The sequence below is a fragment of the Bos mutus genome, chromosome 15, assembly GCF_027580195.1.
Source record: "Bos mutus isolate GX-2022 chromosome 15, NWIPB_WYAK_1.1, whole genome shotgun sequence".
Lineage (NCBI taxonomy): Eukaryota > Metazoa > Chordata > Mammalia > Artiodactyla > Bovidae > Bos > Bos mutus.
Genome location: NC_091631.1, coordinates 27,111,176 through 27,239,038, shown reverse-complemented (window position 1 = coordinate 27,239,038; position 127,863 = coordinate 27,111,176). Strand labels below are relative to the sequence as shown.

General features: G+C 45.7%; 4 protein-coding genes and 2 pseudogenes across 4 annotated transcripts in view; 4 read left to right on the top strand and 2 right to left on the bottom strand.

Annotated features, from left to right (window-relative positions):
• LOC102283176 (2-acylglycerol O-acyltransferase 2) overlaps positions 1-5,650 on the top strand; it is a 22,642-nt gene extending 16,992 nt beyond the window's left edge. Inside the window, 1 exon segment of the mRNA XM_070383085.1 lies at positions 5,340-5,650. Within this exon segment, the coding sequence (XP_070239186.1) occupies positions 5,340-5,650 (311 nt within the window).
• Positions 3,857-4,855, bottom strand: LOC102279126 (lysosomal enzyme trafficking factor). Its single transcript, XM_005907625.3, has one exon. It carries the CDS (start codon positions 4,702-4,704, stop codon positions 4,213-4,215), a length of 492 nt encoding a protein of 163 aa, XP_005907687.2. The 5' UTR covers positions 4,705-4,855; the 3' UTR covers positions 3,857-4,212.
• An 11,256-nt stretch (positions 5,651-16,906) lies between the features above and the next one.
• Positions 16,907-35,419, top strand: LOC102287067 (2-acylglycerol O-acyltransferase 2-like). The gene is made up of 6 exons (XM_070383160.1): positions 16,907-16,997; positions 21,991-22,169; positions 32,414-32,615; positions 32,935-33,109; positions 34,411-34,610; positions 35,265-35,419. The coding sequence occupies exons 1-6, from the start codon at positions 16,907-16,909 to the stop codon at positions 35,417-35,419; spliced, it is 1,002 nt and encodes a 333-aa protein (XP_070239261.1).
• Positions 35,420-57,162: 21,743 nt separating this feature from the next.
• Positions 57,163-59,772, bottom strand: LOC102286785 (serine/threonine-protein kinase MARK1 pseudogene; annotated as a pseudogene).
• Positions 59,773-68,123: 8,351 nt separating this feature from the next.
• On the top strand, positions 68,124-79,928 carry LOC102286501 (2-acylglycerol O-acyltransferase 2-like; annotated as a pseudogene).
• Positions 79,929-99,521: 19,593 nt separating this feature from the next.
• LOC102286214 (2-acylglycerol O-acyltransferase 2) lies at positions 99,522-110,564 on the top strand. Its single transcript, XM_005902499.2, has 6 exons — positions 99,522-99,612; positions 101,962-102,140; positions 104,567-104,771; positions 105,092-105,266; positions 105,887-106,080; positions 110,410-110,564. The coding sequence occupies exons 1-6, from the start codon at positions 99,522-99,524 to the stop codon at positions 110,562-110,564; spliced, it is 999 nt and encodes a 332-aa protein (XP_005902561.1).
• Positions 110,565-127,863: the final 17,299 nt, after the last annotated feature.

Genomic DNA, 127,863 nt, shown 5'->3' with positions numbered 1-127,863 from the left:
CATTGTAACCTTCTTGAGTTCAAGGCCCATTGTCAGCAGCAGCTACAGTGGCTGCTGGCTTGAAGGCAGGCAAACAACATTCCTTTTCCTAACAACTCTGCTGGGTTTACTCCACATTAAAAGCATTTGCACTGTGACTCTATGAGCCACTGCCTAGTGGTAGAGTTTCTAGCAAAAGTAGGAGACTTACTTCTGAGCACTGGAGTTTTCCAAATGCACCCTATGGGCTTCCTAAGAGCTAATGGTGGAAAATCAGGATATCCCCAAGTACAACTGCTTCCCCCTCATGCTGAAGATCAGTCCAGGAGCTGGGTTTCTGTGTAAGATATCATTATCCCGGAGCAGCAGTGTCTCCACAGACCAAGGCCTGAGCAGGTGTGAAGTGCTGTGGGCAGGCTGTGACCTGGTATCAGGAAGTCCTACAGACTTGGCATGACAGCTCCCTGGCCCTTCTCCACCCACACCTGTGGGCACCACTAGAGACTTCATGCCCCTCCTCCCAGCCCTACCTTCAGCACCCTGGGGTCTCTTACACTGAGTCATAGTGACTCAAGGGTCCAGCCCTCCACCCAGGACAGAACTCCAGCTGTCACAGTCCTTGGAGAGATGCTCACTCCCTCCTGAAGTGGCTCCTTCATTCTGGATGGGCTCTGCCTGGGACAGGGTTTCATGTAGGACAGGGGCTTGGGTCCCTGTCACCCTCCCAGGAGTCTCACCTCTGCCTTGGGCAGGGGGCCTTCCTTCCCTGGTGGGCTGTATCAGCTTCATCCATTCATGGGTCTGTTCTCTCCCTCTGTTCTACGGTCTCCCAGAGCATCTCCTTTGCTCCCGGCCTGCAATGGGGACTAGGCTCCCCAGATAGGCTGTATCTAATCTCAGGACACTCACATGGGGGTTTATAGCACTTGGGCTCAGGGGACACAGAAGAGGTCCGTACAGAAAATCAGCAGGTGGACCAGCAGTGGAACAAGGTGCGGCCCTGATTCACCAGGTTGCTGTTCTTCAGCTGGTCTAGACCGCCAACCTGGATCCCTCCTGGAACTACCTTGCTGGCTTCCACTCTCATGGGGTCCTTGCCACTGGAACTTTTACCAACCTGTGCACGGAGGGCACGGGCTTCTGCTCGCATCTGATGCTGCTGCACTGGGGTTTCTGGGCCCCTGTCTACAGGGATTACAGCATGTCAGGGGGTGACATGCCCCTGCCACTCTTTCTATCCTAGGATGATGAGGGCTGAAGGCATGAGGATGGGTTTTTTTTTTTTGTTTTTGTTTTTTTTTTTTGGCGTGAGCCTACCATGAAATGTTTATTAACGCTGTTCCAGAGAGAGCTCTCAGTGACTAACAGTTGAGGCTTCATGGTGCATAAAAACCCCTGGCCCAAAAGAAAGAAAAAAATAACAACACTCCAGCCCAGTGACTCTCAACCCTAACAGACTTGCTTGAAGAGCTCTCAAAACATGATTGCCTTGGCCCCTCTCCCAGGGATTGATAGCTGGGAAGGGACCCTGGCATTGTTTATATGAGTTTTGCAGTTTTTTTATTTCCTTGAGTGATTATAATATTCAGACAGAGTTCAAGACCCACTCACTGCCTTAGATCAAAACAAAAATATCAATGCATGATGATTCCCCACCATGGTCTAGAATTATGTAGAACATTATAAACATATTGGAGAACTTATAAAGTATGGCACTTATTTGATGCAAAAACGAGACATGTGGTATTGTGGTAACCTTTTCTGCCAGTGTTTTAGAGAGATTGAGAACATTAAATCCATCAAGAAGGAAATCAACAGTAGATAATTTTAACAAAGACTTTAACACAACTCATGGTAAACAAACGTGCAGGTTTGATTATTCTCTGGGTGCTGTCACTTCAGAGCACTTTATCTGATGATTCCACTTCCCCAAAGAAAAGCTTTTTAATTATGAAAGCTTTGTTTGAAGTAGAATCAAATTCTAAGGGAATCACATTTTTCCCTTTAAAACTGTAGTGGTGGTGTTTTTTTTAATGACTTTATTTCTTTATTTTTGGCTGTGCAGGGTCTTCAGCTGCTGCATGGACTTTTTTCTAGTTGCAGCAAACGGGCTACTCTCTAGTTGCAGTATGTGGGAGAGTTTACTAGAATTTTAAGTCTAAGAAAGTCTCCCTCAATAAAATACGGAATTACTACTTTACAAGACAAATAGCAAACTCACAAACCTTTCATTACATCATTTGTAAAACAAAAAGTGATGGAAATAATGTTCTTAAACGATTTCCAAACTAGCACTGCCTCAGGACAAATCAAATAAATAAAACAAGAAACTGTGCAATGACTCTTCTTAAATTATGTCCTTTTTTTGATAAGCAGTACAGTAGAATGATATAGCTGGAGATCTGAGCCAGATATCCTGGGTTCAAATCCTGGCTCTTCCACTAGCGGTGTGACCAACAGCAAGTTATTAATTCTGTGTGCCTCAGGCTTCCTCATTTTCCTCTTCTGTAAGGTGGTGGTACTAGTCCCAACACATACTTGCATCATAGAACTCTCATGCAGTATGAATCTGTATATCTCAGGAATCTGCCTGCAGCCATGCATACTTTTAGTAAGTACTCAAAAGATGCAAGTGATTTGGTTACCTGTCCCTTGCAAAAACATGTATTTCAAACTGTTATTTAATTTGAAGACTCAGTGTATCAGTGTCTTGTAGCAAAAAAACATTTCAGTAACTAGACCTTTGGAAGTAGTAAAGGACAGAAATGAGACTACTGGAGAAGAATCTGATTGTGCCAAGGACACCTGCTTTATCTTTCAAGTAAAAGCTTCCTATGGAATGCCCAGCCTTCCATTCTGGTCAAACCTGACTTAAAGCTGCTTGAAGACTTTGATTTTCAGTAGCTCATACAAAGAGAAAAACCTTTCTTCAGTTCTTTTCCATTTATTAGCATGGTTAGGCAGACAGTACCCAGTGCTGAAACATCTGTCATCTGTGAGAAGCCCTACAGCTCAGGGATTAGGAATAAAGGCATCAGATGCCGGGTTAGGCTCTGGCTTTGCTTCTTGGCTATGTGACCTTCAGCAAGTTACAGAACTTCTGCTCACTGTCCTTATCTGTAAAATCTGGATAATAATAACTGTTATCTCATAGGGCTGTTGGAGGACTACATGAGTTGATTCATGTTAAAGCTCTTAGAATAGAGCCCAAGAGAAGCACCAAAAAATGTTACAATTCTTATTAGAAATCAGTGTAAAACATTTCTCTGGTATTGATGACATAACTATAAAAATATATCTTGATCTCAACCAGAAAAAAAAAATTCCTAAAATCTAGGTTTCCATTTTTCAGTTATTTGTGTTGTTACCAGACATGAGGTAGTGAGTACAAATGCAAGAGGCGGTACAGGGATCACATCTCCATGCAGTTAACCTATTGCCTGAAGACTAGACTTTAGGCAGAAAAGAAAATCAGAGGGATGGTGACTTGAGAGCATCCTTTAGATAGCACACATCTGACAGGGATTGGACTACTTTCATTGAACACCTTGTTTCCATTTTCTATGTGTTAGATTGCTCAGCTTTCAACCATTTAGTCTTTTCCCAAGTAGTTTTTTTTTTTTTATTGCATTAATAATTCTAGCTAAGGAACAGCACCCGTAGCATTCCCAAAAGGAAGATCACATTTTGCTTCTCAAGACACCCATCGCCTCAATAATTTCATACCAATTTCTCACAAGCTGATAGCAAACGAGCATAGTGCCTTAGCTACAATGGGATGAACTGGTGTTTTAGTTTGAAGAATTTTAAAGCAAGCCAAGTAATTGTATAAAATTTAAATTTTATGACCATGTTTGGACCTTTTTACATTAAACACAATGGAAATGTTCATATTCATTTTTCCCCAAAGGAAAATTTTCTGAATTATCACTATGTTGCACAGTAAAATAAAAATATGAGTCCAGGTACTTATTCAAGTTTCTAAGGAATGCAAATAACAGATAAAATTTTACTTCCAAAATCTGAAGTCATCCACATGATTTTGGAGTACTGATTCTCAGTCTTTACCTAAAAACTCATTATTCAGATAAAGTTAGCCCCCTAGCCACATTCTTTAAAAAGCTTCTACCCCACCACAACTTCCTGAGATCTGTGAAGCAACTGCGGTCTTGTGATCAGGCTCCATATCATACTGGCAGTTTTGTACTTGTAAGGAAAAAATGATGACGGATTTTATGTGTCAATCAGTTGTAGTCTGCTGATCTGATTAGACCCCTTGACAAATGCTTGGTGGCGATTGCATATAACTGCCAAGCATATGGGAATAATACAGTAGCCCACCGTTTTGGGGTCAGCTCTTGTACAAGAGTAAAGGAATAAAAACATCTGTAAGTAAGGTATCAGAAAAACAACTGTCCAGAACCAAAAAGGCAGGGAGAGCAACCGAGTTTTCAAGGAGTGTGTCCACGTGGTTCCTTCAAGGGGCTCCTCTGGGTGCTGTTGAATGTGTTCCAAGGCCAGCCTGTTGTAAGTCTCATTGATTTCCAAAACGTAGTAAAATGCTGCTGCACTTGCTAATAGATACAATCCCACTCCGATCCATCCCATCCACTGACGGAAATTCATCATTCTCCATGCTCTGTGCAGTGGTCCCGAAAATCTTCCTGTTCCCACGGCAAGCATTAAAGAGTCACTCAGTTCTGAATAATCGGGTGGCTTTGGCATTTCAGAGAAAAAGCCACTATAAAAGAAATCCCCCGGGGTCACCGGCTGGGAGAATGGTGAGCACGGCCAGCCTGGAGCAAAGACTGAGTGTGATTAAGCACAGCGTGACTGCAGCCGGTCACGCGGGGGGCTGGCCCCCGTCGCTGCTGCCCGAGCCCCAGCCTGTGTCGGTCGGCCCAGCCGGCAGGCTTCCCCCGACGCCTGGGCCTTCCCTGCAGCCGGCCCCGCCCCCGGTCGCGCAGCAGGGACCGCAGGCCGCGACCAGGGCTGCGCAGGCGGCTCCAGACCCGGGTCTCTCCGCCTTGCAGCGCCGAGAGCCCAGTGCCGGGCAGCGGCCACCGGCCGAGGCTGCAGAGCTGGGCAGGTCCCGGGTCTCACCTCCCGTCCCATGAGGAAGGGTTTTAAGGAAGGTGGCCAACTGTTCTGTACTTCTTTCAAGTGAATGTGTAGTAGACAAGGAGATGAGACCCAAAGAAGCATTTCCCACAGGTCTGTGCTTAGTGATGTGCTTGGTGGGAGAATTGGGAAAAGGGAGTTCCCTGTTGGCAGGAGAGTCGGGTAGAGCCCAGGCAACATAGTCCTGAACCGTGCTTGCCCCCTTCACTCTGCAGGTGACCACCTTCCTCTCTCCCCAGGGCTGGTCTCATCAGACAAGGAGAGCACTGCTCACATCCTGAGCAGGAAAGGAGGCAGCAACCTGCTGTCCATTGTTGTTGGAGGCGTCCAGGAGTCACTGAATGCCACGCCTGGAGCCTACAAGCTGGTGCTGCAGAACCGCAAGGGCTTCATCAGGCTCGCCCTGATGCATGGGTATTGGGGAGAGGGCTCTGGGTTCAACTGGAGATTGGCAAGGATTGTAGTTTGGAGGGAAGACTGCAGAGACAAATGCAGATCCTATTTTGGCAGGGAGAATCTCAATCCATTGACAATGAAGATTGTATGTTGATGATAGATGCACTGTCTCAGGCCCAAATACCCAGAGAAAATTCTAGAAAGAAGATTTTGTGACTAAAGGGATTAAGTCTCAAAGGTCATATTGCTGAAAGCTTGCATTACATCTGAGACCCAGAGAATCTGGGTGAATGGAATTTGGGGCACGCTGGAATGTGAAGTCAAGTGGTCCTTAGAAAGCATCACTACGAACAAAGCTAGTGAGGTGATGGAATTCCAGTGGAGCTATTCCAAATCCTGAAAGATGATGCTGTGACAGTGCTGCACTCAATATGCCAGCAAATTTGGAAAACTCAGGAATGGCCACAGGACTGGAAAAGGTCAGTTTTCATTCCAATCCCAAAGAAAGGCAATGCCAAAGAATACTCAAAGTACCACACAATTGCACTCATCTCACACACTAGTAAAATAATGCTCAAAATTCTCCAAACCAGGCTTCAGCAATACATGAACCATGAACTTCCAGATGTTCAAGCTGGTTTTAGAAAAGGCAGAAGAACCAGAGATCAAATTGCCAATATCCACTGGATCATGGAAAAAGCAAGAGAGTTCCAGAAAAACATCTATTTCTGCTTTATTGACTATGCCAAAGCCTTTGACTATGTGGATCACAATAAACTGTGGAAAATTCTGAAAGAGATGGGAATACCAGACCACCTGACCTGCCTCTTGAGAAATTTGTATGCAGGTCAGGAAGCAACAGTTAGAACTGGACATGGCACAACAGACTGGTTCCAAATAGGAAAAGGAGTATGTCAAGGCTGTATATTGTCACCTTGCTTATTTAACTTATATGCAGAGTACATCATGGGAAACGCTGGACTGGAAGAAACACAAGCTGGAATCAAGATTGCTGGGAGAAATATCAATAACCTCAGACATGCAGATGACACCACCCTTATGGCAGAAAGTGAAGAGAAACTCAAAAGCCTCTTGATTAAAGTGAAAGTGGAGAGTGAAAAAGTTGGCTTAAAGCTCAACATTCAGAAAACGAAGATCATGGCATCCGGTCCCATCACTTCATGGCAAATAGATGGGGAAACAGTGGAAACAGTGTCAGACTTTATTTTTTGGGCTCCAAAATCATTGCAGATGGTGACTGCAGCCATGAAATTAAAAGACGCTTACTCCTTGGAAGGAAAGTTATGACCAACCTAGATAGCATATTCAAAAGCAGAGACATTACTTTGCCAACAAAGGTTCATCTAGTCAAGGCTATGGTTTTTCCTGTGGTCATGTATGGATGTGAGAGTTGGACTGTGAAGAAGGCTGAGCGCCGAAGAATTGATGCCTTTGAACTGTGGTGTTGGATAAGACTCTTGAGAGTCCCTTGGACTGCAAGGAGATGCAACCAGTCCATTCTGAAGGAGATCAGCCCTGGGATTTCTTTGGAAGGAATGATGCTAAAGCTGAAACTCCAGTACTTTGGCCAGCTCATGAGAAGAGTTGACTCATTGGAAAAGACTCTGATGCTGTGAGGGATTGGGGGCAGGAGGAGAAGGGGACGACAGAGGATGAGATGGCTGGATGGCATCACTGATTCGATGGATGTGAGTCTGGGTTTACTCCGGGAGTTGGTGATGGACAGGGAGGCCTGGCGTGCTGCGATTCATGGGGTCGCAAAGAGTTGGACACGAATGAGCAACTGAATTGAACTGAACTGAGAGAGCTATTCTCCTATCTTTAAATATCTGTGAAAAATACAAGCAAGCCAGGGCAGGAGAGATTTTGCTAGAAACTCTGCTGATGTTTCAAATCTGGGAGGACTTTCACCAGTATTGTGGTCTCCCTCTCATGATCCTGTAAACTGAAAGGGTTAATTCTGAATTTATAATGAATCTACTTCTTTAATTTGCTACTTCTTGTTAGTGTAGTAATAAGCATAATGATCTGCCTAAGGGAGATAACCAGAGTTAAAGGAGTTTTGGGGCCTAGAAAAGAAAACAACAATCTCAAAGGCTCTTGCTGAATTATCTAACTTCAGAGAAAACAAAACCGAACTTTAGGTCCCACCCTGACCTGATGCTCCAGGCCGGTTGTATCTATCTGGGACTTACCACCCCGTGTCCAGAAACCTTCCACCCCATACACCTGCCAGATACTTATCACTCCCTGCCCAGAAGACTTATCACCCCCTGCCCAACTACAAATGCCATCTCAACTAAAGAATACCCAAAACATCCCGCCTGACTAACGTTTCCCTTATGGCTTCCACAAATCTCCCTTTAAATATGAAGCTCCCTGATCCCTCTTGGGCTCAGCCTGGCTGTTAGGCCGACTGTTGCCCCTCCTTGCCTGAATAAAGGTAACCTACTTCCGTTGAGGTCATCTCTCCTTTTCTGCCTCGGGGGAAACTATACCTTATATTCTTGGTGCAGAACCCCGGAGAGGGCGAAGCACTCCTCTCTCTCTCTCTCTCTCTCTCTCTCTCCCTCCCTCTCATTGTTTTCCCTTTTCCAGGAGTCTGGGAGCATGAACACCCCAGAAAGTTCACTTTCTGCTGGGGCTTGTAAGTTCCCTTTGGGGACGCTAGTGCCTTCGTGAGCAGTACAAGCCTTGTGCTAAGGCTTTATTGGTGCTTCGAGTACCCCCAGGCCTCGGCTCTACCCCCTTCCTCTCTCTCTGATGACCTCTGGAATAGGGAACTCTTGCCATTCAACCACTCTACATGCAACACTCCTCTCAAGCAGGCCCCTAGATTAAGGTAAGATCTGGACAGTGCTCTAGAGGCGCCTAGAACTCAGTCCTCTCAGGGTCCCGGGAACCCCCAGCCTAGGGCCACTCTGTAGGTGATGGTGCGGGACGCTCCATCTAGCACAGAGCTCCCTTCTCATAACTCCTACTGTGACTACGAATAGGACCCTTGCTTGCCTTCAATAGGCTCCAATAGGAGCCTCTGCTTGCCTTTCAATTATGGGGTCTGGCCAATCTGTCCCAAAAGATTCCCCTCTGGCCTGTGTTCTCAAAAATCTCAAATCGCTCTTACTCACTGAACTCAAAGCTAACCACTTAAAACAACTCTGTATACAGATCTGGCCTCAATACCAATTTGACAATCAAGACTGCTGGCCTGAAGTTGGCACATTTGACTTTAACATTCTTCAAAATCTCACCGACTTCCTTAAACGGAATGGCAAGTGGTTGGAGGCCCCATATGCCCAAGCCTTTTGGGCCCTTTGGATCAGGCCCTCCCTATGCAAGGCCTGCTCCACCCACGAGGTCCTTCTATGCACCTTGCCTCCCAAGCAAAAGGGCTCTTCTTCCTCAACTAACAGCTGACCTTGACCTTCCACGCCCCTGGAGTTTGACCCCGCGGACGAGCCCCCTCCCTACCCACCACCCCACCAACCGTCTCCTTCCCCCTCATCCAACTCACCTACTGACCCCAAAACCTCTCCTGACTCCCCCTCGACCCCACTACCCCATCTCCCCGACTCCCCCTTCCCCCTTACCTCCCCCACTGCCACACAGGTCATGTACCCAACACGTGTTTCCTCTGAGAGAGGTGGCAGGACCAGAGGGCCCCACCCGAGTCCATGTGCCATTTTCATTGTCAGACATGAGCAAAATAGAAGAAAAGTTAGGATCATTTTTGAAAATCCTACCAGATACAGAAAAGAATTCCTGAGACTCTCCCAGGCCTATAACCTCACGTGGAGTGACGTCTATTATATCCTAAATGCCACTCTCACCCCAGATGAAGAAGACCATATCTGACAAGCAGCGAAAGCCCATGCTGATCATTTACATAACCAAGACCAGGATAGCCCAGTTGCTGATGAGGTGGTGCCTCAGTTAGATCCCCACTGGACTTACCAGCTTGGTGACCCAGGTATCAGGAGACTCAATCATATGATTACCTGCATTCTAGAACAGAAAAATACTCATATCCATGTCAATTATGATAAAGTCAGGGAAATCACCCAAGGGGCAGATGAAAATCCAGCCTTACTCTTGGCACGCCTCACAGAGGCAGTCCAGAAGTATACCAACGTAGATATCACCACCCCTGCTGGGTTACTCTACCTTCATGTTCAATTCATCAGCCAGTCTGCCCCTGACATCAGACACAAGCTTCAACAACTAGAAAAGGGGCCCTGAGACCCCCAAAGAGACCTTCTAGAAGTAGCCTTCAAGGTGTTCAATAATATAGAGGAGGAGGCTAACAGAAAAAAAAGACCGTGGACTGGTTGGATCTCCTTGCAGTCCAAGGGACTCTCAAGAGTCTTCTCCAACACCACAGTCCAAAAGCATCAATTCTTTGGCGCTGAGCCTTCTTCACAGTTCAACTCTCACATTCATACATGACCACAGGAAAAATCATAGCCTTGACTAGACAAATCTTTGTTGGCAAAGTAATGTCTCTGCTTTTGAATATACTATCTAGGTTGGTCATAACTTTCCTTCCAAGGAGTAAGCGTCTTTTAATTTCATGGCTGCAGTCACCATCTGCAGTGGTTTTGGAGCCCCCCAAAATAAAGTCTGACACTGTTTCCACTGTTTCCCCATCTATTTGCCATGAAGTGATGGGACCAGATGCCATGATCTTCGTTTTCTGAATGTTGAGCTTTAAGCCACCTTTTTCACTCTCCTCTTTCACATTAATCAAGAGGCTTTTGAGTTCCTCTTCACTTTCTGCCATAAGGGTGGTGTCATCTGCATATCTGAGGTTATTTCTTGCCGGGAGCCGGCATATTGCATATTGAGTGCATATTGCATATTGAGTGCAGCACTTTCCACAGCATCATCTTTCAGGATCTGGAATAGCTCAACTAGAATCCTATCACTGCCGGGAGCCAGCGTGAGGAGCTCCACCCATGACAAAGGTCATGAGGAAGGAGGCTCTGCATACGCAAAGGCGGGATCGAGCCTCAGGAGTCCCCCTGGAAATTCTCGAACATCTACCCCCAAAACCAGAGTCTGCCTACTTTCTGCTTTGTGCTTTCACCTACACCTCTGACTTTACGGGGGGCTGTCCCCCACTACCTCTCTGAAAAAAGAGTTAGCTTACAGCTCCAGTTAATAATTCCTGAGTGTGACAGTGTTTCAACCTACAAACTCCTTTGGAAATCCTCTAGCCTGCCTGAATAGGTTTTTCCGGCCACATGTGATTGTTCAGAGCCTCCCAACTGTGAGAGGAGGGAGATGTTCTAAACTGTCTAAATACAGATTCCTTTGAGCAGTTAAAAGATTGATTAGAAATTGTATTGGTGAAGGGTTTTTCACTTTTTGGGCCAATGTTTGCTGCTAAGTTTCCATATCCCTTACCTGCTGTGTCCCTGGCAGTATATTGATTAATATAATTGGTGTAAGTAGTAGCTTTAATGTTTGTAACCTGGGACCCTTGAGTTAATTCTTTTTCTTGTTATAGCCCACCACACCTTTGCTCTGTAGGAATGCAACTTTATCTAATGCTTTTGGAGGGTGGCTCCTGACCAAGCACCTTTAGAGAAAAATAAGTTTTCTGAAGAAAGGGTCTTAAAATGTTAACAGGCCTCCGGGCCAGAAGATGATGCAAATCACCTAAGCTTTTGCATATGATAAGTTTGCAGGAAGAAAGCCTGGCTTGCTGCATGACTCTACCCCTTCCCCCATTATCCTCTATGCATAACTTAAGGTATAAAAACTACTTTGGAAAATAAAGTGCGGGCCTTGTTCACTGAAACTTGGTCTCCCCATGTCGTTCTTTCTCTCACCTTCTGGCTGAATTATTCAGCCTCTTGTCTCCACTGAATTTCCTCACTGAGCTACCCTTATTTCAGCCTCTTTTCTTCACGGAATTTTCCTACTGAGCTATCCTTATTCTATTACTCTTTATACTCTTAATTAACGTTTAATTAAGCAGTTGTTTCCTGATCCTTGCCGACGCCGTCCCCGCTTCGAATTCCCTGGATCCACCGGGGCTGGACCCCGGCAATTTCTCCCAGCAATCTTGATTCCAGCTTGTGTGTCTTCCAGCCCAGCATTTCTCATGATGTACTCCGCATATAAGTTAAATAAGCAGGGTGACAATATACAGCCTTGACATACTCCTTTTCCTATTTGGAACCAGTCTGTTGTGCCATGTCCAGTTCTAACTGTTGCTTCCTGACCTGCATACAAATTTCTCAAGAGGCAGATCAGGTGGTCTGGTATTCCCATCTCTTTCAGAATTTTCCACAGTTTATTGTGATCCACACAGTCAAAGGCTATGACATAGTCAATAAAGCAGAAATAGATGTTTTTCTGGAACTCTCTTGCTTTTTCCATGATCCAGCAGATGTTGGCAATTTGATCTCTGGTTCCTCTGCCTTTTCTAAAACCAGCTTGAACATCTGGAAGTTCATGGTTCATGTATTGCTGAAGCCTGGTTTGGAGAATTTTGAGCATTATTTTACTAGCATGTGAGATGAGTGCAATTGTGCGGTAGTTTGAGCATTCTTTGGCATTGCCTTTCTTTGAGATTGGAATGAAAACTGACCTTTTCCAGTCCTGTGGCCACTCCTGAGTTTTCCAAATTTGCTGGCATATTGAGTGCAGCACTTTCACAGCATCATCTTTCAGGATTTGAAATAGCTCAACTGGAATTCCATCACCTCCACCAGCTTTGTTCATAAGTGATGCTTTCTAAGGCCCACTTGACTTCACATCCCAGGATTCTGGCTCTAGGTCAGTGATCACACCATCATGATTATCTTGGTCATGAAGAACCTTTTTGTATAGTCCTTCTGTGTATTCTTGCCACCTTTTCTTAATATCTTCTGCTTCTGTTAGGTCCATACCATTTCTGTCCTTTATTGAGCCCATCTTTGCATGAAATGTTCCCTTGGTATCTCTAATTTTCTTGAAGAGATCTCTAGTCTTCCCCATTCTGTTGTTTTCCTCTATTTCTTTGCATTGATCGCTGAGGAAGGCTTTCTTATCTCTTCTTGCTATTCTTTGGAACTCTGCATTCAGATGCTTATATCTTTCCTTTTCTCCTTTGCTTTTCGCCTCTCTTCTTTTCACAGCTATTTGTAAGGCCTCCCCAGACAGCCATTTTGCTTTTTTGCATTTCTTTTCCATGGGGATAGTCTTGATCCCTGTCTCCTGTACAATGTCATGAACCTCATTCCATAGTTCATCAGGCACTCTATCAGATCTAGTCCCTTAAATCTATTTCTCACTTCCACTGTATAATCATAAGGGATTTGATTTAGGTCATACCTGAATGGTCTAGTGGTTTTCCCTACTTTCTTCAATTTCAGTCTGAATTTGGCAATAAGGAGTTCATGATCTGAGCCACAGTCAGCTCCTGGTCTTGTTTTTGTTGACTGTATAGAGCTTCTCCATCTTTGGCTGCAAAGAATATAATCAATCTGATTTTGGTGTTGACCATATGGTGATGTCCATGTGTAGAGTCTTCTCTTGTGTTGTTGGAAGAGGGTGTTTGCTATGACCAGGGCGTTCTCTTGGCAAAACTATATTAGCCTTTGCCCTGCTTCATTTCGTATTCCAAGGCCAAAGTTATCTGTTACTCCAGGTGTTTCTTGACTTCCTACTTTTGCATTCCAGTCCCATATCATGAAAAGGACATCTTTTTTGGGTGTTAGTTCTAAAAGGTCTTGTAGGTCTTCATAGAACCGTTCAACTTCAGCTTCTTCAGCTTTACTGGTTGGGGCATGGACTTGGATTACTGCAATATTGAATGGTTTGCCTTGGAAACGAACAGAGATCATTCTGTGGTTTTTGAGATTGCATCCAAATACTGCATTTTGGACTCTTTTGTTGACCATGATGGCTACTCCATTTCTTCTAAGGGATTCCTGCCCGCAGTAGTAGACATAATGGTTACCTGAGTTAAATTCACCCATTCCGGTCCATTTTAGTTTACTGATTCCTAGAATGTTGATGTTCACTCTTGCCATCTCCTGTTTGACCACTTCCCATTTGCCTTGATTCATGGACCTAACATTCCAGGTTCCTATGCAATATTGCTCTTTACTGCATCGGACCTTGCTTCTATCACCAGTCACATTCACAACTGGGTATTGTTTTTGCTTTGGTTCCATCCCTTCATTCTTTCTGGAGTTATTTCTCCACTGATCTCCAGCAGCATATTGGGCACCTCCTGACCTGGGGAGTTCCTCTTTCAGTATCCTATCATTTTGCCTTTTCATGCTGTTCATGGGGTTCTCAAGGCAAGAATACTGAAGTGGTTTGTCATTCCCTTCTCCAGTGGACCACATTCTGTCAGACCTCTCCATTGTGACCCGCCCATCTTGGGTGGCCCCACATGGCATGGCTTAGTTTTATTGAGTTAGACAAGACTGTGGTCCTAGTGTGATTAGATTGACTAGTTTTTTGTGATTATGGTTTCAGTATATCTGCCCTCTGATACCCTCTTGCAACACCTACCATCTTACTTGGGTTTCTCTTACCTTGAATGTGGGATATCTCTTCACCACTGCTCCAGCAAAATTCAGCCACTGCTCCTTACCTTGGACGAGGGGTATCTCCTCACCACCACCCCTTCTGACTTTGAACATGGAGTAGCTCCTCTCGGCCCTCCTGCGCCCATGCAGCCAGTGCTCCTTTGAAGTGGGGTTGCTCCTCCTGGCCGCTGCCGCTGACCTTGGACGTGGGGTAGCTCTTCTCGGCTGCTCCAGCGCTGTCACAGCCTGGCACTCTTGGCCAGCGCCCCTAACCTCGACATGGGGTAGCTCCTCTTGGCTGTGCTTGTGCGCCATCGCAGCAGCGATAAGAAAGCCTTCCTCAGAGATCAATGCAAAGAAACAGAGGAAAACAACAGAATGGGGAAGACTAGAGATCTCTTTAAGAAAATTAGAGATACCAAGGGAACATTTCATGCAAAGATGAGCTCGATAAAGGACAGAAATGGCATGGACCTAACAGAAGCAGAAGATATTAAGAAGAGGTGGCAAGAATACACAGAACTGCTGGGAGCCAATGTGAGGAGCTCCGCCCATGGCAAAGGTCATGAAGAAGGAGGCTCGACATACATAAAGGCGGGATTGAGCCTCAGGAGTCCCCCTGGAAATTCTCGAGCATCTACCCCCAAAACCAGAGTCTGCCTACTTTACTGCTTTGTGCTCTTACCTACACCTCTGACTTTACAGGGGGCTGTCCTCTACAACCTCTCTCTGAAAAAGAGTTAACTTACAGCTCCAGTTAATAATAATTCCTGGGCGTGACAGGAGTGTTCCAACTTACAAACTCCTCTAAAGGTTCTCTAGCCTGCCTGACAGGCTTGTCTGGCCACATATAATTGTTCACAGCCTCCTAACCATGAGAGGCACGAGATGCTTTAAACCTTTTAAAAACAGATTCTTTTGAGAAGTTAGAAAATTATTAGTGTAGTATATTCACTAATTGTATTGGTGAAGAGTTTTTCATTTGTTGAGCCAATGTTTACTGCTAAGTCTCCACATCCCCTGCCCTTATACACATTAATGAATATACAGAAGAAATAAGTATTAACCTTTGAAATTAATCACATTAGACATTAGGCTAAGCAAATTCTTTCCTTAATTAAAACCCACTACACCCTCACCCTATAGAAATGTAACTTTATCTGGTACCTTTGGAAGGTGGAGTCTGTTTCAAAAATAATCACCCCTGGAGAAATAAGTGTTCTGGTTGACTGACTGCTGTCACAAGGAGAGGGTCGTAAATTGTCAGCAGCCCCCCTGGCCAGAAGATGATGTAACACCCCTAAGACCTCTGTATACATTTGTATGAAGCACCTGACTTTAATAAAAGTCAGGACTGCTGTCCCCGCGTGACTTTTGTATAACATCTCAGTGTATAAAAACAGACCCTGAAAAATAAAGAATGGGGTCAGTTCCTTGAAAGACTGGTCTCCCCATGTCGTTCTTTCTCTCACCTTCTGGCTGAACCCCCATCTGTAACGTAGAGGCTCATCAAGCCTACTAATTGTGCCTGGGCTTCTAAGATCTGACTGGGGAGGCCTTAGTGTCTCCTTTCCTTCGGGAGAACGGAAGGATGCCTGCGGCATACGTAGGTGACGTAAATTCCTTGCCTTGGAATTTTACTAGCTTTCCACGTAAACCAAGTTATTCAGCTTCTTTTCTCCACTGAATTTTCCTACTGAGCTATCCTCATTCTATTACTCTTTATATCTCTAATTAATATTTAATTAAAGGTATCGTATCCTGATCGCCGAAGCCATCTCCCCTTCAAATTCCCTGAATCCACCGGGGCTGGACCCCGACAAAGAACTGTACAAAAAAGATCTTCATGACCAAGATAATCACGATGGTGTGATCACTCACCTAGAGCCAGATATCCTGGAATGTGAAGTCAAGTGGGCCTTAGAAAGCATCACTACGAACAAAGCTAGTGGAGGTGATGGAATTCCAGCAGAGCTATTTCAAATCCTAAAAGATGATGCTGTGAAAGTGCTGCACTCAATATGTCAACAAATTTGGAAAACTCAGGAGTGGCCACAGGACTGGAAAAGGTCAGTTTTCATTCCAATCCCAAAGAAAGGCAATGCCAAAGAATACTCAAAGTACCGCACAATTGCACTCATCTCACACACTTTCAAAATAATGCTTAAAATTCTCCAGGCCAGATTTCAGCAGTACATGAACTGTGAACTGCCAGATGTTCAAGTTTGATTTAGAAAAGGCAGAGGAACCAGAGATCAAATTGCCAACATCTGTTGGATCTCAAAAAAGCAAGAAAGTTCCAGAGAAACACCTACTTCTGCTTTATTGACTATGCCAAAGCCTTTGACTGTGTGGATCACAGCAAACTGTGGGAAATTCTCCAAGAGATGGGAATACCAGACCTCCTGACCTGTATGCAGGTCAAGAAGCAACAATTAGAACTGGAGATGGAACAACAGATTGCTTGAAAATCAGGATTTGAAAAGCAAGGTGATCTGGCAGATAATGTATGGATGTGAGAATGGACTATAAAGAAAGCTGAAGAGTCCATTGCACTTCTCTATCTCTGTACTTGAGGAGATCAACCAGTCCATCCTGATCCTGAATATTCTTGAAATGATCCTGAAATTCCAATACTTTGTAAGTTTAATGAGGCCAGGTGATTTTGAATATTTCACCTAGGATACTGCTCCCTGCCAGGGTAGGTGCAATGAGATTCTACAGCTGGCTGGAAATCCACCCACAGTCTCCCGCACTCCCACAAATGCTTAACAAGCTCTGGCAGCAACAAAAACCAGCAGGTGTCTCAGACCACAGCAGAGCTCAGAGAAGCCTCCAGAGGAAGCAGAGGAATCAGCATGGTGGAGTTTGCACCTTTGTCTGTGCCACTGGAACGCAGACTGCAGACCTTCGCGGTCCTGCAGTTGATCTTCTCTTACTTGGCCCTGTGTAAGGAAAGCTGAGATGGATTTGGGAGGCCATGGGCACCTGCCACTTTGGGTGTACATGGTTCATTGATGGGGGAAAGATACAGGTCCTAAGGTGGATGCTGAGCTCAGTGCCTGGGGATCACCTGGGATAAGGGACATCTTGCTCACGTGGCCTGAGGGAGATTTGCCAACGGGAGTGTGTCTGACTGTCTGCCCACCTCAGCTCAGCCTGGGACCTGGGAGTTCCCAGAGGAGGACAGAGAGTCAAGTAACCTTGGGCCTGGAGCTAGAAGGATTGCAGCTGAGAAAAGGCATCCAGACCCTCTGATGCCAGGAACAGTAGCTTGTACCTTGACCCTTATCTCAAGGACAAATGGGATCCCCAGGAGAACTTTAGGTACAGGAGTGACAAAGTCCAATCTATGGGAGACAAGCTGTAATTTTCGGATCTTCTGTGTTGGGGTGTTGGGGGAGACAGATGACAGGGAGCAGCTGTTAGCAAATCAGATTGGGTCTGCTTGTGGGAAGAAGCGGTAAACACAGTAACGCTCCTATACGGACACTGGGTTGTGATGAAAAAAGTGTAGGCTTCATTACAGGAGCCAGTCAAGGAGTCCAGAGAGTTAAGGCTCAAAATGCCTGAAACCCTTTGATTACCAGGGAATGGTGTCTAAAGACTGGGTGAACTAGAGATGCTGGGTGCATGATCAACTCCTAGAGAATCGTCTGATTGCTTGGTGGTGAGGTAACTTGGAGTCACCATCACCAGCCTTCTGGTTTCCCTGGTCTGAGGTCTATGGGCTGGTGAGCAACTTCTTCCACCTGCTGGGAGTTCACTATCTGCAAAACCGCTCAAAGATGAGTCTCAATATTATCTATGGTTCTTGGGAACAAACTAAAAATCTTTGAATTTGTGGAATGGTTAAATGTTATTTATTTTCTTGATTGGGACTGTTTTCTTTCTCTGTTTATGATTTCTCTTTATAACTTTATTTTTGAAATTTGGTGAAGGCTTAGGAAGCTGAGGATTTTCTACAAATAAGAGGTAGGCAGAGGACATGAGGGATCTTTTCCAGGAGGCTGCATAGGTCTTGCTTAATTACAAGGTCACAATCTACATCAGATGTCACCTCATAGACCCATGATTGAAAACTAGCCCCCTGATTGTTTTTGTGTTTGTACAGCCCATGAGCAAAGAATGGCTTTTACATTTTAAATGCTTGCATTTTAAATGATTTTGTGCCTATGCAATATCCTCCAATTGCCTCTTGAGCCCCAGTGTCTGAAATATTTACAATTTGCCTCTTTAAAAGGATTACTTATTTCTGGTCTAGGGAGACTGGCAGTGGGTGGAGAGAAGGGGCTCTTTTCAAACATATTAGGAGATGAGTCTACAGGGCAGAATGTACAGGCCATCAGGAAAGTAAGTTTTCCCAGGAGGCCAGTAAATACTGCACATATAGTAAGCAGATGGTTCATGCTGGGCACAGAGAAGGTGATTAGGGAGGGGCAAAGATGTGGCCAGAAAGGTCAACAAGACTGACCTGTTACTGAAGACTCAGGCCCCAGAAAGAAACACTTTCCAGTGGGTTACTTGTTTAATCTGTTTCTTTCCTGTTCTCTAGAATTCACACACTCACGCAGGAAGGTAAGCTCCTTTCAAATAGTTGGTCTTGTTCTCATCTGCATCTCCATCTCCTAGAAGAGTTGATGTTGCTAAATGTTGTTGAATGAATGAATGTTGGGATCATGATATGGACATGATAGTAGAATTGAAACCACCACTCATCCCACTAGCTTTCTGTGTGAGGTTAGCCAACCTGAACACCCTCTCTGGGTCTCAGTAAAGTGGGGTTTTGCATCTTTTCTTCTTGGTGTTATGAGGGGAAAGAAGGTGTTTTCTTTCTTTAGGGACTGAAAATACACCCAGGTTAGGATTTTGCCTGCTGACAGTACTTAAAGGGTGAGGCCAGAGTGAGGGAGATGTTTAGATTGGCGGGGTGGGGGTGGGGGGTGGTGTCTTTCTGATCAAGTAGAAATGCCCACATTTTAAAATTCTTTTTTGTGTCTGAAAAACAAATGCATGCTATTTTAACACATCCAAACAAAATGTGTGTTCTAAAAGTCAAAGACTTCCCCCAAATCCTACCCTACAATGAACTGCCATTAACAACTTGGTTATATTCTCTTTCAACCTGAATGGAAGTTCTTGTTTCATGGGTACAGAGGTTCAGTTTAGGAAGATGAAGAAGAGTTCTGAGATAAAGGCTGATATAGTTACACAACAATGTGAATTAATTTAATGCCACCAAATTGACTCTCAAAAATCATTTCATGTATATTTCCAGGAGGGGGATTTCTGGGTCCTATTGTGTTTTAATAGTTTTATAAGAAATCTCTATACTGTTCTCCATAAGACCTCTTTCATGAGCCCATAATTTGAAAAGATAGAATCACCCCAATGTTCATAATAGCACATTTACAATAGCTAGGACATGGAAGACACCTAAATATCCATTAGAGTAATGGATAAAGAAGATGCCATAATACAGGCAATGGAATATTACTCAGTCATAAAAAGGAACAAATTAATGCATTTTCAGTAACATGTATGAACCTAGAGATTGTCAAACTGAGTGAAGATAGCCAAAGAAAGACAAATATCACATGATATCACTTATATGCAGAATCAAAAAGGTATACAGATTTACTTATTTACAAAACAGAAGTAGAAAAAAACATGTGGTTACCAGGGGATAGGGGGAAAGGATAAATTGGGAGATTTAGATTCACAACACTACTGTATATATAATAGATAACAACAAGAATCTGCTGTAAGCACAGGGATCTCTACTCAGTGCTCTGTAATGATCTGTATAGGAAAGGAATAAATTAAAAAAAAAAACAGAGTCAATATGTGTATGAGTTTAACAGGTTTACTTTCCTATACGACTGAAACTAATACAACATGTAAATAAACTATACTCTAAAAAGCAGAGACATTACTTTTCCAACAAAGGTCCATCTAGTCAAGGCTATAGTTTTTCCAGTGGTCATGTATGGATGTTCGAGTTGGACCATGAAGAAAGCTGAGAACCAAAGAAATGATGCTTTTGAACTGTGGTGTTGGAGAAGACTCTTGAGAGTCCCTTGGACTGCAAGGAGATCCAACCAGTCCATCCTAAAGGAGATCAGTCCTGGGTGTTCATTGGAAGGACTGATGCTGAAGCTGAAACTCCAGTACTTTGGCCACCTCATGCGAGGAGCTGACTCATTGGAAAAGATTCTGATGCTGGGAGGAATTGGAGGCAGGAGGAGAAGGGGACAACAGAGGATGAGATGGCTGGATGGCATCACCGACTCGATGGACATGAGTTTGAGTGAACTCCAGGAGTTGGTGATGGGCAGGGAGGTCTGGTGTGCTGCGATTCATGGGGTCACAAAGAGTCGGACACGACTGAGAGACTGAACTGAACTGAACTGAATGAAAACTTAAAAAAAATAATGAACTACCAAAGAGTCATTTCGATGACTAGTATATGGTAAACATATTTTACCATCATTAATATTGAAAGGACAAAACAAAGTGCTCCAAACAAACCCTGAAGCCAGCACCAGGAGGGCAGGAATTCCTGTCCGTTGTTCACGGCTTAACCACCAGCACCTGACAGGTTGGAGGTGCTCTGAAGAAAGCAAGCCTCTGTGAGCCCCAAACTATTTTGATTTATGCATTTTGCTAGTACTCAGACTGGGCTTCCCTAGTGCCTCAGCAGTAAAGAAACTGTCTGCAATGCAGGAGCCACAGGAGATGCTGGTTTGATCCCAGGGTCTGGAAGATACTCTAGAGGAGAGCATGGCAACTAACTCCAGTATTCTTGCCTGGAGAATCCCATGGACAGTGGAGCCTGGAGGGCTACAATCCACAGGGTTGCAAAGAGTCAGACACAACTGAAGCAACTTAGCACCCACAATGCACTATTCAGACTGGGTCAAAAGTCCCCTCCTCCAGGAAGTTGGCTATGAATGATAGTCCTGGTTTACCCTACTTTCAAATAGACTACAGGTGGAGGATGAACTTCTTTAAGAGTATGAGCAAAAGGTGTTGAGTGGAGGGAATGGAATGGAGAGGACACAATATTCTCTAACAGTGAGGCTCCATTGGCATCAGATTAAAGACAGTCCCAAAGACCACCTTTTGACCCTGAGTCAAAACCAGGATTAGCCTGTGAAAGGGACTCAGAATCATAAGTCTGGGAGGAATTGCTCACTGGGGCTGTCTCTAGCCCTGCTGCAGTCCTGATGAACAGGCCAGGCATGAGTTGCCCTCTTCCTCCCTCCTTCCTTCAGCAGGACAGGGCCTGGCAGCAAAGGAAAGAGCTCAGTAAAACTAAAGAACTTGGGAGTTGTATCAGCTGAGCAGCTTAGTGTAGCTGGAACATGAGGTGCATGTGATGAGTGAGACTGGAACAAGAGAGGGTTTGGGCCACCAGTGGGGAGCTTGAGCTCAGGCTGAGCTGCTTGAGCTGAGCCTCAAAGTTATGAGAAGTCATGGGGGGACTTTAACTAAAGGGGGAATGTAGTGGGATTTATCTATGGAAAGATGGGCTGGGGGTAGACAGGAAGTGGGCTGGGTAGAAAGAATACCTTTTCTCTGGGGTTCTAAATATTGAGTACTGGAAAGAGTTCACCCAGTCACATCTCCGTTAGGCCTTTATTGAGCACCTGGTGACTACAGAGAGAAAAGGAGGTGGAGGGGGAAGACTCAAATGAATAAGCGATCTGGTGCAGTGGGACAATGCGAGTTTGAAATTAGGCCAATTGGTTTCAAATCCAGGCTCTCAATGTGACACTGGTGGTGTTGACAGCATTCTCTCCTCCTCGAAACCTTGGGAAGCTGGTCTCTTCCTCCTGGGAGAAGGGCTGGAATGGACAGTGTTGCTAGAGCTGGGTATATGGGGAGAGCTCGTTCCTTCATACCTCTGACCACTAATGGTTCCTGCTTCCCTTCCCAGACTTGGTCTGCTACATAGTCTTCATTGGCCTCCTGTTCACAAGATTCTGGATGATCAGTATCCTGTATGCGATCTGGTGGTACCTGGATCGAGCAACACCACGGCGGGGGGGCAGGCAGAGTGCTCTCCTAAGAGGTGCGACCATATGGAAGTACCTGAAGGACTATTTCCCCATCTCGGTGAGTAAGGGGCTGACTAGGGAGTGGTCAGGACCATCGTCCCCACGTGTCCATGTGGAAGTGTGACCCTGTGTGCAGTGAGCAGAATACTGGGCTGGGAGACAGGTGATGGGCTGTCACCACTATGTGGCTAGAGGAAGAGTCAGTTTCTGTCTGATAATGGTTGTCCGACTTCAGTGAGGTGAGGCCACTATGAGGACTGATGAATGAACAGGATTTGAGGAACCTTGTAGGCCATGTAGTGAGGCACACTTATGTATCTGACAGGTGTAAATCCCTCAACAGTCTAAGTTTGGTGTGAAGGAATCTGTAATAAACATACATTTTAAGACAGCATCTAGACCACACTTTATCAGATGATGAGTCTGACATCCAGAGATGGAGGAAGATGTGAGCAAGGATATAGAGCAGGTTCTTTTACTGCTTTTAACGTTTGTGTATTAGCTTTGAGGATAGAAGCAGAACAGACAGCCCTCAGGATATATCCTGCCCCAACTCTGATATGCTGTGTTTCTTTGGACAGAGCTTTGCCCAATCTGAATCTCAGTTTTCCCATGGATCCACAAAACAGTCTGATTACTCCTCTTCTGCCCATCTCTTAATCTCTGATCTCTGACTCTGGGTACCTCATGTTTTTATTTCCAATATTCTGGGAGGTGGGTCATAGAGGATCCTGCTGTGATGTATGTTGGAGAGTGTTTTGCCTATGTTCTCCTCTAGGAGTTTTATAGTTTTATAGTTTTATACGTTTAGATCTTTAATCCATTTTGAGTTTATTTTTGTGTATGGTGTTAGAAAGTGTTCTAGTTTCATTCTTTTACAAGTGGTTGACCAGTTTTCCCAGCACCACTTGTTAAAGAGATTGTCTTTAATCCATTGTATATTCTTGCCTCCTTTGTCAAAGATAAGGTGTCCATATGTGCATGGATTTATCTCTGGGCTTTCTATTTTGTTCCATTGATCTATATTTCTGTCTTTGTGCCAGTACCATACTGTCTTTGTATGGTACTGTGGCTTTGTAGTAGAGCCTGAAGTCAGGTAGGTTGATTCCTCCAGTTCCATTCTTCTTTCTCAAGATAGCTTTGGCTATTCGAGGTTTTTTGCATTTCCATACAAATTGTGAAATGATTTGTTCTAGCTCTGTGAAGAATACTGTTGGTGGCTTGATAGGGATTGCATTGAATCTATAAATTGCTTTGGGTAGTATACTCATTTTCACTATATTGATTCTTCCAATCCATGAACATGGTATATTTCTCCATCTATTAGTGTCCTCTTTGATTTCTTTCACCAGTGTTTTATAGTTTTCTATATATAGGTCTTTAGTTTCTTTAGGTAGATATATTCCTAAGTATTTTATTCTTTCTGTTGCAATGGTGAATGGAATTGTTTCCTTAATTTCTCTTTCTGTTTTCTCATTATTAGTGTATAAGAATGCAAGGGATTTCTGTGTGTTGATTTTATATCCTGCAACTTTACTATAATCATTGATTATTTCTAGTAATTTTCTGGTGGAGTCTTTAGGGTTTTCTATGTAGAGGATCATATCTGCAAATAGTGAGAGTTTTACTTCTTCTTTTCCAATTTGGATTCCTTTTATTTCTTTTTCTGCTCTGATTGCTGTGGCCAAAACTTCCAAAACTATGTTGAATAGTAGTGGTGAGAGTGGGCACCCTTGTCTTGTTCCTGACTTTAGAGGAAATGCTTTCAATTTTTCACCATTGAGAATAATGTTTGCTGTGGGTTTGTCATATATAGCTTTTATTATGTTGAGGTACGTCCCTTCTATTCCTGCTTTCTGGAGGGTTTTGTTTTTTTTTATCATAAATGGATGTTGAATTTTGTCAAAGGCTTTCTCTGCATCTATTGAGATAATCATATGGTTTTTATTTTTCAATTTGTTAATGTGGTGTATTACATTTGATTGATTTGTGGATATTGAAGAATCCTTGCATCCCTGGGATAAAGCCCACTTGGTCATGGTGTATGATCTTTTTAATGTGTTGTTGGATTCTGATTGCTAGAATTTTGTTAAGGATTTTTGCATCTATGTTCATCAGTGATATTGGCCTGTAGTTTTCTTTTTTTGTGGGATCAGGTTTTGGTATTAGGGTAATGGTGGCCTCATAGAATGAGTTTGGAAGTTTACCCTCCTCTGCAATTTTCTGGAAGAGTTTGAGCAGGATAGGTGTTAGCTCTTCTCTAAATTTTTGGTAGAATTCAGCTGTGAACCCGTCTGGACCTGGGCTTTTGTTTGCTGGAAGATTTTTGATTAGAGTTTAAATTTCTGTGCTTGTGATGGGTCTGTTAAGAGTTTCTATTTCTTCCTGGTCCAGTTTTGGAAAGTTGTACTTTTCTAAGAATTTGTCCATTTCTTCCACGTTGTCCATTTTATTGGCATATAATTGTTGATAGTAGTCTCTTATGATCCTTTGTATTTCTGTGTTGTCTGTTGTGATCTCTCCATTTTCATTTCTAATTTTATTGATTTGATTTTTCTCCCTTTTGTTTCTTGATGAGTCTGGCTAATGGTTTGTCAATTTTATTTATCCTTTCAAAGAACCAGCTTTTGGCTTTGTTGATTTTTGCTATGGTCTTTTTTGTTTCTTTTGCATTTATTTCTGCCCTAATTTTTATGATTTCTTTCCTTCTACTAACCCTGGGGTTCTTCATTTCTTCCTTTTCTAGTTGCTTTAGGTGTAGAGTTAGGTTATTTATTTGACTTTTTTCTTGTTTCTTGAGGTATGCCTGTATTGCTATGAACTTTCCCCTTAGGACTGCTTTTACAGTGTCCCACAGGTTTGGGGGTGTTGTGTTTTCGTTTTCATTCGTTTCTATGCAAATTTTGATTTCTTCTGTGATTTGTTGGTTATTCAGCAGCGTGTTGTTCAGCCTCCATATGTTGGAATTTTTAATAGTTTTTCTCCTGTAATTGAGATCTAATCTTACTGCATTGTGGTCAGAAAAGATGCTTGGAATGATTTCTATTTTTTTGAATTTACCAAGGCTAGATTTATGGCCCAGGATGTGACCTATCCTGGAGAAGGTTCCATGTGCGCTTGAGAAAAAGGTGAAATTCATTGTTTTGGAATGAAATGTCCTATAGGTATCAATTAGATCTAACTGGTCTATTGTATCATTTAAAGTTTGTGTTTCCTTGTTAATTTTCTGTTTAGTTGATCTATCCATAGGTGTGAGTGGGGTATTAAAGTCTCCCACTATTATTGTGTTATTGTTAATTTCTCTTTTCATACTTGTTAGCATTTGTCTTACATATTGCGGTGCTCCCGTGTTGGGTGCATATATATTTATAATTGTTATATCTTCTTCTTGGATTGATCCTTTGATCATTATGTAGTGACCATCTTTGTCTCTTTTCACAGCCTTTGTTTTTAAAGTCTATTTTATCTGATATGAGTATTGCTACTCCTGCTTTCTTTTGGTCCCTATTTGCATGGAAAATCTTTTTCCAGCCCTTCACTTTCAGTCTGTATGTGTCCCCTGTTTTGAGGTGGGTCTCCTGTACACAACATATGTAGGGGTCTTGTTTTTGTATCCATTCAGCCAGTCTTTGTCTTTTGGTTGGGGCATTCAACCCATTTACGTTTAAGGTAATTACTGATAAGAATGATCCCGTTGCCATTTACTTTATGGTTTTGGGTTTGAATTTATACACCATTTTTGTGTTTCCTGTCTAGAGAATATCCTTTAGTATTTGTTGGAGAGCTGGTTTGGTGGTGCAGAATTCTCTCAGCTTTTGCTTGTCTGAAAAGCTTTTGATTTCTCCTTCATATTTGAATGAGATCCTTGCTGGGTACAATAATCTGGGCTGTAGGTTATTTTCTTTCATCACTTTAAGTATGTCTTGCCATTCCCTCCTGGCTTGAAGAGTTTCTATTGAAAGATCAGCTGTTATCCTTATGGGAATTCCCTTGTGTGTTATTTGTTGTTTTTCCCTTGCTGCTTTTAATATTTGTTCTTTGTGTTTGATCTTTGTTAATTTGATTAATATGTGTCTTGGGGTGTTTTGCCTTGGGTTTATCCTGTTTGGGACTCTCTGGGTTTCTTGGACTTGGGTGATTATTTCCTTCCCCATTTTAGGGAAGTTTTCAACTATTATCTCCTCAAGTATTTTCTCATGATCTTTCTTTTTGTCTTCTTCTTCTGGGACCCTATGATTCAATGTTGTAGCGTTTAATATTGTCCTGGAGGTCTCTGAGATTGTCCTCATTTCTTTTAATTCGTTTTTCTTTTATCCTCTCTGATTCATTTATTTCTACCATTCTATCTTCTAATCCACTAATCCTATCTTCTGCCTCTGTTATTCTACTATTTGTTGCCTCCAGAGTGTTTTTAATTTCATTTATTGCATTATTCATTATATATTGACTCTCTTTTATTTCTTCTAGGTCCTTGTTAAACCTTTCTTGCATCTTCTCAATCCTTGTCTCCAGGCTATTTATCTGTGATTCCATTTTGATTTCAAGATTTTGGATCAATGTCACTATCATTATTCAGAATTCTTTATCAGGTAGATTCCCTATCTCTTCCTCTTTTGTTTGGTTTGGTGGGCATTTATCCTGTTCCTTTATCTGCTGGGTATTCCTCTGTCTCTTTATCTTGTTTAAATTGCTGAGTTTGGAGTGTCCTTTCTGTATTCTGGCAGTTTGTGGAGTTCTCTTTATTGTGGCGTTTCCTTGCTGTGTGTGGATTTGTACAGGTGGCTTGTCAAGGTTTCCTGGTTAGGGAAGCTTGTGTCGGTGTTCTGGTGGGTGGAGCTGTATTTCTTCTCTCTGGAGTGCAATGAAGTGTCCAGTAATGAGTTATGAGATGTCTATGGTTTTGGGGTGACTTTGGGCAGCCTGTGTCTTGAAGCTCAGGGCTGTGTTCCTTTGTTGCTGGAGAATTTGCTTGGTATGTCTTGCCCTGGAACTTGTTGGCCCTTGTGTGGTACTTGGTTTCAGTGTAGGTATGGAGGCGTTTGATGGGTCAATTAATGTTCCTTGGAGTCAGGAGTTCCCTGGAGTTAGGGTTTGGACTTAAGCCTCCTGCTTCCAGTTATCGGTCTTATTTTTACAGTAGTTTCAAAACTTCTCCTTCTATACAGCACCACTGATAAAACATCTACGTTAAAGATGAAAAGTTTCTCTACCGTGAGGGTCACCCAGAGAGGTTCACAGTATTACATGGAGAAGAGAAGAGGGAGGAGGGAGTTAGAGGTGACCCGAATGAGATGAGGTGGAATCAATAGAGGAGAGAGTGGGCTAGCCAGTAATCACTTCCTTATGTGCACTCCACAAATGGACCGCTCAGAGATGTTCACAGAGTTATACAGAGAAGAGAAAAGGAGGAAGGAGACAGAGGTGGCCAGGAGGATAAAAGGGGGGAATGAAAAGGAGGGAGACAGATCCAGCCAGTAATCAGTTCCCTAAGTGTTCTCCACCGTCTGGAACACACAGAAATTCAGAGTTGGGTAGAGTACAGAGGGGTTAGGGAGGAGACACAGGTGACCTGGTGTCTTAGGAGAGTCCAAAGGGAGAGAGAGCAGTCAAGCCAGTAATCTCACTCCCTAGTGAAAAATGGGTACTGAAGATTGGGTTCTTAAAGGTACAAAATTGGTAACAGATACATAAAAGCAAAAATTAAAAATCTAGAGTAGAGTTTGGAATTTCAAAAATACGATGTCAAAGATAAGAAGATGGAGAAGGAAATGGCAACCCACTCCAGTATTCTTGCCTGGGAAATCCCATGGACAGAGGAACCTGGTGGGCTACAGTCCATGGGGTCGCAAAGAGTCGGACACGACTGAGCGACTTCACTTTCAAGAAATAAATAAATGTATTTATATTGCCCTAAAAAAAAAAAGATAAGAAGAAGGAAAAGAAAGAGAGAAAAAATGAACAGACAAAAACAAACAAGGTCACGAAAATTATAAAGAAAATATAGGTACAAAATTGATACCTAATACCAAAAAGCAAAAGTTAAAAATCTAGAGTAGAGTTTGGAATTTCAAAAATACAATGTTAAAAAAAAGGAGAAGAAAAAGAAAGAGAGAAAAACAAACAAACAAAAACAAACAAAGTCGCAAAAATTATAAAGAAAATACAGGTACAAAATTGATAACAAATACCAAAAAGCATAAATTAAAAATCTAGGGTAGAGTTTGGAATTTCAGATATACAATGTTATATAAAAGAAGAAGAGAAAGAAACAGAGGGGGAAAAAAGTCACAGAATTTATTAAAAAAAACTATAGGTACAAAATTGATAACAAATACCAAAAAGCTAAAATTAAAAATCTAGAGTAGAGTTTGGAATTTCAAAAATACAATGTTAAAGAAAAGAAGAAGAAGAAGAAAAAAAACAAGGTCAAAAAAATTATAAAAAATGTATATGTGAAGTTTGCATTAAAAAAAAATAGGGTCTCTCTTTTTTTGCAAAGTAATAGGTTATAAAAGTGAAAATTAAAGGGATAATAGAGGATGTAAAAAAAATTTTTTTAATTAAAAAAAGAAAGAAAGAAAGAAAGAATGATCATAAAAATAGTAAAAATATATCTAGGACTTTCTCTGGTTTTGTTGTGAGTATTGTGGGTTCAGTTCATTTTTGGCTAGTTCCTTGGTCCGACATATTTCTCAAGATCTATAGGCCCCTTCCTATGTAGTTGGTACTAACCACAGGGTTTTAATCTATTGCCTGTAGCTTCCAAGGTGGTTCCCTCTGTTATAGCTTCTTCTGTTTGCTGGTCTCTTCAGTGTCTGGTTTCCACCCTGACACAAAGGAGACGTTGGAGGACACTTTTTTTTTTTTTTTTTTTTAGGCTCACTTGTTCAGTTGCGCTGTGGGGAGGGAGGGAGGGATGCTGCAAACAAATAACACTGGCGTGTGCTCGCAGTGCCTCAGCCACACTGGGTCTGCCCCCGCTCACTGCGCGTGTAGCCTCCCTGCCCACACTGCTCAGGCTCTAGGTTGCTCCACCGGGAACCATCTGTGGCCGGCCCTGGGCTGCCTGCACCTCCCAGGTCCAAGCCGCTCAGGTTCTGGCACTCGGGTAGTCCTCAGAGGTGCAGACTTGGTTGGGCCTGTGTTTTGTGCCCTTCCCAGGTCCGAGCAGCTCAGGTGATGAGGTGTTTGGCGAGCACGATTGCTGCGACTTATCGCCTCCCCGCCGCTCGGTTGTCTAGGTGTACAACCGGTGCACCTTCTCAGGCAGATGTTGACCATCCAGACCCCCAAGAAGTTTTAGTTAGCAAAGGAGCCTGCTTACAGTTTTATAGATAATGTCTCTCTGGGGCTGCGATTGCCCCCTTCCGGCTCTGGCTGCCTGTCACCGGAGGGGGATGGTCTGCAGCCGGCTATCTCTGTTCAGTCCTTTGTTCCATGCACGGGCCTGGCGGTGTCTTAGGTTAGGGCTGGCTTTTCGCGTGGTAGATATCCCACAGTCTGGTTTGCTAGCCCAAATTATTTCGCTCAGATAGCGCTTGGGGTATTCAGGCCAGATTCTTGCGATGCAACCCACGCTGCGCCTCCCTGCCCAGCCCCCGCTTGCTAATGGCAGATGCAGGCGTCTGCGCTGCTTCTCCACTGGGGGAGTTACCGTAGGGCTCACAATCTGTGGGTTTTAATTGTTTATTTATTTTTCCTCCCTGTTATGTTGCCCTCTGTGCTTCCAAGGCTCGGCACAGATTTGGCAGTGAGAAGGTTTCCTGGTGTTTGGAAACTTCTCTCTTTTTAAGACTCCCTTCCCGGGATGGAACTCCGTCCCTCCCTCTTTTGTCTCTTTTTTTGTCTTTTATATTTTTTCCTACCTCCTTTCGAAGACTTGGGTTGCTTTTCTGGGTGCCTGATGTCCTCTGCCGGCATTCAGAAGTTGTTTTGTGGAATTTATTCAGCGTTTAAATGTTCTTCTGATGAATTTGTGGGGGAGAAAGTGTTCTCCCCGTCCTACTCCTCCGCCATCTTAGCTCCTCCTGGGTACCTCATGTTGATTTTTGATACTTACTCTGGCCCCATGTATCAGTCCTTAGTGATACAGCCCCCTGAATTTGAGTGAACAGATCTTTGGTTCCTTTCCTAAATCTCAGACAGACTAAACCCTTGGATGTAAGCAGCTGTGATGGTTAATTGTCCAGTGGGGACAGGAAGGGGAGTGCATTTGGGACACAGAGAAGTGCCAGGCAGGGACAAGTGGCTTTCCTTAGGACACAGGAGAGAAGAATGTATAGTCTTCTGCGTATTTGATGTCTGAAGACGCGTATTCGATGTCTGAAGGTGGACATCAAAGGTTCTAATACAGGGTCTGCAACATGCCAGCTGTATGACTTTAGGTGAGTTACACATGCTCTCTGAGCCTCGATTTCTTCATGTGTAAAGTGGGAATGCTGCCACATACCTCATTGGGTTGTGTGGATTCCATAAGACATCAGGTGATCCTGGGGCTTCTAAGGACAGCATCTGGCTCTCTTTTCACACTTGGAGCTGCTCTCTGGCTCTATTTCACACCTGGAGCTGCTGTCAACTGCATCTCTGGCAGAAAAATTGTGTGGCATGGCTCTGTGTCTGTCTCATCTACATCTCTTCTGTCCCTCCTCTAGCTAGGTATCTATCTCCCCTGGAGGTTTTGTCAGTTGGGCACTACTGAAATTTTGGGAAAATGAACCTGATTTGCAACAATTCCACCTGCACAGTGTTTGGGATTGTTGGCCAGTGCAGGCCTTTGGCATCAGCACCTGCAGAAGGCAGAGAAAACAGAGGGAGAGATGACATGTAATTTGATGCCTCTGTCCTGGACTGAGGTCTGCAGGTGGCACTGTGACTGGTAAAGAACTCCCAAGTCATCCACATACCTGAAGAACAGGCCTTGCAGAAATCTTAAGGTGGCAGGAGGTAGGGGGCCAGGGAGTCTCTGCTGTCTACTGAAAAGATATGCACAACCTAAAAGTTATGAGGGGCTTTGTTCTGAGACCTTACTAAGGACAGTAGTCAGGAGATAGCCTCTCAGTAATCTCTGAGGAGCTGTTCCAAAAGGCAAGGGAGAAGTCAGGATTTACAGGGTTTTGCTGAGGAAAAAAAAAAGCATGTAGTTAATCATCAGAAGATTAATGCCAGTCAAAGAGCAAACTCAGTAATGATATTAATGGTTTTCTACACATGGAGAGATGCAAAATCTGGGCTCACTGCAATTGTTCCTTTGATGTGCATCCTCACTGTCTATGACCAGTATCCTATCTTCCTCCATCCTGAATTCCTTTCAAGCCCCATTGTCAGTGGCAGCTACAGTGTCTGCTGGCTTGAACGCAGCAAGCGACATTCCTTGTCCTAACAACTCTACTGCAGCTACTCCACATCACAAGTCTTTGCACTCTATGACTCTTACTCTAGAGCTGCCACCTAATGGTAGTTTCTAGTGAAATTAAGAGACTATGTCTGAGCATTGGAGCTTGCTAAACACACCCTATGGGCTTCCTGAGCAGCTACTGGTGGAGAATCAGGTAATATTTTCCCCAGGAAAAGCTGCCTCCACCTCATGCTGAAGTTCAGTCCAGGAGCTGGGTTTCTATGGGAAGATTTCATATCCTGGAGCAGCAGTATCTACCCAGACCAAAGCCTGAGCAGGGATGCAGTGCTGCGGGCAGGCTGTGACCAGGTGTTAGGAAGTGCTGCAGACTTGGCAGGATACCTCCCTGAGCCCTCCCCTCCCATCACTAGGGACTTGTGCCCCTCTTCTCTGCCCCCACTTCACAGCACACTGGGGTCTCTTACACTGAGTCACAGGGATTCAGGTGTCAGCCCTCCACCCAGGACTGAACTCCAGCTGCCACTGTTCTTGGAGAGATGCTCACCCCCTCCTGCGATGGTTCCTTCATTCTGTGCGGGCTCTGCCTGGGATAAAGTCTCCCTTCATGTGGCACAGGGGTTTGTGTCCCCGTCACCCTCCCAGGAGTCTTGCCTCTGCCTTGTGCAGGGGCTCTTCCTCCCCTTGTAGGCTGTATCAGCTTCATCCATTCATGGGTCCATTCTCTCCCTCTTCATTCCATGTTCTCCCAGAGCATCTCCTCTGCTCCAGGCCTGCAACAGGAACAAGGATATTCAGACAGGCTGTCCCTAATCTCAGGACACTCACATGGGTGTGAGAAAGCACTTGGGCACAAGGAGCACATAAAAGAGGTCAGCACAGAAAGTCAGCAGGTGGACCAGCAAGGGCACAAGATGAAGCTCTGATTCACCAGATTGCTGTTCCTTCAGCTGGTCAAGACCACTGAGCTGGACCCCTCCCAGAACTACCTCACTGGCTTCCACCCTCATGGAATGGGGGTGATTGGAGCTTTTACCAACTTGTGCACGGAGGGCATGGGCTTCTCAGTTTTCCCAGGCATCTGCTCACATTTGATGATGCTGAACATGTGGTTCTGGTTCCCTTTCTTCAGGGATTACATCATGTCAGTGGGTGGGTCCTCCTACTCCAGGTATCCCAGGAATTTTGTGAGGGCTGAAGGCATGACGAGGGATTTTAAGGAGGGTGGTCAAATGTTCTGTATTTCTTCCAAGTGAATGTGTGGTAGACAAGGAGATAAGACCCAAAGAAGCATTTCCCACAGTTCTGTGCTCAGTGATGACCGTGGCGAGAGAGTTGGGCAAAGGGATAACACTCAGTGCTTGTCATCAGGGAACTCCCAGCTGAGGTCTAGAGTAGAACCCAGGCCACATACTCCTGAACCATCCTTGCCTCCTTTACACTGTATGTGACTATCTTCCTTTCTCCCCAGGGCTGGTCTCAGCAGACAAGGAGAGTGCTGCTCACATTCTGAGCAGGAAAGGAGGTGGCAACCTGCTGTTCATCATTGTTGGGGGCGTCAAGGAAGCACTGAATGGCAGGCCTGGAGCCTACAAGCTGGTCCTGCGGAACCGCAAAGGCTTCATCAGGCTCGCCCTGATACATGGGTATCAGGAAGAGGGTTCAGAGTTTAGCTGGAGATTGGCAAGGATTGTATTTTGGAGGCAAGACTGCCGAGGCAAATGCAGATTCTATTTTGGCAAGGAGAGTCACAATCCACTGACAATGAAGAGTCTGTCTTGGTGACCGATGTACTGTTTCATGCTCAAATACCCAGAGATGATTCTAGAAGAAAGATTTTGTGACTAAAGCATTAAGTCTCATGGATTATATTGCTGAAAGCTTGTGTTACATTTGAGACCTAGGGAATTTGGGGAATGGAGTTTGGGGCATAGCTTAGAGCTGTCTCTCATCTTGAAACATCTGTGAAGAATAGAAACAAGCCAGAGCCGAAGATATTTTTCCAGAAATTTTGCAGTTGTTTTATACCTGTGATGTTTCTCGGCAGTATTCTGGTCTCCCTGTCATGTAACTGGGAAGGGTTAATTTTGAATTTATGCTGGATCTGCTTCTGTGCCTTAGACCCTCATCTTGCAGCTTTTGTTGGTGTTCAGTTAAGTCACTCAGTTGTGTTCAACCCTTTGCGATCCCATGGGTTGCAGCAAGCCAGGCTTCCCTGTCTATCACAAACTCCCAGAGCTTGTTCAAACTCATGTCCATTAAGTCGGCGTGCCATCCATCCTCTAGCTAGCATTACTTTGCTAGTGTGTGAGATGAGTGCAATTGTGTGGTAGTTTTAACATTCCTTGGCATTGCCTTTCTTTGGGATTGGAATGAAAACTACACTTTGTTAGTGTAGGCCCACATAATGGCCTGCCTAAGGGAGATAACCTGGGCCACCCACCTGTGAAGGATTGCAAGCAAGTGAAGCTAACACATTCCCCTACCTGAAATTTACCATTCTAGGGGATGTTTGCAAGGATCAAATAGTATTTCTACTTTGTTTCCTCACCTCCTCCCCATCTCTGATCCATAAAAGAACCTGGCAACCAGGCCCTGACAAGATGGTTATTTTGAGGTGCTAGCCTGCCATCTTCTCAGTCAGCCAGCTCCTGAAAAAGTCAATTCCTCATCCCAACAGTACATCTCAGATTCATTGGCCTATCTTTCAGCAAGCAGAGCTTGTACTCGGTAACAATCCCACTGCCAGTTGGTGGCCCTCAGAGGAGCCATGACCTGCCTGAAATCATAAACCATGGCAGGTCTGGGAGACACCTGAGGCCTCCTACTTTTGGTCCAGGGCTCTGTCCTGTGCTTGAGTTTCTGTTCATAGGTCCCTGAGGGAAGTTGGGTGACCAGCTTGTGCCTTCTTGCCCCTCCACACGCCCTCTCTCCTGTCTCCCTCTAGGGCAGCTCTGGTGCCGATCTTCTCCTTTGGGGAGAATGACATATTTGACCAGGTTGAGAACTCTCCTGGCTCCTGGCTGCACTGGTTCCAGGACCAACTTCTAAAGACCACGAGATTCTCCATCCCGCTCTTCTATGGCCGTGGAGTCTTCCAGTACAGCTTTGGTTTTATGCCCTACCGCCGGCCCATCACCACTGTTGGTGAGCCTAGACCTGGGCTGGGAGGGGAAGGGCTGCACAACAAGGGGCTTGGGCTTGTGCTTCAAAGGGATGTGGACAAAGGCCAGACACATTCTTGATCTCATGGAACTCATGTTCTAGATTGAGAAACAGACACACAGGTCAATGTAAAGCAGTCTGGGGAGGGAACTCTAACTAAGATAAACAGACCATTCTCCACTGCTGATTTCTGAGCACCTACTGTGTGGCAGGGACTGCACTGGCTCCTTACAAGCAACTGCTCAGTTTTCCCAACAACTTTTGAGGCAGGGACTATCATCCCCATTTTATCAATGGTGAATGTAGACTCAGAGAAAGTAAATCACTTCCAAAAGATCACCCTGCCCTTGAGTAAGGATGTTGAAACTTGAATCAGAATCTACTTGACTTTTATTATGCCAGAGAGGAGGGTTTGATTCTGAAAGGAGAATCGGAGAAGGTGAATACAAGAGAAGGGAATTCCAAGTCTGTTAGTATTGTGCATAAAATAGCAATCAGCAGGCTGTGAATGAGAGCCTGAGGAATTTTCCTTTAAATAATGGGCATGGGCTTTAGTGCATGGACTTAGCAGGATCTCTTCAGCTATTCAGACATTTCTCCTTGCTCTGGGCCACCACTCAGCTCTGTGTCTTGCAGTGGGGAAGCCCATCGAAGTGCAGAAGACACCACATCCCTCCCAGGAGGAGGTGGACAGGCTGCACCAGCGCTACATGAAGGAGCTGAGCAACATCTTCGAAGCCCACAAGCTCAAGTACAATGTCCCAAAAGACCAACATTTGGAGTTATGCTGAGTACCTCTCCAGAGGAGGGGCTGCCCCAAAGGGCAGGGCTGGCATTAGGGAGGATGGAGGGAGGTGCTGTGATCCCAGAAGGTTTCCTGGAGGTGTCTGTTGAACACATCTCCAGAGCCTTCACTGATTCTTGCATCTCCACCCCATGCCAGGCCCTGGGTCACAGCTAGTTCTGTGGCAAAGGAGACCAGACTCTGGCATCAGTGATTTGCTCTCCTGCACTGACTCCTCTGTAGTGGGCCCTCTCCTTGGTTCTGCCCACTTGAGAAATGGAAGAGATGCTTGGAGAGAATGATGTCTATTTCTCCATCCTCTGTGGTCCTGTCACTCAATGGGCAGGACAAGAGCAGCTCCATTTGGCAGGTTTCTTTTCCTTTGCCTTGAGTGACAGCACAGAAGCAGCCCCCAGCTGCAATTCTTTCTCATACAAGCGCCTCCATCCTGCAACCTGCCTGTCTCAGCTCCTCCCTCCCTGAGATGAAGAGGAGGGTGAGGCCACACCCCCCTGACTTATCCTTGCACTTTTGAGTTTCTGAATCCTCTGAGCCCGAGTGCCAGCCAGAAGGGCCGGGAAGTAGGGAAAGAGGCTTGAGCTCTGTCACTGGATTGAGTGACCAGGGGCAGACCTCTTCACCCTCTGTCTGAGCCTCAGTTTCCCCAAGGGACTGTGATGACCTCTGACCTCAACTGTGATGTCACATGGGCTGAGAGCTCCACGATGTGGCCACTACTCCTCATTTGTAACTTCAGCCTTGACCTTGACATAGAAAGGAGCTCCATAAATGTCAATTCATCAATGAAAGGATTGATTCAGTCTTCTTTTCCTCCACCCTAATCCCCAACTGGGAGCACTGGTCAAAGCCTCCCATTTAATCCCAGTCTGGCCCTGCAGCCCTGCTGCCCTGTGTCCCCTTCCCAGATGGTGGCTCAGATGGGCCAGAGAGTGGCATGTTACCTATTCCTCCCTGACCAGTCAGCTCCAACTTACCACCTCTGCCCTGTTCTGTGGGAGACAAGGGGGAGGCTATGTGCAGACACAGGGCAGACCAGCCAGAGAAGGAACATGAGGAGTGAGTGTTCTGTGACCGCAAGCAGGGCAGACAGGGACATGCCTCTGATGAGACGAATTCTGAGTCACTGGGTCTGCGACACACATCATGAGTGAGGGACAGGATGGTAGGGTAGGGCCAGTACTGTGAACTCTCACGTCTAGAGTAGGAAAGCAAGTTCTTTTCCTTCCAGAAGCTAATCACGCCAATATGTACAAATGGAGGTGGGATTATTTTATGAATGTAAATTTGGGTCTAAGCCTGGGCCAGCCCTTTTCAGTGACTTTGCAAGTCAGATCCTTTTTAAACCTCAGTTTTGTTTTCAGAGAAAAAAGCATCACAATTCATAGCTTGGATTTATGAGTGGGAAAAATAATATTTTGAGATCATTGATCATTCTATGGCCTGTGAGGAGTGATGGGGAGTAGATGTAATTAGATTCTGGTTGTAAATGTGCCCAACATCTCATGATGACATCTTCTGACCCTAAAAGGTGGGTGCTATAGGGTCTCAAGAGAGGCAGAAATCAAGAGCAGTGTGGTTGAGAGGGGGAGTGATGGTTTCCACCAAGGAAGAGGGAGGAAGTGGCAAGTGGGCAGGACCATGAAGGATGGGCAAGATTTGCCAAGAGAGAAGTACCTGCCCACTGCAGTTTTCTAGTACTGGATATTGAACTGGTGCAGACATTAGTGGCTAAAGAGGGCAAGGATTTGTTATGTCCACATCTCTGTGGATGGTTGGATGGTTATTCTCAGAGTTCCTGCTCTCCCACCTGCAGTGTCCTGGAAACTGCTGATCTCTTTCTTTTGACTCCTTATCTCCTCAATTTGGCCAATCAAAGGTCACCTCCTGGGACTTTTCTGGAGGTCCAGTGATTAAGATTTCATGTTTCTAATGCAGGGATGTAGGGAACTGGGATTACATCCTTGGTCAGGGATCTAAGGGCCTTCCCAGGTGGTGCTAGTGGTAGAGAACCCACCTGCCAATGTAGGAGAAGCAAGAGACGGGTTCAATCTCTGGGTCAGAAAGATCCCCTGGCTGAGGGCATGTAACCCACTCCAGTATTCTTATATCCTGGAGAACCCCATGGACAGAGGAGCCTGGCAGGCTACAACCCACAGCATCACAAGGAATCAAACTTGACTGAAGCGACTTGGTACATGTGCATGCAGGGAAATAAGATCCCATATACTGCATGACATGGCCAAAATATATAACTGAAGTCCACTTCTTGTCAGATGTCAGCGCGCTTCCCTTAACCTGAAAACCTGCTCTCCCAGCCCAGTGTCCTATATCACAGTTCAGTTCATTTTAGTCTCTCAGTCGTGTCTGACTCTTTGCAACCCCATGGACTGCAGCACACCAGGCTTCCCTGTCCATCATCAACTCCCAGAGCTTACTCAAACTCATGTCCATTGAGTCTGTGATGCCATCCAACCAGTTAGTTACTCATATTGTAGGCTAGCTTGGAGTGAAGAAGCCAAGACAATAAGTAGGTGAGTCGTCAACTATGTCCCCAGGGAACTGGAAGCACCTGAAGGTTCCAATTCAGTTCACCCAGGAGGAGGCTGTCAACCTGCTCCAGGAGGGGACAGTTGCAGAGCTTAGAGTGGGGCTGGAGGATCCACTCCCAAGCTCTTCCATGCAGTTGCTGGCAGAAGGCTTCAGAGCCCGGCATGTGGGCCTCTCCAACACACTGCCCAGTGCTACTCACCAGGACTCTCCAGAGCAAGCCAGTCACAAAGTAGATGGAGCAAGAGTTCTAGAAGGAGACTAACACGCGCGCACGCACACACACAGAAACCACATACCTTCTACAACCTAGTCTCTGAGTCACTCGCCATGAATTCTACCTCACTTTATCAGTTCCATGCAAGGCCCTAAGTCCAGCTCACACTCCATAGGATGGCGTGACACCTGGAGTGAAGTAACTCAGGGTGTATTGCAGGCACTACCACAGCAACAGCCCACGAGCCCTCAGGGATTGGACTAGGCAACCCCAGTGCTGTGGGTGTTGCAGGAGGTTGTCTGCCTGGAGGACACAGGCTGAGATGCCCACACAGCAAGGCCCTGGTGGGTCAAAGGTGTGAGCATGTTTACATTTTACATTTTTAAATGGTCATGTGTTTATGTGATATTCTCCAAGTTGCCTCTTTATTGTCATAGTATAAATATCTTTAAGCAGGATCTTTAAGAAAAGATTACTTCCCCTGGAATAGGGAGACTGGCACTTTGGACAGAAGGTGCCCCTTTCCTGAGAAAGTTAGGAGATGGGTCCACAAGATAGGACTTTTAGGCTACAGGAGACTAAGGGCTTCCAGTGCAGAAGCTAACAGAATACATACATTAAACAGCTGGTTCACACTGGACATAGAGCAGGCATTTAGGGGAGAGGAAAAGAAGTGGCTGGAAAAGTCAACTAAGACTGTCACCAAGGACTCAGGGCCCAGAAACAAATACTTTCCAGTGGGTTATTTTTTGTTTACTGTTTCCTTTCCTCTCCTTTATAATTTACACACTCACACAGGAAGGTAAGCTCCTTTCAAATAGTTGGTCTTGTTCTCAGTTGCATCTCCAGCTCCTAGAAGATTGGTGTTGATAAATGTTTATTGAATAAATGAATGTTTAATGCACAATGGAGCCAAAATAGTAGAATTGAATGCCAGGTTCCATCCTACCAGCTTGCTGTGTGAGTTTAGCCAACCTGCATACCCTCTCTGGGCCTCTGTAAGGGAAAGTTTTACATTTTTCCCCTTTGGTGTTATGAGATAAAAGAAGTGGGTCTCCCTTCCTCAGGACTGAAAGACTCCCAAGTTAGGATTTTGCCTGCTGACAGGAGTTAAAGGGTGAGCCCAGTGTGAGGGCAAGGTTGGGGCAGGGGACCGGGGGTCTTTTGGTCAAGGGGGAATGCCCTGCATGTGGGTTTTTCCTAACATTTTTTTTTTCTAAATAAAAAACTAACACATGCTCTTGTAACACATCTAAACAAAATGTTTGTCCTAAAACTGAAAGTTTTCCCCATTATTAACAACTTGGTTTTATTCTCTAGAGCTGGTTTTCTGAAAGTGGAGTGGCCCACACAGACTTGATTTTGCCTAAGGGCAGAGACCTAACAAGGCTCTTTATCTTGGGCTTCCCTTGTGGCTCAGTTGGTAAAGAATCTATCTGTGATGTGGGAGACCTGGGTTTGATCCCTGGGTTGGAAAGATTCCCTGGAGAAGGGAAAGGCTACCCACTCCAGTATTCTGGCCTGGAGAATTCCATGGACTATACATGGGTCCCAAAGAGTCAGACATGACTGAGTGACTTTGACTTTTCTCACTGTGGTGACAAAATAAATAAATACAATTCAGGTCAAAAGCTGCACATTTTGTCTCCAGTGACATTTTACCTCCTTCCTCCAGATTTGTGGGAGTCAGCTTGAGAAGGCCAGGAATTTCTGCCCATCTACAGTTGCACCACCAGCACCTGATGCATCGTAGGAGCTCTGTGTAAAGTGAGCATCTGTGAGCTTCAGCCTACTTTGTCTGGCTTATGAATCTTACTACTATTTAAATTGAGTCAAACGTCCCCTCTTCCTGGAAGCCTACCAGGAATGACAGCACAGTCTGTTCTACTTTCAGATGGTGTAAAAGTGGAAACTGACCTTCTTTAAGAGTATGAGTGTATGGTGTTGAGTGGAGTGAGTGGGTTTAAGGGGGAGCAATGTTCCCTGAGAATGAGGTTCCACCGACATCAAATTAGTTTCAGCCCCACAGACCCCCACCTGTGAGAGGAAGCTGGGATTAGCCTGTGGTAGGGACCCAGAGTCATAGGTCAAAGGGAAATTCCTCACTGGGCCTGATTGTAGCCCTGCTTCAGTCCTGGCTACAGGCCAGTGACAGGCTGGTTTCTTTCTCTTTCCCTCATTCAGCAGGAAAGGGCAGGGCAGGCAGAGGAAAGTGCAGAAGCAAATACTAAGAGGTTGAAGGAGCTCAGGGTGTTGTAGGAACACTGAGTAGCTTAGTGTGGCCAAGAGTCCAGGGTGCATGTGGGTCGGTAAGGCTGGAGCAAGAGGGATTCAGGCCAGCTGTGAGGAGCCTGAATGCCAGGCTGAGCTGCTTGGATTGTGCTTCAAAGTTATGAGAAGTTGAATTAGAGGGGAGATCTGGTGGGATTTATCTATGGAAAGATGGACTGAGGGTAGGTAGAAAGGGGCTGGGCAGAAAGAATGTTTCCTTTTTTCTGAGATCCCAGCAGTGGAAACTAGAAACAATTAATCCAATCACAACTCCCCTAGTCATTTATTAAGCATCTGGTGAATATAGATTACTTAACTAGACAGAGTGAGATGGAAGGGAAGACTGGAGTGAATAAGCAGCCTTGTGCAGTAGAAACAAGTGAGTTTGAAATTAGATCTACGTGGCTTCAAATCCAGGTTCCCAATGTGACGCTGCCCAGGCTGTGTTCCCTCTTCCTTGAAGTCAAAAGAGTCTGATTCCTTCCTCCTGGGGTAAGGGCTGGGCAGGACAGTGCTGTTGGTGCTGGGCATATGGGGAGAGCTAGTTCCTTCACACGGCTAACCACTAATGCTCCTGCTTCCCTTCCCAGCCATTCTCTGCAGTGTGGTCTTCATAGCCCTTCTGTTCACAAGATTCTGGATATCAGTACCCTGTATGCCATCTGGTGGTACCTGGATTGAGCCAAGCTGAGGCAGGGGAACAGGTACATCAAAAGTGTAAGATGCTAGGTCATATGGAAGTACATGAAGGACTATTTCCCCATCTCGGTAAGTATGGGGCTGGCTAGGGAGTGGTCAGAACCATAGTCCTCATGAGTCCATGGGGATGTTTGACCCCATGAGCAGTGAGCAGAATACTGGGCCGGGGCAGGAGACAGGCTTCTACAACTATGTGGCTAGGAGACAAGTCAGCTTCTGTCTGGCTGTGGTTCTCCAACTTCAGTGAGGTGAGACCACTATGAGGACTGATGAAGGAACAGGATTTGAGGAAATGTGTAGGCCATGTAGTGCAGCACACTTAACATATCTTAGAGGTATAAAACCTTCAGCAGCCATGCTTGGAGGTGCAGGTATCAAGTCTTGTCCTTAGAAAACATCTAGCCCAACACTTCTTCAGTAAGAAGACTGTCACCAGGAGAGGGACAAAGGTGTGACCAAAGACACATAGCAAGTTCTTTTAGTGGTTTTAAAGTTTGTACATTAGCTTTGTATAAGGCAGTAAAGCAGAAAGCCCTGAACTGGTTCTCAGGATGGATCTTACCCCAAATTCCAGGATGCTATGTGCCCTTGGACAGAGTCTTTCCCCATTCAGAATCTCAATTTCCCCATGTATCCAGTAAGCATACTGCTCCCTCCTACTCTGAGTATCTGTTAACCTCTGACTCTCTGATTAAGGAAACTTCATGGCCATTGTGGAAAACTGACCATAGACTCAAAGGTCAGTCCTAATTGAAGAAAACAATAATTTTAGTGAATTTAACTCCTTTCTAGTATTACAAAAAGACTAAATCTTTGTATGTAAGCCCCTTGGCAAGAATGGCTTATTGTCAAAATATGATAGAAAGGCAGTAAGGACACAGAAGTGTGCCAGACAGGGGCGTGCTGAAGGACAAGAGCGACTGTGGAGACCCAGGGACAGCCAGGGGGGCAGGAGGGAAACCAGGAGAGTGTGGTGTTCACAGGCCAAGTGATTGCAAGAAGAAGAAAGGAACCAACTGTGTCTGAGGCTGCTGAGAAGTCAAGATAAGAGCTGAGAATTGACCACTGGATTCAGCAGCATGGAGGCCACTGGTGAACTTGTTAAGGGCGGTTCCATGGAACAGTGATGTCTGAAGTCTGGAGAAGGGAGGGCAGAATGGGAGTGAAGGATGTAGAATGCAGACGGCTTATCCATTGGGCATAGGAGGGGAGGTGGAGGAGATAGTGGGGACAAGGGATTTTTAGACGGAGGTTGTTACTGCATATTTATGGAGGAGAACACTGGACATGGATGGTGTTGGAGACAATTATTACAGCCAAGATTAATAGCTGGGAATGTGTGAAGAAGACAGGGTTTCTCTACACTTAGTGCTTCACTTGCCAAGTGATGGTGAGAGTCAAGCAGATAAAGAAAGATGCTTTGGCTTATAAAGCATTACCTGAGGAGACAAATGTCCTTCTCTTCCTCCATCTTTACCTGGATCCAAAAGTCTGGACTCAGGTCAGTTCAAAAATTTCTCCTAGGAAAGAGGCCCCCATCCTAAGGGCAGGGCACACTGGGGCTGGTTTGAGTTGGACACCCACCCACCAGCCCTCACAAATGCTTAGATAACCTCTAGAGCAACAAAATCCAGCAGGTGTTTCCAACCACAGCAGAGCTCAGAGAATCCTCTGGAGCGGGGAGCTGAGAAAAGAGATGTGGGCCAATTGGTGCCAGGAGCAGGACTTTGTACATCGTCCCTTATCTTGGGGACACAGAGGAGCCCAGGAGGGCTTTAAGTACTGGAGGGACGTGGTCCAATCTGTGTGGTACATGTCCTGTGGTTGAAGCCGAGAGATTCGTTGTGTTTGGGGTGTGGGAGGTAGACAGATGACAGGGAGCAGTAACAGTCTATATCAAGGGTCCCTAAGTATTGTTCCATGGTCAAAATCCAGCCCATTGGCCATTTTCATATCTATATACTCCATGAGCCATTTTAAATGATTTTCACATTTTAAATGATTTTCACATTTTAAATGATCACGTGTCTGTATAAAATTCTCCAAGTTGCCTCTTTAGCCTCAAAGTATAAATATTCACAATCAGGCTCTTTAAGGAAAGATGACTTACCCTGGTCTAGAGTGGCTGGCGGGGATGGAGAGAAGTGCCCCTTCTCAGAGACGGTTAGAATGGCCCATATGGTAAGCTTTAAAGGCTGGAGGAGAGTAAGGGCTTCCAGTAGTGGAGTAAAGACCAGGTATTTAGGGGGGAGCTGATTCGTGCTGGACACAGAGCTGGTGTCCATGAATGTTTGTTGAATGAATGAATGCTGGGAGGAAGATGTAGCCAAAATATTAGAACTGAATACCAGGTCCCATCCTACTCTCGTATACCCTCTTTGAGCTTCTGTAAAGTGGGGCTTTACATTTTTTCCCCTTTGTGTTATGAGGTGGAAGAAAGGGTCTCCTTCCCTCAGGAACTGAAAAGACTCCCTAGCAAGGATTTAGCCTGCTGACGGGAGTTAAAGGGTGAGCCCAGAGAGGGTATTCAGGTTTCATTCATTCAACAAACATTCATTCACTTGCCTTCATTCATTCAACAAACATTCATGGATACCAGGGTGAGCCTAAGTAGGGGGCTTCCCTGGTAGCTCAGCTGGTAAAGAATCTACCTGCAATGCGGGAAACCTGGGTTCGATCCCTGGGTTGGGAAGATCTGCTGGAGAAAGGAAAGGCTACTCACTCCAGTATTCTGGCCTGGAGAATCCCATGGACTATACAGGTCACAAAGAGTTGGACACGACTGAGCAACTTTCACTTTCACTTCAGGGTGAGGGCGTGGTGGGATGTGGGGAGGTCTCTTGGTCAAGAGGATGCCTCATGTGTGAGTTCCTTCCTAACATTTTTTTTCTAATTACAAAACTAGTTCACCATATTATAACACATCCAAAGAAAATTTGTATGGAATGTGAAAGATTTCCCCTAATCCTGCCCTCCAGGAACCACTATTAACAATTCAGTTTTATTCTCTAGAGCTGGTTTTCTAAAAGTAGGAATGGCCCACACAGACTTCAATTTTGCCCAAGGGCAGAGACCTAGCTGGGCTCTTGTTCTTCACAATGTAATGACAAAAACATAAATAAATAAAATTTAAAACAAAATCTTAGACATCTTGTTTCCGCTGGCATCCTGTCTCCTTCCTCCAGATTTATGGCAGTCAGCATGAGAAAGCCAGGAATTTCTGTTAGTTCACAGTTGTACCACTGGCACTGACATATCATAGGAGCTCTAAGTAAAGGGAGCATCTGTGCACCCCGACTTACTTTGTTCGGCTTGTGAAAATTAGGGACAAAGGTGTGACCAAGGACACACAGCAAATTCTTTTAGTGGTTTTAAAGTTTGTGCATTAACTTCGGGTAAGAAGTAAGGCAGAAAAACAGGCACGAACTGCTTTTCATGATGTATCCCGCCCCAAATTCCAGATGCTGTGTGTCCTTGGTCAGAGCCTTGCTCAGTTAGTTCCTTAGTGTCCTCATGTATCTAGTAAGCACACTGCACCCTCCTACTCTGAGTGCCTCCTAATTTCTGACTGTCTCAGGGCACCTCACGGCCATTGTGGAAACCTGACCGTGGTCTCAAGGATCAGTCGTCTCATTGAAGCAGACTTAATGATCTGAGTGAATTTAACTCCTTCCCAATATTACAAAAGACTAAATCTTTGGATGTAAGCCCCTCAGCAAGAATGGTTTATTGTCCAGATAAGATGGAAAGGCAGTCAAGACACAGCAGGATATCAGGCAGGGGCAGGTGACTACCCTCTGGAAACAAGAGAGAAGAATTATATACAGTGTGACCTATGGAGCTAGAGGGATTAATTTCTAATACCAGGTCTGCAACATACCACTGTGTGATGTTGGATGAGTTACACAGTCTCTCTGAGCCTCCATTTCTTCATATGTAGGGTGGAAATGATGTCATATACACAATTGGGTTGTATGGATTCCATGAGACATCAAGTCACCCTAGGGCCTTGAAAAAGCAGTGTGTGGCTCTCTTTGCACCTGGAGCTGCTGACAGTTGTCCATGGCAGATAAATAGTGCTGAGGAGCTCTGTGCTTGTCTTATCCAGAGCCCTCCTGTCCTTCCTACACTGAGGAAACTCTCAAGGAAGGTTTCTCAACCCAGGCACTATCGACACAGGTAGGACACTGGACTTCATTTGAAGAAAACCTACGTGCACAGTGTTTGAAATTATTGCCCACTGCAGGCCTGTGACAAAACAAGCAGCAATGGGCCAAGTGACCTGCAGAGAACAAGATGACATACATTTTGATTCACCTGACCGCGAGTGGGAGGCTTCAGGAGCAGCCCTCTTACCTGCAGATTCTGTTGTTGTTGTTCGGTTGCCAAGTTGTGTCTGACTCTTCACAACCCCAAGGACTGCAGCAGCATGCCAGGTTTTGCTGTCCCTCATAATCTTCCAGAGTTTGTCCAAGTTCATGTCCTGAGTCAGTGATGCCATCCAACCATCTCATCCTCTGTCATCCTCTTTTCCTTCCACCTTCAGTCTTTCCCAACATCAGGGTCTTTTCCAATGAGTCAGTTCTTTGCATCAGGTGGCCAAAGTATTGGAGCTTCAGCTTCAGCATCAGTCCTTCCAGTGAGTATTCAGGGTTGATTTCCTTTAAGATTGACTGGTTTGATCTCCTCACGATCCAAGGGACTCTAAAGAGTCTTCTCCAGCACCACAGTTCAAAAGCATAAACCAAATCCCTGGATACCACCCATACCTACAGTCTGAAGGGAGACATGGCCCTGCCCTCAGGGAACCCCCCTCCCAGTCTGAAGGGAGACACAACCATGCCTGAGGAACCTATTCTAGAAGACTCATATCCCTGCCTTAGGAAGCTACAGTCTGAGGGGGAAATACAACCCTGCCTAAGGGAGCCAAACTATGAGAGTGGACACAGTCTTGCCTAACAGAGTCCAAATCTGAGGGCAAACACAGCCTTGCATCAAGGAGCCATCCTGAGAGGAGACACAGCCCTCTGCTCAGAGCTCCAGTCTAAAGGAAACAGAGCCCTGCCTCAGGAAGTAGAGTGTGAGAGTAGACACTGACTTTCCTCAGGCAGATCTTGTCTAATGGGAGGTTTGTCTCAGGGAGCCTGATAAAGAGGAGTTACATGCCCCTCAGGGAGCCCATATCATTGGAGACACAATCTTGCCCCCAAGGACCCCAAAATGAGGGGGTACACAGCCATACCTCAGGGAGCAGCAGTATCATGAGAGCAATACCCTGTTTCAGGAATTTCCAGTCTGAAGGGAGACACAACCCTTCCTCAGAGAGCTCTCATTTTAGGGGAGACACAGCCTCCTCAGGGGGGACACAACTCTGGCTCAAGGTTGTGCAGTCCAGGGGATAAACAACACTGCCTCTGGCACCCCCAGTCTTTGGGGAGACATAGCCCTGCCTTCAGGAGGGCCTGTCTGAGGGGAGACAGTCCTGCCTCAAGGAGACCTAGTCTGAGTGGAAACCCAGCCTTGTCACAGGGAGCTCCACCATGAGAGGAGACACAACCCTCCTCTCAGAGAGTCCCAATTTAAATGAGATACAATCCTGCCTCAGGAAGCTGAAGTGTGAGAGTGGACAAGCTCTGCCTCAGGTAGCCTAGCTCTGCAGGGAGAAATAGCCTTTCCTCAACCAGATCTAGTCAAATGGGAAACACAGACCAACCTCAGGGAGCCTGAATCTGAGGAGAGACTGGCCTTCCACCAGGAGCACCATCTGAAGGGAGACACAACCTTGCTGCAGCAATTCCACACTGATGGAGTACACAGGCCAGGGAACGTCAAGTTGAGGGAAACATAGACATACCCTCAGGGATCCCCAATCTAAAGGGAGACACAGCCCGGCCTCAGGGAGCCCCACTCTGAGGAGAAGCATAGTCCTACTTCAGGGATTTCCAGTCTCAAGGGAGAACAACCTTGTCTCGGGGTGCCAAATTGTTAGCATAGACATATTGTGCCTCAGGTAGCCTCATCTGAGGATAGACACAGCCTTTCCTCAGTGAGACCTAGTTTAAGGGGAGGAACAGCCTTGTTTCAGGGAGACTGAATCTGAGGAGGACAACACTGCTAATGGGAAGCCTCATCTGAGGGGAGATACAAGTCTGTTTCAGGGAGATCCAGTGAGGTGAGACACAACCTTTCCTCAGCAAGGGCAAGTCTGAGGAGAGACATATGCCTGTACCAGGAATTCCCAGTCTAAGAGGAGACACATCCCTGCCTCAGGGAGTTCCACTTTGAGAGGAGACACATCTATCCCCTCAGAGAAGAAAGAATGTGTTAGTGGCTAAGTTGTGTCTGACTCTTTCCAACCCCATGGACTGTAGCCGCCAGGCTTCTCTGTCCATGGAATTCTTCAGGCAAGAATACTGGAGTGGGCTGCCATGCCCTTCTCCAGGGGATATTCCCAACCCAGGGATCGAATCCAGGTCTACATTGCAGTCAGATTCTTTACCTTCTGAGCCACCAGGGAAGCCCCTCCCATGGGAAATCCCCAGTCCAGATGAGACACAGTCTTGCCTCAGGAAGTTAAAGGGCAAGAGTATACACAGCCCTGCCTCAGGAAGATCTAGACAGAGGGATTTGCCATTTCAGGACAGACATAGCCCTGTGTGAGGAAATTTCAGTCTGATAGGATGTGCAGCCTTGCTCTCAGGGATCCCTAGTCTGAGGGGAGATACACCCCTGCCTCAGGGAGCACCAGTCTGAGAAGATTCACAGTCTTACCCTCAGGGAAACTCAGCCTGAGGGTAGACACTGACCTTTCCCAGGAAGATCCAGTCTGAGGGGAAGGACAGCCTTCCCTCAGGGAACTGCAACTGAGGGAGGCACAGCCCTGGCCTCAGACAGACTCACTCTAAAGAAGACAAAGCCGTGCTTCAGGAGTACACATAGCCCTACCTTGGAAAGACCTAGTCTGAGGGGAAACACAACCCTGCCTCAAGGATCCCCAGTCTCAAGAAGACACATTCCTGCCCTCTGGGACTTCTTATTTAAGGGGAGACATAACCCTGCTTCAGGGAGGTCTTGTCTGAGGGGAGACAGAGCCCAGCCTCATGGAGCCTCAATTTGAAGAGCTGCTCGGCCTCAGGTCACCCCAGTCTGAGGGGACATAACCTTTCCTCAGGGAGCTTGGATCTGTGAAGAGACAGCTTCACCAACAGGAAGTCTCTTCTGAGGGGATAAATAACCCTGCCCTAGGAATCCTCAAATTGAGGAGGTACATGGTCCTGCCTCAGGGAGCAGCAGTGTGAGGTGAAACCTCCTTCAGGGATTTCCAGTCTCTGGGTGACAGAGCCCTGCCTCAGGATCTCCTGTCTAAGGTGAAATACAGCACAGTGTGAGAGTAGACACAACCCTGCCTTAAGGAACCCCAATTTGAGGGGACACATAGCCTTGCTTAAAGAAGATTCATTCTGAGTGGAGATACAAACAGAATTGTCTTTAGTTTAATAGAAACTCTCAACTCCTCTCTAGAATGGGGGGGCTCTGCAGGTCAGCTGAAGGGAGAAGAGGGGAGAAGGGCACTTAGACTGTGGGACCGCCTCCTACAGACATTGAAACTCTTCTAGTCATGCCATCTGAGATTCTCTGAAAACTTGTGCTAGAGGTTAAGATCACATCTCCAGGGTTTTATACCTGGCACTGATTCTTCTTGGCAGTATGACCTTGAACAAGTTACCTAACTTCCCTGAGCCTCACTGCCTCACCTGTAACATGAATATGATAGCAATTTCTAACTCCAAAGGATTGTTAGGAGGATTATAGGAGATATTACATTAAAGTAACTAACACAGTGCATGACAGTTGGCAATGCAAGACAGGGGTATTTTTATTATTTCAGAATCTTGGAGTGGCCTAACTTCTTAGAACCCATCATCCAATAAGGGTGAAAGGGAGGCAGTAAGAGCACTTACCTGCAGGTATGACCATGGGCATGGGTACCTGCCCTTAGGCAGGGCTGTGTCCTCCTGAGACTGGAAATTCCTGAAGCAGAGAATGTCTCCCCTCATACTGCTGCTCCCTGAGATACGGCCATGTGCCCCCTCATTTGGGGATCCTTTGCATTCAAATACCAGCTCTCTCAGCAGCCTGCAATGTTACCTCACAGATTATATCCATATCTGGAATATTTTGCATTTCCAAGAAACTCACATATGTTAGTCTTCCCTGGGAGAGGGCTGAGCAAGGACTTCTCAGATCCATGTTACCATGAGATGTTAGGATTACAGAACTTCTTATAGGAAGGATGGTTTTCTCTGATTCACTGAAAGAAGTGCCTTCTCTCAAAGGATGGCAGCCTGGTGGACGTCCTTTGTGCAGCAGGGAGAGGAGACTCCCCTTCTTTCTCAACTGCTTCCACCAGTCCCACTGCCAGGGTCAGTAAGCTATAACCAGTATCTGAACAACCTGTAAGATAAGAATAACTTGTACAGATGAACATTTGCCATCATTTGATGGTATGAACGTTGACTGAGACTCAACTAGATGAAAAGTCAGTCTCCCCAAATTCTGCCATTCTCATGAGTTGACCAGTAATATAAAAAGCTATATTCAACTTTTTACTTTCAATGTTGTCTATTGAAATTTCTTCCTCTCCTGTTACAGAAGTACATTCATAACACCCTTCCAATTGCCTTCCAGAAATCAGCTGCCCTACATTCCACTCAAATCAGTCTCAAGCCATCCCCATATCCACCCTGCACTTTGGAGCCAGAAGGACCTCCCAGAGTAGGCCTGACACCATCAGTCCCCTGATGAAAACTGCTTGGTGGATTCTCTTTGTCCTCAGGGTGCCTCTAACCCTTTGGCTGGCTTACTGCCCTTTTCAGTGTGGGCTCTGCCTTCCTCACCAGCTACTTCCTACCCTCCTCCAGCTTTGTTGAGCTTCCTCCAATTCCCTAGGCCATCGAGCTTCCCTTTGTGCCGGCATTTTGCAGAGACTGTTCCCTCTGCCTGAAAGCCCTTTTACCCAAATCCCATTCCTATTGGCCTTTTAGGAGCCCTTTCAGACTCTATCTCCTCAGAAATACTTCCCTGATAGCACCCGCTCCGGGCTGTCATGTGTCTCCTCTGGGCTTCCACAGTCCTTGGCTTCTGTCTACTCAGCATTCACCAAGTTTTTAAAAATAACTGTGACCTCTCTTAGCCTGGAAGCCCCTCAGAGCCAGGAGCAATTTGATTCTGAACTGAAAACCCTTGGTTCCCACTGGCCATGTTTGTGCTGGCTCCTGACACTTGGGGAGGATGCAGGCTACCTGTCAGGGGCTGCAACTCAGGGTCCCCATTTCATTCCTCTTATGACTGCAGGTCCTCATCTGTGCACTGCGGGCAGGGGTACCCCGGTTCTAGACGGACGAAGGCCTAGATCAAAGGTGGGTGTGGAACTGTGGGGACATGGGTGGGGTAGATGGGGCAGGAGGCAGCAACTGAGCTTCCAGATGCTTTTATCATTGCTTCACAAGCAACACCAGACTTTGCATGATCTGAGCAATTCCAGCCAAAGGTCACTTTTCTGAGAAAGCTGTAATCAGCCTGGCCCTGGACCCTCCCCAACTCTCTACCTCTTCTTCCAGGAATGAAAGGGACTTGAAAGGCGATGCTTCACGTGTGAGCTCAGGACCATGCACATACAATGGATTGTGAAAGGCTATGGATACATTTCTGTCCCAGGATCTGTGTGTGCATTTGGGTTCATATCACTGCCTGCACACGCCCCAGCATGAGTCTCTGTTAGCACATTTTGTGACCAGTGCCTGACCTCCACACTGTCACCCAAGTGTATTCCTGGCTTTTGGGTCTGAATACTTAGCTGTGTACATGTCTCATGAGCGTGCAAAGCAGGAGTTCAGAAGCTGCAGGAGAGTCAAGCCCCTCAGTCCCTCCAGACTGTGACATCCTGCTCCCCGGGGCTCCCCTGATGCTGTACCCTGCAATCTCACTCCAAAGCTCCACCTCACCTGCAGCTTCAGGCTCCCAGATGATCAGTGTCCTCACCCTGCTGCTGTCCATCCAGGGCTGTTGGGGGAGACCTGGGGTCCTGAAACATGAGGATGAATCTTAAGGGCGGTGAGGGAACACTATTGGTGCTCCACCAGATTCCTTTCCCCATGACTTTGAACGCCATTCTGGGCTAGTGTCAACCTTGCTAACACCTGTCCCTGCACCTCTCCTGGGCTTCCTGACTCCACTGAGGACACAGTCCCAGGAGCAGAGTAGGTGAACATAGCAAGTTTACAGCACACCCTCCTGCTTCACCCAAGGGCCCCTCGGCCCAGACTGACTGGGGAAGCCCAGCTCCTTGCTCTAAGCAGTAACACACTTGGGACATCATGTTTGCTGTCCTGCAGGATGGGCTGAAGCTGCTTCTGGTATGGGTCACACCCTGCTTATCTGCTTCCCCTTCTTCATTCTGCTGCCTCAGCTTCTGTTTTAGTTTCTCCCGTGGGCATTTCCTCAGCAAACCAAACTCACTGGACTCCTGTCCTATGCCAGGATCTGCTTCTGGGGAATTTGAACTAAAAACGAAGAGCTAGAGTTAGAAACCACTGACCCCCAACTACCTCTACACAACCTGGCTGAACAAAGAGCACGATGAGTCCACAAGGGGATGGGTATCTCCAGAAGCTCCTCTTGGCCTATGATGTCCTACCTTCCTTGTTATTGTCCCCCAACTCTCTCTACCTTTACTGAAGGCCCCAGGCCCTCTCTGAAGCACCACCACAGTCCTGGGTAAGAAGGTTTCTCAGCCTCCTGGCTCCCTGTTCCTGAAGGTGTCTCCTTAAACCATCAGCTCCCCTTGGAGAATGAAGCGGTCACAGACAGAAAGCAGGAAAAGAGTTATCCTTCCAAGTGGAGTCAGCAAGGCAAGAGTTGCTCTGTCAACACCCTCCACATGCTGACTTCAAGGTGGTGCAACTGGGAGCACATGGGGGTCCAGGGGACAATACTAGACTTTCTGTTCCTCAGAGGGGGCCTCTTATGGTAGAAAGGGCTCCATTCTGGAATACGGGATTCTTCATCCCAATGGCACCTCTGTCATCGTCTGGCTGAGTAACTTCAGGGAGTCAGCTGATCCTTAGAAGGTCTCAATATCCTCATCTGTGAAGCCAGAAATGGAACACAGTAAATATTATATTCAGAGCACAGGATTCAAGCTTCAAACCCACCTATGCATGTGACACTCTCTCAGAATGAAGGAACCAGCTGCTCATTTCCTCAGCAGTTCCATTTCCTCTTGTGTCACTGGAGATGCCCAACCTCAGGCTTGTGAGGGTGACAGGAGATAACCACAGAGCCCTATGCAGTCCTTCATGGAATCAGCTTTGGGCGCTAGTAGCTATTTTTCCTAGTGTTATACGGAAATCCTAAAATATGATGCTGTTAAAGTGTTGCACTCAATATGTCAGCAAAGTTGGAAAACTCAGTAGTGGCCACAGGACTAGGAAAGATCAGTTTTGATTCAATCCTAAAGAAGGGCATACTGTTCATGGGGTTCTCAAGGCAAGAATACTGAAGTGGTTTGCCATTCCCTTCTCCAGTGAACCACATTCTGTCAGACCTCTCCACCATGACCTGGCCGTCTTGGGTGGCCCCACATGATGCTGGGAAAGATTGAGGGCAGGAGGAGAAGAGGACAACAGAGGATGAGATGGTTGGATGGCATCACTGACTCTATGGACATGGGTTTGGGTGGACTCTGGGAGTTTGTGATGGACAGGGAGGCCTTATGTGCTGCGGTTCATGGGGTTGCAAAGAGTTGGACACGACTGAGTGACTGAACTGAACTGAAAGAAGGGCAATGCCAAAAAATGTTCAGTTGAGCTCATTTTACATGCTGAGTAAATTTTACATTTTACATTTACATTTTACCTATTGAATAAGGTTATGCTCAAAATCTTTCAAACTAGGCTTCAGCAGTACTTGAACCGAGAACTTCCAGATGTACAGGCTGGGTTTAGAAATGGCAGAGAAACCAGAGATCAAACTGCCAACATTCATTGGATCATAGTAAAAGCAAGGGAATTCCAGAAAAACATCTACTTCTGCTTCATTGACTACGTGAAAGACTTTGACTGTGTGGATCACAACAAACTGTGGAAAATTCTTCAAGAGATAGGAATACCAGAATGCCTTACCCATCTCCTGAAAAACTTGTATGCGGGTCAAGAAGCAACAGTTGGAACTGGACATGGAACTATGAACTGGTTCAAAATTGGGAAAGTAGTATGTCAAGGTTGTATATTGTCACCCTACTTATTTAACTTCTATGCAGAGTACATCATGTGAAATGCCAGACTGAATAACTCACAAGCTGGAATCAAGATTGCTGGGAGAGATATCAACAACCTCAGATATGCAGATGATACTACCCTAATGGCAGAAAGTGAAGAGGAACTAAAGAGCCTTTTGATGAGGACAAAAGAGGAAAGTGAAAAAGTTGGCTTAAAACTCAACATTCAAAAAATGAAGATCATGGCATCTGGTTCCATCATTTCATAGCAAATAAAAGGGGAAAAAGTGATAGATTTTATTTTCTTCAGCTCCAAAATCACTGTGCGTGGTGACTGCAGCCATGAAATTAAAACAGGCTTGCTCCTTGGAAGGAAAGCTATGACAAACCTAGACAGTGTATTAAAAAGCAGAGACATCACTTTGCTGACAAAGGTCCATATAGTCAAAGCTATGGTTTCTCCAGTAGTTGTGTGGGGATATGAGATTTGAACCATAAAGAAGGCTGAGTGCTTAAAAATTGTTGCTTTTGAATTGAGGTGCTGGAGATGACTCTTGAAAGTCCCTTGGACTGCAAGGTGATCAAACCAGTCAACCCTAAAGGAAATCAACCTTGAATATTCATTGGAAGGACTGATGCTGAAGCTGAAGCTCCAATACTTTGGCCACCTGATGTGAAAAGCCGATTTATTGGAAAAGACCCTGATGCTGGGAAAAACTAAGGCAAAAAGAGAAGAGGGCAGCAGAGGATGACAGCATCACTGACTCAGTGGACATGAATCTGAGCAAACTCCGAGAGACAGGGAAGGACAGGGAAGCCTGGTGGACAGGGTTGCAGAGTCAACAAGGACACACCTTAGTGACCGAACAACAACAACAAATGGGAAGATAGAGAACAAGATAGAGGAACCTACCTTGGGTGACCTCCTACGACTCCCAGCAGCCTTGCAGCACTTGCCTGCTTCTGCACTGTCATGTGAGAAAGAAATACTCTTCTCTTTTGTTTGTACAACTGCTCTGGGATGTTTATTTAGTCTTTTAGTGGTTCTGGCCATGCTTGAACTAATTTGAGGTAAATGAAATAGTGTGGAACTAAGATACAGGAAAATAAAGTTGGGTAACATGGGAGGACATGATCAGAGTTAAAGTATTCCAAAGTCCTTTGTTGTTTGTGAGAAGAATAGACATATTCATTAACTTAGCAATCTAAAAAGTATATTAACTTAAAACACTCACTGAACAAAGAAATGGGAATATTGACAGTTTTATTAATGCCAGAAAAGAGGGAGAAAATGCATAGATAAAAAACATGGCAAAGAGGAAATAGAGTATAAGATGGTAAGAATATTGCAAATATGTCAGTGATGGGGTCAATGGTTCAGATGGTGAAGAATCTTCCTGCAATGCAGGAGACCTGGGTTCGATCCTTGGGTCAGAAGATCCCCTGGAGAAGGAAATGGCAACCCACTCCAGTATTTTTGCCTGGGAAATCCGATGGACAGAGGAGCTTTGTGGGCTATAGTCCATGGGGTTGCAAAGAGTCAGATACGACTGAGCAACTAACACTTTCAATTCACGCTTCAAATGTAAATTATCTAAACTTTCCAGTTAAAAGATAGAGTATGTCAGAGGTAGAAAAATAACAACTAAAATAAAATACAGCTATACATTGTTTGTAGAAGACATATTTAAACACAATGCACATAAGCATGTAATAAAGTGATGGAAACTGTGTAGCGGGCAAATGCTAACACGATACTGGATGCCTGGGGCTGGTACACTGGGATGACCCAAAGGGATGGTACGGGGAGGGAGGAGGGTTGAGGATGGGGAACACGTGTATACCTGTGGTGGATGCATGTTGACATATGGCAAAACCAACACAATATTGTAAAGTTAAAAAATAAAATAAAATTAAATTAAAAAAAAAAAAAAAAGGAAGGTCCTATCACTATGTTAATATCAGACAGAACTGACTTTAAAACAAAAGGCATTACTGAGGATAAAAAATGGTCACTATATAAAAATAAATGAAACAATTTACCAGAAATATAGATAATAGTTTGCATCTCATAATATAACTTCAAAATGAATGGAGCAAAACATTGCAGAATCAGAAAAGTGCACAAAATCCATCATCATCATTATCATCATCATCAGAGAGAGATTTTTTTTTAAAACACATCTAAGTAACTGGTAAAACATACGCATAAATGTTGCTAGGAATGTAGAAGATTTTAAAAATTAAAGATCCTGCACCCAAGAACTAGATTCAGACAGTACTAGATTCCAGTACTTTTGCCTAGAAAATCTAGATTGGTAGGCTGCAGTCCATGGGGTTGCTAGAGTCGGACATGACAGAGCAACTTCACTTTCACTTTTCACTTTCATGCACTGGAGAAGGAAATGGCAACCCACTCCAGTGTTCTTGCCTGGAGAATCCCAGGGACGGGGAAGCCTGCTGGGCTGCCGGCTATGGGGTCGCACAGAGTTGGACACGACTAAAGCGACTTAGCAGCAGCAGCAGCATTATTACTTGAAATGCTAAGTTAAGGGTAATTTTCATTTTAAACACACTCAATGTGTGTATGGATTTTCAAATTTTTAGAGCAGTTATAGATTCACAGAAAAATTGAGCCTAAAGTACAGAGTTCTCATATATGCCATTCTCCACATCCATACAGCCTCCCCAGCTACCAACATCTGGCACCAGAGCAATTCATTTATTATGATCAATGAGCCTACATTGACACACTGTCACTCAAAACTCAGTCTACATTAGGGTTCACTCTTCCTGTTTTACTCTCTGTGGGTTTTGACAAATGTATAATAACATGTATCCACCAGCATAGTATCCCACAGGATAATTTCACTGCCTTAAGAATCCTCTGGGCTCTGTGGATTCACCTGTCCCTCCCCATTAACCCCTGACAACCACTGATCTTTTTACTGTCTCCACGGTTTTGTCTTTTCCAGAATATCATACAATGGGCATCATATATTACATAACCATTTCAGATTGGCTTCTTTCACTTACTAATATACATTTAAGCTTCTTCCATGTTTTTCATGGCTACATTTTAACAGTAAATAATAATTCATTGTTTGGATATGCCACAGTTTATTTGTCCATTCACCTACTGAATGATATCAACATTGCCTGCCTCCATACTTAGCAAGTATAAATGAAACTGCTATAACTTTATGTGCAAGTTTTAGAATGCACATATGTTTTCAACTCATTTGAACCAATATAAAAGAGCATGGTTACTGCACTATACGATGAGTAGGTTTCATTTCTTAAACTGCCAATTGTCTTCCACAGTTGACTGTACCATTTTGCATTGACACCAGCAGCCAATGGGAGTCCCTGTTGCTTCACATGAACCTCACCTGCATTTGGTGATGTCAACATCCTGGAGGATACTCAGGCAAACTCAGTTACAAATAATGAGGAACTGAGGCCTCCTACTATCAGCCATATGAGTGACCCAAATTAGAAGTGCATCCTCCAGCTCCAGTCAACTAGGTGTGCAATGGTATGCCATTGTTTGAATTTGCATTTCCCTAATGAGATATGATGTGGAGCATCTTTCCATATGCTGATTTGCCATCTATACATCGTCTCCTGGGAAGTGTCTGCTTAGGTCTTTTGCCTGTTTGTTTTTTTTTTTTTTAAGCAATCATCTGTTTTATTATACAACTCTATAAACAGAAGACGAACAGAAATACACAATATACTTACTTGTACATGTGAACCTACTTTTTTAGCTACAGATATTTATTATAGTTTATACTGACTTTAATTTTATAGTTCATAACTATGTATAACCTTATTGCAATAAGGGCAAATTCTACATGGGGAGATTCACAGGCCAATCACATTAGGCATCACCAGTACATTCAAAAACTGTACCTCATATAGGGGTGTATCTTCCCTGATCCTGTAAATTCGAGTGTCTTTACAGCTTAAGCTCATTTGCTATATTAGATGCAATGTTTTTAAAGGCAATAGACGTCCCGGATATTCGCTTGAAGCGGACCCCGTTGAGGGACAGTCGTGGCAACTTGCAGACTTCCATCTCCCACTGCACGAGGCTATCCTGCCTGGCATCACCATGGACGCAGAAAAGCAAAAACCTCTCTTTCTGTTCATAATCACAGTTATTTGCATCTAACACTTTGCGGATTTCTCTCATCATGTCTTTGGGGTCCATTGAACTAGTTAGTGGTCTTCATGCTCCACGTGAACCGCAGAGAACGTGGCTTGGAATCTTTACCCTCCTCCTTTTCTCTTTTGGTTCCCCTGTTGTACTTCTTGAGGTATCGGCTCTGCCACTGGCTTCGCCTTCACTTGGATCCCTGCGGATGAATTTGGATGTTATTTTGCTTATTATACCAGTGGACGTGCCCCTCCTGGCGTGCGCGAAGGCCCCAGTCTCGTGGGACCGGGAGGCGGGCGGCCGCTTGTAGGCCGCGCTGCGGCACTCGCGCAGCTGCTCCCCGTGGAAGGTGCTGCGGCTGGAGGTGCCGCAGGGGAAGCAGGTGCGGTCGGGCGTCGAGGCGCCAATACTGTGAGCAGATGGCGACGCAGCGGGCACGCGCTGGCTTGTGCCAGGCCTGTAAGCTTCAGAGCTGTCTTTAATGGTTGGCAGTGTGACTTTAATAGGATGGCCGGAAGCGGACATGGACTTCTGGTGGCGGGGTCGTGCTGAGGGCACAGCGGAGGCCACGGCGGAGCCTGCAGAGGACATGCTGCTCGCGGACATCTCTGTAAGGCTGCTGTCTTTTCCGTTTTGCAACGCTGTGTATCGATCTGTGGTTCTTTCACAGACATACGTATTCCTTCTTGCCATGCTACCTCCAGGATACACATTGTTACTTGGAATAGTTGAAGACTTTTTTCTTTCTGGCCCTACAAGAGGGCTTGCAGTCATTTCACTTTTTGATCCAACTGTTGTGCTGCCAAGTTTATGAGCCACATCTTTGTCCCAATCCTCTTTCTGTTCACTTTCCACGCTGTTAGCCTGAGGCCTTTTGGTATATGATACAGCAGGAGGAATGGAGGGACCAGCATGATCACTAAAGCGTCGCTGCCTCTGGTTTGCCGAGATGCTCCGCTGGACCTTCAGGTGAGCAGGGGACTTCAGGGTGCTGTTTTTTAAGTCACTGCTGGGCCGGGACCTCTGACACAAGTTTCCACTGGATAACGATTCACCCCCGTCAAATTCAGGTGGTTTTCTACCTAGAAGAATATAAGTAGCCATGACTTCATCATATTTCTGATTTATTAAGGCATCGTTTATCTCATCTCGTACAAAACCCATGGTGATCATGATATCTATTCTTTTTGTGTCATTGAAATCTGGTTCAGGCTCAGCATGTGGCTTTAGTTCTTCTTCTTCATGACCAACATTCATCCACCGATCTTTCATTATTTGTTCTAAGCTGCCCTCTTAATTGGATTCAGCACTAATAATTTCTTCAAAAGGTTTTCACAGTCTGTGGACATATAGAAGGGAATACGGTACTTCCCTCGTAAGACCCGCTCCCGCAGTTCCTTTAAATTCTGGCCGTCAAAAGGCAAGGAGCCACTGACTAACGTGTAGAGAATGACGCCGAGGCTCCACACATCGACTTCAGGCCCGTCGTACTTCTTCCCTTGGAAAAGCTCAGGAGCGGCATAAGGTGGGCTTCCACAAAATGTGTCCAACTTGTTCCCGACTGTAAATTCATTACTTAAGATCACGGTGAACAATACACTTTTGATGACAATACTGTACAGCAGATACAATCTGCCTAAATTTTGCACGGGCCTCTTTTTCTTTCATTCTTCCATGGGCGACTAAGTAATCAAATACTTCACCCCCACTCGCGTATTCCATGACTAAATAGTCTTCCTGTTTCAATAACTTCAAACAATTTTACTATGTTAGGGTGATTCAATATCTTCATTATTCGTACTTCTCAAAACAACTTTTGTAGACTGGTAGGATTTAGCTGAGTTTTGTCTATTATTTTCACAGCAACCTCTCTACCGGTTAGAACATGCCTTGCCAAATTCACTTTGGCAAAATTTCCCTTCCCTATTGTCTTTTGTAAACGGTAATTTCCAGTGTGAGGCTGTTCGTCTGTTGCTGACATAATGGAGTTTCTACACCGAGGGATGTTCTGTCTGCTACTTGATTTGGTTGGCTGGATATAGGGTTCAGTATATCCATCCACAGATGTATGGTTCTCCGTGTCCCGCTCGTTCACCGTCGGCAGTGGCGTCCGAGCCGACATTTTGTGCGGGCGGCGGGGTCGGGCCGGGGTCTCGCGGGCCGGGCCGGGCCGGGCCGGGCCCGGGCTTGCTGCGGGCCCCGGGGGCGAGAGGCAGGGGCTGCAGCCGCTTCGCGCGAAGCCGGGGCCGGGCCGGGGAGAGCGGCTCCCGCAGGCCGCGGGCGGTGCAACAAGCGGCCGCGGCGGGGGAACGCGGGGGACAGAGGGCGCGGAGGAAGAGGATGGGGAGCCGCTTCCCGGGGCGGCGCCGCCGGGGGGACGCGGGCCGGGGCGAGGGAGGGCTCCGGGCGAGGGCGGTTGCCCGGCGCGGGCTGGGCGGCGAGGCCGGCGGGACGCGACGCCGAGGCTGGGAGGCGGGGCGGGAGCCGGAGAGGGGCGGTGAGTTGGGGGGCGGGATCCGGGCCCCGCTAGGCTAGCGAGGCGGCGCCGCAAATCACTGCCTGGCTGGTCCCGCCGAGCGCGGCCGGGAGCCGCGGCCCTGACAGCACTGCCCGCGCCGCGCCCCCACGCCCCGCCTCAGGTGAGCGGCGCCGCCGGGCCGAGCCGCAGCCACGCGGCCGGGGCCCAGCGCGGCGGCGCCCCCGCGCCCTGGGCGCGCCAGCCCAGACTCAGAGTCCCGCGCGGTCTCCGCCGCCGCCGCCGCCGCCGCCGCCCTTGCCTATTTTTTTTAATCAGATTGTTGCTTTTCTTACTGTTGAGTGTTCAAAGTTCTTTGCACATTTGGGGTAACAGTCATTTAACATATTTGCCTTTTGCAAATATTTTCTCCCAGTTTGTGGCTTGTCCTCTCATTCGTTTGACAGTGTGTTTTGAAGAGCTGAAGAGTTTAATTTAATTAAATTCACCTTATCTCTTTTTCACGATTGTGCCTGTGATTTTGTATGCAAAGAGCCATTGCCATTCTCAGGTTCTCCTAGATTTTCTCCTGCTTTATCTAGGAGTTGCAGGTTTTTGCATTTTAACTTTAGTTCTATGATCTATTTTCAGTTAAATTTTGTGAAGGGTATGAAGTCTGTCTGGATTCATGAACTTTTTATTTTTTTGGTATGTAAATATCCAGTTGATCCAGCACCATTTGCTGGAAAGACTATCTTTTCTCCAGTGTGTTCCTTTTCTTCCTTTGCCAAAGATCAGTAGATGATCTGTATGGGGGCTTTGGGGGTTCTCTATTCTGTTGCATTGATCTATTTGTCCCTTCTTTCAACAATACCATCCTGTCTTATTTTTAGACATACCAGAGTATTCAAGACTTATGGTAAAGTAACAATCTAATATTAATGTAACTGAAATCTAGAAACAGAGATAACAGAGCAGAAGAAATGTTTAGGCATGATGAGATGGCTGGATGGCATCACTGACTCGATGGACGTGAGTCTGAACTCCTGGAGTTGGTGATGGACAGGGAGGCCTGGCATGCTGCGATTCATGGGGTCGCAAAGAGTCGGACACGACTGAGCGACTGATCTGATCTGAACATTTTCTAAAATAATTAAACATATGAGACCATAGACCCAGGAACATAGAGATTCTCAATGGGATTTTTTTTTTTTTAAACCTAGATACATTATAGTAAAGCTGCTAAAAACCAAGAGAGTCTGCAAGGCAGTCAGATCAAAAGGTATATTTAATACAGAGAAACAAAGATAAGAACTATATCTTTGAAGAGCTGAAAGGAAAAATAATTGTCAACCAAAATTTATCTACCCTGTGAAAATCTCTTTCAAAATATAAGGCAAAATTCAGATATTTTCAGGCAAACAAAAGCCAAGAGAATTAATTCCTAATGGGCTTGTGCTATAAAAAGCTTTAAGGAAATTTCTTCAAGCAGAAGGATTATGATACCAAATAAAAACCTGGGTTTACACCAAGCAATGAACAACTCCAGAAATGATAAAAACAAACAACAAAAAAACCCCAACAATAATACTTTTAGACCTTTCCAAGTACACAATCATATCAACTGCAAGGGATTGATTGACTCCTTTTCTTCCCCATCTGGGATCTCTTACTGATTTCTCTTTTCTTAATGCTTTCCCTAATGTGTCCAATACATGTTGAATAGCAGAGGGCTTCTTGGTTTACTGTTGCTCTTAGTGGAAATGCCCCAAGAGTTTTCCCATTAAAGTAGATTTTTAGCTTTAGGAATGAAGTATATATATTTTATCATACGAAGAAGCCATTAATCAATTTCACTCTACAGTAATTTTGGTCAAGAGCTTTTTAGCATCTATGGAAATAATCATGATTTTCATCTTAAGTCTATTTATCTGATGTACTATGGTGATGTTTTCCCTAAACCAATATTTTCATAGTATTTGATAGTGTGAAGTTTGGTTTTTAATATTTTCTAACAGAACATTTTAATATTTATTAATATATTTTGTCTTAATACTCAGCAATTCAGTAATTGCTTAATTGCTTCTTTTTTTGTGCTTCTTTCTGAAAAATTGAGTTTAAATATCAACGTGCTACTTGCTATAGGAAGAAGAAATTGGAAGTTTTTCTTCATTTTATAAACTTTCAAACAATTCATGGAGCAGTGGGTCTTAACAGATTTGGTGAAATTATTACATGAAACCGTCCTGGCCTGGTGCTGTTTTGTGGGGAAATTCTTCTGTTTCTTCTATGCACATTGTTCTGTTTTACCTATCTAACCTTAACTGGATCCGTTTGGTAAATTGAATTTCCCTTCAACCTATGAATTTCATCTAAGTATGAAAATTTATTTAAATGGAAGTTTGCCAAGTAGTTTTCTGGAATTTTAAAGTTTCTCTGTTTCAGTTATATCTCCATTATCTTTCTTATTTTGTATACATGTGATTTGTCCCTTTATTTTTTTAAAATAATTTTTAAATTTGTTAATGGCTGGACTGGGTCCTCATTGCTATGTGCGGGCTCTAAGCGCACAGGCTTCTCCTTGTCGTGGCTTCTCTTGTTGCGGAGCACGGCTCTAAGGCTCACATGTGGGCTCAGTGGTTGTGGAACACTGGCTTAGTTGCCCTTCGGCACATGGAATCCTCCTGGACCAAGAATTGAACCCCTATCCCCTGCATTGGTGTGCATACTCCTAACCACTGAACCACCTGGGATGTCCTTTTTTCTTCTTGATTATATTACTTATTTAAAATGTTTAGAAACCAAAATTTAATTCATTAATTAGATTTATTCTTTTTTAAAATCTCTGTCTCATTAATATCTGATTTTTTATCTTTAATATTTTCCTCCTTGTGTTTTCTTTTGGGCTTCTTTGTTACACTTTTGCTAGATTTTAAGGCCTGGAAATCTAACTCATCTATTCTTTCTCTTTTATTCACATACACATTTCCTCAAAATGATCTCTGAATTCAACAGTCTTTGAATGTAACATTCCAAGAAGAATTACTAGAATTTCAAAAGATGACCCTAAAACACACTTGGAAAAATAAATTGCTAATTAAACCTTGGAAATGTTTTTTTCCTTTTTAAATATTTATTTATTTATTTATTTGGCGGCACTGAGTCCTAGTTGTGGACTCACGGGATCGTCAGTCTTCACTGGGGCATGAGAGCTTTAGGTGCCTCGAGTGAACTCCTACTTGTGGCGTGTGGGATCTAGTTCCCTGACCAGGGATGGAACCCAGGCCACCTGCTTTGGAAGCAAAGAGCCTTAGTCACTAGATCCCAGGGAAGCCTCTTATCTTGGACATGTCTAAGATAGAAAAACCAGGAAGCTTGCCCTCCCACATATTAGAACTAAATAATTAAGGGGGTGTGACATTGGCATAGATACATAAATTGACCAATGAAAGAGAATAAAAGCCCTGACCTAGCCCAGGTAGTGCTGGATTCTTTTGTACAGCAAAGGTGGCACAGTATATCACTGGGGACGGGAGAGGTATTTAACAAATAGGACTGTGTAGAAAGGTCCCTAACGTGAAAGGAGAAGTGAAAACTAACGCATACTATATAATTACATAAACATCCAGATGATTAAATATTTATGTATGAAAAGCAGTATTAAATTCTCAATGGAGAAGTTTTTTTTGAGAAAAAAGCGTTTTGGAGTTTCTTTTTCACACATCTTTTAATGCCATATTCTTTGTTTTCATTTAAAAGGGAAATAAAGCATGAAAAAACTTAGTATAGGGGCTCAGTATGGGAACTTACCTGGATTGAAACACCAAGATATTACTGTGGGCTTAAAGAAAAGAACTTAGAAAAGAATTCTCAATGTCTTTTAGGTAGGTTTGGTTTAGTTGCTCTGTTGTGTCCGACTCCTTGCAACCCCAAAGATTGCAGCAAGCCACGCTTCCCTGTCCATCACCAACTTGTGGAGCTTGCTCAAACTCATGTCCGTTGAGTCAGTGATGCCATCCAACCATCTCATCCTCTGTTCTCCCCTTCTCCTCTTACCTTCAATCTTTCCTAGCATCAGGGTCTTTTCAATGAATTGGTTCTTCACATTAAGTGGCCAAAAAATTGGAGCTTCAGTTTCAGCATCAGTCTTTCCAATGGACTGATTTCCTTTAGGATTGATTAGTTGGATCTTCTTGCAGTCTAAGGGACTCTCAAGAGTCTTCTCCACCACCACAGTTCAAAAGCAGCAATTCTTTGGCCCTCAGCTTTCTTTATGGCCCAACTCTCACACCCATACATGACCACTGGAAAAACCATAGCCTTGACTAGATAGACCTTTGTCACCAAAGTAATGTTTCTGCTTTTTAATATGCTGTTTAGGTTTGCTGTAGCTTTTCTTCCAAGAAGCAAGCCTCTTTTAATTTCATGGCTGAAGTCACCATCTGCAGTGATTTTGGAGCCCAAGAAAATAAAGTCTGCTACTGTTTCCCTTGTTTTCCCATCTATTTGCCATGAAGTGGTGGGACCAGATGCCATGATTTAAATTTTGGGAATGTTGAGTTTAAGCCAGCTTTTTCACTCTCCTCTTTCATCAAGAGACTCTTTAGTTCCTCTTCACTTCCTGCCATAAGGATGGTATCATCTACATATCTGAGGTTATTGATATTTCTCCCAGCAATCTTGATTCCATCTTGTGCTTCATCCAGTCTGGCATTTTCTATGATGTATTCTGTATATAAGTTAAATAAGCAGGGTGACAATATACAGCCTTGACGTACTCCTTTCCCAATTTGGAACTAGTTGTTGTTCCGTGTCCCATTCTAACTGTTGCTTCTTGACCTGAATACAGATTTCTCAGGAGGCAGGTATGGTATTCCCAACTCTTCAAGAATTTTCCACAGTTTGTTGTGATCCACACTGTCAAAGCCTTTAGCGTAGTCAATGAAGCAAATGTAGATGTTTTTCTGGCATTCTCTTGCTTTTTTCATGATCCAATGGATCTTGGCAATTTGATCTCTGGTTCCTCTGCCTATTCTAAATCCAGCTTGAACATCTGGAATTTCTCAGTTCAAGTTCCGTTGAAGCCTCGCTTGGAGAATTTTGAGCATTACTTTGCTAGTGTGTGAGATGAGTGCAATTGTGCACATTTTCAGCATTACTTGATTTTCTATATCAAAGTAAGCAATGTCTATGTTTAAAAAGCTGACAAATATGAGTATATTAAAATTTAAAATGGTTTGTCCTGCAGTGACACCTTAAAACAAAGCAAGATATTGAAAAAGAGATTCACAGTATGTACAGACAAACAACACTATAGGGAACTAGCAAAAATTAAGGAGTTTACACTGAGAAGAAATGCCTCCGAATAAAAACATGTTCAACGTTCATGATGAGGAAATGCAAATCAAGATCCCGACTCAATATCAGTCTACACGCTAATAAATAATTAGAAGTCTGTCCACGCCGAGGGCCAGAGAAGATATGCATCCAAGGGATCTCATATACGTTTCTGGTGAGAGTGTAAACTGGTGCTGCTGTTTGGGAAAAGCCTGGCACTACCCCTCCCCAGCTCCTGCAGTTACATATGCTTTGACCTAGCAGTCCCTCCGGCTGTTGAGACTGTGGGATGGAGAAAGGGCACACAGACAGAAACTGGTGAGAACACTGGCATTAGAGTCGATCGAAGAGGCTGGCTGTAGGGGTGGAAAGCAGCTTTCCCACGCAAGACATATATAAATCAGCAAAAGACTAGAGCACGAACTTGTCATAAAATGTTATTCAGATGGTCAATAAACAAATTAGAATGTGCTCCACCTCTCAGGCTAGAAAACCACAGTAAGCACAATGAAGTGTCCCCACGTACTCACTACGATGGCTGAAATGTTGAGGAGGATGTGGGGCAATTGGAACTCTCGTGTGAGGCTTGTGGGTGTAAATTTGTACAGTCACTTTGGGAAATGTGTGGTTTTATAAAAAGAGATATGGCTGTCCTATTCCTGGGGACTCATTCAACAGAAATGTATGGAAATGTGAATCAAAATCATGAACAGAATGCCCCTATCACTGCGTGATACATAGGAGAGTTGGGAAGTCAGTAGACCCTAAGAGCTCTAATCACAAGGAGAATTCTTTTCTTTTGTTTTTATTGTACTATGTAAGATGATGGATAATAATGAAATCTATTGTGGTAGTCACGTCACAACATTTGTAAGTCACACCATAATACTGGATACCTTATGTTTCTATGGTAACGTATGTCAATTATTTCTCAAATAAATTTGAAAAAGAAAAATAGAAAAGAAAGCCCTCAGCTGCACAATTTGCAATAGCCAGAAACAGAAACACACCAAAAATCTTCAGTAGTAAAATACAAGAATTGTAGCTTATTCACACAGTGAAGTCCTGTGTGTCAATGAGAACAAGCGTACCACAAATACACACAATTTGGATGACTCTCAAAATATAATCTTTTTTTTTAAAGTTTATTTTCTTTTTTAACTTTACAATATTGTATTGGTTTTGCCATATATCAACATGAATCCGCCACAGGTATACACGTGTTCCCCATCCTGAACCCTCCTCCCTCCTCCCTCCCCGTACCATTCCTCTGGGTCGTCCCAGTGCACCAGCCCCAAAAGAGTCAGTTCCAAAAGGCATATTGTGTAAGACTCACTTATTATAAAGCTCAAAGCAGAGACAAGGCTGTGTGAAGTCTGGGGAGGAGAGGAGTGATGGACAAGGTGTTATTTGTCAGTCAGAGTGGAGATCACACCAGTGTGTTCACTCTGGGACAATGCATCACTCCTGCACTTAGGGTTTGTGCCTTTTCCTGTATGTTTGACATATTTCAATTCAAAGTGTACATTTTAAAGGAGAGATTTAGGAGAACAGGCTGAAGAGGGGAATGGAAACGGAAAGAAATAGTCCAGAGTGACTCTAAGGTTTTGGTCTGAGGAACCAGGTCATTGAGTCCCCTTTCCTGAGATGACAAAGAGCAGAGGAAAAGCTGGTCTGGGCAGGAGAGGGAAGGTCAAGTTCAGTTTTATTCAGGCTATGATGGAGGTGCTGAGAAGATTACCAGGGAGGATATCAAGTACCCAACTACATAGTCAAGTCTAGAGCCCAGAGGGAAGTCAGGCTGGAGATACAGTTTGGAAGTGTTTGTCCTGTAGACAGACTCCAAGGCCATGAGTCTGGATAAGGTCTCTGCTGGAAAGGAAGGAGGGTCCAATGGCTGAGAGGGGCGGGAGGGCCCTCAAACACTTAGCCTGGTGAAGGATAAGAACAACTGTGGATATCCAGGGGCAGCCAGAAGGGCAAGAGGGAAACCAGGAGAGTGTGGTGTCCACAGATCAAGTGGTTTCAAGGAGGAGGGAGGGACCAACTGTGTCTGAGGCTGCTGAGAGGTCAAGATGAGAGCTGAGAATTGACCACTGGATTCAGCAGTGTGGAGACCACTGGTGAACTTGTCAAGGGCAGTTCCATGGAACAGTGATGTCTGAAGGCTGGAGGAGGGAGGAGAGAATGGGAGGGGAGGGTGTGGAATGCAGACAGTTATTCCATGAGTTGTGCTATGCAGGTGAGCCGAGGAATAGGGCACGAGATGGAGGAGATGGTGGGTCCAAGAGATTTATGATGGAAGCTATTACTGCATATTTGTGGAGGGGAACAGTGATCTGGCAAGAGAAAGAAGACAATTGTTTATTGCTGGGAGGGTATGAAGAGGACAGGACTGCACTATACTTGGTGGTTCACCTGCCAAGAAATGGGCAAGATTTGACAAAAAATGATCTGGCAGATAAAGCATTGCTTATGGAAGCAAATGCATTTTTTTCCCCTCCATCTCTACCTGGGTCTAGGGTAATGGGTTCAAAGAATTCTCCTAGGAAAGAGGTCCTTGCCAAGCATGCACAGGGAGGCATTGGGGCTGGGCTGGATTGGGCACTCACCCTCCCCAGCCCCCACAAACGCTTAGACAACCTCCCGCAGAAACAAAAGCCAGCAGGTGTCTCCAACCACAGCAGAGCTCAGAGAAGCCTCAGGAGCCAACAGAGGAGCCAGAATGGTGGGGTTTGTGCCCTTGTTTTTGCCATGGGAGCGCAGACTGCAGATCTTTGCGGTCCTGCAGTATGTCTTCGGCATCATTGCCCTGAGTAAGGGGACTGGGTTGGGGGACGGGAGACTGCGGGTTTCTGTCATTCCAGGTACACACAGTGTATTGATGGGACAAAGATGTAGGTCCTGAGGGGACTGCTGAGCCTACTGGCCCTCCTGGAGGCCTCTGCAGGGGGTGGGAATCTGTTGGGTCTGGGGGGTAGAAGCCCTCACCTGTGATTTTGGGCAGGGTTCTTAGCCCTCCTGGGCTGTGGGTTCCACCTGAATACCAGGACAGGGACCCACCTCAAGATGCTTGGTGCTGTGAGGAAGGAATCAGTGATTCTGGGACATTTGGGCTGCTCAGACTGCTCAGACAGGATTGAGTTCTTGCTTTTCATCCAGAGAAGAGGAGACTGACTCTGGTGGGTGGGAAAAGAGAGGGGAATAGGGATGAACAGGACGGGGAGTGAGGCAGGGGCCCATACGGAATGGGCGAGTGAGAAGCACACGTGGGTCAGACTCTGGCTGGGCAACTGACTGCCTGTGGGATCCTGGAGGACCCATGCCAAGCCTCCCTGTGCCTCCGTCTCATCATCTGCAGAATGGGCCCAAGGATGCTGACCTTATCAGGGAGGGGCTGTGGATGAAAGGCAGAAATGTGCTCACTCTTCTCAGCTCAGCCCTGGCCTGGCCCTGGGTAGGGAGCCCAGAGGGTATGTGGGATCTAGTACCTGACCTATTCCCACAGTGAACATATCCATTATGACAGGAAGGCCACAAACATGCCAAGTTCAGCTCTGCTGAAGGGACCATTTTTGAGGAGGGCCCGGGATTGAGGACTGGGAAGGGAAAGTGACTGGCAGTGTGTGAGACTCTTCATCTCCCCTGCCGGCACCAGACTGGGTAGAAACTGCTCCCCCGGTAAGTGCTGGCGTTCAGCCTGTACACAGATGCCACTGCTGTGCTAAGTCACTTCAGTCCTATCCAACTCTTTGTGAGCCCATGGACTGTAGCCCACCAGACTCCTCTGTCCATGGGATTTTCCAGTTAAGAATACTGAAGTGGGTTGCCATGCCCTTTTCCAGGGGATCTTCCTGACCCAGGGATTGAACCTGCATCTCTTGCGGCTCCTGCATTGCAGGCAGATTCTTTACCACTGGTGCCACCTGGAAAGCCCTCTATCCTGGTGTTAAACTATGTACATACTCTGTACAGAATGCTCTACAGCTATTTCACACATTCACACACAAACTTACACACACACAGTCACCACAAACCCAACACACACACCACACACATATACCAGGTGGTCCCTTAGAACCTCCCCCAACTTTAGCAGCTAAAATTTTCATCCCAAGTAAAGCCCCCCAGTTTCCTGCTCCCCACATCCCTGATGACTGACTTGTGTCTCTGTCTTAAGAGTCATTGAGCTTAGTCACTCAGTCATGTCTGACTCTTTGTGAAGCTTTCGAACCATAAGCCTCCAGGCTCCTCCGTCCATGGGATTTTTCAGGCAAGAATACTAGGGTGGGTTGCCATTTCCTCCTCCGGAGGATCTTGCCAATCCAAGAATCAAATCCTGCTGTCCTGTGTCTCCTACATTGCAGGTGGATCCATTGAGATATCAGGGAAGCCCCTAAGGATCATTAGACATTTTAAATATCCCTGATTGCCCTCATTACACAGATGAGCAGAGAAGCTGAGTGCCTACATATCCAAAACTGCAAGTCTGGGCCTCTCTGCTTCCAAAGGAAGAAAGGGAAGGAGGCAGAGGGAGGAGAAGGGGCTGAGAGTGTGGGAGGAGGTGTGGAGCATGGGGAGGAGGGTATCCTAGGGCAGGGGATAAGTCCCTTGGCTCCTGGATGAAAGGCATTGTGGGTCCAGAACCAGGTAGACTGACACCTGGGGATCATGGGGATGAGGAACATCTTTCTCACCTGGCCTTGGGGGAGCTTTGTGAGCAGGAGTGTTTCCGACTAGCTGTGCCCACCCCCAGCTCAGCCCGGGACCTGGGAGTATCAGGAACAGCGCAGGGAGGTCAAGTAGCCCTGGACCTGGAGCTAGAGGGAGGGAAGTTGATGTGAGCCCACCAACGTCAGGAGCTTGTACCTTGTCCCTTATCCTGGGGACAAAGAGGACCTCCAGGAGGGCTTTAGGTATGGGAGGGACAAGGTTCAGTCTTTGAGTACAGGTCCCTGTGGCTGCATTTGGGGTTTCTACTCTGTTGACGATTTAGGGGGTAGACTGATGATGGTGGAGAGTAGCCACAGTCTACATGAGGGGTCACCAAATTATGCCCCATGAACCAAACCCAGGTGACTGGTTATTTTTGCATTTGCACAGCCCATGAGCTAAGAATAGTTTTTACATTTTACATGATCTTGTGTCTATGTAATATCCTCCAAGTTGCCTTTTGAGCTGAGTGGCAAAGTCTAAAATATTTACAATCTGTCCCTTTAGGTAAATGATTGCCTCCCCTGGTCTAGGGAGGCTGAGGGTAGGTGGAAAGAAGGAACCTCTTTCCAGGCATAGTAGGAGATGGGTCTTCTGGGAAGGATTTAAAGGCTGACAGGAGATTACGGGCTTTCAGTGGGGGAGTGAACCACATACTTACTTTGGACAGCTGGTTAACACTGGATGTAAAATATGCACTTGTGGGAGGAGCAAAGAAGTGGCCAGAGAGGTCAACTGGGCCTGTCACCATGACCTCAGGGCATAGGTACCAATAGTTTCCAATGGGTTACTTGTTCACTCTGCTTCCTTTCCTCTCCTCTGTAACTCTCATACCTCACACAGAAAGGTAAGTTCCATTCAAACAGTTGGTCTTGTTCTCAGCTGTGTTTCCAGATCCTACAAGAGTTTAAGTCAATGAATGTTTGTTGAATGAACGAATATTGGGAGCATGATGGAGCCAAAATAGTAGAACTGAATGCCAGGTCCCACCCTACTTGCTGTGTGAGCTCAGCCAATTTGCATACCCTCTCTGGGCTTGGTAAAGTGGGGTGATACATTTTCCCACTTGATAGTATGAGGTGAAAGAAGTCTCTTTCTTAAGTGACTGAAAAGACTCCCAAGTTTGGGTTTGGGGTAAGGGGGATGGTTAAGTGCAAGGAAGTCTTTCTGGTCAAGTGTAAATGACCAAAATGTGTTTTTTTTCCTATTTTTTTCTAGCTAAAGCTAATATTTGCTGTTGTAACACATTCAAACAAAATGTGTGTCCAAAATGAAAGATGTCCCCTAAATCCAACCCTCTGGGGAGCCACTAATAAAAACTTGATTTGATTATCTAGAACTGGCTTTCTGAAAGTGGGAAAAACCAAAACAGATTTTTAATTTTGCCCCAGGCCAGAAATCTAACTGGGTCATTGTTTTCTTCAAATTAAAAATTTGTAGTGAAAAAGTAAATAAAAAATTTTAATTAATTAATTTATTTTAATTGGAGGCTAATTACTTCACAATATTGTGGTGGTTTTTGCCATACATCAACATGAATCAGCCATGGATGCACATGTGTCCCCCAATCCTGAACCCCCCTCCCCACCTCCCTCCCCACCCCATCCCTCTGGATTGTCCCAGAGCATCGACTTTGAGTGCCCTGCTTCATGCATCAAACTTGCACTGGTCATCTGTTTTACATGTGGTAATATATGTGTTTCAATGCTATTCTCTCAAATCATCCCACCCTCGCCTTCTCCCACAGAGTTCAAAAGTTCTTTACATCTGTGTCTCTTTTGCTGTCTTGCATATAGGGTCATCGTTACCGTCTTCCTAAATTCCATATATATGCATTCATATACTGTATTGGTGTTTCTCTTTCTGACTTACTTCTCTTTGTATAATAGGCTCCAGTTTCATCCACCTCAGTTGAACTGACTCAAATGTGTTATTTTTAATAGCTGAGTAATATTCCATTGTGTATATGTACCACAGCTTCCTTATTCATTCATCTTCCAATGGACATCTAGGTGACTTCCATGTCCTAGCTATTGTAAAACAATGCTGCAATGAACATTGGGGTACATGTGTCTCTTTCAACTCAGTAAATAAAATTGAAGTCAAATCCTGACCATCTTTCCCATGGCATCCTTTCTCCATCCTCCAGATTTGAGACAGTCTGCTCCAGGAGGGCAGGCATTTTTGTGTGCTGTTCATGGCTGTGCCACCAGAACCTGGCACATCACAGGTGCTCTGTGGGAAGTGAACATCTTGAGCCTCAACTTACTTTATCCAGATTCTGTATTTTACTACTGTTCGACTGAGTCCAGAGTGCCTTCCTCCTGGAAGCCTGCTGGGAAAGAGCCCAGCTACCCTTCTTCCAAAAGGAATAGAAATGGAAGCTGACTTTCTTAAGGAATTTGATTGCATGGTGTCAGGAGGAGAGAACGGGGTCTGGAAGGGGCAATATTCCCTGGAAATTAGGCTCCACTGGTATCTTAGCACCTGACTGTTGAGATGAAACCAGGTTAGCCTGTGGTAGGGACTGAGAATCAAAGATCAGATGGCAATTCCTCGTCAGGCCCAGTCCTAGCCCTGCTGCACCCCCAACCTACAGTCCAGTCAGGTGTTGGCCTCTTCAACCTTCCTTCAGTAGGAAAAGGCATGGCAGGCAGAGGAAACTGCATGAGCAAAAGCTAAGAGGTTGAAGGAGCCAGGCAATCGGAGGAGCACTGAGCAGCTTAGTGTAGCTGAAGCTAGGGGGCCTGTGCATGAGGTAGGCTGGAGCAAGTTTCTTGAGGACCCTGAATGTCAGGCTGAGTTGCTTGGGCTGTGCCTCAAAGTCATGAGAAGTTTAAGTAGAGGGAGGAATCTGGTGGGATTTATCTACAGAAAGATGGACAGCGAGTGTACAGAAGGAGGGCTGGGCAGAAAGAATGTCTCCATTTCTCTGAGGTCCCAAAGAATGATAACTAGAAACAATTTATGCAGTCACTGGGCTACTGGGAATTTATTGAGCACTTGGGAAAGAAAGACTTAACAGACAGGGAGGGAAAGGGAAGGGAAAACCAGAGTGAATGAGGCAGCCTGGTACAGTGGGAACAAGTGAGTTTGGAGTTAGTTCTGGTGTCAAATCCAGGGTCCCAGTGTGGCACATCCTCGACTGCATTTTCTCCTCCTTGGAGTACTGGGGAAGCTGACCTGTTCCCCCTGGGGTGAGGGCTGGACAGGACAGTGCTGCCAGTGCTGGGCATATGGGGAGAGTGCATCCTTCACCCTGGCCATTAGTGCCCACTAATGCTCCTGCTTCCCTTCCCAGCCTTTACCTGCTATGTGGTCTTCATAGGCCTCCTGTTCACAAGATTCTGGATCTTCACTATCCTGTATGCCACCTGGTGGTACCTGGACAGAGACACGCCATGGCATGGAGGCAGGACATCCAGGCCTTCAGGTCCTGGATCTTATGGAAGTACGTAAAAGACTATTTCCCTATCTCGGTGAGTAATGGAGCTATCTGGGTAGTGGCCAGGACTGTAGTGCCCACGTGGCACTACTTCCCCCCATGGGGAAGTGTGATCCTGTGTGCAGTGAGTAGGGTACTGGGCTGGGAGAGACAAATCAGGTTTCCACCACTATGTGGCCTGGAAGTCCACATAGTGTCCAGCCTCTGTCTGCCCATGGTTTTCCATCTGCAGAGATGTAGGGCCGATATGAGGATTGATGAATGAATAGGATTTGAAGGAGTCTTGTGGGCCATCTAGTGTGACACACATAGGTAACTTACCTGCACCTCTCAGCAGCCATGCTTGAGGGTGCAGGTAATGAAGTCATGTCCTTAGAGATCTTCTGGCCTTACAGTTCATCATATAAGGAGACAAGCACCCAGGAGAGAGGAAGGTGTGACCAAGGTCACACAGGAAGTTCTTTTACTAGTTTTACAATTAATGCCTTTCTGGGTAGAAAAGCAAAACAGAGAGCCCTAAACTGGTTCTCAGGTTCTATCCTGTTGCATCTGGGTATGGTATGCGTTCTTAGAAAGCCTTTCCTGTTCTGATCTCAGTTTCTCCATGTATCCCCTAAGCAGTCTGCTCCCTCCTACTCTGAGTGCCTCTGATTCTCTGACTTGGGGCTCCTCATGGCCATTGTGAAGTCCTGACCATGGACCCAAAGATCAGTCCTGATGGAATAAAATGTATTGATCTGACCAACTCCATTCTGCTCTTTCCTTTATCACAGAGAGAATAAACTCAGTTTGTAATCAGCGAGGAAAGGATGCCTCATTGACCAAATAGGGCAGGGAAGGCAGAAGGGAAACAGTGCCAGGAAAGGGCAGGCAGCTGTCCTCTGCACACAGGAGAGAAGAAATATTTGGAGTGTATTCTTTGAGCCTGGGCAGAAAAAGTTCTAATACCATGTGTGCAACCTACCTACTGCATATCTTACTGAGTATAATAAAATAGCCTTTCTGAGCCTCCATTTCTTCATATGTAGAGATGATACAGCATACATCATTGGGTTGTGTGGATTCCGTGAGACATCAGGTCATCCTGGAGACCTCAGGACAGCATCTGGCTCTCTTTACAACTGGAGTTACTGTCAAGTACATGACTGGGAAAAAAAAATGATGCTGAGCAATTCTGTGCCTGTCCTTTGGACCCCCTTCCTTCCTTCCTTTGTGAGGTTCCAGAGGGATTTCTCAGCCATAAAACTATTGACAGTGGTGGGACATTGAACTTGCAGAAATTCCACCTGCACAGTGTTCAGGACTGTTGCCCACTGGAGTCTTCGGGCATCGCCATATCCACAGGAGGGGCAGTAGCACCAAGTGGCCAGCAGAGAGAGCTATGACATGCACTTTGCCTCACCTGGCCTGGGCTGGGAGCCTGCAAATTTTAGACCTAACCACCTCCCAGGAGACCCTTCCACATGTCCACACATATTTATAGTACAGGTCCTTCAGGGATCTTGGGGAGGACAAGATGTTCGTGGTCCCAGGTAGGGAGCCCCTTCTCTGTTGGTGCTCCCCCACATTCATAAGCCTCTGCACTCTGTGTCAAATATGCATGTATTTCTGAACTTTCTTCACTTTTTTTTTTTTGAAGCAAGGAATACAACTTTATTTGGAAAGCTAGGCGTCCTAGAAGATGGCAGGCTAGTGCCGCAGAGTATCATCTTATCTGGGTCTGAATGCCAGTTTCTTTTATAGACAGAAGAGTAGGAGATGAGGAAAGTGAAAGTGAAAGTGACGTCGCTCAGTCGAGTCCGACTCTTTGCGACCCCATGGACTGTAGCCTACCAGGCTCCTCTGTCCATGGGATTTTCCAGGCGAGAGTACTGGAATGAACTTCCTTCAATTCTTACTGATTTAATGACCTAAAGTCTATTGGTAGAATTATAAGCAATTTTAGAAATTTAGAATATAATTTAGAATTATAAGCAAATTTATATTATAAGCAATTATAATATTGCTTATAAATACTATATTTTAATTGCTTATATTTATAATTATATTGTAAAATTATTATAATATTGTAAAATTATGATTATTAAATATTTATTATATTTATATATTATAATTTTATATTTTTTAATTGCTTATGATTATTATATATTATAAGCAATTTAGAATTATAAGCAAATTTAGAAAACTATTTTAGAGTACTGGATCTTTCTAGGTACACCGTATGGCCTTCCTAAAGACCTAACAGTGGAGAATCAGGCAATGTTTCCCCTAGGACAAGTTGCCTCCACCTCATGCTGATGATAAATCCAGGAGCTGGGTTTCTCTGTGAAGACTTCATTATCCTGGAGCAGCAGTGTCTACACAGGCCAAGGCCTGAGCAGGGGTGCAGTGCTGCGGGCAGCCTGTGAACTGGTGTCAGGAAGTGCTGCAGACTTGGCAGGACACGCCCTGACCCTCCCCACCCACACCTGTGGGCATCACTAGGGACTTCATGCCCCTCCTCCCAGCCCCTACCTTCAGCACCCTGGGGTCTCTTACACTGAGTCACAGCGACTCAGGGGTCCAGCCCTCCATCTGGGACAGAACCCCAGCTGCCACAGTCCTTGGAGAGATGCTCACTCTCTCCTGTGATGGCTCCTTTATTCTGGGTGGGCTCTGCCTGGGACAAGGTCTCTCTTCACATAGGACAGGGGCTTGTGAAGAGATCCCATCACCATCCCAGGAGTCTTACCTCTGCCTTGGACAGGAGGCCTTCCTTCCCTGTTGGGCTGTATTGGCTTCATCCATTCATGAGTCTGCCCTCTCTCCCTCTTCATTTCATGGTCTCGCAGAGCATCTCCTCTGCTCCAGGCCTGAAGTGGGGACAAGGATCCTCAGGTAGGCCATCTCTAATCTCAGGACACTCACAGGGGGGTGTGATAGCACTGGGCACGGGGGAGACACAGAAGAGGTCAGCACAGAAAGTCAGAACAGAGACGGGGAGGGCCCAAGGTGCAGCCCGGCTCACCAGGCCCATCCCTGCAGCTGGTCAAGACTGCCAAGCTGGACCCTCCCGGACTACCTCGCTGCCTACCGCCCCCACGGGGTCATGGGCATTGGAACTGTTACCAACCTGTGCACTGAGGGCACAGGCTTCTCCTCGATCTTCCCTGGTATCCACCCACATCTTATGACACTGAACATGTTTTTCCAGGTCCCCTTCATCAGGGATTACATCATGTTAGGGGGTAAGTCTTCCAACCGTTGGATTGCCCAGGTATATGAGGGCTGGAGACATGAGGGGGGTTTTTAGGAAGGGCTGCCAACAATCAGAACTTCCTCTAAGAGCATGTATATTAGAAAAGGAGGTTAGATATAAGGAAGCACTTCCCACAGTTCTATGCCCAGCAATGAGCTTGGTGAGGGGTTGTGTGGAGAGAAAGGACTCTGTCCCAGTCCTTAGGGAGCTCCCAGCTGGGAGAGGGGAGCCCAGGGTACACCACCCCTGCTCCCCACAGTCCCTGCCCCCTTTATCCTGTATCTAACCACTATCCTCTCTCCCCAGGGCTGGTCTCAGCAGACAAGGAGAGTGCTGCTCACATTCTGAGCAGGGAAGGAGGCAGTAACCTGCTGTCCATCGTTGTTGGAGACATCCAGGAATCACTGGATGCCAGGTCTGGAGCCTACAAGCTGGTGCTGTGGAACCACAAGGGCTTCATCATGCTCGCCCTGATGCACGGGTATCAGGGAGAGGGCTCTTAGCTCAGCTGGAGATTGACAAAGGTTGTATTTTGCTGGAAAGACTGAGAGATGAATGTAAATCCTATTTTGGCAAGAGACGCTCAGTCCATTCACAGTGAAGATTCTATTTTGGTGATAGATGTACTGTGCTGTCACTCAGTAGTGTCCAATTCTTTGTGAACCTATCGACGGTAGCCCACCAGGCTCCTCTCTCCATGGAGATTCTCCAGGCAAAAATACTGGAGTTTGCCTTGCCCTCCTCCAGGGGATCTGCCCAACCCAGGGATCAAACCCACATCTCCCACATTGCAGGCATTCTTTGCCATCTGAGTCACTGAGCCCTAGATGTATTGTGTCGTGCCCAAATACCCAGAGGATTCTTGAAGGGAGACTTGGTGATCAAAGGGACTAGATGTGAAGGGTCATAATGCCCACAGTTGGCATTAGATCTGAGACCTAAGGCTTCTGTGAGAATGGAGTTTATGAAGTAGCTTAAAGCTGTTCTCCTACCCTGAAGCACTCTTTAAGAATATAAGCTAGCTGGGGCAGAAGAGAATTTTCAAGAAAGTTTGCAGATGTTTTAAATCAGAGAGGACTCTCTGCAGCATTCTGATCTTCCTGCCATGGTGTAATGGGGAGGTGATGGCCCCAAGAGGAGGCAGTAACTGCTTGAGTCATAAAGCAAGGCTGTGGCAGGTCTGAGAGACAACCGAGGCCTCCTACTTTTGGTCCAGTGCTCTGTCCTGTGCTCCAGCTCCCACTCACTATGTCCCTGCAGGAAGCTAGTGACCAGCTTGTGCCTTCTTGCCCCTCCACATGCCCTCTCTCTTGTCTCCTTCTAGGGCAGCTCTGGTGCCGATCTTCTCCTTTGGAGAGAATGACATGTTTGACCAGATTGAGAACTTTCTTGGCTCCTGGTTGCACTGGTTCCAGGAACAAATTCTGAAGATTGTGGGAGCTTCCATTCTGCACTTTTCTGGCCGTGGTGTTTTACAGTTTTTGTCTTATTCCCTGCTGCCGGCCCATCAACACTGTGGGTAAGCCAAGAACCCAGGCTGGGAGGGGTTGGGTTACAGGGCAAAAGACTTGGGCTTGGGCTGAAGGGGAATGGAAATGGGCCAGACACATCCTTGTCCTCCTGGAATTCAGGTTCTATACTGGGAAATGGACATACTAGCAAGTAACCCAGATGCAAGGCATCTGAGATGAGAAGAGTAACAGGGGCATAAAGACCAGTTGCCATTACTGATAACTGAGCACCTACTGTGCCAGGCTCTGCGCTGGCTACTTATATGCAGCTGCTCAGTTGCTCCGACAACCTTGAAAGCAAAAACTATCATCCTCATTTTATTGATTGCAAAAGGAGACCTATAGAAGGTAAATCATTTCCAAAAGATGACCCTGCATTTGAGTAACACAACTGAGATTTGAGTCAGGATCTACTTGACTTTTACTATGTCAGAGGAAGGAGTTTTTATTTCTGAGAAGACAATCCCATAAGGCTTATTGCAGAAGACGGATATAAGGGAAGTGCACTTTAGGTCTGTTAGAACTCTGTATAGTAGCAATCATCAGGCTACAAAGGAGAGCCTGAAGAAATTTCCTATAAATAATGGGCATGGACTTTAGTGCGTGGATTTAACACCATCTTTTCAGTTATTTGGTCATCTCATTTGCTCTCCTCTTGGATTCCAACTATCTTCCAATGGCAAAGCTTATAATAAGAGGTCTGTTTATCTCCATTCACCCAGTTACCTTTAGCTGAGTCCAGGAAGTCAAGAGTTTCCCTGGATTTGGGGGTAATATTTTCAGGAATGTTATAGGGCTGCTGCCTCCAGATGGCTCTGAAGAGAAGAAGACATGACAGCTGCTTTCTGAGCCAGATAGAACCAGAGGAAGGAAGTTGATAAGGCCTCCTATTTCCTCCTTAGAATGGGGGGCACAGCCCTCTAGCATAGCTGGAGAGAGGGAAGTAGGGTGCTTGGGGTGTGGGCCACCTCCTCCCAGACATTTGGGCACGTCCAGTGATGGCATCTGAGACTCCCATGTCCACATGTCCCTGAGACTAAGAGCACATTTGCACAGCTCACAACCTGACAATGATTCTGCCTAGCTATGAGACATTAAACAAGTTACTTAAGCTCCCTGAGGTGAGTTTAACACCTCAGCTGTCAAACAGGAATAAAGCAAGTTCTATCCCTGTGGGATTGCTAGGAGGATAAAAAGAGATCATGCATTAAAGTATCTAATACATTGCCTAGCAGGAGGTCATGCAGCCTGTGGCATTTGATCATCAGAGCTTGGAGTTGCCTTAATATCTAGACTAGGTCACCCAAAATACAACTGGAAGGGAGGCAGTACAGGCACCTTCCAGCAGGTGTGACCACCGGCATGGGGTCCTGGCCCATGGGATACTGGGACTCCAGTGCTTCACCCACGTCTGTGTCTTGCAGTGGGGAAGCCCATTGAGGTGCAGAAGATACCGCATCCCTCCAAGGAGGAGGTGGACAGGCTGTACCAGCGCTACATGAAGGAGCTGGAAAACCTCTTCGAAGCCCACAAGCTCAAGTACAACGTCCCAAGAGACCAACACTTGGAGTTCTGCTGAGCAGAGACGCTGCCCCAAAGGGCAGGGCTGGACTGGGGAGGATGGAGGGAAGGTGTTGTGATCCCAGAAGTCTTCCTGGAGGTGTCTGTTGAACACATCTCCAGAGCCTTCACTGACTCCTGCATCTCCACCCCATGCCAGGCCCTGGGTCACAGTTGGCTCCATGGCAGAGGAAACCAGACTGGCATGAGGGATTTACTCTCCTGCACTGACTCCTCTGTAATGGGCCCTCTCCTTGGTTCTGCCCACCTGAGAAATGGGATAGATACTGGGAGAGAATGATGTCTGTGTCTCTGTCCTCTGTGGTCCTGTTGCTCAATGAGCAGGACAAAGAGCAGCTCCAGGTAGCAGGTTTATCTTCCTCTGCTTTGAGTGACAGCTGGAAGCAGCCACCAGCTGCAGCCCTTTCTCCTACAAGTTCCCTCATCCTGCATCCTGCCTGTCCCATCTCCTTCCTCCCTGAGCTGGAGAGGAGGGGGAGGTCACAATCCCCTAACTCATCCTGGCACCTTTGAGTTTCTGAGTCCTCTGAGCCCCGGGCTGGCAGCCAGAGGGAGATCCAGAAGTTGGGGAAACAGAACTGGGCTCTGTCACTGGCTAAATGACTGTGCCCTAACATCTTCATCCTCCTTCTGACTCTTAGTTTCCCTGAGTGACTAAGATGAACTTTGACCTCAGTTCTGAGGTCACATTAGCTGAGAACTTCAATGGCAGTTCCTACTCATTCAGCCCTAACAGTGGCATGGAATCGGGGCTCCATAAATTTCAATTCAACAATTGAAAGATGCTGGGAATTCCCTAGGAGTTCCATGGTTAGGACTCTGTGCTTTCACTGTCAGAGCCCAGGTTCAACCCCTGGTAGGGGAACTAACATCCCTCAAGCCACTCAGTGTGGCAAAACAAAACAACACAAAAAACAATTGAAAGATTCCATTTAATCTTTTTCTCAATCCTTCTACCTCCAACCAGGAAAGAAAAGAAAGAAAGGAAGTGAAAAAGTGAAGTCGCTCAGTCGTGTCCGACTCTTTGCGACCCCATGGACTGCAGCCCACCAGGCTCCTCCATCCATGGGATTCTCCAGGCAAGAATACTGGAGTGGGTTGCCATTTCCTTCTCCAGGGGATCTTCTTGACCCAGGGATTGAACCCAGGTCTCCCACATTGCAGGCAGATGCTTTAACCTCTGAGCCACCAGGGAAGCCCCAACCAGGAGGGCTGGTCAAAAGCTCACCTTTGATCCCCAGCCTGGCGCCTAGCCCTGCTGTCCTGTGCCCCCTTCCCAGATGGTGGCTTAGATGGGCCAGAGAATGGCATGCTGCCTCTTTCTTCCTAAGCAGTCAACTCCAACTTGCCACCTCTGGCCTATTCTGTGGGAGACAAAGGTTGTATTATGTAAAGAAACAAGGCAGACCAGCCAGAGAAGGAAGGCCACACATGAGGAGTGAATGATCTTATGCATCTGCAAGAAGAGAAGGTGAGGCCAAACCCTGATGAGGAGAATTCTGGGTTCCTAGGTCTGGGACACGGGTCATTAGTGAGGGACAGGATGTAGGGTGGGACAGGATGATAGCATAGGACCAGAACTGTGAACCCCCACACTTGGAGTGGGAAAATAAGTCTTCTCCCTCCATAAGCTAATCACAGCAATAACTGTAAATGAGGGGCACTTCAAGAATGTCAATTTGGGTCCAAGCTTAGCCCAACCCTTTTCAGTGACTCTGGGCAAGTCTCATCCCCCACAAACCTTAGTTTTGCTATCAGAGAAACAAGCATGACAACATGAAGCTTGAGTCTTGGGAGTGGAACACATATAATGAGATAATTTGCCATTTCACATACTGTGAGAAACGGTTGGCGGGGAGGAGAGTGTAACCAGGAGTCAGGTCATAAATGTGCCCAGCATCTCACGATGGCCTGTTTTGACACTATGAAGTGGGTGCTATAGGGTCCCAAGCGAAGCAGGAATCAAGAGCAGGGGGGTTGAGAGAGGGAGTGATTGTTTCCACCAGGGGAAGAGGGAGGAAGTGGCAGGTGGGTGTGCCGTGAAGAAAGGGCAGGATTTGCCAGGAGAGAAGTACCTGGCAGGCAAGTACCTGGCAATAGAAAGCTACAGCTTTCTACTGCTTGTATTGAACCACTGCAGACATTAGTGGCTGAAAGCAGCAAGGATTTGTTGTGTCCACATCTCTGTGGGTGGTTGGGTGGTTCTTAGTCTTAACCCAGGCTCTCCTGCAGCTGAGTTCAGTGGTGGTGTGGCTGAAGTTGGCGGCAGCTGGGGGTCAGACCGACTGACCTCTCCTTGGGTGGGCATAGGGCCCCTCTTTCTCTACTGATCTGACTTTTCACATTCATGGTGGCTGGTTTCCAAACGATGACAACAAGGCTGCAACATCTACTATCCTCTAGGCATGACTTGCACAATTTTGCTTGTGTCTGTCAAAGCAAGTCCTGAGGCTGGTCTAGATTCAAAGGGAGAGGAATAGGCTTCTCCTCTGTGTGGCAGGAACAGCAAGTCATGCTCAAAATGGTGGGACACAGGTAGCGACACTTGGGCCCCTCTTTGAAAACAGTTTACCAATAAGTGTACGTGGAAACTTGCCAGGCCCCCTTCTCCCACATCACCTGGCCCTCCCTGAGTGTGACCACGACAAAGCCCTACTTTACCCTGAGGGTCTCAGCTCCATTCCCCATCGGTGCCCATCCCCATCTTGCTTGGGGTCTCTCCATTGGCTCTCCAAGGGCTCTCCATTGCTTCTGGAACTTGTATCAGCCTGGATCCCAGCAGGGACCAGTTGCCATGTTGCAGTTAGGATAATGTAAGGCGATTTGGGGCTTCCCTGGTGGCTCAGTAGTAAAGAATATGCCTGCAATGCGGGAGACCTGGGTTCAATTCCTGGGCCAGGGAGATTTCCTGGAGAAGACAATGGCTACCCACTCCAGTATTCCTGCCTGGAGAATTCCGTGGACAGTGGAGCCTGTCGGGTCCCAGGATTCTCTTTGGAATCACAAAGAGTCAGAGATGACTGTGGGACTGACGTTAACACTTAATAATGAAATCTCTCTAAGGCAATTTTAACTAAGGAAGAGTTCTCTGAGGAGCATGCAGGGGGTGGGAAAGCCCACAAGATCGTGCAGTTATCCAGGGCTGTGGCAGAGGTAAAGGGCTACTACCGCCCCGAAACCTACAAGGACAAGAGGAGGCAGCAGTGGCCTGAAACTGGAGGGCCTGAAACTGAAATGCAGGTGCCAGGTTGGTGGAGGAGCACAGGAGCACCCTGACTCTGCAGGGATAGAGCCTTCCCACCTCACTCTCCTTCCTCCATCACCTGCCAAGTCTCCCGATTGCCTGAACCCATGTGGAAGCTAGAGGGTACCCAGGCCCTTGGGATACAGTCTATGGAGTGATCTCTCTACAGAAAGCAGGGTGGACACACATGGAGAGTAGGTCTACATGTGTCAACGGAAGACAGAAGGTGTCCATTCAAGCCCGAGCTTCTTTTCCCACCATCCCCAGCCTCCACCATCTCATCCAGGTCTCCATCCTCCTCCTCCTGCTCCTCCTCCTCCCTTGGCCTTCAACTCCCGTCGTATGGATGAGATAGTGGTTTCCACTGGGTTCACAAGACTTTCTCTTCCTTTGCTGTTGACTCAGCACCCTGGGTTCTCACTGGCGGGGAGGGGAGGTTCCAGTACTGCTCCTGCCTCCAGGGCTTCCCTCTAGCTCGCCTGCACCCAGCACCTGAGGCTTCTCCTCAAATAAAACCCAGCCTGTAAATGATCTCTGTGTCAGGATATGCCTAAACTCCACCTCAGCCTGGCTTTCAAGGCCCCTTCAAACCTGTCCTACAAACCTGCCCAGTTTCACCTCCCGGATCCTCTCCCCTTCAGCCCACTCTTGCCTGCCCTGCACACTCAGTCTTACAGAACACAGGCTGCTCACACAGGTTGTGTCTTAGGACCCTTTCCCTGGACCCTCTGTTTCCTCCATTTGGTCAAATAAAGGACACCTCCATTGTCAGACCCCAGTACACTCCACCCACCTTCAAATCCAGCTCTCCCACCCCACCGCCCTCAATCCCAGTTAGTTACCCATCTTGTGAGCTGGTTTGTGGTGAAAAGCCCAGGGCCACTAGTGGGTGAGTGGATACCATGTTGCCAGGGGACTGGACTCTGAGGCCAGACCACATCCTTATTGCCCCCAGCGCCCACCCAGCCCCGACACAGGACCTAGGCACCTCAATATCCCCAGTGACTGTGGGAAGTTGCATAAATGATTCACATGGCACCTCCTCTCGGGCCTTACAGGCCAGACCTGGGGAGGGGTGAGAGAGAGACCAGTACTAGATTCTCAGGTGATTAAACTGGTTCTCTGTTGGTTTAGATCTAATGTTCCAAAACTAAGCTGCTTTTACACAACCAACATTTACTGTCTCACAGTTTCTGAAGGTCAGTGTTGAGTTGCTAGGCTGTGGGCCTGAGCACAGGTGTCTCATAAGGAGGCAGCCAAGCTGTTGCAGGGGCTACGTTCTCAGAGCCTTGAGTGGGGCTGGAGGATCCACTCCCAGGCTTGCTCCTGTGGCCACTGGCAGCAGGCATCTATGCATCACATGTGGGTTTTTCCATGGGGCTGCCAACTGTCTATGACACTGCTTCTCCCAGAGTAAATGAATCACGAGGAAGAGAGAGAGAGAAAGAGACATAGAAACAGAGGGAAAAGGCACAAAAAGAAGCCACACTGCCTTCTATGAGCTAACTAACCTGAATCACTATCAGTTCAGCCTCTGTATCCTATCTGTTTGATGCCTGGCTCTAAGTCCACCCCACCCTCCGTATGAGACTTTGGTATTTGCAGATTAAGTCACTGTGGGCGTCTTGCAGGATAGCAAGTGATAGCCCACGAGCCCTCAGAGACTGGATTAGGCAACCCCCATGCTGTGGGTGTTGCAGGAGTCTGTCTGCCAGGAGGACACAGGCTGAGATGCCCCAGGTGGGGCAAAGGTGTGAGCATAGGTCAGAGGTGGGAATCATGACTGTGAGTCCAGGCCTGGCTGGGATGCAGTAGAAGGTGACCATCAGACTTAGGGCATTTGGATGGGGAATGGGATGTGGGAAGCCAGGGAGGCTAGACAGAAGGATTTTCCCCCTTGTACACAGTAATGTTGGAGGTTCTATTTGATGACCTCAGTCACACAAGGAGGGAGCAGTGAGACTGATCTCAGAGGAGGGCTGCCTGGAGAGGTACCTGAGCAGGAACAGCCACACTGGACTCTGTGTGGACAGAGTGTGCGTTCATGTGTTCAGCACTGATGCTGGGCTGTTTGTTAAGCAGTCGGCCTCCCCATGGATACAGCAATCCAGGAGCTGAGAGCAAGAGTCCAATACTATACAGCAACTACTCCCTGACACCCCCTCAGTGTCCCCAGCTTGCCCAAGAGGCTTTGCCCTTGTGAGAAGATCTCCCACCAACACACAGGCAGACTCACACAGCCCGAGGAGCACAAGAGATGTCAGATGTGGTAGAGGTACTCAGAGGCCCTCAGGGTTGGGAAGAACTAGAGTCCCCTCCAGAAATCAGGCCACCCTTTGACCTGGAAGAAATTCTCAGACATCATTTCTCACAAGGCACAAAGGGTGTGCTGGGGCCAAGCCTGGTGACCCTGCTTGATGGTGACAAGTGGGACAAAGGTCAGAAGCACAGTTCTACCACCAGCCACATGGCCTGAACCAACCTCACCCTCTCAGGAGGACTGGGCTTTGCTAGAGATCAGGAGGAGGCAGAGGTGCGATCATGGGAGCTGCTAAGGGAGCAAAGGCAGAGAGGAGAGGGCAGAGCACATGTGGGTGAGACTTCCTGGTGAGGGTCAGGGTCAAGGTGAGGTTAGGGAACAGGAGGCTGAGGTTTAGGCCTTTGTTCAGCAAAGTTCTATTGAGATAGAGAGGGAGCAGGGCAGACAGGGTCCCTGAGGATGCCTGGCCTGCTGTCTGGAGGAACTACTGTCCAGTCCAGGGGTCAAGAATTGATACCCAGATAGGGAGGAGCTCTGGGAGGTTCTTGAGCAGGAGCAGGTCATGGGGCAGTGGATAGGGGCACATGGAGGGGCAGTGGATCCCTCAGGCTGGACTGAGCATGTGTCTTAGTGACCCCACAGCAGGGCAGAGTCAGCTCCCTGAGCCACTTTCTAAGAACCTCCTACCTACTAAAGTCCATGTGGATGCTTCACAGCTGCACGATGTCACTTTTACCAGTGGTTGGCAGGGCCATGCTCCCTCCTGAGGCGCTCAGGAGAATCTGTTTCCTTGCGTTTTCCAGCTTCTAGAGCTACAGAGTCGGACACGACTGAAGCAACTTAGCAGCAGTAGCAGCAGCAGCAGCAGCAGCAGCAGAGCTACATGTGTTTCTTGGCTCATGGCTCTTTCTCCATCTTCAAAGCCAGATAAGAAGCATCTTCAAATCTCTTTCTCTGTTTCCATTTTCATGTTACCTTCTCCTTCCTTGTTGTCATTTGTAGTTCTTGTTTAGTTGTTCAGTCATGTCCAACTCTTTTGTGACCCCATAGACTGTAGCCCCCATAGATTGTAGACTGTAATCAAGATTGCTGGGAGAAATATCAATAACCTCAGATATGCAGCTGACACCACCCTTATGGCAGAAAGTGCAGAAGAATTAAAGAGCCTCTTGATGAAATTGAAAGAGGAGAGTGAAAAAGCTGGCTTAAAACTCAACATTCAAAAGGTCATGGCATCCAGTCCCATCACTTCATGGCAAATAAATGGGGAAACGGTGGAAACAGTTAGATACTTCATTTTTGGAGGCTCCAAAATCACTGTAGATGGTGACTACAGCCATGAAATTTTTTAAAAGACGCTTGCTCCTTGGAAGAAAAGCTATGACCAACCTAGATAGTATACTAAAAAGCAGAGACATTACTTTGCCAACAAAGGTCCATCTGGTCAAAGCTATGGTTTTTCCAGTAGTCATGTATGGATGTGAGAATTGGACTATAAAGAAAGCTGAGCACCAAAGAATTGATGCTTTTGAACTGTGGTGTTGGAGAAGACTCTTGAGAGTCCCTTGGACAGCAAGGAGATCCAACCATTCCATCCTAAAGGAAATCAGTCCTGAATACATATATTTCATACCTAACTTTTCCTGGGATGCTGGGAAAGATTGAAGGGTGAAGGAGATGGGGACGACAGAGGATGAGATGGTTGGATGGCATCACTGACTCAATGGACATGAGTTTGAGCAAGCTCTGGGAGTTGGTATTGAACAGGGAAACTTGGTGTGCTGAAGTCCATGGGGTCACAAAGAGTCAGACATGACTGAGCAACTGAACTGAACTGACTAAGACTGTAGCCTGCCAGGCTACTCTGTCCATGGGATTCTCCAGGCAAGAATACTAGAGTGGGTTGCCGTTTCCTTCTCCAGAGGATCTTCCCAACCCAGGGATCAAACTTGCTACTCCTGCATTGGCAGGCAGATTCTTTACCACTGAGCCATAAGGGAGTGACCTAGTCAAATCTCTGTCTGTGTCTTTCTTATACTGATACATGTGATTGATTTAGAGCCCATCCAGATACTCCAGGATAATCTACTCATCTAAGGATCCTTAGTTTAATCACATATGCTAAGATGCATTTTCTCTTTAGTTAAGGTAATATTCACAAGGCTAGGGATTATGACATGGATATCTTTTGAGACGACTCCATTTTTACTCCTAATAGATGGCAAGCAAGTTTGTTCATTCTCTTGAAGCCTCAGATTCCTCATCAGGAAAAGTTAGGTATGAAATATATGTAAATTTGGACCACCAGCTGGGGAAATCAGGAGCCTGAAGAGCATCTTTTTCCCATGTGCTCCGGCTCCCAATATTAGCCAGAGATCGTGGCAAGGATAGGGTTGTATAGGGAAAGGATCCCCAGCTGTGAATCCTGAGATTTGTATTCAAATACCAGCGCTTGCAACATGATCTCACAGGTTACTTTCCATATCTGGAATATTTTGCTTTCCTAAGAAAGTCATTTATGTTAGTCCTGCTCCGGGAGAATGCTGGGCAGGGACCTCTTAGGTCCCTGTTACCCTGAGATATTATGGTTACAGATCTTCACATTTGTGGGATCTTCCTGTTGCTAAGGGATCTCAGTCCCTGCTGGCAGCAAGGGTAATTTTCACTGATTCCCCTGGATGTGGTGACATCTCTTAAAGGATGACAGGGTGGAGGAGGTCCATTGTGGTGGGACTGGAGACCCTCCTAGTTTCTCACTTGCTTCCGCCCAGTCCCCCTGGTCTAGACCAGAGTGAGCAAACTATGATCAGTTGTTGAACAACCCGTGAGCTAAGAATGACTTGTGCAGGTGAACATTTGCCATCACTTGATTGTAGGGAACACTGACTGAACCCCAGTTAGGTGAATGCCATCCTTTGAAATTTCTGCCCTTCTCAATAGTAGACCTCTAGTACAAATAAAAAAGAAAGAAAGAAAACTGCATTAAATTACTTTGAATACTATGTATTATAATTTAGAGAACATTTCTTCCTTTCTTATTATATGAGTATCTATGTAAAATCCTTCCTTGGCCAGCCCCACTGATGAGCTGCCCTACATTCCACTCAAATTAGTTTCAAGCCATCCCCAGATCCACCCTGCACTTGGAGCCATAAGGATCTCCCAGTGCAGGTCTGACACCATCAGTCCCCTGATAAAAACTGCCCAGTGGATTCTCTGGGTTCTTAGGATGTCTCTGGTCCCTTGGCCTGCTTACCGCCCTTTGCATCGTGAGCTCTGCCTTCCTCACCAACTACTCCCTACTCTCCTTCAGCCTTGCTGAGCTTTCTCCAGTTCCCTAGGGCATCATACTTCCCTTAGTGCCAGCATTTTGCAGAGACTGTTCCCTCTGCCAGAAAGCCCTTTCACCCAATCCCATTTCACTTGGTCTTTCAGGAGTGCTTTCAGACACCACCTCCTCCAGAAAGCTTTCCCTGATCCCACCCCCTGAAGTCCATCAGGTCTCTCCTCTGGGCTTCCACAGTCCCCTGATTCCTTTCAGCAGTGCACTTGCCCAATCTTTTTAAATATCTATGACTTCCATCAGCCAAGGAGGCTCTTGGAGCCAGAGTCACTTTGATTATGAACTGATGGCCTTGCTTCCCACTGGCCACGTTTCTGCTGGCCCCTGACACTTGGGGAAGACATGGGTTACGTGTCAGGGATGAGGGTGCATATCAGGAGCCTTGTTTCACCCCTACCCTGTATGCAGAGCCTCATTTGTAGAATGAGGTCGATATGCCCCTGACTCTCAATGGACTAAGCTTGGGTCAAAGGTAAGAGTGGAACCTTGGGGACAGGGACAGGGAAGGAGGTAGCAGCTGAGCTCCCAACACTTTTAAAAATCATCCAGAGTGACTCCAGACAGGTATAAGCCTAGGGTCTGGATTGTGTTAGTCTTCCCAGGTGGCACAGTGGTAAAGAACCTGCCTGTGAATGCAGGAGATGCAAGAGACTTGAGTTTGATCCCTGGGTCAGGAAGATACCTGGAGGAGGAAATGGCAACCCACTCTAGTATTCTTGCCTGGAAAGTTTCATGGACAGTGGAGCCTGGGTGGGCTATAGTCCACGGGATCAGAAAAAGTCAGCCACGACTGAGCAACTGAGCACTGGACTGCATGATCTGGGCCATTCAAGCTAAAAGTCACTCTTCTGTGAAAGCTGCTAGCAGCCTGGCTCTGGACCCTGGCCCAGCCCCTACTTCCTCCTCCCTTGAGGGTCAGGAAGAAACAAGATGGCCATACTTTAGGCGTGAGCTCAGCAATATGCATGTGGAACAGATTGTGAAATTCTATGGGTATGTTTCTTTACAAGGATAAGTTTCTTCACTGAGGCTCTTGTAATATTCTGAACACACCCCAGCATGAGTCTGTGTTAGCAAGTCTGTGTGCACCAGTTGCCCAACCTCCATAAACACTCACACAAGTGTGTTCCTGGATCATGTATTTGATTGCACAGAGTTGAGCGCATGGATCTGTGCATCTGCAAAGTGGGAGTTGAGATGGTAGAGGAAAGTTAAGACCCTTAGTCCTGTCAGACTGTGACATCCTGCTCCCTGGGGCTCCCCTGATGCTGTACCCTGCAATCTCACTCCAAAGCTCCACTCACCTGCAGCTTCAGCTCCCAGATATCAGTGCCCTCACCCTGCTGCTGTCCATCCAGAGCTGCTGGGGGACACCTGGGGTCCTGAAACATGAGGATGAATTGAGAGGACACTGGTTTGCTCCACCAGATTCCCTTCACCCTGACTCTGAACCCCATTCTGGGCTTCAGGGGGGCAAAACTGGGAGGCACTTGAGGTGAAATGAACAAAATCTAGTCCTTCCTTCCTCAGAGGAGACCTTGTACAGTAGAAAAGCCTCCATTCCAGAATACAGGACTCTTGATCCCAGAGGCACCTGTGCCATCGTCTGGCTGAATAACTTCAGAGAGTCAGCTGACACTCTGAGGGCCTCAGTGTCCCCATCTGTGAAGCCAGCAATGGAGCACAGTGAATATGCCATTCAGAGCACAGGGTTCAAGCTGCAAACCCACCTATGCATGTGACACTCTCTCATTACAAAGGAACCAGCAGTTCATTTCCTCAGCAGCTGCATTTCCCCTGTGTCCTGGAGATGCCCGAGGACCGACCTCAGGCTTGTGATGACAGGGGGTAATCACAGAGCCTTGGGCAGTCCTGCCCACAGTCAGTTTTGGGGACTGGTAACTATTTTTGTTCATGTTATGGACCATAACAGTATTGTGTAACTGACTTGTCAATGTGTTCTTGTTGACTTGACACAACCACCTTAACCTTGTAAAACCAGAGGACTTTGCCCAAAGGATACTCCATCTGGTGGAGGGAGAGTTAAAAGGGTTTCCCTTCTTTCTGTCCAACTAGCTCCACCTCTAATGTTGCCTTGACTTCAGGAAAACAAACAAACAAACAGATTTCCCAGGAGCTCCAGGCCAGGGCTGGAGCCTAGCAGGTCCTCAGGACAGGTGGACTAATAGGGTGAGGATGGTGTGTGTGTGTGTGAGTGTTTGACAGAATTCGCTGTAGGACACAGCCCAACCGTGTTTCCTATACTCTTTCTGAAGAGAATAGAAATGACACAGGTTTAACTCTGTGTTGTTTTTCATGGCCTAAAATGTAACTTATCTTGTCAAATTTCTTTCCAACCTTTCAAATTATTGTAAAATGTAAGTAACCTAAAATTTACTATCTAAACCATTTTGAAGTGTACAGTTCAGTGGCATTAAGTACATTTACATAATTGCAGCCCTCACTACCAACCATCTCCAGAATTCTTTTCATCTTATAAAAGTGAACTCTGTATCCATTATATAAACATTCCTTACTACTAGTTTAGTGATAGACATGAGATCCACATTGGATCAATTGGAGGAAATCCTAGACTTTAGCTGGAACTACATGTAAAGAGTCAGTCTCTGTTTTACTGAACTGTTACGTGAGAGACCTTGAGGCTACTGTTGTTAGTGACCATCTTTGCCATCACTGGGGGAGGCCACATGCTTAAGGTTGGAACAAACTCAGAGAAAATCAGAAGAGGATGCAGGATTCCAGTGATGTCTGTGGAAGACTGCAGTTGATTCCCAGAACCTTCTCTCTCTTTCTGCCTTTTGGGAACAGAAGCCACCACGTTTTAGTTGGGCTCTTAGTTGTCCAACCAGAAACAACATTTTCCATCTTCCCTGCAGCGAAGAGCAATTGTATGCAATTTCAGGCCACTTCCTTAAAGAAGTTGTTTAAGTACACGTTTCTCTTTCTCCTCCCCTTGCATAGAATGTGAATGTAGTAGACTTACATTTCCATCTGGAGGTTAAGGAGACTGTACAATGGTGGATAAGAATGCTCTAGTATCAGGGTTTAGCCCCAGGTCTGGGAGGACAGAGAACAAGATAGACAAAACCTGTCTTGGGTGACCTCCTAGAACTGAGCTCTCTCAGCAACCTTGGACCACCTGCCTGCTTCTGCACTGTAGTGTGAGAAAGAATTACATTTTTTTTTTGTCTGAACCACTGCTGTGGGGTCTCTGTTGAGTTTTTTAGTTATCTGAGCACATGGATCTGGTCATGCTTGAACTAATTTGAGGTACATGAAAACAGTGTGGAACTAAGATACATGTAAGATGGGAGGGAGTGATCAGAGTTAAAGTATTCTAAAGTCCTTAGTTGTTTGTGAGGAGAGTAGATGTATTGATTAACATATTAACCTGAACATTTATATTAACTAAAGATACACATTGAAAGAAAGAAAAGGGATCAGACAGCTTTACTAAGGTTAGAAAAGGCACAAAACAAACAAAGAAAAAATGGCAAATAATAAATAGAATGTAAGGTGGTAATAATATTTCCAAATATGTTAGCAATTGGATAAATGCAAATGATAAAAATTTTCTTGATAAAAGAGAATGTCAGAGGCAGAAAAACACTTAAATAAAATTAAATGTAGGTACACATCACGTGCAGGAGACATATTTAAAGATAATGACACATAAATATGGGAGAAATTATAGAAAAGGTGTAGTAGGTCAATATTAACTAAAAGGACTCTGTGACTATTATATTAATATCTGACTACATTGATCTTAAAACAAAAAGAATTACTGGGGATAAAAATGAGTGGTCATCATATAAAAATAATTCACCTGAAATATATGACATATTTTTGATCTAACAATATAGCTTAAAAATATTGAAAACAAAATTAGGTAAAATTTTAAGAAAAAATGCACAAATTCATTAACATTATCACAGAGATTAAAAAAAAAACACTTTGTAGTAACTGGTTAAATAAACATATAAAATATTGTTAGAAATGTAGAAGACTTAAATGATTAATAAGCTTCATTTAATGGACCCTGAATCTAACAACTAGAGGATACATGTTGTATCACACAGAAAAAACTGTAAAAACCAACTATATACTAGGCCAGTAAACTAACATAAATAAGTACCAAAGACTCATGCAAATCATTTTTCTGATCACAAACCTTCACATATTTAGAAATTAAATAAATGAGTACTTCTAAATTAATTATTTGATTTAAAGATAAATTTTAAAGGATACTAGAAAGTATTACATCACTAAAAAAAATTAGAACATTACACATCAAAGTTTTGGGCTGCAGCTGAAAACAAGACTCATGGGGAAATTTATCACTGAAATATATACTTTAAATTTTGTTTGTTTGTTTGTTTTTACTTTACAATATTGTATTGGTTTTGCCATACATTGACATGAATCCACCATGGTGTACATGTGTTCCCCATCCTAAACCCCCCAACCACCTCCCTTCCTGTCCCATCCCTCTGGGTCATCCCAGTGCACCAGCCCCGAGCACCCTGTATCATGCATTGAACCTGGACTGGCAATTCGTTTCACAGATGATAATTTACATGTTTCAATGCCATTCTCCCATATCATCCCACCCTCGCCCTCTCCCACAGAGTCCAAAAGACTGTTCTATACATCTGTGTCTCTTTTGCTGTCTCACATACAGGGTTACGTTACCATCTTTCTAAATTCCATATATATGTGTTAGTATACTGTATTGGTGTTTTTCTTTCTGGCTTACTTCACTCTGTATAATAGGCTCCAGTTTTATCCACCTCATTAGAACTGATTCAAATGTATTCTTTTTAATGGCTGAGTAATATTCCATTGGGTATGTGTACCACAGCTTTCTTATCCATTCATCTGCTGATGGACATCTAGGTTGCTTCCATGTCCTGGCTATTATAAACAGTGCTGCGATGAACATTGGGGTACACGTGTCTCTTTCAATTCTGGTTTCCTCTGTGTGTATGCCCAGCAGTGGGATTGCTGGGTCGTATGGCAGTTCTATTTCCAGTTTTTTAAGGAGTCTCCACACTGTTCTCCATAGTGGCTGTACTAGTTTGCATTCCCACCAACAGTGTAAGAGGGTTCCCTTTTCTCCACACCCTCTCCAGCATTTATTGCTTGTAGACTTTTGGATAGCAGCTGTTTTGACTGGTGTGAAATGGTACCTCATTGTGGTTTTGATTTGCATTTCTCTGATAATGAGTGATGTTGAGCATCTTTTCATATGTTTGTTAGCCATCTGTGTGTCTTCTTTGGAGAAATGTCTGTTTAGTTCTTTGGCCCACTTTTTGATTGGGTCATTTATTTTTCTGGAATTAAGCTGCAGGAGTTGCTTGTATATTTTTGAGATTAATTCTTTGTCTGTGGCTTTGTTTGCTATTATTTCTCCCATTTTGAAGATTGTCTTTTCACCTTGCTTATAGTTTCCTTTATTGTGCAGAAGCTTTTGATTTTAATTAGGTCCCATTTGTTTATTTTTGCTTTTATTTCCAATATTCTGGGAGGTGGATCATAGAGGATCCTGTTGTGGTTTATGTCAGAGAGTGTTTTGCCTGTTTTCCACTAGGAGATTTATAGTTTCTGGTCTTACGTTTAGATCTTTAATCCATTTTGAGTTTATTTTTGTGTGTGATGTTAGAAAGTGTTCTAGTTTCATTCTTTTACAAGTGGTTGACCAGTTTTCCCAGCACCACTTGTTAAAGAGATTGTCTTTTCTCCATTGTATATTCTTGCCTCCTTTGTCAAAGATAAGGTGTCCATAGGTGCATGGGTTTATCTCTGGGCTTTCTATTTTGTTCCATTGATCTATATTTCTGTCTTTGTGCCAGTACCATACTGTCTTGATGACTGTGGCTTTGTAGTAGAGCCTGAAGTCAGGCAGGTTGATTCCTCCAGTTCCATTCTTCTTTCTCAAGATTGCTTTGGCTATTCGAGGTTTTTTTTATTTCCATACAAATTGTGAAATTATTTGTTCTAGCTCTGTGAAGAATACTGTTGATAGCTTGATAGGGATTGCATTGAATCTATAGATTGCTTTGGGTAGTATACTCATTTTCACTATATTGATTCTTTCAATCCATGAACACGGTATATTTCTCCATCTATTTGTGTCCTCTTTGATTTCTTTCACCAGTGTTTTATAGTTTTCTACATATAGGTCTTTTGTTTTTTTAGGTAGATATACTCCTAAGTATTTTATTCTTTTCATTGCAATGATGAATGGAATTGTTTCCTTAATTTATCTTTCTGTTTTCTCATTGATAGTGTATAGGAATGCAAAGGATTTCTGTGTATTGATTTTATATCCTGCAACTTTACTATATTCATTGATTAGCTCTAGTAATTTTCTGGTGGAGTCTTTAGGGTTTTCTATGTAGAGGATCATGTCATCTGCAAACAGTGAGAGTTTTACTTCTTCTTTTCCAATTTGGATTCCTTTTATTTCTTTTTCTGCTCTGATTGCTGTGGCCAAAACTTCCAAAACTATGTTGAATAGTAGTGGTGAGAGTGGGCACCCTTGTCTTGTTCCTGACTTTAGGGGAAATGCTTTCAATTTTTCACCATTGAGGATAATGTTTGCTGTGGGTTTGTCATATATAGCTTTTATTATGTTGAGGTACATTCCTTCTATTCATGCTTTCTGGAGGGTTTTTATCATAAATGGATGTTGAGTTTTGTCAAAGGCTTTCTCTGCATCTATTGAGATAATAAAAGATTAAAAATACTCCAGTGATTAGACTAAAGAAAATAGGAAGAGGCTTGGGCAAACCTAAAGAAAGTAGATGGGCTTAAAAAAAAGTAAAGAAAATAGCAAGGTAATTAAATATAAAACAACTATACATTAGAGATGGCCAGAAAGTTAAAGTAAAAAAACACTGTTCCTCTAAAAGAGATAAATTTCTGACAGATTCATCCAGAAAGAAAAACAAGCAAAAAAGAAATCACACATTAAAAATTTTAGGATTATAAACAGGGACAATTGTGGATATAGCAGAGATTAAAAGATTTAAAGACTCCTCAGCAAATAAATAACATTTTTCTTTTCTCCATCGAATTGCCTTTGTTCCTTTATCAAAGATCATTTGATGACACGTATGTGGACCTATTTGGGGGCTCTCTAGTCTTTTCCATTGATCTATTTGTCTCTTCTTTTACCAAACCCATCCTGTCTTATCTGCAGCTGGACCAGAACATTCAAGATGTGTGGTAAAATAAGTATAATATTAATGTAATTGAAACTTCATAGTAGAAAATGATAACAGAGCAGATGAAGTATTTTTGGCATGGTCTCAACATTTTCCAAAAATAAGGAAAGATATAAGATCATAGATCCAATACTACAGAGACTCTCAACAGAATAGGGTTTGTTTGTTTTTTTAATTTAGACACATTATATTAAAGCTGTCAAAAATGAACTGAGAATGTGCAAGGCAGTTAGATCCAAAGATATAGTAAACACAGAGGAACAAAGACAAGAACTACAACTTTGAAAAGCTGAAAGGAAAATTAATTGTCAACCCAAAGTTCTCTATCCAGTGAAAATCACTTTCAAAATTAAGACAAAATTATGGGTGTTTTTAGACAAACTAAAGCTGAGAGAATTAATTCCTAGTGAGCTGGTACTATAAGAAACATTAAGGGAATTTCTTTGGACAGAAGTATTATGATACCAAATAAAAACCTGGGTTACACCAAAAAATTAATAACTCCACAAGTAGTAAAAATGAAGATAAATCACACTACACAAAATAAAGACCAGTGGAGAAATAACTGAGAGAGAGAAATATTAAAATCAAAGAAACTGGTTTGCTTACAAACTTCAATGAAAATGAATTTGCATCCTTTGATGAAACTGATAGTTTCCAAGGAAAAATTACAATTTATCAAAATGACTTAAAGATTTCCTAAGTCAGACCAAGCAATCAAGCAATGTCAATTAAATAAAAGGCTGATAAATAGGAATACATTAAAATTTTAAATGTTCAGTTATTCAGTTCAGTCATTCAGTTATGTCCAACTCTTTGCAACCCCATGGACTGCAGCACTCCAGGCTTCCCTGTCCACCACCAACTCCTGGAGTTTATTCAAACTCATCTCCATTGAGTTGGTGATGCCATTCAACCATCTCATCCTCTGTCGTCCCCTTCTCCTCCTGCCCTCTATCTTTCCCAGCATCAGGGTTTTTTTCAAATGAGTCAGCTCTTCACATCAGGTGGCCAAAGTATTGGTGCTTCAGCTTCAACAGCAGTCCTTCCAATAAACACTCAGGACTGATCTCCTTTAGGGTGGACTGGTTGGATCTCCTTGCAGTCCAAGGAACTCTCAAGAGTCTTCTCCAATACCACAGTTCAAAAGCAGCAATTCTTTAGCGCTCAGCTTTCTATATAGTCCAACTCTCACACCCATACATGACTACTGGAAAAATCATAACCTTGACTAGACAGACTTTGTTGGCCAAGTAATGTCTCTGCTTTTTAATATGCTGTCTAGGTTGGTCATAGCTTTTCTTCCAAGGAGCAAGCATCTTTTAATTTCATGGCTGCAGTTTTAAGCCAACTTTTTCACTCTCTTTCACTTTCATCAAGAGGCTCTTTAGTTCCTCTTCACTTTCTGCCATAAGAATGGTGTCATCTGCATATCTGAGGTTATTCATAATTTCTCCCAGCAATCTTGATCCCAGCTTGTGCTTCCTCCAGCCCAATGTTTATCATGATGTACTCTACACATAAGTTAAATAAGCAAGGTGACAATATACAGCCTTGACGTACTCCTTTTCCTATTTGGAACCAATCTGTTGTTCCATGTCCAGTTCTAACTACTGCTTCTTGACCTGCATACAGATTTCTCAAGAGGCAGGTCAGGGGGTCTGGTATTTCCATCTCTTTCAGAATTTTCCATAGTTTGTTGTGATCCACACAGTCAAAGGCTTTGACAAAGTCAATAAAGCAGAAATAGATGTTTTTCTGGAACTCTCTTGCTTTTTCAATGATCCAGCAGATGTTGGCAATTTGATCTCTGGTTCCTCTGCCTTTTCTAAAACCAGATTGTCAGTGACACCTTGAAACACAAGCTAAGTAAGAATTGAGAGAAAAACCCCAGGGCTCCATGTGGTCCTCACCAGGAAAGTGAAAGTGAAAGTTGCTCAGTCATGTCCAACTCTTTATATTCCATGGAATTCTCTAGGCCAGAATACTGGAGTGGGTAGCCTTTCCCTTCTCCAGGGGAACTTCCCAACCCAGATCTCCTGCATTGCAGGTGGATTCTTTACCAGCTGAGCAATCAGGGAAGACCCTCTCCACCAGGAAGAGGAAAAAAAAAAAACCACACCTCACAGGTGAAGATGTGAGATGCCCAAACCTTGCCTTGTTCTTGGGTCTGCTGATGGAAGGCACTGCAGGACTCAGGCACACTGCCTTCTGCTCCAAGTCCTGCTCCCTTGTAGACAGCAGGACAGTCTAGCTGGTGGCTTCTTCTTCTCCATCCTCTCTCCTTAAAACAATAACGCAAATACAGTTTCAGTGAACATTTATTATTCCCTATAAAGGGTGGGAGTGTGATTTTAGGAGAACAAAGAATTAATGTAAATATGATTTCTAATCTACTGTGTAAATAAAAATTTATATAAATGAACAAAATTGGGACAAGAAATTCATAATGTACCCAACCAACAATGGTTAGTATTGCGGGGGGGGGGGGGAGGGGTGTAAGTTTTCTTCAAATTCAGGGGGAAAAAAAGCAAAAATACATTGTAAAGAAATGAGTAAAAATTAAGGAGATTTTCACAGAGACGAAAGTCAAGTTCAGTTTTAGACAAGCTGTGGTGGAGGTGCCGAGCAGACTATCAGGGAGAATGTCAAGTACCCACCTACTTAGTCAAGTCTGGAGCCCAAGGGAAGGTCAGGCAGGAGATGCAGTTTGGAAGTGTTCATTCTGTAGACAGACTTCAAGGCCATGAGCCTGGATGAGGTCTCTACGAGAGAGGAGGGAGGGTCCAGGGAAAGAGAGAGAAGAAAGACCCTTAAACACTTAGCCTGGTGAAGGGCAAGAGCCACCGTGGAGACCCAGGGGGAGTCAGAGGGGCAGGAGAGAAACCAGGAGAGGGTGGTGTCCACAGACCAAGTGGTTTCAAGGAGGAGGGAGGGACCAGCTGTGTCTGAGGCTGCTGAGAGGTCAAGATGAGAGCTGAGAATTGACCACTGGATTCAGCAGCGTGGAGACCACTGGTGAACTTGTCAAGGGCAGTTCCATGGAACAGTGATATATGAAGTCTGGAGGAGGGAGGAGAGATTGGGAGGGGAGGGTGTGGAGCTGACAGCTATCATTGTCTTCCAAGAGACAATGACAGCTCTTCCAAGAGTTGTGCTGTGCAGGTGAGCTGAGGAATAGGGCAGGAGATAGAGGAGATGGTGGGGCCAAGGGATTTTTAGATGGAAACTGTAATTACAAATTCATGGAGGGGAACAGTGGATCTGGCAAATGAAAGGAGACAATTATCATAGCCAGATAGCTGGGAAGGTGGAAAGAAGACAAGATTGCACTATATTTGTTGCTTCACATGCCAAGTGACAGCAAGATTCAAGCAAACAGAAAGAAGATCTGGCAGATAAAACATTGCTTGAAACGGCAACCCACCCACTTCAGAACCCATAAATGCTTAGACAATCTCTGGCAGCAGCAAACACGAGCAAGTGTCTCAGTCCACAGCAGAGCTCAGAGAAGCCTCCAGAACCCAGAGGAGCCAGCATGGTGGAGTTCGCACCTTTGTTTGTGCCACTGGAGCGCAGACTGCAGACCTTTGCAGTCCTGTACTGGATCTTCTGCTTCCTGGTCTTACGTAAGGCAGGCTGGGCTGGGAACAGGAGGCCGTGGACACCTGCCACTTCTGGAGCACAGGGTGCATTGATGGGAGAAAGACACAGGTCCTAAAAGGGCTGCTGAGATCAGCACTTGGGGATCACCTGGTATGAGGGACAATTTGCTCAGCTGGCCTTCGGGGTGCTTTGCCAGCAGGAGTGTGTCTGACTGGCTGCACCCACCCCCTGCCCAGTCTGGAATACTGGGAGGTCAAGTAGCTAGAGGGAGGGCAGCTGAGGAAAGGGCTCTGCGTCCACTGATGCCAGGAGCAGGAGCTTGTACCTTGTCCCTTATCCTGGGGACAAAGGGAGCCCCAGGAGGGCTTTAGGTATGGGAATGACAAGGTCCAATCTGTGTGGTATAGGTCCCTATGGCTGAAGCCAATGGATCTACTGTGTTTAGGGTGTAGGGTATAAATCAATGACAGGGAGCAGTAACAATTTGTATCAGGGGCCTCCAAATTATGCCCCATGGGCCAAATCCATCCCACTCATTATTATTATATTGGTACAGCCCATGAAAGTGAAAGAGTCACTCAGTCATATCCGACTCTTTGTGACCCCATAAACTGTACAGTCCATGGAATTTGGAATTCTCTAGGCTAGAATACTGGAGTAGGTAGCTGTTCCCTTGTCCAGGGGATCTTCCCAACCCAGGGTTCAAATCTAGGTCTCCCTCATCACAGGCAGATTCTTTACCATCTGAGCCACCAGGGAAGTCACCTGGGCTTCCCAGGTGGCGCTAGTGGTAAAGAACCTACCTGCCAATGCAGAACTAAGAGACGCTGGTTCAATCCCTGGGTAGGGAAGATCCCCTGGCAACCCACTCCAGTGTTTTTGCCTGGAAAACCCCATGGACAGAGAGGCCTGGCGGGCTATAGTCCATGGAGGTCACAAATAGTCAGACACAACTAAAGTGACTTAGCACCGCACAGCCCATGAGCCAAGAACGGTTTTTACATTTTAAATCAGCTCTGTATATAATTTCCTCTGAGTTGCCTCTTTGGCTGCAAAGTCTAAAATATTTGCAGTCTGATGTTTAGGGTAAAGATTGCCTCCCCTGGTCAAGGGAGAATGGCAGTAGGTAGAGAGATGGTTAGGAGATGGATCCACAGGGTGGGATTTAAAGGCTGGTAGGAGAGTAAAAGCTGACTTCCACAAATCAGCTTGAGAAGGTCAGGATTTTCTGCCAGTTCACAGTTGTCCCACCAGCACCTGACTCATCGTAGGAGCTCTGTGTAAAGTGAGCATCTGTGAGCTTCAGCCTACTTTGTCTGGCTTATGAATTTTACTACTATTTAAATTGAGTCAAACGTCCCCTCTTCCTGGAAGCCTACCAGGAATGACAGCCCAATCTACCCTACTTTCAGACGGAACAGAAGTGGAAACTGACCTTCTTTAAGAGTTTGAATGCATGGGATTGAGTGGAGTCAATAAGTTGAAGAGGGAGCATTATTCCCTGGGAATGAGGTTCCATTGGCATTAGATTAATGACAGCCCCACAGAACTCCCTGGCTCTGAGGTGAAGCTGGGACTAACTTGTGGTAGGGACTGAGAATCAAAGATCAGAGGGGAATTCCTCACTGGGCCCAGCCTTAGTCATGCTGTACCCCTGACTCATTGCCCAGGCAGGTGTGTTAGCCTCCACCTCCCTCCTTTGGCAGGAGAGGGAAGGGCAGGCATAGGAAACGTGAGCAAAAGCTAAGAGACAGAAAGAGCTCAGGGAGTTGTACGAACACTGAGCAGCTTACTGTGGCTGGATTATGGGGATGCATATGGGTGAGTGAAGCTGGAGCAGGAAGGGACTCAAGTCAGTCATGGGGAGCTTGAAAGCCAGGATGAGCTGCTTGGACTGTGCCTCAAAGTTATGAAAAAGCCATAGGAGAGCTTCATTAGAGGAGGGATCTGGTGGGATATATCTATGAAAGATGGGCTGAGGGTGTACTGAAAGAGGGCTGGGCAGAGACAATGTCTCCCTTTTCTCTGTGGTCCCAAAGCCTCATTTAATCGCTTCTCCATCAGGCCTTTATTGAGCCCTTGGTAAATACAAATTACTTAACAGGGCAGAGAGGGAGGTGGAGGGGGTAAGATTGGAGTGAATAAGCAGCCTGGTATAGTGGGGAAAAGTCTGTAGTTAGGTCTATCTTCAAATTCAGGTTCCCAGTGTGACCCTGAAAGGGCTGCATTCCTTTCTCCTTGAAGGCAGGGAAGGTTGACTCCTTCCTCCTGGGGTGAGGGCTGGACAGGACAGTGCTGCTAGTGCTGGGCATATGGGGAGAGCTTTTTCCTTCATTCCTGTGACCACTGACAGCTCCTGCTTCCCTCCCCAGCCCCTTTATGCCTTGTGGTCTTCATAGGCCTCCTGTTCACAAGATTCTGGCTCTTCAATATCCTGTATGTGATCTGGTTGTACTTGGACCAAAATAGGCCACGGCAGGGGGGCAGTCACAATAAGTTCCTAAAGCGCTGGGTCCTGTGGAAGTACATGAAGGACTATTTCCCCATCACGGTGAGTAATGGGGTGGCTGGAGAGTGGCTAAGCCTGTAGTGCCCCATGTGTCCTTGGGGAAGTGTGGCGCCTGTGTGCAGTGAGCAGAATACCAGGCTAGGAGGAAGGTGCTGGGCTTCCACCACTATGTGGCCTGGGGAGGAGTCAGCTTCTGTCTGGCGGTGGTTTACCACCTGCAGAGATGTGGGGCCACTATGAGGACTGATGAATGAACAGAATTTGAAGGAGCTCTGTGGACTATATATTGTAGCACACATATATGTCTTATAGGTGTAAACTGCTCAGCAGACATGCTTGGGTTTGCAAGTATAAAGTCATGTCCTTAGAAAACATCTAGCCCCACACTTCTTCAAATAAAAAGACTAATACCCAGTGAGAAAGAAAGGTATGACCAAGGTCACACAAGTCATTTTACTGGTTTCAAAGTTTGTGTATTAACTTTGGGTAAAGAAGCAAGGCAGAGAGCCCTGAACTGGTTCTCTGGATCTATTCTGCCCCAAACTTCGGTATGCTTTATGTCCTTGGACAGAGCCTTGCTCAATCATTTCCTCATTTTCCCCATGTATCCAGTAAACATACCGCTCCCTTCTACTCTGAGTGCCTCTGACTGACTCTCTGACCTAAGGTCATTGTGGACACCTGACCATGGACTCAAAGGTCAGTCCTGATTGAGGAAGACATTGCTCTAAGTGAACTGAGCCTTCTACTTCTTTCCTGTATCACAAAAAGACTAAATCTTTGGGTGTAAGCCCTGGGAAGGGATGATTTACTGTCCAGATAAGGTGGGAAAGGCAGGAGAGACACAAAAAAGTGCCAGGAAGAGGCAGGTGGCCCTCCTCTGGAAACAGAAGAGAAGAAATGGATAGAGTGTGACCTGTGGAGCTGGGCAGGATAGGTTCTAATACCAGATCTGCAACATACCAGATCTTGGGTGAGCCAGTCTCATTGAACCTTGATTTCTTCACATGTAAAGCAGAGATTATGCCACATTCATTATTGGGTTGTGAGGATTTCATGAAATACCAGATCATCCTAGGGCCTCCAAGAACAGCATGTGGCTTGCTTTGCAACCAAAACCGTTGTCAGTTGAATGTCTGCCAGGAAAATGGTACTGAGGGGCTCTGTGACTGTCTATCCACATCCCTCACGCTCTTCACTCAAACAGGTAACCCCAGGGGAGGGTTTCTCAAAGGCACTGTTAAGATGGATGGGACACTGGACTTAATTTGCAGAAATTTCATGTGTACAGAATTCAGGAGTCTTGCCCACTGCAGGCCTGCAGAGAGCAGGCAGTACCACTGAGTGGCCGCAGAGGGCAGGATGATGTGCCTGTCTTGGGCTGGGAGCCTGCAGAGATAACTCAGTGGCCTCACAGTCTGGACCCCAGCACCTCCCAGGAGATCCTCCAACTCTTCTACACACTTTCACTGTGCAGGCCCTGCAGGAATCATGGGCTAGCCCATAAGTGGGAGTCTGTGCTCTACTGGAGCTCTCCCACATTGACAAGCCTCTGCACTCCCTGCCAAAGGCTTGTGGATTCCTGAACTTTAAACAGTTCCTGCTGTGATTTCTATGAACTGGAGTTTAGTTGTGGAATTTCAAGCAAAATTAGGAAATGGTTTCTGGGTCTTGGAGCTTTCTACACACAGGTGATAGACTTCCTCAAGAATTAACAGTAGAGAATCAGGCAGTGTTTCCCCCGGGATAAGGTCCCTCCACCTCATGCAGATCAGTCCAGGAGCTGGGTTTCTATGTGAAGATTCCATTATCCTGGAGCAGCAGTGTCTGCACAGGCCAAGGCCTGAGCAGGGGTGCAGTGCTGTGAGCAGGCTGTGACCTGGTGTCAGGAAGTGCTGCAGACTTGGCAGGACACCTCCTTGACCCCTCCCCACCCACACCTGTAGGCATCACTAGGGACTTCGTGCCCCTTTTCCCACCTCCACTTCCCAGCACACTCGGGTCTCTTACACTGAGTCACAGTGACTCAGGGGTCAGCCCTGATCCAGGACAGAACTCCAGCTGCCACAGTCTTTGGAGAGATGCTCACTCCCTCCTGCAATGGCTCCTTCCTTCTGGGTGGACTCTGCCTGGGATAAGGTTTCCCTTCACGTAGGACAGGGGTTTGTGTCCCTGTCACCCTCCCAGGAGTCCTTGGGCAGGGGGCCTTCCTTCCCTGGTGGGTCCATTCATGGGTCCATTCTCTCCCTCTTCATTCCACAGTCTCCAAGAGCATCTCCTCTGCTCCAGGTCTGCAGTGGGGACAAGGATCCTTAGATAGGCCATCTCTAATCTCAGGACACTCACATATGGGTGTGATAGCACTTGGGCACAGGGGAGACACAGAAGAGGTCAGCCCAGAAAGTCAGCAGGTGGACCAGCGAGGGCATGAGGTACAGCTCCAATTCACCAGGTTTCTGTCCCTGCAGCTAGTCAAGACCACTGAGTTGGACCCCTCCCGGAACTACCTTGCTGCCTTCCACCCTCATGGACTCCTGTCAGTCGGAGCTTTTACCAACATGTGCACAGACAGCACGGGCTTCTCCTCACTTTTCCCTGGCATCCGCCCATATCTGACAACGATAAACATATATTTCAGGATCCCACTCTTCAGAGATTACATCATGCAAGGGGGTAAGCCTTCCCAGAACTGGAGAGCCCAGGAAAATGAGGGCTGCAGGCATGGAAGAGGGATTTCAGGGAGGGCTTCTAAGAATTCTGCATTTCCTCCAAGAAAATGTGTAGTAGAGAAGGAGGCTAGACCCAAGGAAGCACTTCCCACAGCTCTGTTCCCAGCAATGAGCTTGGTGAGGGGTTGGGAAGAAGGGAATGACTCAATCCCAGTCCTCAGGGAACTCCCAGCTGTAGGGGGAGGGTGAGTAGGGACCTACCACATCCCTGCTATGGCCCCTGCCCTCTTCACCCCATAGCTAACCACGTTACTCTCTCCCCAGGGCTGGTCTCATCAGACAAGGAGAGTATTGCTTACATTCTGAGCAGGAAAGGAGGCGGCAACCTAGTGGCCATCACTGTTGGGGGCATCAGGGAGGCACTGAAAACCAGGCCTGGAGCCAACAAGCTGGTGCTGCGGAACCGCAAGGGCTTCATCAGGCTCGCCCTGATGCATGGGTATTGGGGAGAGGGCTCTGGATTCAGCTGGAGATTGGCAAGGATTGTGTTTTGGTGGGAAGACAGCAGAGATTAATGCAGGCCCTATTTTAGCAAGAGATATTCAGTCCATTCATAGCGAAGATAACTTAGCAAGATATTTACTGTCTCATGTCCAAATACCCAGAGAAGATTCTAGAAGGGAGACTAGTTGATCAAAAGGACTAGGTGTGATGGGTCATACTGCCCAAAGTTGGCATTATGTCTGAGACCTAGAGGATCTGAGACAGTGGAGTTTGGGGCACAGCATAGAGCAGTTATCCAACCTTGAAGCACCTCTGAAGAACACAAGCTAGCTGAGGCAGAAGAGATTTTCCCAGAAACTTTGCAGATGTTTGATGTTTGGGAGGACTCTACAACATTCTGATCTCCTTGTCGTGGTGCAACTGGGAGGTGGTGATCCTAAGAGGAGCTGGGACTTGCCCACTAACACAAAGCAAAGCTGTAGCTCAACTGGGAGTTACCCAAGGCCACCTACTTCCAGCCCAGGGCTTTGTCCTCTGCTGTCACAAGCTTCCTGCTAGGTGACCAGTTTGAATCTTCTTGCCCCTCCACACGCCCTCTCTCCTGTCTCCTTCCAGAGCAGTTCTGGTGCCGATCTTCTCCTTTGGGGACAATGAATTATATACTAAGACTTCTCCTGGCTTTTGGTGGAAATGGTTCAGAGATCAACTGTACAAGAAGACACGTCTTGCCATCCCGTTCTTCTATGGCCGTGGAGTCTTCCAGTACAGTTTTGGTTTTATGCCCTACCGCCGACCCATCACCACCGTGGGTGAGCCTAGACCTGGGCTAGGGTAGGGAGGTGGGGGGAAGGCTACAAGGCAAGAGGCCTGGGCTCTGTACTGCAAGAGGACATGGACTTGGGTTGGACACATCCTTGACCAAGTGGAGCTCATGTTCTAGAGGGTGAAATAGAGACACAGGCAAATAACCCTGATAAAAGGCAGTCTGGGATGAGAACTGTAACTGAGGTACAAAGAACCATAGCCACTACAGATTACCAAGCACCCATTGTGTGGCAAGCACTGCACGGCTCCTTACAGCTCACTTTTCCAGGTAACCTTGGAGGTAGACTCTCATCCCTATTTTATTGATGGCAAACTGAGACTCAGAGAAGGTAAATCACTTCAAACAGATCCTCACGCCCTTGTGTAACAGCACTGAGGATGTACTTGACTTTTATGATGCCAGAGAAAGAGGATTTAATTCTGACCAGACAATCCCATAAGACTTTTAGAGGAGGTGAATACAAGGGAAGGGCATTCCAGGTCTGTTAGAATTGTGTGTAAAGTAGCAATCAGTTCAGTTCAGTTCAGTCGCTCAGTCGTGTCTGACTCTTGGCGACCCCATGAATCACAGCACGCCAGGCCTCCCTGTCCATCACCAACTCCCGGAGTTCACTCAGACTCACATCCATCGAGTCAGTGATGCCATCCAGCCATCTCATCCTCTGTCGTCCCCTTCTGCTCCTGCCCCCAATCCCTCCCAGCATCAGAGTCTTTTCCAATGAGTCAACTCTTCGCATGAGGTGGCCAAAGTACTGGAGTTTCAGCTTTAGCATCATTTCTTCCAAAGAAATCCCAGGGCTGATCTCCTTCAGAATGGACTGGTTGGATCTCCTTGCAGTCCAAGGGACTCTCAACAGTCTTCTCCAACACCACAGTTCAAAGGCATCAATTCTTCGGCGCTCAGCCTTCTTCACAGTCCAACTCTCACATCCATACATGACCACAGGAAAAACTATAGCCTTGACTAGACGAACCTTTGTTGGCAAAGTAATGTCTCTGCTTTTAAATATGCTATCTAGGTTGGTCATAACTTTCCTTCCAAGGAGTAAGCATCTTTTAATTTCATGGCTGCAGTCACCATCTGCAGTGATTTTGGAGCCCAGAAAAATAAAGTCTGACACTGTTTCCACTGTTTCCCCATCTATTTCCCATGAAGTGATGGGACCAGATGCCATGATCTTCGTTTTCTGAATGTTGAGCTTTAAGCCAACTTTTTCACTCTCCACTTTCACTTTCATCAAGAGGCTTTTGAGTTCCTCTTCACTTTCTGCCATAAGGGTGGTGTCATCTGCATATCTGAGGTTATTGATATTTCTCCCAGCAATCTTGATTCCAGCTTGTGTTTCTTCCAGTCCAGCGTTTCTCATGATGTACTCTGCATATAAATTAAATAAACAGGGTGACAGTATACAGTCTTGACGTACTCCTTTTCCTATTTGGAACCGGTCTGTTGTTCCATGTCCAGTTCTAACTGTTGCTTCCTGACCTGCAAAGAAATTTCTCAAGAGGCAGATCAGGTGGTCCGGTATTCCCATCTCTTTCAGAATTTTCCACAGTTTATTGTGATCCACATGGTCAAAGGCTTTGGCATAGTCAATAAAGCAGAAATAGATGTTTTTCTGGAACTCTCTTGCTTTTTCCATGATCCAGCAGATGTTGGCAATTTGATCTCTGGTTCCTCTGCCTTTTCTAAAACCAGCATGAACATCAGGAATTTCACGGCTCACATATTGCAGAAGCCTGGCTTGGAGAATTTTGAGCATTACTTTACTAGTGTGTGAGATGAGTGCAATTGTGCGGTAGTTTGAGCATTCTTTGTCATTGCCTTTCTTTGGGATTGGAATGAAAACTGACGTTTTTCAGTCCTGTGGCCACTGCTGAGTTTTCCAAATTTGCTGCCATATTGAGTGCAGCACTTTCACAGCATCATCTTTCAGGATTTGGAATAGCTCCACTGGAATTCCATCACCTCCACTAGCTTTGTTCATAGTGATGCTTTCTAAGGCCCACTTGACTTCACATTCCAGGATGTCTGGCTCTAGGTCAGTGATCACACCATCATGATTATCTGGGTCGTGAAGATCTTTTTTGTACAGTTCTTCTGTGTATTCTTGCCATCTCTTCTTAATATCTTCTGCTTCTGTTAGGTCCATACCATTTCTGTCTTTTATCGAGCTCATCTTTGCATGAAATGTTCCTTTGGTATCTCTAATTTTCTTGAAGAGATCCCTAGCCTTTCCCATTCTGTTGTTTTCCTCTATTTCTTTGCATTGATCGCTGAAGAAGGCTTTCTTATCTCTTCTTGCTATTCTTTGGAACTCTGCATTCAGATGTTTATATCGTTCCTTTTCTCTTTTGCTTTTCGCCTCTCTTCTTTTCACAGCTATTTGTAAGGCCTCCCCAGACAGCCATTTTGCTTTTTTGCATTTCTTTTCTATGGGAATGGTCTTGATCCCTGTCTCCTGTACAATGTCACGAACCTCAGTCCATAGTTCATCAGGCACTCTATCTAACAGATCTAGGCCCTTAAATCTATTTCTCACTTCCACTGTATAATCATAAGGGATTTGATTTAGGTCATACCTGAATGGTCTAGTGGTTTTCCCTACTTTCTTCACTTTCAGTCTGAATTTGGCAATAAGGAGTTCATGGTCTGAGCCACAGTCAGCTCCTGGTCTTGTTTTTGCTGACTGTATAGAGCTTCTCCATCTTTGGCTGCAAAGAATATAATCAATCTGATTTCGGTGTTGACCATCTGGTGATGTCCATGTATAGAGTCTTCTCTTGTGTGGTTGGAAGAGGGTGTTTGTTATGACCAGTGCATTTTCTTGGCAAAACTCTATTAGTCTTTTCCCTGCTTCATTCCGTATTCCAAGGCCAAATTTGCCTGTTACTCCAGGTGTTTCTTGACTTCCTACTTTTGTATTCCAGTCCCCTATAATGAAAAGGACATCTTTTTTGGGTGTTAGTTCTAAAAGGTCTTGTAGGTCTTCATAGAACCATTCAACTTCAGCTTCTTCAGCATTACTGGTTGGGGCATAGACTTGGATTACTGTGATATTGAATGGTTTGCCTTGGAAACGAACAGAGATCATTCTGTCATTTTTGAGATTGCATCCAAGTACTGCATTTCGGACTCTTTTGTTGACCATGATGGCCACTCCATTTCTTCTGAGGGATTCCTGCCTGCAGTAGTAGATGTAATGGTCATCTGAGTTAAATTCACCCATTCCAGTCCATTTCAGTTAGCTGATTCCTAGAATGTCGACATTCACTCTTGCCATCTCTTAAAACCATAGCCTTGACTAGACGGACCTTTGTTGGCAAAGTAATGTCTCTGCTTTTGAATATGCTATCTAGGTTGGTCATAACTTTCCTTCCAAGGAGTAGCAATCAGCAGGCTATAAAGGAGAGCCTGAGGGATTTCCCGTAAATAATGGTCATGGACTTTAGTGCATGGACTTAGCACCATCTTTTCTGCTATATGATCATCTCATTTGCTTTTGTCTTGAATTCCAACTAGGTTCCAATGGCAAAGCTTATAGAGAGAGGTCTGTTCATCTCCACTCACCCAATCATTTCTTAGTTGAGTACAGACTTGGTCAACCCTCTACACCATGACTTTTCCTGGGTTGTATGGTAATATTTTCATGAATATAATTCAAAACGGATGCCTCCAAAACCACTCCCAAGAGAAGAAGACAGAACAGCTGCTTTCTGAGCCAGGCAGAACAAGAGGAAGGAGATTGATAAGTCCTCCCATGTCCTCCCTAGAATGGGAGGCACTGCAGACCGGCATGGAGGGAGAGGAGGAAGAGGCACTTGGGCTGTGGGCCACCTCCTCCCAGATATACAGACACTTCCACTCATGGCATTTAAGACTCCCAGATCCACGTGTCCCTAAGCCTAAGAGCACATCTTCAGGGTTTACAATCTGTCACTGATTCTTCCTGGCTATGTGATCTTGCAATAAGTTACTTAACCTCCCTGAGCCTCACTACCTTACCTGTTAAAATGGACTAATAGCAGGTTCAATCCCCATAGGATTGTTCAGAAGATTTTAGGAGATAATACAAGTAAAGCACCTAGGACATTGTCTGGCAGGCGGCAATGCCAGCTGGAGGTGTTTTTATTATTTCAGAATCTTGGAGTTGTCCAAATATTTAGATTAGATCACCCAAAATACAATTGAAAGGGAAACAATACAGGCACTTTCCAGTGGGTGTGACCACTGGCACGGAGTCCTGCCCCATGGGATCCAGAGACCCCAGTGATTCCTACTCTGGGCCACCACTCACCTCTGTGTCTTGCAGTGGGGAAGCCCATCGAGGTGCCGAAGATACCACATCCCTCCCAAGAGGAGGTGGACAGGCTGCACCAGCATTACCTGAAGGAGCTGAGCAACCTCTTCGAAACCCACAAGCTCAAGTACAACATCCCAAAAGACCAACACTTGGAGTTCTGCTGAGTACCTCCCCAGAGGAGGGGCTTGCCCCAAAGGGCAGGGCTGGCATTAGGAAGGGAGGTGCTGTGATCCCAGAAGGTTTCCTGGAGGTATCTGTTGAACACATCTCCAGAGCCTTCACTGACTCCTGCATCTCCACCCCATGCCAGGCCCCAGGTCACATCTGGCTCATAGAAGAGGAGACCAGACTCTGGCATCAATGATTTGCTCTCCTCCACTAACTCCTCTGTAACAGGCCCTCTCTTTGGTTCTGCCCACCTGAGAAATGGGAGAGATACTGGGAGAAAATGCTGTCTGTGTGTCCGTCCTCTGTGGTCCTGTCACTCAATAAGCAGGACAAACAGCAGCTCCAGTGAGCAGGTTTCCCTTCCTCTGCCTTGAGTGACAGCTGGAAGCAGCCCCCAGCTGCAGCCCTTTCTCCTACAAGCTCCCTTATCCTACATCCTGCCTGTCCCATCTTCTCCCTCCCTGAGCCGGAGAGGAGGGGGAGGGCACAACCTCCTGGCTCATCCTGGCACCTCTGAGTTTCTGAGCCCCATATGGCAGCCAGAAGGGCCTGGAGGTGGGGAAGACCTGAGCTCTGTCACTGGCTAAATGACTGTACACCAACCTCTTCAACCTCCCTCTGAGTCTCAGTTTTCCCAAGGACTAAAATGACCTCTGACCTCGGCTCTAATCACACATAGGCTGAAAGCTGCTTATGGTAACTCCTACTCTATCCTTTGTAATTCAGCCCTGACCTTGGGCTCCATATATGTCAATTCATCACATGAAAGATTCGATTTTACTTTTTTCTCATCGTCCTTACCTACCTGAAAACACTGGTCAAAGACTCCCATTTAATCCCAGCCTGGTTTCACAGCCCTCCTGCCCTGTGTCCTCTTCCCAGACAGTGGCTCAGATGGACCAGAGAAAGGCATGCTACCTCTTCCTCCCTGATCAATAAGCTCCAAATCACCACCTCTGGCCTGTTCTGTGGGAGAGAAGGGGGAGGCTATGTACAGACACAGGGCAGACCAGGAAAAGGATGAAGGCCCTCAGGGATTGGCAGAACTGGAGTCTCCTCTTAAAATTAGGCTGCCCTTTGATATGGAAGAAGTTCTCAGACAAGACATCATTACCCACAGGGGACAAAGGAGCCCAGCCCGATGATACTGCTTGATGGTGACAACAAATAGGATAGATGTCAGCCAGCACAGCTCTGCCAGCCGCCACGTGGCCTGGCCCAGCCTCACCCTCTCAGGAGGACTGGGCTTTGCTAGAGATCAGAGGAGGCAGAGGTGGAGCATATGAACTGCTGAGGGGGCAAAGGCAGAGAGGAGGGAGAGGGCAGAGCACACATGGGTGAGACTTCCTGATAAGGGCCAGGCTCAGAGTGAGGTTTAAGGAACAGGAGGCTGAGGTTTAGGGCTTTGTACAGCAAACTTCTATGGAGATGGGAGTGGGCAGGGCAGACGGGGTCCCTGAGGATGTCTGGCCTGCTGTCTGGGAAACTACTGTCCAGTCCAGGGTTCAGGAATTCATCCCCCCGAGTAAGGAAGAGCCCTGGGAGGTGCTTGGGCTGAATCGGGTCATGGGCCAGATGGAGGGGCAATGGATCCCTCAGACTGGACTGAGCATCTGTCTTAGTGACCCCACAGCAGGGCAGAATCAGCTCCCTGAGCCATTTTCTAAGAACCCACTACGTCCTGGGCTCTGGGTGGATGCTTCATGTGGAGTACTCAATGTAACTGACATGACTTCTTCATAATTAAATGAGGTTCATGTCAGAGATGTTAAAGGATTACAGTCATCCTGGTCCCAGGCAGCTATCACATGCTGCTCTCATCCTGCCTGGTTCTGGACTGAAACTGTGCAGAATTAGAAATGGCAGGTGCCTGGGAACCAGTCAGGCACACAGTCCCCACCCCCCAACACCCCTCTGCTGGCCTCAGGACCCCATACAGATCACATTCCCTCATTGAGTCCAGTGCCTTCTCCTTTAAATGGTTCATCCATAAATGACTGTTGAATAAATAACAGCTCTTCTTCACCCCTTCCATTTATAAATTCCTGGAAAAGTTTTTGAAAGAGCTGTGAAATTTTGTGTCTATCACAGACCAGGTTTGGACTTTTCTTAGATTCTATGTCTTTCCCTCACTCCCTGCCAGAAAGCTGACCTGAGTGTTTCCCTTTTTAGTCAGTTGAGCTGGTATATCCACGTACGGCCAGTTACGTTCTTAGTGAGAGCGTGAATAGAAATAGATGGGCAGAAAGACTCTTTCTAACGGCCCCTTTCAAAAAGGCCCTAAAAACACAAAAGTAACAAATTTTGGCACTATCAATAAAATGCCAATGATTAAGGATCAAAGGTGCCCCCAGTCCCCAGGTTTAAAAAATGTAAGAATTGTCAGAGGCCTGCATTAGGAACACTCTAGATTAGTGCATCTCAAAATATCTGTGGTAAAGGAGCAGATTTTATATATATTTTCTAATTCATCATTGACCTATCCATTTGTAAAATACAATATAAATTACCCCAGAAATGAAATAAGAAAACAAAGCAAACATAGTGCATATCAAATGTTTTAAATTATTTTATTTTTTATTCTATTTTTGGCTGCAGTGGATCCTCATTGCTGTGTGCAGGCTTTCTCTAGCTGCGGCCAGTGGGGTCTACTCTTCCTTGCAGTTTGTGGGCTTCTCATTGTGCTGGTTTCTCTAGTTATGGAGCAAAGGCTGTACGCATGAGAGCTCAGCAGTTGCAGCACACAGGCTTAGTTGCCCTGCGGCACATGGAATCTTCCCAGACCAGGAATAGAACCCACATCCCCCAAACTGGCAGGCAGACTCTCAACCATTGGACCAGGAAAGTCCTCATTTTTTTTTATTACACATAGAACTACTCTGCCACATTGCTCTAAGGTTTCTGAGCAGTTATCTCCAACTTTGTACTTACCTTGTCAGGAACCAGTAACAGGCAGCTCGTGGACACAGGCAGGTTCTCAGACCACGCAGGAGCCGCACTGCCCCGGGATGTATGCTGCAGCCTGGTTGTTGGCCTGCAAGGGGGTTGTGAGGTGGGGGGGACAAAACCCCGGTGGACTGCTGAGCTCTGTACACGGGTCAGTAGGAGCTGTCGTCTCAGACCCTGATACCCAGTAGGATGAAGGGCTCTTGGAAGGAATTGTCTTGAGGTCACACAGCTGGAAAGTGACCAGTACAGGACTGGTCTCAGCTCTCATCCAGGGCTCTTCCAACCTGCCTTGAGGAAGGACCCTGGAAAATGCCTCCCAGATGCACCTTCAAGGAAGGAGGGGTGGTCCCAGTTGCAGAGCTGCCTGCATAGGGGAAACTGATCCTAAGACAGATCCAGGCAGGATGTCAGCCTCGGCCACTTTGGCCCAATTCAGGATTACTCTGATGAGCCATTTTGGTTTGCATTTACCCCTTGCACAATTCCACTGTCTTCCTTCCACAAAAAGTTTAGCCCAAATCAGGAGCACTCTGATGGGCCATTTTGGTTCAACTTCTCCCTCTGCCCAATCCCACTGCCTTCTCTTCCTCTTACAGATGTTGATGCCTAGGGTCCCCTTAATAAATATTCTGCAGACCAAATACCATCACAGAATCCACCTCTTGGAAAACCCACCCGGGAACATCATGCATATATGAAGGATGAATTCCCAATATGAGACTCAGAGAGGTTAACTAACTTGTCCAAAGTCACTCAAATTTCAAGTGGTTTTCACACTTGCAGAGCCAGGACTTGAACTCAAGTCTGACTGCAAAGCCAGAACCATTTGCCTAGTGAGTATGACCTCCTGATTACAAGCCTGGAAACAATGAGTAGAAGGAGAAAAGTCAGCTTTAATTTGTGAAATTTAAAGTAACTCAATACAAAGTGACACACCATTTTGGAAGACTTTTTGACAGTTTCTGACAAAGTTAAATATAGGCTTATTGTATAATACAACAATAATGTTCCAAGTATACACTCAGGTGTTTTGAAAATAAGTCCACAGAACAATCTGCACATCAGTATCTATATAGCAGCCTTATTCATAATCTCCAGTCACCAGGAGCAACCAAGATATCCTTCAGTGGGTGAACTGAAAAACACACTGTCCTCCATCTATACAATGGAACACTGCTCAGAAACAATGAGAAATGAGCTATTCAACAATAACATGAATGAACCATAAACACATTTTGTTAAATGAAAGAAGCCATAAAAATGGCTACACCGTATTTGATTCCATTCATATGATTTTCTGGAAAATGATAATTACAGGAATAGAAAACAAGTTAGCAGAAGTCAGGGATTTAAGGAGTAAGAACCTTTGATGAGGAAGCAGGGGAATTGTTTAGGATTGTACAACAAATTTAAATGGTATTGTAGGATGTATACATGAGACTACATATTTGTCAAAACCCACAAATGGTGAATTTTAATGTATAGAAATTAAAATTTAAAACTCAGGACTTCCCCGGTTAGTGCTTTGACTGCAGAGGCATGGGTTCAATCCTTGGTCGGGAAACTAAGATCCTACTGGCCACACAGCATGGCCAAATAAATAAATACATAAAACAAGCTTAAAAATTAACCGAGAAGTTGATGAATCCCAGGATGGAATGTAGACCATTACAAAAGAATCTTAACTGAATTACAAATGTAGGATAAAATCTCATGGAACTGAGTGAAGAAAAAGGACTGACCAAAGTAACTTTAGAAAATAGTATATTGACTGGAAACTGCCAAATTATGAATATGGGTTAATATACAGACCTGTATTTCCAAGCTCTGTCTTCTGAGAGAGGCTGAAAGCCAGGCCACCCGAGTAGCAAGTAGCACAGAGACCTAATGTGTTGTTTCTAATACATTCTCTAATGAATGGATTTCTGAGATACTTAGAGAAATAACTGGTGCTAGGGTAAGGCCAAGGAGCTTCCCCAGTGGCTCAGCAGTAAAGAATCCACCTGCAATGCAGGAGACCCAGTTCAATCCCTGGGTTGGGAAAATCCCCTGGAGGAGGGCACAGCAACCCACTCCAGTATTCTTGCCTGGAGGATCTCATGGACAGACGAACCTGGTGGGCTACAGTCCATAGGGTTGCAAAGAGTCAGACGTGACTGACACAACTGAGCACACACTCAGGGTAGGGTCAGACTATAAGATGAGTCTCACAGTGTCAGAAGTAAGGGAGTGGTCAGGACACAATGACAGGAGCATCCCAAAGAAACACAGGAGCCAAACTAGAAACGCTCCCAAGGGCAATGGCTGGAACAATTTGACTAACAAAACAAATAACATGCTGTTTTGCATTATAACTCAAAGTATAACTAAATGTCCACAGTGTATACTAATATAAATATGACTGAATAATTTATATACAGGGTAGAAGAGACAGCTCCTTTATAGAAGAATCCCAAGTAACTCATGTAGACACTGTGCTTTCAAGGAGGTTGTGTACAACCCCTTCCCACTTGAGCTGGGTTAAGCCTAGTGGCTTGTTTCCATTGGAGAAGGCAATGACACCCCACTCCAGTACTCTTGCCTGGAAAATCCCATGGATGGAGGAGCCTGGTAGGCTGCAGTCCATGGGGTCGCTAAGAGTCGGACACAAATGAGCGACTTCACTTTCACTTTTCACTTTCATGCTTTGGAGAAAGAAATGGCAACCCACTCCAGTGTTCTTGCCTGGAGAATCCCAGGGACTGGGGAGCCTGGTTGGCTGCCATCTATGGGGTCGCACAGGGCCGGACACGACTGAAGCGACTTAGCAGCAGCAGCAGAGGGAAGAAAGGAGTTGAAGGCAAGGGAGGAACAGGAAGAAACTGCACAACAGAAAACCTGGCAAACACTACCTGAAGATCAACAGGTAATCAAGGTCCGCGTCATCAGTAATGTCATGTTGATAGTATGTACCCTTGATACGATGTAATGAGAATGTCACTGAACTTCTATCGTCTGCGTTCCCACACCCCACAACCCCAGTCTAACCAAGAGAAGAACATCAGATAAATTCTAGCTAAGTGACCTTCTCCAAAACACCTGACCTGTATTCCTCAAAACTGCTGCTAAGTCGCTTCAGTCATGTCCGACTCTGTGTGACCCCATAGACGGCGGCCCACCAGGCTCCTCTGTCCATGGGATTTTCCAGGCCAGAGTACTGGAGTGGGGTGCCATTGCCTTCTCCAATTCCTCAAAACTAAAGGTCATCAAAAACCAAGGACTGAGAAACTGCCACAGAGCAGAGGACACAAAGAGCACAAGATGACTAAATGTAAGGGGTCTTGGACGGAATCCAAGGCTAGATAAAGGTCATTAGGAAAACTTCCTGAACTTTGAATAAATTGTGAGGTTTAGTTAGTGGTAATGTGCCAGTCTTGTCTCTTGGCTGTGACAAACGTACCAGGGTAATGTGAGATGTTAACATTCGAAGAAACTGGGTAAGGGGCATAGAGGAGCTCTCTATACTGTCATTGCAACTTTTCTTTAAATCCATCACTATTCTAAAATTAAAGTTTGAATTAAATTAAGGAAAATTCTATCGGATGCTGTATTAGTTTTCTGAGGCTGCTTATGAAAAATGACTGCCAGCTTGGCCACTTAGAACAACAGATATTTATTCTCTCTCATTTCTAGGGGCCAGAGGTATGAAATCAGTGGCATTATGCCAGTTTACAAGTGGTGGGCAGCGCCTGGCTTCCTCATGAGTCTCTAGGGGAGAAACTGTTTTCTTATCTTTTCCAGCTTCTAGAGTTACATATATTCCTTGGCTCACAGGCCCTTTCTCCGACTTCAAAGCCAGCAAAGAAGGAACTTCAAATCTCTTGCTCTGTTTCTGTGTTGTCTCATCTCCTGCTTTCTGGATCTAGTCGAATCTGTCCCTGACTGCCTTACAAGGATACATGTAATTCCATTTAAAGCCCATCCAGATACTCCAGGATAATCTTCTTATCTTGGGATCCTTAATTTAATCACATATGCAAAGACCCATTTTCTCCTCATACAAGGTAATATTCATGGGTCTAAGGATTAGGACCAGATATCTTTTGGGGGATGCCATTTTAATCCTGCCACAGATAACAATCAAGTTATTCATTCTCTTGTAGTTTCAGATTTCTCATCTGAAGAGAGAGTTATGCATGCAAATATATGTAAATTAGGAAACCTGCTAGGAAAGGCAGGGGTCTGAAGAGCATCTTGTCCTGGACAGATGAGTCCTGACTTGTTAGCAAGGTCTGTGGTGATGAGTCCATGGTGGTATAGGGAAAGGACCCCAGCTGGGAAGCCTGTGACTTGTGTTCAAATCCTGGCAACTTGCAAATCACTTTGCATATCTGGAGTATTTTGCATTTCCAAGAAACTCTCAAATGTTAGTCTGGCCCTGAGAGAATGCTAGGCGGGGACCTCTCAGACTCCTGTAACCATGAGATGTTATGATTATAGACCTTCACTTTCCTGGGGTCTTCCTAGCGCTAATGCATCTTGGTCCCTCCTCATTTCAAGGTTTAATTTTTTTATTTGGAAGATAATCGTTTTACAAGCTTATGTTAGTTTCTGCTATACAACAACATGAATAAGCTATATGTATACCTATATTCCCTCCTTTTTGAGCCTCTCTCCCACCGCCCATCCCACCCTTCTAGGTAATCACAGAGCACCTAGCTGGGCTTCCTATGTTATAAAACAGCTTCCCACTAGCTATCTTATACATGGGGCTTCCCTGGTGGCTCAGACTGTAAAGAGTCTGCCAGTAATGCAGGAGACCCAGGTTTAATCCCTGGGTCAGGAAGATCTCCTGTAGAAAGGCAGGGCAACCCACTCTAGTATTCTTGCCTGGAGAATCCCATGGACAAAGGAGCCTGGTGGGCTGCAGTCCATGGGGTCACACAGAGTCGGACTCGACTGAGCAACTGACACTTAGTGTACATGTCAATGCCACTCTCCCAATTCATCAAGCTCTCTGCTCCCTCCGTGTCCACAGTTCCATTCTCTGTGTCACTATTGCTTCTTGCAGACAGGCTCATCAGTACCGTTTTTCTAGTTTCCATATATATGCATTAATACAGGGTATTGTTTTTCTCTTTCTAAAAGACTTACTTCACTCTCTGTAAGATATAGTAATATATATATGGTAAGATATATATATATATATATATATATATTTGCTGTGTGCATGGTCGTTCAGTTGTGTCTGACTCTTTGTGACCCCATGGACTGTAGCCTGCCAGGTTCCTCTGTCCATGGGATACTCCAGGCAAGAATACTGCAGTGGGTTGCCTTGCCCTTCTCCAGGGGATTTTCCCAACCCAGGGATCAAACCCAGGTCTCTTGCATTTGCAGGCGGATTCTTTACCATCTGAGCCAGCAAGGGAAGCCCAAATATATATATATACAATGGAATATTACTCAACCAAGAAAAGGAATAAAAATGGGTCATTTGCAGCAGTTGTAGCAATGTGGATGAACCTAGAGTCTGTCAAATAAGGCTGATTTTCACTGAGCCCTCTGGAGGCAGTGTAGTGTCCCAAGGAAGTGGCAGGCTGTTGCAGAGCCTTTGTGGTAGGGGAGGGGAGATCCCCTTTGCTTCTCAATTGCTTCTAGCCAAGCTGTGTCTACACCAGGGTCAGCAAACTACAGCCATGTCTGAATGATCTGTGAGCTAAGAATGACTTGTACAGCTGAACACTTGCCATCACTTGATTATAGGTAGGGATGACTAAGCTCCAGATGTCATCCTCTGAAATGTCTGCCCTTATCGTTGGTAGACCTATAGTAAAAAGGAAACAAACAAACAAAAAAACAAACAAAAAAAACCAACTGTACTCAATTATTTACTTTAAATTTAATGTATTATAATTTTGTGAACATTTCTCTCCCTCCCCTTCCCTCCCCTCCCTTCCCCTCATCCTCCCCTCCCTTCCCCTCATCCTCCCCTCCCCTCCCCTCATCCTCCCCTCCCCTCCCCTCATCCTCTCCTCTCCTCTCCTCTTTATGTAGGAGAGGACTACATAAAGTCCTTGCTTGGCCTCTTGTCCTGCAAAATCTCCACCAGCCCTACATTCCATTCAAATCAGTCTCAAACCATCCCCAGATCCACCCTGCACTTGGAGCCAGAAGGACCTCCCAGTGCAGGTCTGACACCATCAGTCCTCTGATGAAAACTTCCAGTGGGTTCTCTGTGTCCTCAGGATGTCTCTAGCCCCTTGGCCTGCTTACTGCCATTTGCAGTGTGGGCTCTGCCTTTCTTGCCAACTGCCCCCCTACCCTCCTCCAGCCTTGCTGAGCTTCTTTCAGTTCCCTAGGGCATCATGTTTCCCCTACTGCCAGCATTTTGCACAAACTGCTCCCCCTTCCTGAAAGCCCTTTTACCCAAATGCAATTCTTGGTATGTCAGGAGTCCTCTTGATACACCTCTTCCAGAAAGCCTTCCTTGATCCCACCCCTTCCAGGCTGTCATGTGTCTCCTCTGGGCTTCCACAGTTCCCAACTTCTGTCTACTGAGCATTCACCAAGCTTTTTAAATACCTGTGACCTCCATCAGCCTGAGAGCCTCTCAGAGCCAGGAGCAATTTGATTCTGAACTGACGACCCTTGTTTCTCACTGGCCATGTTCCTGCTGGCTCCTGCCACTCGGGGAGGATGTGGGCTAAATGTCAGAGACTGCAAGTCACCACCCCCATTTCATTCCTTTCATGACTGCAGGTCCTCATCTGTGCACTGCAGGCAGGGGGACCCCTGGTCCTGGATGGACTAAGGCCTGGATCAAAGGTAGGAGTGGAACTGTGGGGACATGGATGGGGTGGATGGGGCAGGAGGCAGTAACTGAGTTTCCAGATGCTTTTATCATTGCTTCACAAGCAACACCAGACTCTGGGACTGCATGATCTGAGCAATTCCAGCCAAAGGTCACCCTTCAGTGGTCAGCTGCAACCAGCCTGCCTTGGACCTTGCCCAACTCCCTACCTTCCCCTCCCCTGAGAGCCAGGAATTAAAAGGACCTGGCTGGCCATGCTTTAGGCGTGAGTTCAGGAAGATGCATGTGCAAGCAAGTGTGAAAATCTATAGGTAAGTGTCTGCAGGAATATCAGTGTGTGTATATGTGTTCCTATATATGTGTATATCGTGTACGCACTCCTGTCTGTTCCTGGCTCATGTGTCTGAATGTGCCTGGCTGGGAATGTGACATCTTGCATCTGCAAAGCAGGAAAGTCAAGCCCCTCAGTCCTTCCAGACTGTGACATCTGCTCCCTGGGCTTCCCTGACGCTGTACCCTGCAATCTCACTCCAAAGCTCTGTCTCACCTGCAGCTGTGAGACTCTGTGTCAGAGTCTGCTTCTGGGGACTTTGAACTAAAACAGGGAGCTAGGCTCAGAAACCAGTGACCCCAACTACCGTCACACCACCTGGCTGAACAAAGAGCATGAAGAGCCCACAAGGGGACGGGTGTCTCCAGAGGCTCCCCTTGGTCTGCCATGTCCTACCCTCCTCGCTGTAGCCCCCCAAATCTCCCCATCTTTACTGTAAGCCCAAGGCCCTCTCTGAAGCACCCCACAGTCCTGGTTAGGAAGATTTCTCAGCCTGCTGAGTCCCTGTTTCTGAGGGTGTCCCCTTAAGCCATCAGCTCCCGTTAGAGGATGAAGCAGTCACGGTCAGAAAGCAGGGAAAGAGACATCCTTCCAAGTGGGGTCAGTGAGGCAAGAGTTTCTCTGCCAACACCCTCCACATGCTGACTTCAAGGTGGTGCAACTGGGAGCACATGGGGGTCCAGGGGACAATACTAGACCTTCCGTTCCTCAGAGGGGGCCTCTTATGGTAGAAAGGGCTCCATTCTGGAATACGGGATTCTTCATCCCAATGGCACCTCTGTCATCGTCTGGTTGAGTAACTTCAGGGAGTCAACTGATGCTCAATATCACTGTCTGTGAAATCAGCAATGGAACACAGGGAATATGCCATTCAGAGCACAGGATGCAAGCTGCAGACCCACCCATGTGCGCGACACTCTCTCAGTGAAAGAATTGGCTGCTCACCTGTCAGCAGCTTCATTTCCCCTGTGTCACTGGAGATGCCCGAGGACCAACCTCAGGCTCGTGAGAATGATGGGGTAACCACAGAACCTAGGCAGTCCTACTTTGGAGTCTGCTTTGGAGACTGATGGCTATTTTTGCTCACGTTATGGACCATAACAGGGCTGTGTAACTGGCTTGGCCATGTGTTCTTGCTGACTTAACATACTACCTTGCTTTGTAAAACCAGATGACTTTTCACAAAGGACACACTGTCTGGTGGAGGGAGAGTTAAAAGGGTTCCCCCTCCTTTCTGTCCCACCTGCCTCACCTCTATTGCCTCCCTGGCTTCAGAAAGAAGAAACGGATTCCCCAGGAGCCCCAGGCCAGGGCTGGGGCCCAGTGGAGCCTCAAGACAGGTGGGCTAATTGGATGGGGCTGGTGTGTGTGTGAGCATCTGGCAGGGTCTGCAGTAGGGCACAGCCAGATTGCCTTTCCTTTCCATTTGTGAAATGAATAGAAATAATGCAGGTTTAGCTTGTTCTGTTTCTTCAAGTGATAGAATGTATTTATTTTGTCAGGTTTCTTTTCAGTATTTTAAATTATGGTAAGATATAAGCAACATAACGAAGATCATGGCATCTGGTCCCACCACTTCATGGCAAATAGATGGGGAAACAGTGGAAACAGTGTCAGACTTTATTTTTCTGGGCTCCAAAATCACTACAGATGGTGACTGCAGCCATGAAATTAAAAGATGCTTACTCCTTGGAAGGAAAGTTATGACCAATCTAGATAGCATATTGAAAAACAGAGACATTACTTTGCCAACAAAGGTTCATCTAGTCAAGGCTATGGTTTTTCCTGTGGTCATGTATGGATGTGAGAGTTGGACTGTGAAGAAGGCTGAGCGCCGAAGAATTGATGCTTTTGAACTATGGTGTTGGAGAAGACTCTTGAGAGTCCCTTGGATTGCAAGGAGATCCAACCAGTCCATCCTGAAGGAGATCAGCCCTGGGATTTCTTTGGAAGGAATGATACTAAAGCTGAAACTCCAGTACTTTGGCCAGCTCATGCGAAGAGTTGACTCATTGGAAAAGACTCTGATGCTGGGAGGGATTGGGGGCAGGAGAAGGGGACGACAGAGGATGAGATGGCTGGATGGCATCACTGACTCGATGGACATGAGTCTGAGTGAACTCCGGGAGTTGGTGATGGACAAGGAGGCCTGGCATGCTATGATTCATGGGGTCGCAAAGAGTCGGACATGACTGAGCGACTGATCTGATTTGATCTGATAAGCAACATAAAATTTTTATCATCTAAACTATTTTAAAGTGTACAATTCAGTGGCATTAAGTACATTCACACTGTTTCAACCATCACCACCATCCAACTATAGAACACTTTTCATCTTGCAAAATAGACGCTCTATACCCATCAAATAAAAATTCCTCATTACCCTACCCCCATGTCCCTCTTTTCTAAATTTGTGCAAGGATTGGGTTTGGTGGTGTCATCTCTTTAATCAATACATATCAGTGCTTTCCTATGTGCCTGGCACTGCGCTAGGGCTGACACAAGAGCAAGTCTAGGGTCTTCGCTGACTCCGATGGTGTAGGATGCAACAAGTCTGAACAAAATCAAAGAGAATTTTTTTTTTTTGTCTCTTCATTCAATAAAATTCTCCTGACCCTGTGACCAAAGAGGGCAGGAGACAGTGATGGAGGACACGTTCTCCTCACCCCAGAGGTGCTCACATCTGGTCCAGGAAAAGAGGGCTCCAAACACTAGCCATGCAGGCTTCCCCTCCCCAGGCCTCAGCTTTCGCAAATTCCACCCACACTTCCTCCCTGAGGAAGCCTAGGGGAACCAGCACCCCACTGCCTTGGCTGAGGAAAAGCACAGCACCGGGAACCTGTATCCTGGGATCCAGCCCGGAGCTACCAAGTCACACTGGACGAGCCTAAACCCCTAACCCTAACCTGTCCCCTGCCCTCCGGATCTCATGCTGCTGTCAGTTTGGGACCATCAATCCCCAACACACACACACCCCAAGTGGCCCTTGTCATAACTGAAGGAGATCATGAATATGAATGAACTTTGCCAATAAAAGTGCTCTGGGGACATGAGAGCTCTGATCACAGCCTTCTGTGATTTGTAATTTAGAGGAAGGGGCATGACTATCCCTGTGGGCTGACAGCTCCACAGCTGCCTCTTGATCCCCTCCCACCAGGCTTCCTGACACAGATGTGAACAGCCCCGGCCTGTTGATTCAACCTGCCCTCTGCAGAGGATATGAATAGTCCAGAGTTGGCCACAGACTGAGCAAAGGTCACATAGCAAACAGGCCTGCCCTGCCCTTCTCGGGTAAGTATTTTATTAGCTGGCCTACTAGATTATCTTACTAAAATAAATGCATAAATATTTCATATTGTCCCGAATAGATCCATATTGTCCAAATAGTATTGGAAGGAAACTTAGAGACTCTCAAGAGTAATAGAAATGCTACTCTTGGTACAATGTCTCCACAGTACTGCTATTACTACTTTGCTCTACAGGTGATGATAATAGCTAATATCCTGTTCCAGGCATCATGATGAAAGTTTTATATGGGTTCATTAGTCTTCACATCATTCCTGTGAGGTAGGTTTTATCCATATTGGACAGACGAGGTAACTGAGGCATATAGACGTTGAGTAACTTGCCGAGGGTCATGCTGTCACATGGGGCAATCTGATCTGGAGCCCCCATCCTCACCCTTCTATGGGCCACCCTGCACATCAGGGAGACTGAAGGAGTTGGTTCAACGTCATAGAAGAGGAGTACCTGACTCAGGCCCTGACACGTAGCCCTACAGTCAGGAGTAAGCCACCGTGGAACACCACTCACTTCTGCTCTAGACTGACACTTGAGGTCATCTGCTGGGACTTCATGGGCAAACTCTCCCAGAGAGGATACGGAATGAGATCACCACATCAGTGCCTAGAAGAAGGGTGCCAGTGTACTAGTGGAAGAGAGGAAATCAGATAGTACTCAGTGAAGTCTTAAAGGTCTAGTGGGCTCAACATGTCAGGTGGAAGGAATTGAGCACCTCGGCTACAGGGGAGTCAGACTGACCTCAAGCTCTTTGCCACAGACCTCCACCATTACTCCCTCCCAGGAAGATCGCGTGGGGCACCACAGAGACCTACCCTCCACCATTTTTCACAGTCAAAAAGCCACAATCTTGGACTTCCCTGGTGCTCTAGTGGTTAAGAATTTGCCTGCCAATGCAGAGGACACAGGTTTGACACCTGTTCCAGGAAGATCCCACATGTCTGAGGGCAACTAAGCCCGTGCGCCACAGCTAGTGAGCCCAACCACTCTGGAGACCCTGTTCCACAAAAGAAACCATCTCAATGAGAAGCCTGTGGACCATAACTAGAGAGTAGCCCCACCTTGTTGCAACTAAAGAAAGCCTGCGAGCAGCAATGAAGACCCAGTGCACTCAAAAATAAATTAATTTTTTTTAAAGCCCAATCTCTTGTTCTGACCCTTTCTACCAAAGCAAAATCTTAAGCTTTTGGTGATAGACAGAAACAAACTTTGTTCCAAGGACCTAGGCAAAATTACCTTGCCTCTGAGGGAAGAGTAAAAGCAAAATCATCTACTTCTTGGGAGAGAAGTAGGAAACTTTCTCACTGCCCCTAGGACACAGTCCAAGACCCACTGTTGTCACAGAAAGGATAGAAAACCCTTCTCTCCCCTTGGGGTGGCAGGGCTCAGGAAACTGTCTCCTGCCCAAGCAGTACCCACCAGGCAGAGGTGGGTACTACTGGGAGAGGGGCAGGAAACTCTTTCCCACTCCAGACTAATCACAGATGTGTGTGAGTGCTCAGTCACTGTTGGGTCCGACTCGTTGATACCCCATGCACCTTAGCCCACCAGACTCCTCTGTCCTGGGACTTTTCAAGCTAGAATACTGGAGGGGGTTGCCATGCCCTCCTCCAGGGGATCTTCCCAACCCAGGGATTGAAGCTGCACTTTGGCATTTCCTGCACTGGCAGGCGGATTCTTTACCACTGAGTCACCTAGGAAGCCCCAACCACAGATAGAAGGTAGAAAATAGTTGCCACAGGAAAGAGGTTGAGGAAACTGAGAAACCCCTATGTCCATGACCAAGGTGTATAAGGGCCAGCCCAAGACTCAGCTAAACCCACAAACTGAGGATCCACTGTGCCTGCCATGACCCTATCACAGTATAATAAGCCAGTAACAGTCTACCACCCAGGGAAGAGACGAGTATGGAGAGAGATGTCCCCTGTGACATAGAAATACAGGGACTATGGAAAACCAAGAGAGTTGGGCAAAAGCCCTGGGAAAGACTTCATCAAAATTTTAAAATTTGTGCTTGAAAAGACACTATCAAGAAATTGAAAAGACAACCCACAGAATAGGAGAAAATATTTACAGAGCATATATCTGATAACAGGCTCATGTCTATATATTAATATAATATATATAAAGAATCTTACAATTCAGTAGCAAAAAGACAATACAATTAAAAGTGGGCCAAGGACCAAAAGAGACATTTCTCCAAATAAGACACAAAAATGGCCAAGAAGCATATTAAAATATGCCCAACATTATTAGTCATCAGGGAAATACAAATCAAAACCACAGTGACATAATACTTCACACCCACTAGAACAGGCACCCATGGCAGACAGTGAAGAGGAACTCAAAAGCCTTGTGATGAAAGTAAAAGCGGAGAGTGAAAAAGTTGGCTTAAAGCTCAACATTCAGAAAAGGAAGATCATGGCATCCGGTCCCATCACTTCATGGCAAATAGATGGGAAAACAGTGGAAACAGTGTCAGACTTTGTTTTTTGTGGCTCCAAAATCACTGCAGATGGTGATTTCAGCCATGAAATTAAAAGACGCTTACTCCTTGGGAGGAAAGTTATGACCAACCTAGATAGCATATTGAAAAGCAGAGACATTACTTTGCCAACAAACGTCCGTCTAGTCAAGGCTATGGTTTTTCCTGTGGTCATGTATGGATGTGAGAGTTGGACTGTGAAGAAAGCTGAGAGCCGAAGAATTGATGCTTTTGAACTGTGGTGTTGGAGAAGACTGTTGAGAGTCCCTTGGACTGCAAGGAGATCCAACCAGTCCATCCTAAAGGAGATCAGTCCTGGGTGTTCTTTAGAAGGAATGATGCTAAAGCTGAAACTCCAGTACTTTGGCCACCTCATGCAAAGAGTTGACTCATTGGAAAAGACTCTGATGCTGGGAGGGATTGGGGGCAAGAGGAGAAGGGGACGACAGAGGATGAGATGGCTGGATGGCATCACTGACTCGATGGACGTGAGTCTGAGTGAACTCCGGGAGTTGGTGATGGACAGGGAGGCCTGGCGTGCTGCAATTCATGGGGTCGCAGAGTCGGACATGACTGAGCGACTGAACTGAACTGAAATGAAAATAAAAAAGTCAGAATGTAACAAGTGTTGACAAGGATGTAAAGAAAAGAACTTTCAAAGACTGCTGGCAGGAATGTAAAACCGTGCAGGCACTTTGAAAGGCAGTCTGGCAGTACTTCAAAAAGTTAAACATAGAGGTACCATTTCACTTAGCAATTCCACTCCACTCCTAGATATAGACCAAGAGAAATGAAAACAAATGTTTATGTACAAAATTATACGTGAATGTTGATAATAGCATTATTTTTATTGGAAAAAAATTATATTTTGGAAGAACTCACCAATAAGGTGACAGAATTCCAAAATCAAATTGCATGAAAATATACGTTGCAATTTCTTTGTACAATAGGTGAGAAAACTCTGCAGTATCAGAAGAATAGAGGCAAAGAAATGTGAAGGGCTAAGGAGAAGGGATGAGGATAAATAGCATTTTTAATAGCAAACCCAGAAGTTAAGTAGAAAGCCTGTTGCTATGCCTGCTTTATTCATCCATCCTCCACATTAGGTAACTGAGGGCAAAAAATAAAACCAAATCAGAGTTTTGTGTTGCTGGGAGTAAATGTAATCATTTTAAATCTGAATTGAATTCAGAACTAAGTCTTTTTAGTTCCCAGGGATAATGACTGAATTCAAGAGCTCTTAACAACAACAAAAATGTTATTGCTGTATCCAATCTGAGAGATGGGTACAGGTACAATACAAAGTTACAAAGCCTCTAGTGATGACCACTCCTCTGAAGTCATCATTAAAAATCAAGTAGTTGCTTATTGAGTACTTGGGTATTTGAACTACATGATTTGAAAACTTCCTGGCAGACAGAAGAGATAAAAGTAAAGGGG

Bases quoted from the DNA above. Each gene is read 5' to 3' on its own strand.
- LOC102286214 (XM_005902499.2), top strand. From the start codon at position 99,522: ATGGTGGAGTTCGCACCTTTGTTTGTGCCACTGGAGCGCAGACTGCAG. The intron at 105,267-105,886 runs GTATTGGGGAGA...GTCTCCTTCCAG, and splicing joins AGGCTCGCCCTGATGCATGG to AGCAGTTCTGGTGCCGATCT. The intron at 106,081-110,409 runs GTGAGCCTAGAC...TGTGTCTTGCAG, and splicing joins CCGACCCATCACCACCGTGG to TGGGGAAGCCCATCGAGGTG.
- LOC102287067 (XM_070383160.1), top strand. From the start codon at position 16,907: ATGGTGGAGTTTGCACCTTTGTCTGTGCCACTGGAACGCAGACTGCAG. The intron at 16,998-21,990 runs GTAAGGAAAGCT...TTCCCTTCCCAG, and splicing joins CTTCTCTTACTTGGCCCTGT to ACTTGGTCTGCTACATAGTC. The intron at 22,170-32,413 runs GTGAGTAAGGGG...CTGTTCCTTCAG, and splicing joins AGGACTATTTCCCCATCTCG to CTGGTCAAGACCACTGAGCT.
- LOC102279126 (XM_005907625.3), bottom strand. From the start codon at position 4,704: ATGCCAAAGCCACCCGATTATTCAGAACTGAGTGACTCTTTAATGCTT.